This window comes from Chionomys nivalis, chromosome 5 (genome assembly GCF_950005125.1).
Source record: "Chionomys nivalis chromosome 5, mChiNiv1.1, whole genome shotgun sequence".
Classification (NCBI taxonomy): Eukaryota; Metazoa; Chordata; class Mammalia; order Rodentia; family Cricetidae; genus Chionomys; species Chionomys nivalis.
Genome location: NC_080090.1, coordinates 21,663,927 through 21,785,822, shown reverse-complemented (window position 1 = coordinate 21,785,822; position 121,896 = coordinate 21,663,927). Strand labels below are relative to the sequence as shown.

Sequence of the window (121,896 nt, the reverse complement as noted above, 5' to 3'; positions counted from 1 at the left end):
ATTATAAGAATAACCCCCCCCCCCCGGGCTGGAGAGATGGCTCAGAGGTTAAGAGCATTGCCTGCTCTTCCAAAGGTCCTGAGTTCAATTCTCGGCAACCACATGGTGGCTCACAACCATCTGTAATGGGGTCTGGTGCCCTCTTCTGGCCATACACACAGAATATTGTATACATAATAAATAAATAAATATTTTTTAAAAAAAGAATAACCCCCCCAAAACCTAGAATACAAAATATATCAACATTCAAAAAGAAAAACAAACCAGCCAAACTGTAACAACAACAACAACAAAAAAGCACACAAAATGCAGTGGAGCCCATTATATGTAGATCAGCTACTCCTGAACTTGAGGTCTGCCCTGGAGTAGTTGGTAAACTCAGTGTCATTCCACTGGAGAAAACTGATCTTCCCTCCCACAGCAGGTAGAAATGACAGCTTAGTCATTAACTTCTACCCTAGCGGCTAGGTTTTCACTCATTTATTCATTATTTATTTATTTATTTATTTATTTTTTGTTTGTTTTTTTTTTTTTTTTCGAGACAAGGTTTCTCTGTAGCTTTTTGGTTCCTGTCCTGGAACTAGCTCTTGTAGACCAGGCTGGCCTCGAACTCACAGAGATCCACCTGCCTCTACCTCCCAAGTGCTGGGATTAAAGGCGTGCGCTACACCGCCCGGCTTCATTATTTTTTTAAAAAATAAAATAAAAATGGTAAAATTAAAACTATCAGATCGACCAGGTGGTAGGGGCGCACGCCTTTAATCCCAGCACTTGGGAGGCAGAGGCAGGCGGATCAATTCAAGCCAGCCTGGTTTACAGACCTAGTTCTAGAACACCTAAGGCTACACAGAGAAATCCTGTCTTGAAAAACAAAAACAAACAAGCAAAAACCTCCAAAACAAACAAAAAACCCAAACAAACAGAAAAAAATAAAAACCTAGCAGATCAAAATTGGACAAGACAAACCAGAGGCAAAAGAACCCAAAGAGAAGGTAGAGGAATCAGAGACCCATTTGTTCACACACTGAACTGGAGGCCATAGTGCAGACACAGAGGACCTGCTGCAGACCCGTGCAGGCCCCGTCTGTGCTGCTTCAGTCTCTGTGAGTTCATATGAGCTTTGCCCAGGTTGATTTAGAGGGTTTTGTATCTTTGGTGTCTTCCATGCCCTCTGACTCTTACATCCTTACGGCTTCCTCTTTCATGAAGTTCCCTGAGCTCTGTGGGGAAGAATCTGATGGAAGCATCCCATTTAGAGCTGGGTGCTCCAAGGTTCTCCGGTTCTCTATGTAATGTCTGACTGTGGGCTTACGTATCTGTTCCCATCTGCTTCAGGAAGAAGCTTCTCTGATGATGGCTGAACAAATTACTTATCTACGAGTTTAGTTGTCATTAGAAATTGTTTCATCATTGTATATGTTTTTTCTTATTTAGACCAGTCTTATTTGATTTTGTCTAGGTTCTTGGTTACTCAAATAGTGTTGGATTTGGGTTCTGTCTCATGGACTGGGCCTTAAGTCAGATCAGCAATTGGTTGGTTACTCCCACAAGCTTTGTGCCACCATTGGCCTAGCCTTTCGTGCAGGGAGTGCCCCTTTGTAGACAGAGGGTTTCCCTTTTGATAGCATGCAGAGTACCTTCCTATGCCAAAGACCCTGGAACGCAGGGGTGAAGGTTCTATGTAGGCACCAGCTCGACTTGTTCCTGATCAATTAGTTATATAGGTGTTCTCTTCAGCTGTGGGGCTTTCCTGTCAGTTTATGGGGAACAACATATAGTCTTGGCAACATCCTGGGTTTCTGGGAGTTCCTGTAGGTTCCCTTTGGCCAACAATTCAATTAGATGTAACCCATCTGGTACTGAAAGCTTCATTTGATGACAAGAGATGGTCAGTTGGGATTCTGTCTTTGTCATTATTTGGTGATTTCATTTAGAGTACCTTCATATATGTATATATTTTAGGAAGTTTCTTCTGTATTAGGTTTCCATACTACCTCTCGGATGCCCTTAATTTTAGCTGTCTTTCCCCATATTCCTTCCCACAACTTTCTCTCTCCTCTCCCTCCCTCCTGATCCTCCCATCCCATATCCCCCCATCCATCCCTAAATATCTATTCTATTTCCCTTTCCTAATGAGATCTTGTCTTTAATATCAATCACAAAAGTCTTAAAGTTAGAGGAAGTGGGAGACCTCTCAGCAGGTAAGAGCACTGGCTGCTCTACCAGAGGACCCAGGTTCAGTTCCCAGCACCCACATGGCAGCTCATAGTCTTCTGTAGTTCCATTTCCAGGAGATCCAATGTCCTCTTCTGGCTCGTGGGCACCGGGCATGTGTGTAGTGCACATTTGCACACGTAGGTAAACACTTATAAAGCTAAGTTATGAAGAAATTAAAAGAATGAGGTTGGACTGAAGCTGAAATCAGAGTTTCTTTTTATGCAATGTCTCTGTGGCACTTAGATGCGAACCTGGGAGATTCCCAGAGGCATAGCCGAGGGGACATAATTCATTCAAATTGTTTCTGGAATGCTCATTCTGAGTCACAGATCTTAGCCCCCAAGCTTACCTTTTCAGAGAAACCTCTGCCGGCTGAGTGCAAAGTGGTGCCTCTGGCCAGTCCTATCCATCACTGCACAACGCTTTCTCCCTCAGAGATCGCCTTGCCCATTATCTGTTGACTTGCTAATTGCCCATTCCCTGCAGCCTTCACTGGCTGTATACCGAGCCTCTGGAGTGCTGTCTGGCACAGGGCAGCCAGTCCACAAATAGTTCCCGAATCGAAGTCAAATGCGGGGCGAGTTTCAGCTTTCATCTGTAGACGACTTTGATAATGAAGTCACTGAGGGAGGTCTGAAGTGTTTAAAACCTGTCTGGTTAAATAGGCTAAGCACTAGACTTCCCTATTAGTTTAATCCCCCTCCCCCAGACAGGGTTTCTCTGTAGCTTTTAACCTGTCCTAGAATTCACTCAGTAGACCAGGCTGGCTTTGAACTCATGGGGATCCCACTGTCTCTGCCTCCCCAGTGCTGGGATTAAAGGAGTATGCCACCACTGCCTGGCTTAGTTTACTCTTTAAAGACTCAGGTTCTTGCCTGGTTACCACTACGCCTGACTGTCACAAATCGTCATTTATGTTTTATAAAAATACAGTGAAGACTTGCCTTGATGTTGGATTGCCTCCTGTGGAGTAACTTGTTGGTCTTCGTATGGTCAGGCTTCCTGAACAGTGGCCAGGATTCATTCTTGTGTATTCAAGTGTTTATTTTTGTCATTCTGATTTTAAATTTTCTTTAATACAGTATGTTGGACACACTGAAACTCAAGCATGGCTTGTTTTGATTCTGTTGCAAAAACAAGTCCTTTGTTCCCTGTTTTTTATTTCCAATATTTAAAGATGCATTTGGCTAAAGTTTGTGTTCTGTAACTTGGAGCTTACAGCTCAGGGTCTTTTGTTGTTGCTGCTGTTCCTTTGTGTGGGTTGTGTCTCAGTTACTTTTCTGATGCTGTGAAGAGACACGATGACCAAGCCAACCTACAAAAGGAAGGTTTGTTGGGGTTCACTGTTCCAGATGGTTCGAGTCCATGGTGGGGAACATGGCAGCAGGCAGGCATGGTACTGGAATAGTAGTGGAGAGCTACCTGTTGAAACCACTGCCACAAAGCCGAGAAAGAGAGAGAGCTAACCAGAAATGTCATGGACTTTTGAAACCTCAAGGCCGTCAGTGACACATCTCTGCCAACAAGACCATGCCTCCTAATCCTTCCCAAATAGTTTTGCCAATTGGCGACCAAGCATGAGAATATAGAAGCCTATGGAGACAATTTTCATTCTACCCAACACAGTCTGTCTTTCTTGGTGTTATAGGCAGTTGTGCTCTTCCAAAAATTAATGTGGTTTTCACTTGTTATAGTCTGACTCCTTGCTTTTTTTAAAAACAGTCTCACTGTGTATCCTCTGCAGGCCTCAAATGTGCTGTTCTTCATCTTCAACGTTTAAAATGCTAGGATTTACAGATGTGGGCTACTACTCCTAGATAACTGAAAAATTTTTGTTTATGCAAATGGGTCACGAGTGTGTAGATTCAAGTGCACATGTGTGTGTGTGCGCGCGCGCGCTCGCCATTTTTTTTTATCCCGTTTGGTGTTGAGACACAGTCTTACTCTGTGGTTCAGGCTGGTCTTGAACTCACACTCCTCCAGAGGCTGAGATTACTGAAATTTGTCATTAGCCTACCCAGCTCAAGAGATGTTTTTTAAAGCCTCTTTTGGCTGGGTTCATACATTTAATCCCAGCACTCCAGTGGCAAGACAGGCAGATCTGGGTTTGAGGCTAGCCTGATCTACACCTCTAGTTTCAAGCATGCCAGAGACACACAGTGAGACTTTGTTTCAAAAAAAAAAAAAATGTGTTTTTTTTTTCTATTCTGTATCTTTCTTTGTTATTTGCTACCATTTCTGGGCATGTTCTTAGTATTTTGATCTTTCATCTGGCTGTCTTTTTCTGGTGAATTATCACATTTCTAGTTCTCTTGGTAAAGGAGTCATGCTATGAGGGTACTTCTTCCTGGGTGGAAGCCAGCTCTGCGTTCTAGCATCACTTTCAGTAGTGTTTCCTAGCCCTTGGCAAAGACTCTCTCGAAGGTAGTCGGATTGCTCTCTTTTTTCTTCTTGTTTATTGATGCATTTTGTGTGTGTGTGATACAGTAATTTCACAGAGATTGGTCCCTCTATTGGCTCATGTATTTGCATGCTCACATATTCCCAGTTGGTGGACTATTGTGAAGTATGAAGAGATGTGGCCTTGTTGATGTAGGTGTTGATGTGGTCTACTTGGGGAGTAGGCTTTGATGTTTTGAGAGCCCTAGGTAGGCCCAATCTCTCTCTGCCTGATGTAGCTCTCAGTTACTCGTCTGTCTGCTTAATTACATGCCCATGTTCTGCTCCCTGCCATGATTATAATGGACTACCCTTTTGAACTCTAAGCAAGCCCCCAATTAAACGCTCCCTTTGGTAAGAGTTGCCTTGGTCATGGTGTCTCTTCACAGCCACAGAACAGTGACTAAGACAATGGGTGTTTTGCCTGCATGTCTGTGTACCATGTGCATGCAGTGCCCACAGAGGCCAAAAAAAAAAAAAAAAAAAAAAAAAAAAAAGAGGTGTTGTACCATCTGGGACTGGAGTTACAGAAAGTTGTGAGTCACCGTGTGGGTGCTGGCAGTTGTATCCCGGTTGTCTCTGGAAGGAAATCAGTGCTCATAGCCAGTGAGTCATCTCTCCAGTCTCTATCATGTGAATATACCTTAATATATTAATCCATCTATCCATCCATCCATCCATCCATCATCCATCCATCCATCATCCATCCATCCATCATCCATCCATCATGTGAATATACTTTAATATATTAATCCACCCATCCATCCATCCACCATCCATCCATCATGTGAATATACCTTAACATATTAATCCACCCATCCATCCACACATCCATCCATCCATCCATCCATCCATATATCCATCCATCCATACATCATCCATTCATCCATTTTCATACCTAAATTTAAGTTAGTATTTACTAATAAAAGGAAATTGAATAGAAAAGAAATGTCAGGAATGCTAGCTACCTGAGGTGCTTCCCAGGAGAGGTAATGTCTAAGTTAATGTCTGAATGAAGAGGGTGGGGAAGCCAAGCATGGGAAAAGAAAGTGTTCTTGGCAGAGGATCCATCAAGAACATAGACCCTGAGATGAGATCAAAGTAAGCTTTAATCTGGTTTTATTTTTAGCATTTACAGTGAAAACTGTCATTTTAAAGGCATGGAGTGAGCTACAGTCACTGTGACAGCCGCTAGGATGACAACTCCTGCCACCACCACTACTACAGTGACAGTTATAACAAAGGGGCCAGTACAGAACTTACGCTGGAGCTGATTTCTCATGGCTATTCTGAGATTCCAGTGTCGGTCGTAAGAGCCAGTGTCTCTCTGTCTCCCATGATCTCTGCAACTGTTCCCCATCTCAGTGCGCAGGGCTCCTCCCTACTCCCTACTCATCTCATGCATGCTATTCAGGTAGGTTTCGAGGCTGAATGAGTTTCACCGTACCCCCTAAAGATGGCTTTGAGTACAGTATAGACTGCTAATCGGTGCGGACTTGGCTGTGATAGCCCTAGCACAGCACCCCCACTCCATGCCTCTAAGACTGGGAGTGGGCTGATTTGGTTCTGAAATGGAAAAAGCAGAAATGACCGTGTTTCTCATAGACCCACAGGTACTCTTTCTTCTGGACCGATTCTGGACAGTCCCTCATGGTGGGGCTGCCATGAGGAAGAGAGCTCTGATTACATTTTTCTTCTAGGTTATTTTGCAACCTAACATCTTCCTCTTCAGCTTCCCCCACAGTACCGCCTGTGGCCAGATTATTTCCCTACTATTCCGGACATTTGCCCTTTCTTTCGGTTCCCTTTCCAAGCCAAATCCTTCCACAGTGCAGATCCAAAACCACAATTGAAAAGGAGGCAAGTGTGAAGTATAGAAATCTACTATGGGAATCACTTCCCTTTACTCATAAAGAAATGCAGCTTTATTATTTTCAAGTACATATGTAGTGCCTCAAGCTAAAGTCTTACAGAAGGTCACCAGTAAGGATCTTGTAGATGTTCCTTTAACAGATATATCAGGACTGAAGATAATTAGCCTATGCACTTGCTGATTCTAAAGGGAGATTTCTAAAGTGCCTGAAAAGCATACTTTGGGACAGACTAAATACTGTTTATGCACTTAAATTACTGACCAAATGATTTCTTTATTGATTGTGCAGTGGTAAACGTTTGTTCAAAGTCAAGATCTCAAATTAATCAGGCCCAAATAAATATAATGTCTTATTTAGACTTCCAACCTAAGGCCTTTGACTTATGAATTTCAACGTATGTATGATAAAACAAAACTTCACTGCGATGAGACAGTGGCTCTGGGGAGGCCTTTGGGCCCGGCCTAATGCGTGTCTTGTCCTTCATGTTTCCACCTTAGGCCTTCCGGCTTTCTTGCTGTCTTTCACTTGCTTGGCTCATTCATCTAGGTCCAGCTATGCAATGCTTTCTAGGCCAGGCTTAGAGAAAGGGCAGCTGTCCGCAGAGCAAAAATGTTAGCTGAGAGGGAGTAAGGAAAGACAACACTATTCCATAGGAGCCTGAAGCTAGCTTCCTGTCTCAAGGAAAGTGGGCGTTTGCCTGGGAGTGGTAGCCTTGCCATCTAAGAGGTCAAAGGCAGATTTTTCCTCTCGTGTCTAAAATTTCTGACAGTGTCATGACCTAAGCTGATTATTCCTGCCATTGGCCAGCTAGGCAATACTGGAAATGATGTGGGTTCAGCAGGATGGCCATGAAGGGGAAGGTAGTGGGAGAGCAGGGAGGTGGAAACTGGCAGCTAACTGGGGTCTCAGAACAGCATGGTGCTTGAGAAATTATTATAAAGAGGGGATGTTCCCAAGAGCTGGGCCTTCTAGCCTTGTGGAAAAAGGGGACCACTATCCAGGGGTCATTGGGGCACTTGGTGGCCACACTGCCTCCTGGTCTTGCCCCTCGTTGCTAGTCTAATGAGATGGGAATTTGATCTACTTGTGTCTATAAAGGCAGGACACAGAGCCAGAACCCGTACCACCTACCTGGAGACTCAAGGTGACAAACTTGTGGTCACCGCCTGTCTTCATTCCTTTGCTGTCTCCCTCAGCCAGCACATCCCAGTCTCTCTCTGACAGCCCAGCTCTCCTCCCTAGGTTCCTGACTGGCCTTGCCTGGGAGACACTCCTAACCTCCCCTTCCAGCTTCCCCTTCTGGCCTCAGACTCTCGTACTTCCAGAAGGAAAATTTTCTGTTTTTAAGGCTCAGGAAGGAAGCTAAGGAAGACAAGAACGGGAAGAGGAATGAAGCCAGAGACGTAGACATTTGGTCTGAGAGGACTTCCTTCTGGAGTAGACAGGACTGACCTTTGGGTGGTGATCTGTTTGAAGAATACAGGTGAGGGCTGGGACACAAGGAGGACTGGGGCAACCCTTAGTGCTTCGGGAAAGCAGGGGACATGGTACAGTGGGACGAGAGGGATCTTGGGAGGGGACCCCAGAACACACTGTCTGAGGGTTCACAGTTGGACCTGTGGAGCAGTCACCTCAAGTTTATTTACCCAGCTTAGCTCATCCCGTTGCCTTCTTCTTTCTCCCCCAAATCTTCCCCTAAAATACTACCCCAGTTTTTCCATCCCTTCCCTCCACCACCGCAGCAACACCCCCAGAGCACCCCATCTCTCCCATTCTTCCTTTCTCCAGTGATCTCAGTAGTATGTCTCCTTCTCCACCCAGCCTGTGAGAGAGATGGGATAAAGGTTGTGGCAGGAACATAAAAGAAAGCAAAAGTTCAACTCCCCAGGGCTCGAATAGCTGAGATCAGAGGGAAGGAGAAGTCTAGGGAATAGCCCAGAGGGAAGAGACCAACCGCTGCCTGGTGGGTGGGCTGTATAAAGGAGAAGGAGGGGCCAAGCCTGTCTTCTGGGGAGACTTGTATTTCATTCAGGTAACAAGTGTTTATGGAAGCAGCTGAACCAATGGCGCCGCGAGGAACTGCGCCAGAGGACTGACAGCACTTTGTTGTTTTAGAAATCAGATCTCAGGCTTTATGTAAAAACGCCCAAGTTTTAGATGCTGGATCTGTTAGAAGACCACACATCTAAAATCTTGGACCTCTCAGCCCAAACACCATTCATGGACCATGTGGTCACCCATTTCAATCCAGCCAATGACCAAAAATGCTTCCAGGGGAAATGAACCAACTCTTGGTTGATGCCAGGAAATCAGGAGCCTTGTGTCCTGGTACCAGTTTCTATTCCTTGCCTTATCACCCTAAAGGAATAATTCCTCTACATGCATCTTTTTATCAGCAAAATGTATAGATAATTAGATGATCTCCAAGGGTCCTTCTAATCTGATGGTCTGTGATCCTAGAGCAGTGGTTCTCAACCTGTGTGTCGCGACCCCTTAGGGATCAAACAAACTTTTCACAGGGGTTGTATATCAGATATCTGCACTATGATTCATAATAGTAACAAAATTACAGTTATGAAGTAACAATAAAAATCATTTTATGGTCAGGGCTCACCACACCATGAGGAACTGTGTTAAAGGGTTGCAGCATTAGGAAGGTTGGGAACCACTGCTCTAGGTGGGACACAGCCTCTGAAAGGAAGAGGCCAGGGTGGGCCTGCTCAGGGCTTCTGGGACCTTAGGGCCAGAGTTGTCTGCAGAGTGGAAGGCTTACCCCCAGGGTACCGCCGCAGGATGAGCTTGCGGACCTCATCGTAGATGAAGATGAGGAGACTGTAGGGAAAGGCACAGAACCACCAGGTGACCCTGAAAAACAGTGGAGGGAAGTGTCAGGGGCCTCAGAGGTTGGCACGGTGTCACAAAAGTAGAACAAAAGTGAATTAGAGCCTGGGTCCCAAAAGGAGCCAGGATTTCTCTGTTCCTACCAATCCCTCAGCCACCGGTAGAGACACTTACTTGAGTGGGTACATTCGGAGGGCCACCCCCATACCCGGACAGTAAGACAGGAAGGCAGCCAAAGCCGTTTCTTCTAGGAGCCCAAAAATCAGGATCTTATTCCTAGAAAAGCAAAGAAAAGAAAGCAGGTAGCCAGGTAGCATTGGAGGAGGGTGTGGGGAGGGAAAGCTCCAGAGGGGCACCCCTTGGAGCAGAAGGGAAGGAAAAGAGCCAAGGACGGCTTCTTCATCCCTATCATCTTCAAACCTCTTCTCATGCTTTATGTAACCAAAGGAAAAAAATTTCTTCTGGCTGGATGGTGGTGGTGTATACTTTTAATCCCAGCACTTGGGATGCAGAGGTAGGTGGATCTCTGTGAGTTCAAGGCCAGCCTGGTCTACAAGAGCTAGTTCCAGGACAGCTAGAACTTACAAAGAGAAACCCTGTCTTGAAAAACCAAAATAATTTTTTTCTTCTGCTTGTTCTGTTCACCTCTGGCTACTGTGTATTATACATCTATTAACTCGTTCAATAATTGTTTCTTATGTAACTCAGTACCAGAGATGTAGTAGTCAACACAGACAGCTTATAATTGTTATTGCTCTAGGCCCATGAGCTGGGACAATATCATTTTCCCACCAAGGAGTCTTAAAAAGCTCCTCTGGGTGGAGCCCATTGGTATCTTCTATTTCTCAGCATCTCCTACAGACCCGGGTGGTTGTACATCACAGACATGGAGTGAAGAGGATGTTTACAAAATACTGAGCCCGGCCAACGTTTGCTTCTGTGTCACCGTACAGGAAGTAGTATATACTCGCTGTATCAGAATGTAAAAGCACGACGGAACAATATTCTGAGAGCAGGTTCTGGAGTCAAACCTGTCCAGTATACGCTAGCTTAGCCATTTCCTGACTTTGGGGAGTTGAAAAGAGCCTAATTTCTTAGAGCCTCAGACTTCTTCTCTACATACAATAAGCATAAAAAGACATGTTTTCTTTGGTTACATAGCACATCAGACGATGTCTAAGAAGGATATAGGGATAGCTCTTCGCTTTTCTTCCACACAATCCACATTTTAAATGATTTTTGCCTTTTAAGTTACACTTGTTAGTGAGTGATAACTACGTTAGAATTTATTATAAGTATTTGAGGATTCCAAGCAGAACTAGAATAACTAGTCTAGAGGAAGTCATCACTGTCTTTTTGAAGTTTGCCTAAGAAAACCTGACAGTTTCTTGCAAGTAAGAGCCTGGCTCACATGGCTTTTTGAAATACTGTTGAGAGTATCTCTGAGGACCTTTAACTGCCCAAGGCCCAGGCACACCGAGGCTGCCTCTGGGCCAGGTGGTTTGTGGGTATTAATACCTCTTCCCTGTACTTAGCCAGAGTCACGTTGATTCTTTCTCATTTGCCTCATGGGTGGTCTGAGTTCATCAGTTTGGTTCTGTCCCCACCTTTCTGTGTCACCCATAAGCTGCCCTGTAAGTGTCTGGTACAGAACTATGCCTAATTTCTTAGATTTCTTTGGTTTTTTGGGGTTTTTTTTCTTGGATTTTTCGAGACAGGGTTTCTCCGTAGCTTTTGGTTCCTGTCCTGGCACTAGCTCTTGTAGACCAGGCTGGCCTCGAACTCACAGAGATCCGCCTGCCTCTGCCTCCCGAGTGCTGGGATTAAAGGCGTGCGCCACCACCGCCCGGCTCTTAGATTTCTTTGGGACAAAATTTATTTGGGGGAATAGCCACCTTTGTCTATGGTAGGAAACAGGAAAGAAACCAATGTGGCCCCTTTGCTCCTCAGCCTCCATCTGTGTTCAAATCACAAGGGAATGGGGTGCCGGATGTGTGACAAGTGAGCTACTACTGCAGTGTGGGGTGGAGGCCAACCTGGAGGGCCCTGACCAGCTGAGTGACCTTGTCATCTAACCTTGGAGAGGACTCCTTGCCCACACAGTGTACAGTCATACCCGCCTGGAAGGCCCTGTCGGAAGAGTAGAGTGAGGCACTTAATTCATGGCCCGGCTCATGGTACCACACTCTAGGAAGGCCTGAATATGCTCCTGGGTGGATGCAGAACCACAGGACAGTGTCAGGTGTTGGTGTGGCGAACAGGAGACCTGACCCTGGGTCTAGAACCGGGCAAAGGATATGACTAGGTGCCACCCAAACAGGGACTGGAAGAGGAAGCGAGAAGGAGGGGTGAGAGGACACTAAGGAAGACGAACATGAAGGTAGGAAAACATGACAATAGAGTGTAGTTCGGTAGAGTCTTGCCATTCTGTCCATCTGTCCGTCCGTCCGTCCGTCCGTGTGTGTGTGTGTGTGTGTGTGTGTGTGTGTGTACGCGCGTGTCTATGGATAAGTAACTAGGTTATTACAACCAGATACCTTCCGAGTAAACATGAGCCCTGGGAGCTGAGGGGGTCTGGCATTGGAATCCTGGCCTGTATGGGTTGGTGACCATGTCTAGAGGACTGTCTAGGTGGTAGGTACTGGTAGCGGTCTGTGCTCACTTCATGCCCTGCTGGAAGACTGAGTTGCGGCGGGTCTTGCAGATGATGAGGTCAGCCCACTGCACAACCACGATGCTGGCAAAGAAGGCCGTGTGGCATGTGAACTCCACCACCTTCCGCTGCTCATAGGTCTGGGGAGGAGGCAGGCGGAAAGAGGTCAAATGTCAGTGGCAGGGATAGATAGTACCAGCAAACAGCATGCTTTAGGCAGTTGCTAAGCTCGGCACTTAACCCATCTTCTGCCCCTAGCTTGCTCCCGGCCAGATCTGCCAGGCCTTCAGCCCCACCCCATCTCATTGGCATCACACTTACACAGCCCCACTCACCCACTCTTGCCCATAGCTATCCTCCAGGTCATTGGTAGTCCGGTCATCCCAGTCAAGGCGGATACCCAGCAGCCGTGATGGTAGGAAACCATTCTCTGCCAGTATCACAAAGTAGGTGAAGAAGCCACCCAGAGCCTGGATCATGCCTGGAAGAGGTTGTAAACAGAAGGTGGGACCTGGGCAGAGAAAGAGCCAGCAAAAGGCCACCCCTTGGGGACAGAGATGGAAGTCTCTGTCTCTCAGGGAGCTAGACTCTTTCTTGAAATGTCACTCATCTCTTTCAGGCATGGGACGAAGCTTTTGGGGACACCCTCCCAAGCCCCTGGCTGGGCGCACCAATCTGTCCATAAGCCATGCTGATGAGCCTCTCGTTCACCAGCTTGTCCGTCTGGGAGTTTCGCGGCTGCCGTTTCATGATGTCACTCTCAGCTGCTTCGTATGCTAATGAGATGGCGGGAACCTGTGTACAGAGGACGCGGGCGGGAGGAGGCATCTGAAGAGACCTGTATCTAGAGCAGCAACTGCTCAGTGAAGAATCAACAGAATTCAACACAGCGGTATTTAAGATCCTGTCATCACTAGGGTGATAGTTTGGGGGTGGAGAGCATGCGTGAGTCCTGGGTTCAATCCCTGGTACTATAGAGTGGTGGGGAGAAACTTCCTGTTTTCCCCAGGCCTGTGTTTATCATCTACTGTCTACTGCTCAGGGTCTGGTCTAATGCCCTGGCGCAGCTCCTTTGTCCGCTGTTCACTCCACCCCTGTTCCCTGTGATTGCCTGGTCGGATTGTGCTCCACCCCCTGGCCTCACCATGTCTGTGCCCAGGTCAATGCAGAGGATGGTCACGGTGCCCAGGGGCAGTGGGATGTTGGCAATGATGAAGAGCAGGAAGGGGGTGATCTCAGGGATGTTGCTGGTCAGGGTGTACGCGATAGACTTCTTCAAGTTGTCGAAGATCAGGCGGCCTGTGGGGAGGTTCTGAGGGCATCAGGGAGGTTAGAGGAACTCTCCCCCGCCCTCACCCCTGAGGTGTGGCTGGCTGCTCATTTTTCTAAGAGGAAGGTTTAAAGCTGAAGCAGCGTGGAATCTTAGTGTGAAAATCAGAGGAAGCAAAAGGTCTGGCTTCAGACATCCTGGATGTCACACAGCCCACCCTGCTTCCTCACCCTCCTCCACGCCTGTCACGATGGAGGCAAAGTTGTCATCGAGAAGAATCATGTCCGCGGCCTGCTTAGAGACATCAGAGCCAGAGATGCCCATGGCAATGCCGATGTCAGCCTTCTTCAGCGCGGGGGAGTCGTTCACCCCATCACCAGTCACTGCCACAATGGCTCCCTGCCGGGAGGACACAAAGGTGCTTGAGGACAAAGTCCTTGCCTGTCTGGCCCCTGACTTTGCCCTGTCTCTGCCTCTTGCTGTCTTGCTCACCTGCCTCTGACATCCTTCCACAATGATGAGCTTCTGCTGAGGGGAGGTCCGGGCAAATACGATCTCCGTGTGGTCCCTGAGGATCTCGTCCAGCTGCTCTGATGTCATGTCTTTCAGGTCTGACCCGTGCACTACACATGCTTTGGCTTCTCTGGAGGGTAGAAGCAGTAAGAACTGACCATCCACACTCACCCCTGTCCTGCCGCCCCTCCCTGCCCTGTGTGTCTTAGTTCCCCTGTGAGGTGGGGCTCCGTTATTGCTTTCATGCCCTCTTCTATGACACTGAGTTCCACTATTTCTCTCAGAGAAGGCAACGCTACATCCTTCCCGTGTGGTACCTCAAAAGCATGAGGGCTATTTGATAGGCATATTCCATCCCTATAGCAACCCTGCAGTATGGACAGCATCTCAATTCCATAACTGAGAAAATGGAAGTTCAAGACTGTAAGATGTTTCCAAGGTTACACAGCTCATCACTGGTACAGGCTGGACACAAAGTTGTTGGTTGGAATGGCCATTGGACAGGCAAAGGAAAGATTTTAGTCTAAGGGTTCCAGAGATGCTTTCCAGATATTCCCAAGGAACCCTGACAGCCTCTGGGAGAGGATGTGTTGGCTAGGGACAGGGTCTTTGTAAAGCCCTTACCTGGGATTGACTTGGCTCACAGGAATGTTGAGCCGGGCTGCAATGTCCTCCACAGTCTCGTTACCCTCTGATATAATGCCCACACCTTTGGCGATGGCCTTGGCTGTGATAGGGTGGTCCCCAGTGACCATGATCACCTGATAGGAAGAAGACAGAAAAAGAAAGTGTCCAGCTTCCCCTCCTATTCTTTTCCTTAAACCATGTAAAATTAGACTACTATCTGTCTGAGGTTGGTGAATCCCAGCCAGAAGAGAGGAGGTGTGTGTGTATGTGTGTGTGTATGGTGTGTGTATGTGTGTGTGTGTGGTGTGTGCCATGGTGGTGTGTGTGTGTGGTGTGTGTCTGTGTGATGTGGGTGTGTGTACACAAATATTTGGTGGTAAGGGTAAGAGACAGTGACAAACTGTGTTGGGTTCAGGGTTCAGAGGGTCAGAGAGAGTCCATTTAAACAGCCAAAAACATCTGCAGCAGATTAACAGGTAATGAGGGTCCCTTGGCAGAGGAGAGTCTGTGTGTTCTCGCTAACCCCCGTTTCTGTCTCTTTCTCTGTCTGTCTTCTGTCTCTGTCTCTGTCTCTGTCTTTCTCTCTTTGTGTCTCCTCTACCTCTCTGGGACAAGATCTTTAGGTATGTAGCCCAAGCTGACTTCAGACCCACAGGATCCTCTTGCCTGTGCCTGTCAAGTGTTGGGATTATGGGCATACATTCCCATGCCTGGGTTATCTGGGAAATTTCGTTAGGAGTTTGGCTGTATGGGAAAAGAAGCCATCAGAACTGGATGGGTACACTTTTTAACAGTTCCTCCTTCTTCTCCTCCTCTGCCCCCTCTTTTTTTTTATTTTATGCGTGTGGGTGTTTAGTCTGCATGTATGTCTGTGTACCAAATATGTGTCTGGCACCTTTGGAGACCAGAAGAGGGCATCTAATACCCTGAATTGTTGTGACCTGCCATGTGAGTTCTCTGAAAGAGCAGCCAATGAGCGCTCCTAACTGCTGGGCCACTCTCCAAACTCCAACAGCTCCCTTCGAATACACTTAAGGAGACCAAAGTTTTGTGAGCACTCAAGATTTCTTCAAGGTCACAGGGACCCTGAACAAAGGTTTGACTCTCCCTGTGTCTCAAGTGATCATGGCAAGAGTGCAGTTGGATAGAGTAGGGCTAAGATGGAGACAGTGAAGGGGAGAGGGGGAAAGAGAAGGGTGAAAGGAAAGACTGGAGAGAGCTTGGGGGAGTGGGAGGGTGAAGATGGAGGAAGGGCAGATATAGGAACAGGGAAGAAGATATCTACATTAAGGGAACCATTTTAGGGTTGGCAAGAGACTTGGCTCTAGAGGGGATCCCAGGTGTCCACAGGGATGTCCCTAGCTAGGTCCTTGGGCAGCAGAGTAGAGGGTGCCTGAACTGGCCTTGCTCCACTATCACACTGATGATTATCTCGAATATCACCATAGAATCTTTGTCTGGTGACGGATGGAGATGGAGACAGACACCCTCATCAGAGCAACGGACTGAGCTCCCAAGGTCCAGTTGAAGAGCAGAAGGAGGGAGAAGATGAGCAAGGAAGTCTGGACCGTGAGGGGTTGGTCCACCCACTGAGACAGTGTGTCTGATCTAATGGGAGCTCACCAAATCCAGCTGGACTGGGGCTGAATGAGCTTGCTATCAAACTGGACTCTCTGAATGTGGCTGAAAATGGGGGCTGACTGAGAAGCCATTGATAAAGGCACTGTGACTTGTTTCTACTGCCTGTACTGGCTTTTTGGGACCCTAGTCTATTTGGATGCAAAGCTTCCTAGGCCTGGATGTAGGGGGGAGGGCCTTGGACTTCCCATAGGGCAGGGTTCCCTGCCCTCTCTTAAGGAGGGAGGGGGAGGGAGGAGAGAAATGGGGGTGGGAGGGGAATGGGAGGAGGGGAGGAAGTGTACATTTTTTTTTTTTTTTTTTTGGTTTTTTTTCGAGACAGGGTTTCTCTGTGGTTTTGGAGCCTGTCCTGGAACTAGCTCTTGTAGACCAGGCTGGTCTCGAACTCACAGAGATCCGCCTGCCTCTGCCTCCCAAGTGTAAATTTTTGAATGGAAAAATAAATAAGAAAAAAAAAGATGGAGACAGTGTTCAGCTGCTGTCATGTCCGTCGGCTTCCAACAGCCCTGCATGGTATGGGGAGAAGCGTTTCTTGCCTTAGTGGGGATAATTAATGTTCTTTGCTGTTGCAGAATGCATGGAGTGGGGTGGGAAGGAAGGAGGCCTGGGAAGAGGCTATTATCAGCATAAAGTGATCAAAGCTGGATGAGGACAGATTGACATATGTGGGCTTGTGGGAGACATCCCACAGAACTGAGGCAAGACACCTCTTCAGGCCCCCGCTGCCTTCTCTCCCACCCCCATTATTAACCTAAACTACCCGCAACATGCCTCCTATTGAAAACAAGTGTCTCGGCAAACCTTGCTGTCCTTGACTCCCTCAGGCGTTGAGACCCCTCACTCCCTTGGCTTCTGTGCCTCCTTCATTTCTGCCAGAGCTGTACCCCTACCTGGCGGCATGTTCTTTCAAGCTTCCTCGGGATGGCAGAATGGAGCCTAGCAGAGTGGAGTAGGTGCTGCCTTTGGACAGGAACTAAGTTTAAACATTGACCTTCGCCAACGGTTGGACCTTAGACAAGTCAATTTTCTATGTCAGCACAATGGAGGGGGTGATCTACATCAGTCCAGGCTGGCATTATGTAGACACTCAATAAACGTTAGCTGTGTCCTACCCACCCCACTGGCTTCTCTTTCTCCTCTTCCTCAGAAATGTTGGTGAACCTAAGGTTTCATTCTTCATCCTTTCCCTGACTACTTGCGTATTGACCTATTGCTTCCTGAACATGATAAATATTTAGGTAAGCCTTTAGTTTGTACGCATGTGCTAATGAGATTTAAATCTGAAGTCCTGACCATCTTTCTTGAACTCGAACTTTATTCCAACTGTCCCCAGATTTTCTCTCTCTCTCCCTGTGTGTTTCTCACAGATGCTTTAAACGGAAGGTCCATACTGCACCGCTACCTGCACGCCCTGCACCGCCTCCAGCTCCTCTCCTCTTAGACAGACTATTCACTGGGTCCTGTTCTCTCCCTTATCTTCCCACCCCATGCCCAGCTTGCTCACCAAGTTCTCCAAATGCTTCTCGAATGCAACTATGTGTCCTCACTCCCTTTTTCTCTGTCTTGTCCAGATCCTCACCCCTCGCTTGACTATTGTGCACATTTTAATCTGTCTCCCTGTTCTTGACTTTAGCTTATCCCCACATCTCATCCCTCCTCCTCTAGGCAGCCTTAAAGCTGTATCTGTGACAGTTGTGGTCTTCTGTGGCACACGGGATAGAGCTCGAGTCTGGCATTTAAAGGAAATCTTTCCAATTGGCCTTGACCCAATGTATCAGTCCCAATCCCCAGTGTTCTTTCATCATCTCTCCCTCACTGACCCGTACACCTCCACCTCCTGATAGTGTCGGCACGTCCGGGTACGTACTGTTCCCTCATCTAGCCATGCCTCTCCTTCCTTTAGAGCCTACTGAATCCTCGGCAGCCTTCAAGGCCCAGGTCAAATATCATCCCTTCTGTTAAACCCTGTCTAGTTCTCAGAGGCAGAATTAACAGCTCCCAGTTAATTTTCCATAGAGTCCTTGCCCAGCCTCTGTGCGATTTCTCATCATGCCGAGAGGCACCTGACTGGGCAGAAAGACGGAGTGCGGCTTCCAGACAAGCCAACTGTGCTTCATAATCTCAGTTCGCCTCTTACCGACTGTTCTATTTTGGGGAAACTATTTACCTACTCTGAGTTTCTGAGTGTTTGTGTATTACAATGAGGGTAATAATGCCTATTTTCCATGCTGGGTGGTTACTGCAGTCAAAACTAACACACATCCACAGCACCAAGTCTTCTGGTGTGGTGGTTAAGAAATAGACTGCCTTGTTTCCAATTCTGACTTCACAAATTACTAGCTATGTGGTCTTGGGCTTGCTGCTTGTGCCTCAGTTTCTCTCTCTGTAACAGGGAAGATGCTTGTGGTTGCCTAGAAGGCCGCCATGCTCAGTGCTTAAAGTAGTATCTGATGCATCTAAAACATTAAAATAACTTATCCTTAGGGCATCTGACCAATAGATTACTCAATGACCTCAACTCTTAAGACTATGATATGTTTAGAAGCATCAGCTCCCCTCCCCCCAGAGAGATCTTGAGATGTGGAAGCCAGGCCCAGTTTCTATTCATCTTTGTATTCCCAGTGGGAAACAAAGACTTGGCTCTCGGGGAGCAGGTTGTGTTGCATTGTTAAAAAAAAGAAGGAGGAGGGGGAGGAGGAGAGGAGGAGGAGGAGGAAGAGGAGAAAGAGGAGGAAGGAGGAGGAGGAGAAAGAGGAGGAAGAGGAGGAGGAGGAGGAGGAGGAGGAGGAAGAAGAAGAAGAAGAAGAAGAAGAAGAAGAAGAAGAAGAAGAAGAAGAAGAAGAAGAAGAAGAAGAAGAAGAAATAATGATGGCATCAGAATTGATGACAGAGAAAGAAGATGTCAAGGACCTGTCTTGGAAATAGAAAACTGAGTTCCTGGATGGATGGTCAGTTGGTTGGTTCATTAAATAACTTGGCACCATGCACACTGCCCAATGCACAGTTGATAAGCAATATATATTTGCTGAATGAAGAACAAGCCAGATAAATAAGAGAGCGTATTTAGTGAGAAGAGGTTGTAGTTGGACAAAGACTCAGTGTGGAGTCATGGATGACTGGGGAGAATATGGAGTGATAGGTGAGCTTGTTGAGGCAGACAAGAGCTTTCTAGTCCCCGTTCCGAATGGGTAGACTGAGGCAACTGGGCACTCAGATAACCAAGTATCCATGATGGGAGTGCCAGCTGGTGCTTAGGATGAGGAGGGAGGGGTGCACATGAGGTGGGACAGGGAGCTGGGCTAGGCGATAGATAGGCATGAACAAAAGGAAGAAGCAAGAGCTCTCATTAGGCAGATGGACAGCTTCTCTGGGTCGGAGGGAAGAAGGCCACCAGGAGCCTACGTCTCCTCAGGACAGCAGCTGCTGCGGTCCCTTGACCTCTGGTAGGTGGCCAGAGGTGGGAGTGGGCAGGAAGGAGGTCATCGGTACCTTGATGCCTGCGCTTCGGCACTTGCCCACAGCATCTGGCACAGCTGCCCTGGGCGGGTCAATCATGGACATAAGCCCCACGAAACAGAGTTTCTCTGTGGGGAAGTTCAGTTCATCCGTGTCGAACTTGAAGCCCCGAGGGAACTTCCCGGAAGGCAGGTTCAGCTGACAGAAGCCTGAGGAGGAGCAGGAGGGAGGAGTGAGAGCAGCAGAGTGGCTGCCGGGTTGCCTCCAGGGCTCATCATGCTAGAGATGCTAGCGAGGCTCAGGAGCCCCCTTCTCTGCCCTGCTCCCGTTTTGGCTCCCTCACCTAGCACACGCTCCCCGAGTCCTCCCAGCTCCATGTAGGCGTTTTGAAAGGCATCCTGCATCTCCTTGTCCAGAGGAATCTCCTTGCCCTGGACCAGGATGGTGGAGCATCGATCCAGGATGCGCTCTGGGGCCCCTTTCATCACCAGCACGTGACTCTGGGGGCTGTCTTCTCGCTCATGGATGGACAGCTGGAGAGGGGAAAGACAGTCACAGAGGGCGACCGTACTCACTTGGTGGCTTAGCACAGGGTCTGATAGGGAGCAGCTTCCAAGATGGAAGCTTTCCTTAATAACATAACTCTAATCATCAGAGAGTGTCAACAAAGGAGAAACTATGCGTGGAAGGTGTTTGCATATCATCCCAAGTCTTAAAATCTGAGAGTCACTTCCACAGAATGGTGATTGATTCAACAAGAAGTTACTAAGATCAGTTAGGGCAGGCATTGTGCTAGGGGTTGCATGGCTTTTATTAGCACCCCCTATCCCCCAATGACCCAGGGTTACCTCTATGGTGCCTGCAGAGTAGAACCAAGATTATTCTTGGCCTTAACAGACACCTAAATACTGAGGGATACAGTAAGGGAATCACAAAAGTGTGCTTTAGCTATGTGGTTGGTGGGTGGGGAGAAAAGAGGAGACCGTGACAGGTTGCGTGTAGAAAGGTCTGCCCGTCAGAGGATGATGGATGGCAAGCACACAGGCAGCTACTCCATGTGTCCTGGGCGTGAAGCAGGGGTGGGAGCACAGCCCTCAGATACTCCCATCCCTTCTTTCTGTTGAGTCTCCGGTCACTCACTCTCCCCATTTTGGTCCCTCTTTCTTTCTCTGTTCCACCCAGCAGCCCAGCCAGACCTGATATTTGTTGGTCGAGTTGAAGGGGATCTCTGCCACCTTAGGGTTCCTGTCCCTCATCTTCCTCACTGAGCCACAGGACAACTCAATGCATTTGAGCAGAGCTGACTCAGAGGCATCACCAGCTGTGTCCCGCTGCCAGAAGAAAATAGAATTCAGTGTCACAGTGGGGGAGGGGAAGGAGTGGAGGATGGGAGAGACGGCATCAGTTGAGGTCACTAACTCAATGTGAGAGGGAAAGCTGGGCATCAACAAGGGGCCTTTGGAGATGGTCCCCTAACACCGTGCCGGCACTCACTGGCTGACCCCTACCTTAGACACAGAGATGTTCTCCTGCCCAGCCTTGAAGACAGCACGATTGCAGAGACCAGCTATCCGAGACAGGGCTGTCCACGTGGGGGACCGTTTGTCAAATGTGGCCCCTGGGGAGAAACAAGGGAGAAAGAAGCTTGGTCCCCATTTGGTGAAAATGTTGGAGCATTTTCACCCCTTATCTCTTGCTTCTGCCAGGGCCCTCGGCACCAGCCACTCCCCTTCCCCCTTTCTGGAGAACCAAATCACCAGACTGATCCTCAGTGGTGTCAGCCTCATGGATCTGGTTGTCAAACCACATATGGGCCACGGTCATGCGGTTCTGGGTGAGGGTGCCCGTCTTGTCCGAGCAGATGGTGGACGTGGAGCCCAGCGTCTCCACCGCCTCCAGGTTCTTCACCAGACAGTTCTTGCGGGCCATGCGCTTGGCGGTCAGGGTCAGGCACACCTAATAAGTGAAAAGAAGTATAAAATGGTTCAAGACGCCAGGCAGTAGTGGCACACGCCTTTAATCCCAGCATTTGGGAAGAAGAGGCAGGTGGATCTCTGTGAGTTCGAGGCCAGCCTGGTCTATAGAGCTAGTTCCAGGACAGCCAGAGCTGTTAAACAAAGAAACCCTGCCTTGAAATAAATAATCAATCCAAGTCTAGAGTGACAGGTGTTCATGACCTTTTTCTATCCTGAAGCTGTATTCCTCTTTTCTTAATCCTACTCACAGATAAGACTGGGTGGGGCCTAGCAGTAAATAATGACCGTTGGCCATTAGGCATGTTGAACTGGTTCCTAGGTATGTCTGTGGGAAACGCCCAGCAGAGAGCTGAACACATCTGACTCGGAGCAGGCACAAAGATGGAGAACTGACTACACGGAAGGGACAGCAGAAGCTGTGGGAGAAAATGAGAGCAACAAAGAGGAGAGCGGAGTCTGGGGCTCATCCGCCATTGAGTTTCTGTGAGGACACAGGACAAGAGAACCAGGACAGTGACAAGTCACGGGAGCTAATGAAGGGCGGAGTGCAAGAGGGTGGACAGAAGTATCCATTTCAGCAGCAGAGTTAAGGATGAGAGCTGGGAAATGTCACTTGCTTTGCTAGTTAGTCACCGGTGACCTTTGAAAGAGTCTTTACAGCAAGTGAGACAGGATGGAGCCCAGACTGCAGTGGGAGACGAGCTCGCAGATGGTGAGAAACATGACCATCGCAAGCCCCCAAAGAGAAATTGAATGCTCAGATACAGCTCAACCCCAAATTTTTCAACTTATAACTCCAAGGCACGCATTAAACCGTTTCTGTGTACAGCGCCGGCTATGTGACCGCAGGGACTTGACGGGAAGAACATTGCTGAGAAGCAATAAGCGACTGTGTTTGTATCAAAGGGGGAGAAGGACGAGGACAGTGGTTGGCATTGGTAGTAATTCAGCCTGATCCACTCACAGTAACAGTGGCCAAAAGCCCCTCGGGCACGTTGGCTACGATGATCCCGATGAGGAAGATAACTGCCTCCAGCCAGCTGTAGCCCAGGATGAGAGACAGCACGAAGAAAGAGACCCCCAGGAACACTGCCACTCCTGTGATCAGCTGGATGAAGTGCTCGATCTCCATGGCGATGGGTGTCTGCCCGACCTCCAGGCCAGAGGCGAGAGTGGCTATGCGGCCCATCACTGTCCGGTCACCTGTGGCAATCACAATGCCCCTGGCAGTGCCTGCAGTAGAGGAAAAGACAGACGGTGAGTGTTGTGGGCTTGCCAATGATGAAGTCTCATCACATTTGCTAAGGAAACAAAACCATCACCGAGTAAATAAGCCAAAGACTCTAACCCCGGAGGCTACTTTCAGTAAACTGGGTTTACCCTCCCGGCATAGATCACCAATCTCAGATTTAATACAGTCGCAAATTCTCTTCTTTTGTGTTCAGGCCTGAGAAGACATCTTGCAAGTAATACTAAAGTTCAAATTGAAGAGATTCAATAAATGAAATTTAAAATGCCTGCAACATTTCAGCGAATCAATCTTGGACTAGATATTTTTCAAAAGTGTATTATAAACAGAAGTAAAGTACTTATTGATTTTGGGGGAAGGTTTGGACTTAATATTTTCTTGGGCCAGCAAGACAGTTCAGTGTGTAAGGGCACCACCCACGAATTCTGATGGTCTGAGTTGAGTCTCAGGAACCCACGTGATGGAAGGCAAGAACCAAGTCCTGCAAATCTTCCTTATGGGTACTGTGGCATGAGTGTGCTCACTTACACACACACTCAGTGTTGGGTATGAATCTCTGTAAAGGGAAGTCATTTACTCAATCGTTCACCATGTATGACATAACAGGGGTCTTTGGTCTTTGGGAAAGGAAGTGTGGTACTGTAGGGAGAGCATGCATGTTGAAGTCAGCCAAATCTGTGTTTGAATGCCTGTTTGGACTCCTACCTAGGAGTCAGTAGTCAAATGGGATAACTGTGTGAAGCACTTTGGCAAGTGCCTGTCACATAGCAGGCATGCAACACATGCGCCCTCCATCCGTTTCCTCTCCTCTCTTCTAGCTGCTGAATAAGCAGTCAGAACACCTTATCTGACCTTTCAAATACATTCAGTTATGGGAAATGTATGATAAGTCAGAACCTCAGGACATTAAAAATTTAGGAAATTTAATGTGTAGTGATTTTTTATTGTAATTCCATTTCTCTGAAGGAAGGAACCAAGCCCAAAGAACCAATAAATGGAGGAGAAAGAATATCAGGGAAGGAAAGGCACGGAGCTGGGATGCAAGAAGCCATTCTTTATCCCTGTCTGAGAGGTCTGTGGGCTAGGAAGCCTCTCTGCTACCATCTCCTGCTCCTGGACCTTCCCAGAGTCAGTCTTGGATGAGCTCTCCAGCTTGACCGTAGAGTATGGGCTGCAGGGATGCAGTTGTCCTTAGATTCCTATTCTTATGTGGTAACAGCTCCCAGAGCTCTCATTCACCACCAGTGCTCATCGCTAGAACCCAGAATTGAGACGGAAAAGCCAGGGCAGACTGCACGTTACAAGAATTTTCTCCTCATTATGGCCTAGATGGATGATACAACCTGAAGGAGAACCTGATTTTCACCAGAAAGTTCTCCTGACCCAGAGTGAGCCTCCGGTTTCTAATGAAGAGCAGAGGATGGAAGCAATTGGTCCAGAATCATAGACCTAGAAGACATCACCTGACTCCCCACCCTCCTAAGAGTCAAGGCTTGGGGGGGGAGCATCTTGACCCACTATCTGAAAGTTTTGTGGGAGGCTTTCAGTCTGGGAATGAACAGAGAGCTTCTTGGGGAGAGGTGACTTCCAATTGAGGCAGTCTGCCCTTGGCCAATGCCCTGCTCTCCAGAGATGATGATTTCTGCAATGTTCAGGGCTCTGTTCCCTCCTCAGTGCCCTTTATATGCAGAGCTTTTGCCAAATAAGTACAGCTATGGGAGCAGGCCCCTTCCCTCCACTGCTGGGATGAGGAGCATTCTTGGGAGGTTAGCTTCTCACCTTCCACACAGTTGGTAGAGAAGAAACAGATATTGCGGGTCTCCAGTGGGTTCTCATGGGTAAACTCAGGGGAACGGGTCTGGGGCTCTGACTCCCCTGTTAGGGATGAGTTATCCACCTGAGGAGAAAAGGGGGTGCAGTCATCAAATTGGCAGCAGCAGCAGCAGCACTGTGTGCACACAGTTGTCTCCTGAGCCAGATCCAACCCCCCTCAATCTTCATGACAAGAGGGACGGAATTGCGCTGGACCTCATCACATATCTATGGCATTACTCAACTATTGCTCCTGCTGTGCTTGGGAAGACCGGCTCTTCCTGACTTTTACGTGCCTTTGGGTTATTTACTTAACCTACGAGGCCTTCATTTGTTCACCAATAAAGTGGGGAATGTGAACAGGATCCTTGCATTGCGCAGCTCCAGGAGCACCACCGCCAAGGCAGTCTGTGACATTGCCACCTCCTGGGGTTGATCAGGCGGCAACAATCAGCAGCCTTCATCACAGTGTCATCTTTTTCCAGACCTCTCTCTAGGTAGCCAGGCCGGGCTGACTTTGAATTCTCCATCCTCTTGCTTCTACCCTCCACCTGCAGAGTGCTAAGGTTATGGATGTGAAGACCCAGCTCCTTCATCTTTATTTCCTTAAAATTATCTATCTATCTATCTATCTATCTATCTATCTATCTATCTATCTATCTATCTATCTATCTATCTATCTCTATCTATCTATCTATCTATCTATCTATCTATCATCTATCTATCTATCATCTATCTATCTATCTATCTATCTATCTATCTATCTATCTATCTATCTATCTATCTATCTATCTATCTATTATTCGGGGCTCTCTGTAGTCCAGGCTGGTCTGGAATCTTTCAGAGTGAAACTGAATAGAGTATGTAAGGTTTCTGTCACATAAATGGTATTCTATATACAATAGCTATAAAATGCCTATATCAAAGAAATCCCAGGGCATAAAGCATTCCTAACACAGATACGCAGAAATAGCTGTAGCCATCCTATACTGGAAGGAGATTGAGCTGGGAGGCTGAGAGGAAGCCTTGACATTTGCAATTGAGTTTCTGTTCAACTTTCCAGAGGGCCTCTCTTGACTCTGCACAGACTCAGCCACTTGCTCCTGGTGACCCCTCACCTTGCAGCCGTGGGAAGAGATGATCCGGAGGTCAGCAGGGACACGGTCCCCACCCTTCACTTCTACCAGGTCTCCTACCACCACCTCCTCCGCATTGATCTGCATCTTCTCCCCCTCTCGGATGACCAGGGCTTGCTGTAGAAAAGCCAAAAGCACCTCGTGAGAGGTTCGTTTCCACCTTTGTGCTCCAATTGCTTGCTCTCTCTCCAGAGGAGGAGAAGAACCCCCCACACCTTCAGCAGCAAAACTTGGCTCTGGTGTGGAGAGCTGAAAAGGGTATTTTCTGACCATCTTTCTTCTATTTCAGACCACAAGACTACCGAGAGATGAGTCCTCTCAGAAACCTTATGCCCCAAGCTGGAGGAACCATCCTGGCCATCTACCTGGGGCACCATGTTCTTGAAGGAGTCCATGATCTTGGAGCTCTTGGCTTCCTGGTAGTAGGAGAAGCAGCCGGTGACGATGACTACAGCGGCTAGCACGATACCTAGGTATAACTGTAAGGAGAAAGAGTTTCACACACTTAACATTCCTCACCTGGGGTGGCTGTCACTTGGGATGGCCGCTCAGAGTCATACTGTGTGGGATCCCCAGCCTTCACCTGAGCCCAGGTGTGAGAAAGACAGTGAGTCTTTCTCTCCAGCCTCCCTCCCCACAGCTTTCTAACCCACACCCCTAGCACGGAAGGAGCAAAGATGTGAGTTCACATGGCTGAGGCCTTTCTAGGAGTGAAGTCCCGGGCGTTCAGACCAGCTCCTTTTAGTGGACTGGAGTATTGAGGATCTCTCTCTCATCACTGGCTGAATGTGTTGGGGGTGCCCCACAGGCTCTCTTCAGCCTGAGGTACTGGGACTGTGATCTTGTTCCCCAACCCTTACCCCTTCGCCTTATCTGGGGTTTAGAGTCAGAAGGCAGAGTCAAGGGCTAGTCAACTGGTCCAGGGGTTGGGTGCATGGCTCACATTATCATTAGATGGCTCGTCCTCCATGGCGGCCAGGATACCATAGGCTAGGAAGCAGAGGAGGGCCCCGATCCACAGAAGGATAGAAAAGCCCCCGAAAAGCTGACGACAGAACTTGACCCACTCAGGAGTTGTGGGGGGTGGTGTGAGGGCGTTGGGTCCATCCCGAGCCAGAATGTCCTGAGCTCGCTGGTTGGTGAGGCCCTAGAGAGTAAGAAAAGATACAGGAGTGAAACAAGGGAACAAACCTTACCCCCACCACATCTCTCAGCATCGTGCAGAATAATGTCTAGCTGGAGAGAGAAAAAAATCTGCTGTGGTTGGAAGGGGTAGGATCATCAGGAGGGACCACACAGAGAAACTGGGGTCTGTGAATGAGACTTGGGCCTTGAAAGCTACAAAGGACTCTCGCTGTGGTCCACCTTCTGTTACTCTTGGGTTGAAACGTGTTTTTGTTGGAACAACATGCATAAGCACACCGGAAAGATTCCTCCTCTCACCACCCTCCTTTCTTTCTGCAGATCCTTCCTTTCGCCAGGGCTCCAGGGACAGCCCCGCAGCGTGGACCCTTAGTGTCATGTGACTTTGGCAACCACTTATCACTTTCCTAAGAAAGCCTAGCTATTCTTGAGGCCCCAGGCTAGATCAGAGGCCTCTTTCTAGATCCAGGCAGCCCCACCGTGCTTGATTCTAGAATGGTCCTTACTATATCGCACTGGAGTTCTGTGTGTATGGTTTTTGTTTTTAGATTCTTTTGCTACCAACTTCGAGCAAAACCCTCTTGTTCCTGACCTTCGTGTCATTCATTCGTCTACCTTACATGTGAACGTTGAGCTCCAACTACACGCCCAGCAATGGGAAGGATCTAGAGACAGGCACTGTCAACAAAGCCCCACCCACAATCTAAAGAGGAAACCTGCACGGTAATAAATACACATGGGTTTCGGAGAATAGAAAATGTCACAGGAAATAAAGTAACATCAATGAATAGGAGCAAAGCAGTTTAGGAAGAGACACAATGGGCCAGGGGTACTGTTAATTTTTTTTTAAGACAAGGTATGGTTTGGAAGTGACTTTATAGCCCAAGCTGGTCTTGAACTTGTGGCTGTGTTTTCATTTATTTGAGCCTGACTTTCAATATTTTGTCTAGGATAGTCTTTTTTTTTTTTTTTTTTTTTTTTTTTGTATACTACATTCTGCCTCCATGTATGCCTGCAGGCCAGAAGAGGGCACCAGATCTCATTACAGATGGCTGTGAGCCACCATGTGGGTGCTGGGAATTGAACTCAGGACCTCTGGAAGAGCAGCCAGGGCTCTTAACCACTGAGCCATCCCTCCAGCCCTAGGATAGTCTTGAACTGTTGGGCCCAAGTGTTCTTTCTGCTCTTGTCTCCTAAGTACCTAAGACTACAGTTGACCACCATAGCATTTGGATAAAAAATATTAAACTAAGGTTGAATTTAGGGCATCACACAAGCTACACAGCATTCTGTCACTGAACCACATGCATAGCTCTCTTTGATTTTGAGACAGGGACTCCAAGCTGTTCTCTCTAGCCTTGAACTTGCAATCTTCCCTGCCTCAGTCTCCTGAGTAGCTGGGGTTACAGATGTGTGCCCATGCACCCAGCTTAGAGGAACAATTTAAAATATTTTTAAATGATGGGCTTGGCAATCTGACGGTGGCCTGTGTTTATTTATATAACCTAGCTCATCCGAGGACAGGTGGCAGTCATCCTGGGGAAGGAGGAGAGAAGGCCGAGCACTCTTCGGGGCACAGGATTAAGGGAGGAGCGTGGGCCTGGGTACAAATTCAGCAAGTCACTTTCTGATTCTCCTTGCTTTCATAAACAAGCTAACCATGCCTGACAGAGCTAGGATGAGGATTAAAGAAATGTCCACGCTGCGTCTTATTACAGAGCCACTGACGTAGTGGATGTCAGCAAGTACTATCATAACAGGGATGAGTCACTTTACTGGTCCACGTCCATCATCTCTGAGAGCAGTTGCTGGAGGCAGAGCACAGAGCCTTGCCAGAATCTGAACCCTGGGTCCTCAGGAATTCTAGCTTCCGGATACACAGGCAAAGAGGGGGAAGCGGGGGTCCAAAGTCCGTTTCAGACTGTGCCACTGACTGTGCCCATGATCTTAGGTAAGTCTCTCATCTCTGGGCTGCTCCTCTCATCTGCAAGGAGCATTGTGTTCTAGTTTGGAGTCTCTCGCACCTGAAGCTCACCTCTCTCTCGTGGCTCCACTCACCTTGGACAGATCCACTTGGTATTTTCTGCCCAGTTCATCCAAGGACAGCTTGTGGTCATCCTGGGGAAAGGGAAATGCGGACACTTTGGGAGAGGAGGCTGAACACACACTGGGGCACGGGATTAAGTGAGGAACAAGGGTCTATGTACAAAGCTTCTTTGGATGCCCATGACTGCTGGGGTGTGGCTGTCAGCACAGAGCTGCTCCTCCATGGCCCTGCTGAGAGCATCATGGTCCTTACCATGGCAACCTCCTTCTTCAGCTCATCCAGCTCCTTCTCTTTCTGTTTCTTCTTGCCACCCCCATTCTCCGCAGTGGTGGCAGCAGGCGAGTACTCACGCCCTGCCTACAAAAGAAAGGGAGGGCAGGGATGATCAGGGAGACTGGCTGGAGCCCGTTCCCACCTGCTTTCGAGGATGTCCCAGCACTGGAAGCAGGGTGGTAGCAGAGAGGGGAGCAGGAGATGGAAGAGCTCAGGCAGAGCTGTGAGGACCCCCGCATTTGAGCTTTTATCTGTTTACTATGTGATGTGGGATTCTGCCAGATAAAAAAGAAAACATGCATTTTGAAAAACACCATCCAAGGTGATTTGAGAGAATTCTGGGAGTGGACAGGCATTGTGTTGACAGATGGGTAGGGTATCCTGGAGGGATGCCTTTGCCTAGTTTAGAGAGGAATTCTGAGTAGATAAAGAGTCCTGGGAAGGCAAGAGAAGCAAGCTTGGTGGTGGGAATGGAATGGACAGGGATAATGGACTGAGAGAAGCTAATGGTGACAGGTTCAAGTATGTCTATAAAGTGGGAGTCCAGGGTATGCTGGGAGCACTCACCAGCCTGCTGGCAGGCTTGCCTGGAACCGGACAGAGACAAATCACAGAACTTGAAACCCAAAGCACAATTGGGTCCCTTTGCCAAGATAAGTATAGGGGAGTAAAGAAAGATTCTGCTCAGGTCAGCTGGGTGTTTTAATAGTGATCTTGTGAGGTCCCCAATTGCCCTTCTCTTCAGGGCTGCTGCAGACTTTCAGGGTCTCAAAGGAGCTTCTTGAGGGAGAAGGTGGGGATTCTTCATTTAGATAGAGGCAGCCTTGGAGGAATGGGCTAGGTGAGGACTAGGAAAGGCCTGGGGGTTATGGGTAGTGTGAAAAATACCATTATCTCCCTCCATGGCCCTCCATTGGGACACAGGGCGTGGCTAAATTTCTGCTCATCCTTCTGGCTTTTCTGTGGACCCTGAAGGCCACACTAAGTTTTTAGAAGTGGTTTTTCTATCCCATGGTTATGACTGGCATTTCCCATAAAGAGTGGGTACCTGGTAGAAATAATAGCCTGTGTGGCTTTTGTTTGTTTTGTCTTTCAAGATTATGCATTTGGGGGATGGGGGTGTTTTCCTTTCCCTTTCTTTTCTTTCTTTCCTTCCTTCTTTTCTTTCTTTCTTTCTTTCTTTCTTTCTTTCTTTCTTTTTTTTTTTTTTTTTGCAACTTTTTAGCTGACTGCGAAGGTTAGTGGAGAGTGGAGGATGCACTCAGGGACCTTCTACCCCTCCACATGGGTAGCCTCCCTCCCTATCAGCATCTCACATTGTTGGAGAGGGACATTGTCTCATCACTACCTCCCAATGGCCACAGCTGACAGGCCGACAGTGTATGTTCTATGGATTTAGGCGGATGTATATCAGTGTGGACCTCCTGTTTCTCTAGCACGTGGCTGTGCCACCCTAGATCCTCAGTGCTCCATGGTAACGTATTCTATCCAGAGTTAGAGAGGTCCAGTGCACTTAGCACCCTGAGTAATAGAATTCTGCCCAGTGAAATAAGGAACAATGAAGGGAAGGGGGCCTTCCAATGCAAGATTATGGGCACTTGTTCCATGATTCAGGGACCTAGGAGATGTGCTCTTGGAGCCTGCATTGCTCAGACATGCCCCATTTAGACCATCACACCATGCTCTGTTCTCTATCCGAAATACCTACGGATTCAGTCTGGTCTTGATCTTCTGAAGGCCAAGCATCCTAGGGAGACTGAAGTGGCCATCGGCAAGGTAGAGAAGGACTCAGAAATACCTGCCCTTTCCCAGGCGATATAAGAGGCTTTTCTTAATTGGATTGAAATGCTTTGGCCTCTTTGTTGAGGCAGGCAGGGCCGAGTAAAGGATGGGAACCCACAAAAGGTCCGAATGTAAGAAAACAATCTGGACAGACATCGGTGAGATCCTTGGGGACCTCAAGGATGGCTGAGGTTTGTGCTGGAGGCCGAGGAGCAGAGCCCAGAGAACTCTCTGCACGCTTGGTGTCAAAGAAAATGCATGAAAATGAGGATCAAATGCCCGCTTCTGGAGCTGGGAGGGATGGCATTCACATCTGTATTCCCACAAATCAGGAGGCAGAAGCAAGAGGATCAAAAGTTTGAGTCCAGCCTGGGCTACATAGTGAGAGTCTATCTCAAACAAATAAACAAATGCTTCTGGTGGAAAAAAAATATTCTGGCTCTTGCATGTTGGTATGTTGATTGTGGCTGAGCTAATGGGGTACCTTCTTTTCCTCTGCTCCCACCCTGTTCTCCCATAAGTGTGAAGCTTGGGACACACTGCCCTCCCCCTCCTCCTGTCCTGGCAAGGATCTCAGGCTCCTCAGCCAGGAGCCTGCGGAGATCTGGGGCCAGTGGCTGCCCAGGGAAGAAAGAAAGAGGAAGCGGGGACCCCCCCTTTCCTTCTCTGCTCTTCCCTCCCTCCCCCAGCACAAGTCCCTCTCTTTGGGTCTTGAATGCTGAAGGAGAACAGAGAGTTCTTTCTGAGAAAGCCAGAGTCTGGGACGGAGTGGGGTAGCTGGAAATCAGCCAGCGCTCCCCCCACCCCCACCTCAGCTTCTGGAGGAGGCTTGGCTCCCTCCCACCAGAGTGATTTCTTCCCTCAGCTCCCACACTGCCCTTCACAGCCACACAGTGATGGACTGGGGTGGAGGTGAAGAAGCGGACCCCAGAGTTGAGTGTGGAGAGCGGGAGCTTGTTTTCTGCAGCTCTTCCCTGGTAGGTAGGACTCTGAGCTCCCAACCTTAAGCTCCCAGACTTAACCCAGCTTTTCAAACACTCACAGCCACTAGGTTAGGGGTGCCAGAGGTTATGGACCCAGCAAAGGTGCTGGTGGGGATGAGGGGGATTCAGAATGGGGAATTCAAGATCAAATTGCTTTTCAATTAGAAAGAACTACGTGAGCTAGGTCCTTGCTCTAAGGAAGAGCGGGGGTGGGGGACATCCTATCTTCTTTTCTCTTAGATGGAGGTAGAGCTCTCCTTGGCCCTGACTTCTCAGAGGTTCTGCACCTCAGCTGGACCTTTTCTTTCTATAGCGAGATATTCCTGAAGGTCCCAGGACAGAAAGTCTTCCCACGACTGTGACCACTTCCTCAGGGAAACGTATTGCCCCATAGATAGCTCCTAAGGGTGGGCTCACAGCCCTCGCCCTGCCTCCATCTGTGCCCCTGAATGCCCAAAGGCTGTTCATTTGCAAATTCACCTGCTGAAGCATAGTGCGGGTTCACTCATAGATGTGCACAGTACTACCAGCTTCCTGGGAACACAGGGGTGTGAGGTTGTGGACACATATACACATGTTCACACACACACACACACACACACACACACACTTGCACGGTACTCTTCTATTTCCAATCCCACCCTAACTCTGGAACCCTGGCGTCCAGGCTCAGAGTGTTTCCAGCTGTTCAGCTTAGAGCAATAACACGTCCTTGCCTGACTCCTCGTTGGGCCCAGAAATTGGCCCACAGCACCCCATGGCACTGTCTCCCTGGCATTTTGCAATGCCTTGCCAAGCCCTTTCCCTCCGTGCCCTCTTTTGCCAGCATTCCGCAAAAGGAAGGCGGCCCAACACGGTATGGAAAGGGATTGGGTCACTTTCCTTCATATGGGAATTTCATTTCCAAGAACTGGAAGCCTTGTCCTTGCTCGCCCAGACATGACTATTAATCTTTTCATTGGCAAATCCATCCACTGCTCCAGGATGCCGTGGTCAGGGGCAGTTCTCACCAGCCTTTGGAAAGGTCCCCAAAGACTGTGGCCTGGAGCAGAGGACAGTGTTGCTGGGGACATCTGGAGGGGTGCTGGGGTGAGGGTTGGGGATAGATTCCTGCTCTCCGTCCCAGCTGACTCTGGCACGCAGGGCTCTTGGAGCTGGTGTAGTGAGCTGCCTGGTGGCCCTGGGAGTGGGGTGTTCCACAGCTGCTTTGCAACCCCAGGCTGGCCCCCTGTCCTCTCCGGCTAGGACCTCAGAGGAATAGATATTTTCAGTGGGTAACAAGGGCGGGAGAGAACTAATGGAGCCGAATGTCCCTTCGGCTGGGAAGCCAGGAACCGTGGTGAGACAGGAGGGATGTTGGCAGAAGAGATGAGGGGATGGAGTGCGGGGAGAACTAGGAGGGCACTTGGGTGGCTTCTGGGCTAGTTGTGGGAGAGGAGGAGGACAAGGTGGCTGCAGAACGGGGGATAGTACTTGGGCTAGCGCTGTGGAATCCACAGGCATGTGCAGCTGGGCGACTCGTTCCAAGTTCAAACTATCCCACTCAGCCAGCCTCCCTCACCCTCCCTCCACATCCCATTCCCACCCCACCCTTTCTCCATTGTCTTCTTCACCCTGATCTTTGGGGATACTCACCCCACGACCCATCTTGGGGCAGAGTGGCTGAGGGGACCTAGGCTGAAAAGGTCACCAGGAGGATCTCAAGACCACACTGCCTGTCTGGGGCAGCTGGAGACCCTGGCAGACAGACAGAGACAGCCTGAGCAACAGGGTAGCTTTAAATAGGTCCCTCTCCCCCTCACCCCCGCCTTCCCCTTCTCGGGGAAAGAAACGTTTGTTGAAACTGGATCCCTGAGGACTCCTCCCCTCCCGCCCCTTTAGCAACTGGCCCTGGCTGACGGTCCTGTTTTGTCCCGTGGTGTGTCCCCCTCAGCTCCCCTCCGCACTTCCCCATCCCAGAGCAGCCACAACTGAGAAAGAAGCAAGGGGAAAGGGGTGGAATAAGGGTAGCTGGAGGAAGAGTTGTGGCCTAGGGCCCTAGGATGCAAGGCCAGGCATCTTGCAGACTGTCTTCTATTTCCAGGTGAGGACGCTGAGGCGGTAAGAATTCAGCAACCTGAGTGGATAAAACAGAATCTCCTGAGTCCACATCCAATTTCCCAGAAAAAGCAACAGCCAGGTCCCTCTGCTGTGGAAGCTGCAGGGACACTGTGACCAAGGGAGTTAGAACAGGAGCACAAGATGACTTTTGCAAGGGACCAAAGTCTGGAGATGGAGGAGAGAAAGTCCTTCTAAGGCCTCTGGGCCAGTGGTGCCTGACTTGTTGCCCTTGGGCTGCACCCTGAGATGGCTATGAATTTGGCCCAACACAAACTCAATTCAAACATCATGAGGTACTTTATAACGGCCATGTTTTTGATAACGTGATTGCATAGTTCTCCAGCATGATTTATAGATGACGTGAATAAATTGTAGGTGACAACTTTGTGTCACGATGTTTGAAGGTTGACCATACTTGCATCCAGTGTTCAGGACAATCAAGCCTATCGGCACCTAGAGGCAGTTGGGAAGGTGAAAGGACCAAGAAGTCAGCCCGAAGCCAGGCACAGCATCCCGGTCATTCCGTGTGTGTGTGTGTGTGTGTGTGTGTGTGTGTGTGTGGAGTGGAAGAGAGCCTCTCCTTTGTTGCTACAGAGGAGCTCGGAGTGAGTCTGAGGTTGGTGAATGGCATGGGAGGAAGCCCAAATCGGAAGGTGTGGCATTTCTGAGGAGAGCATGGAAGTCATTATCACCTCAAATACCAAGTCAGTGAACTGAAAAGAACAGTGACTTCCTTGGGTTCCTTCTGGGAGGAAAAAGAGGCATCTCCATAAGCGACTTGTGTAAGGAAGCACAGGCAGCTGGGCCTGGGGAGAGAGAGGGGGGCTTCCTCTCTAGCTGGGAAGGTGTCTTCAGCGCTATGCACAATAGAAATAGGGACAGAGCAGATAACCAGCAGGGCCAGCTGCTCTGAGGGTACTGGTGTAGTTCATTTAATAAAGACCCTAAGAATAAGGGTGGGAGACAGAGAAGGAAAAGTCCTGCCCCCCATCTACCGGAAGAGTCAGAGGACAGGGTTCTCCTGCAGCGTCCTCATTTCTCCAGGCCCAGAGATGTAGTGAGTGGACACAGCGAGAGATGTAGTGAGTGGACACCCGCTGTGTCTGAGAACCCTGAGAAGGAAGAAGGAGGGAGGGAATGGGAGTTTGGCAGGAGGCCTGAGGTACCCGCTGGCTGGGCTGGCTGGATTGGGCCCCCTCTGGCCCTGGAGGCAGCACCCTGTAGAGGGATTATAGACCTCTTGTCCAGGAAATCTACTCTCAGGGCACAAGGCTCACATCTGAATTCCCTAAATAACTGCCCCCCTCTGGGTGTGCAGCTGAGATTTTTCCATGACAGGCATCTGCGGGTCAGATCCTACCTGCCCCTATTGCTTCCTCCTGGGCCTGGGCAGGAAGGATGGGCAGGATAAGCATGCTCGAATTTTCTCATGGTCTGTGGTCCCTTCCAGGCCTCTGGTCTGGAATAGATCCGATTGGGAAATCGTGACAGGAAATGGACACAGTCCCTGTGTGTCAAGGACGTTCAACTGAAGATGTAAAGCGGAGTGAAGGGGACTCTAGAAGGTTTATCCAAAGGTTAGTGGAGTGTAGGGGTGAATTGATGATCCCGTGGGGTCAAAGGGCATCTGTACTCCTGAGCTAGGGTTCCTGAGTAATCTCCGTAGCTTCTTCCAGACATCAAGTGAGACAGAAGAGAAACACAAGGCTCTGAGTGCCTGTGCTCATCCCCCTCCTTCCTCCCACCTCCGCTGGCACTTTCCAGTGCTGCCCAGTCCTTCCCACGCCCTGGCTCTGCTGTCTGTAGCCAGGCTCAATAACGGAAAGGGCTGTGCCCTTCCTCTGCTTGCACAGACTGTTAGGGCTCCTTGCCATGCCCTGCATTAGGGTGACTACAGCCTCAAGGACACCACGGTTCACATACTTGGGCTGCAACAAGTGAAGGTAGGCAGGGCATCCTCCTGCTGCTGCTCACCCACGCCTCCCTGACTACTCCCTCTGTGGAGGCACTGGGTGTCTGTTTCAGACTCCAGAACACAGGGTGGGTAAATACCTGGCCCTTTGATTGGTTGAACCTGGGTTGGCGACCTGTGGACAGACAGGGGCACTCATGGACTCATCTGAGTCAAGAAAGGAACAAAAGAGGAAGACAGAAAGACGTGAAAGCGGGAGGTGGGAATGCAGGAGTGGTCTTGAGAGAAAACACAGACTAGAAAGAGGTTCCCAGGGATAGAATGGGGAAGGTGTGAGCCATGTTTAGTTGGCAGAGATCTGGGAAGTAAGTGTGTATATGCAGGGCTATGGAACAGAGAGACATAGGGAGACATACTAGGCTATAGGTGGGGTGCTAATTATGACCGAAGGGGACTCAGTGGTGTGGGATTCTGTAGGTAGGAATGTACCAAGTGCTATTTCCAAAGGGGTTTCCATCTGGGCGTATGGCTCAGTGGGGAGAGTGATTTCCTAGCAAGCATGGAACCCTGGGATCTATCTCTAATGCCCCCAAGCCACGACTTGTAGACCATGCCTCTAATCACAGTACTTGGGAGGCAGAGGCAGGAGGATCAGAAGTTCAAGGTCTTCCTAAACTACATAGCAAGGTTGAGGAATCAACTCTCTCTCTCTTGAGTTGATGGGGACAGGGCAGTGCTTGCTTGGATGTGTGGTCGTCTCTTACAAATTAGTCATCTGCACAGGAGTGTGTGATGTACACATGCTCGTGTGCAGGCATGCACGTGTGTGACAGGGAAGGCTGTGCAGCACCGTGGTTGTACGTGAGAGTCCATGGGAGAGTGTGCAAGGAGGAGGGTGGGCGCTCAGCTGCGGATGGACTTGTAAAGGAAACAGTTTTGTTTCCTAAGTGACTGGCCTCCTGGGGCCTCCAGCCCAGACTTGAAGGTTGTTTCAAGATCATGAAAGAGAGAGTGGGAGGGACGGAGGGAGGGAAGGAAGAGCTGGGAGAGGCTCCATCACTCCCTCCCACGGGCCCTCCTCCCGCCCCCTCACCCCACTCCTCTGCCCCAGTCCCTCTTGCCTGCTTCTCCTGCTGCCAGTCTTGGGCTGTCTTGTCTCTCCCGTTCCCTGTACCCTTCTTCTTCCTTTCTGACTGACCTTGTTATTGCTGCCAGACTTCTGGAGCCTTCTGGGGTGTGGGGTGTGGGAGACAACTGTACTGCTTTCAAAGAAAGACCATCTTGGGGTGAAAAATTAGTTGGAAGTCTAGAAGGCCCAGGGTGACCTTAATTCGTGCCCCAAAAGACATTTTTGCATTTCCTCTTTTCTCCCTAGTCCCCTGCTCCCATTCCCTCAGATTGTAGTGACCTTGGCAGTGGGAATATTGGGCCCCAAGTCACAGGTGTGGCTGCTGCAGGCCTGCTGCTACCTGAGTTTCCCCACTGGCTCACAAGGACTGTGGGTTTTCTTCTCATTTCATCTCTGACAATGGTTCCTCTGTTTTCTTCTTGATCTCTCTTTCCGGTGTACTCAGTGTAGCTTCTCTTCCTCAGACTCTCCCGAGGCCTGCCATCTTTAATCTTTTCCCCAGATGGTTTTTATTGCCTTGTTTGGATTATTCAAATCATATTGTATAGATGTCAGAAAAAAAGAAGGGAGAGGCTCTGAGAAACAGTCCCCCATTGTCTTTATGCCTCTGGCCCGTTGTCTTTTTGCTTTCTTCACTTTTCTGAAACCAGAAAGACCCACACTGGGTGTCCATGGGGACACACAGGTGGAGGTGTTCAGGAGATTAAAAAGGAAAACATTTGTATGTCAGCTCTCTCGGGCATGGTGGCGCACACTGTTCTCTACCTGTTTCTCACCTGCCCTTTCTGGGGTTTCATGCAGTGGGAACATGCCTGGAAGTCAGGTCTCAGTGGGTCCACCAGCCACTTGTATGACCTTGGACAAGCTCTGTGTTAGCCTTGATGTTTCCACCTGAGTGCCAAGGGGCACCAGACAGTTTTTGAGATCCCTTTTCACTTCTGATGCTCCCCAAATTCTGGACCACTTCCAGCTCAGGAGAGCAGGAGACAGCCAGCAGTTGCTCTGGGCTGGGAGGAGGTGAGGGGGCAATTGCTCCTGCCCAGTTGGTTAGTAGGGTACAGGTATGTCTACTTTGATTACTGTGATTCTAGAAAATGAATCTGGACCTTTTAACTCTTGGCATAGAAATGAGAAATGCCCCCCCCCTTTTTTTAAAGGAAAGATGACCTCAATATTTTATACAGAGCCATTGTGGAGAAGGGCAGGGCCTGGGTATTCTTGGGGCTGGGGAACCTGGCATCTCTTGGCTGGCATTCAGGCAGCAAATATCAGATGAGGCTGTTTCAAGGAATTCTTTATTGGAAGTGACGGGAGGAGGGGGTTAATGGGCCTTGCTGAGTTTGGGGCCAGGGGTCACAGCTGGGCCCTGCGGGGTTCCTGTTTGCCTTTGATTCCATCTGTGTGGGGAAGGAATGGCCCCCCAGCCCCCGAGGTAGGTTTGTTTTGGCTGAGGATCTGACCCAGCCACTGGCCCAGATCTCTCCACCCTCCCTCCTCTCCCTATCAAGAGGCAGCCTGACCTGGCCCCTGGCCTCCTCCTTCCTGCCTGCCTCCTTCTTTCCTTCCCATGCCCCTTCCTCTTCACCCAGCATACAGTTCCATTTGTCTTCTTGTTCCTTTTGGCCTTCTGAATGCCCATCTAGGACAGGATGCCTTGAAAACATCCAACACCCAGAGCCATGGCCTCTCTCCTGTAATGGACTTTCAGAATTCTGGGGAGCATGGCCTCCTCTATGTCTCACCTTCTCTTTCCAGGGTCTTTTCCCTGTAGAAACGTGGCATGATCAACAGTGTGCACTCTTCTGATGCCACTGAGTCATTGAGACACTCAGCCTACACTTGTGCACTCTGTGCATGCCCCATTCTGGTTTTTTTTTTTTTTTTTTTTTTTTTTTTGAGACAGGGTTTCTCTGTAGCTTTGATGCCTGTCCTGGAACTAGCTCTTGTAGACCAGGCTGGCCTCGAACTCCCAGAGATCCGCCTGCCTCTGCCTCCCGAGTGCTGGGATTAAAGGCGTGCGCCACCACCGCCCGGCTGCATGCCCCATTCTGGGCCAGTGCTAGAGAGACCGTCACAACCCAGAGAGCCAAGAATCTCACTATTAAAGTCCTTCTGCTTAGAACCCCAGCCCATTTAGTCTCCAGCCCCACTTCCATCCTGCAGCCTTTGACTCTATGGTCCCAGAGTGGGTGCCGAGCCTTTGAGATCTCACTAGGACATGGGTCCCCTTGGGAGAAGCTCCCATCCCACCAGTCCAGTTGCAAAGATGGCGCCTTTGTTCTAAAAGTCGTGCTGGACTGTCTATGAAGGAAGAAAGGGTTTCAATGCAGAACTCACTGTACTTACTAAAAACACTTCACTAAGTCCACCACCTCCTATGGGTAAAATGAAGGATTCTTACCCTAGCTTCATGTTTATGTCCCAGACCTGGGCCTTACACCAAAGATCATCAGTTGAGGTTAGTCCTAGGCCTCTGGAGTTCCCAAAGCTCTCCGATGGGCAAGCAGAGTTGGGGGTTACTGAGTCAGACTGTCCCCAAAATGTCTTGTGTATCATGGCTAATGTTGAGTGAGCACTAGCCACGCACTGCATGCTGGGTGTGATGGCTAACCTTGGCAGTCACTTTGGCGGGGTCTAGAATCACCTAGGAGACTTGGTGGTTCTGGGCATGTCTCCGAGAGTTTCTAAGTTAGGTTGATTGAGGCGCAAAGGCCCACTGTAAAAGTGGGCAGCACAATTGCATGGGCGTGGTGGGGGCAGGTCTACGACTGAATGGAAAGGAGCACCAGCCTTCACCCCTCTCCCTCTGCTTCCTGACTGTGCACACAATGTGACCAGCTGTCTCTCCATCCTGCTCTGCTTTCCCCACCATGATGGACTGCACCTTCAATGAGCTAAAATAAATGCTTTCTTCTTCAACTTGCTTCTGCCAGGCATTTTCTCACACCAACAGAAGAAGCAATCAATACACTGAGCCTCACTATGTCACAGGCTGAAGCCTCAGCTTCCAGTGTGAGAATATTAGGAGATAGGTCTTCTGGGAGGCATTGCACAATATGGGTGCTTCACGGGGAGCTCTGTACTGTTTTTGTTTAATTGGAGTCTCCCTATGTAGGTTTCACCTTGCAGTACTGTTGCCTTGACGGCCAGAGTGCTAGGGTTACAAGCATGTGTCTTCCAGACGCAGGTTGGTGCTCTTATGAGAAGAGATGTGTATATTATAGCCTGGTTCCTCTCCTTCTGCTTGTTGCCATGGGGAGGCACAGCATCATAGTAGCTGTGTGCAAACCAGGAATGGGTTCTCACTAGATGTGGCATCTGTCAGTACCCTGGTATTGGATTTCCCAAGCTCCAAAACTAAAGACAATGCATGTTAATTTAGTCCTCATACCAACTCTGTTTTACAGATAGGGAAACTGAGGCACACAGCTCCCAAATAGCTAAGTCAAATGGGGGACTGGGGACTCAGACCTGGTCTATTTGGTTTCTACCGGCTGAATAATTAACATCCTTGCCGTGGAAAAGGATTGTCTCTGGGTCCAAGTTTCCTGGCTACAGTGGTGACAAGAAAGAGGGCACAGAGGATAAAGGGAAGGAGGGGAAAGGGCCAGTAGCCCGCCTCTGTGAGCCAGGCTGTGATGGCTGCTGATCGCACACACACGCACCCAAACTAGAGGATGACATCAGCTCCAAGAAGAGAGAAATGATTCTCAGAAGAATCAGGAAGGTCTTCATGGAGGAGGTGGCATTCTAGCTAGCTCTGGATAGATCAGAGCACTCTGGCTCAGAGAGAGCTCAGGGACGGGAGGGCTGCAGCAGGCATCCAGAACACAGCGGAGAATGCGAAGACGATCCTGGAAGTGGGGACAGAGAGCCTTGGATGCCAAACTAAGTGTTATCCTAAATGTCAGTGTTCCGTTAAAGAACAGAAAATAAAAACCTGTGATGACAGGAGTCACCTGGATGCCTGTTAAAAATACAGAACAGCGGGCACGGCTCTGAAAGATTCTGATTCATGAGGGCGAGGGTGGGGAGTGGGAGTCAGTATTTTTACCACCAAGAAAGTTTGAAAAATATTGCTATAAACAATATGGAGACATTTAAAGTTTTTTGAGGAGAGACATAATCTTATTCAAACTGTGCCCTAGGTAGATTCATTTGAATGAAAGGGGTGTGTGTGTGCGCGCACATGGGTGTGAGGTGTGGGGCTGAAAGGAAGAGCTAGGTGGCAGCCCTATGGGTGAGGAGGTGCTGGGTGAGGGGGTGCCGGGTGAGGAACGGGGGATGGGTGAGAGGAACATTTAGGATTTTGTAGTTGCTTGTTTGCATGAGCAAGGGAGAAAGGACTTGAGGGTTGGGGCGTGCTGTGCAGTTATTAAAATACGCTAGGCAAGGAAGGGAATCGTTTGGGGAAAGAAGACGTAACTTCACTGTGGTGTGTGGTAAGGGTGAGGTTGTGTGACCGACCAGCTGCAGGAGGAGCCGTGTGAGTGAACGAGACAGGATGGAAATCCCTGCATGGAGGTGATTGCTGAGGCAGAGACCACCAAGGTGGGGGACCTGCAGGACAAATGGCCAGGAGTCTTAGGCAGAGCTTTGCTCAATACCTAGGCCAAGGAAGGGTCTAGAACTGTGATTCTCTCTTTTTGGGAGGGGGTGGGGGGAGTCGCATATCAGAGATCCTGCATATCAGATTATTACATTATGATTCTTGACAGTAGCAAAATTGCAGTTATGAGGCAGCAATGAAATAATTTTATGGTTGAGGGTTATCACAGCGTGAGGAACTGTGTTAAAGGGCCACAGCATTTGGAAGACTGAGAATCATTCGTCTAGAAGATAGGGAAGCCAGAAAGATCGGAGAGTCAGGCCAAACCGAAGGACCTATAGGTGAAGGTAGAACCCTTGTAAGGAGCAAAACAAAGAACTCTAAAACCCAAGTTTCAAATGGCAAAAGGAAATGAAGGCTAGTTACTTCTTTTCAGAGGTAACTGGTGTGACCTTTAAGAAAGCCATCTCGAAGAGGAGCAACCATGACCCTGCGCTTCCCCATGGCCGTGGGCCTTAACAAAGGTCACAAGGTGACGAAGACCGTGAGCCAGCAGCGGAGGCACTGCCGGCAGCGCGGGCGCCTCACAAAACACACCAAGTTCGTGCGGGACATTATCCGGGAGGTGTGCGTCTTTGTACCCTACGAGTGGTGCGCCACGGAGCTGCTCAAGGTGTCCAAGGACAAGCGCGTGCTCAAGTTCATCAAGAAGAGGGTGGGCACGCACATACGCGCCAAGAGGAAGCGGGAGGAGCTGAGCAACGTGTTGGCCGCCTTGAGGAAGGTGGCGGCCAAGAAGGACCGATCCCCTCCCCGTTCTCAATAAACGTTGCTGGGGCGCAAAAAAGAAAAAAAGAAAAAAGAAAAAGAAAAAAAAAAAAGAAAGCCATCTTTTTTTTTAAAAAAAATTATTTTATTTTAAGATTTATTTATTTATTTATAATATATACAGTGTTCTGCCTGCATGTATGCCTGCAGACCAGAAGGGGACGCCAAATCTCATTATAGGTGGTTGTGAGCCACCATGCTGTTGCTGGGAATTGAACTCAGAACCTCTGGAAGAGCAGCCAGTACTCTTAACCTCTGAGCCATTTCTCCAGCCCAAGAAAGCCATCTTAATAGCAGATCAAGCCTGGGAACAACACCCCCTCATCCCACACTGAGGAGGCTGGGGACAAAGTAAGCCACCCTCTTCCAAGAAAACTGCTTCAGGAAGCAGAAAGACAAAGATGGCAGTGGATACCTGAGTGAAGAGAGGGTGTGGGGGTTAGAGGACCAGGGCCCGCGTAGAGGGCTCTCTTCTCCTATCTGCTGGGCCCACCCTGCTGCTCATGTGCCCCAGTGCTTATCATAATTTATCTTCCTGACAATCGCCAGGAAGCAATGAGGTCAATTACTGTACACTGTAGTGATTCCCATTATAGAGATAATGAGACTGAAGTTAGGGACAGTCCGTGATAGGATGAAGGCCACCAGCTGTGAGAGCCACGTCTGCCCAAACCCTTACTGGCTAGCCCTGACAGCCTTGCCCCACCTACTCAGACCTTAAATTCTAGGTTTGTTTTGTCTGCTCCCTTCTCCCCAAGAACATCAGGAGATGGGGTCCTCTGTGCCGACACTCAGTGCCTGCTTACGGGGATTCCCTGTCCCCGTGGCTGGCAGCTAGTTAGACCTCCATGCCCACATCATGCCACAGACACCAGTTTCCTGTCCACAAATGAAGTGAGATGCCCAGAAAGTAAATCTTAGGCTGACCACAATTTGGACAAAATGTTTTCCGAACCTGTTTATGTAGTCACTAACTCAGTGTGGAGAAAAAAGTGCTCAATGAACCTAGCCATTACTTCCTGCCCTTGATTTCCAAGGTGCTGGCCTTTGGTCTGCAACTTCTTTTTCCGCTGGACATGAATCTAGCACCTTCCCTCTTTGGAGCACAGAATCTGCCCTAAGTAGGCTGTTCAGGAAGCCGTGTGGCTTGATTTCTGAAAGACAGAACTTCGAGTTCTGAAATAGAAAGAGAAGCTTTCATTTGTGGGTGGAAGTGGTCAGGGTGAGACAGAATCCGGGAAAACGAAAGTGTCCACCGTGGAGGCCATGGGGTACCCAGAGAGAAAAGACTGATTTTTCTCTCGTCGTCCCTCACTCTCTCTCACTGCTCAGTCGCTCTGCACATGAACGTCTGGGCCTTGCCACGCAGAGCAAGAATTGACAGTGGCCTTGAGCAGCTCAGTCAAGACTGGGAGGCAGATTGAAACAAGTTCTGCGTAGACAGTTGGATGTGGAAAATGGCATCGGAGGGCCAAGGGCAGGTGCTGTGAATGCGTGTGTGTGGGGGGTTGTCTAAGCATCGGGACCCAGCTCACACTCACTCCTGTGGCCAGCAATTCACCCCCACTGTTCCATCTGTTTCTTTGTTTTTGCAGTTTTTATTTCTGGCTTTGTTTTTTCTTTACTTTCCTAATAGAGAGCCTTTGGAAAAATTCCACCCTTGTTTCAGTTGGACCAAGCAAAAAGGGAATTGTCCATTCTTCAGCCAGAAGAGCCAAGGGGTATTGGCCTCCTGTAGAGGCCAGGTGGACAAGTAGAACAGGCAGGGCCTGGCAGGAAAGAGGCCAAGGAAGACCCTCAGCTGAGACAGAGGGAGGTAAGAGCGCGGGAGGATTCGAGCTCCGTTAAGCTGGATGGGTTGGCTGTGCATCCCCTCCCACACCTCCCCTCACACCTCCTTGCCTTCTGTTCTGGTTGGAGGGGAGAACAGAGAAGCCTTTCCACCTCAGCGTGCTTTAGCGCTCTTCCCTCACCTAGGAGGCTGTGAGCGGCCGAGACCCCAGAGTTAGAAGCGAGTCTTCGGTGTGCGCACGGAATTCACTCTTGTTCCTCTTTCTCCTCAAATTCACAGCACACAACTCTCATTGTTTCCTCTTCTCCATGGCCTCTAGCACTGCATTTGTTCATTTAAGAAATATTTACAGAACACCCACCGTGTGTTACACACACACACACACACACACACACACACACGCATGCATGCACCCACACTCACACCCACACTAAGTGTGTTCAGGTTACAATATAGGAGGGAGAAATATGTTCAGGAAAGTTAAACTCTGAAGTTATTTCGCCTTTGCTGTGAGGACTATTGTTTGCTTGCTATGCAAATTTGGGTAAATTGCATGAGTTCTCAATGCCTGTTTCTTGGTCTTTAACACAGAGGTAAGCATAGCTCGTTGCTTCCAAGGCTGTGGTGAGGACTGAAGAGCATGTAGTGTATAGTGTTTACACAGCGCCCAGCACAAAGCAGCCTTTCAGTAAGCGTTAGCCATTGTTCCTCCTCACCTCTCTCAGCTGGAGGCAGTCAGTAAATGACCTGTTCTTCAAATTTGCCTCTTGCTCAACCGGGTGACTCAGAGGCAGTCACCTGGCCCTAACCGCCTCTTGCCCCCGGAGGCTCACCTGCAACCAGTCGGCAGACCTCTGTCTGTTCAAACTGCTGCCGTACCCAGCCTTCACTGCCGTACACCCCACTAGGGATCTCATACAGTGAGAGTGAGGGTGGCCTCAGCTCTCTGACACCCTCCAGATGGAAGTCTGAACCAGCTGTTCTTTTCAGCTGCCTGGGGACAGGGTACAAGAACAGGAGGTCTTGGGGATGGAGCCCAGATACCTACACTATGGGAGGAGGGAACACAGGACTTGGCAGGGGAGAAGGCTGAGGGGATCCCAGCTCTGAGGGATCCATGTGTAGCATTCCAAAGTGGGAAGCAGCTGCCACTCATCCTGAGCCCACTCAGTGGGTCAGGACCAGGTCATGCCAAGGCCCAAGTAGCATAGTGGCTCCTCTATTCTTGAACAACTGTGCTGCCCACTTGGCACAGGGCTTGAGAACTGGGAGTGTGAACTCGGTCAGGGCAAGAGGAGGGACCAGGACGGACACACACACACACACACACACACATGGGAGGGGGAAGGAGGAAGACAGAGAGACAGAGACACACACAGAGAGAGAACACTCTATAAGGGTACACGTACCTGGCTTAGGAAGGAAGAAGAGGAATGTGCTTGGGGAGATGTGTCTTTGTGGGTCTGGGAATGGGTTTGGGTGGGGAAGATGCTTGCATGTTTGCTTTTGCACCTGCTCCATTCTCTGCCGGAATTTGTTGTCCAGGTGAGGGGTAGGGTTTCCTCTTCCTTTGACTCTGACCCTCTTTGTAACCTCTCAACAGTTTAGCGGAGACAGCTTTCCCTTTGGGGAGGGTGGGAAGCTGTAGTTCATTAGTGTAGCCCAGGTCAAGGCTTTGTAAAACAAACACAGGATGTTCTTGTATGTGGTCCTTAGCAGCCCTCCAAGCTGGAGTTTGCACATACTTGAGAGAGTGGAATACTATGTGTGTGTTTGTGTCATTTTCATATTAGCTTAGTGGCTGGTGGGCTTGTCATTTTGTCTCAGCAATCCCTATATCTATAGCTCTATGTGTATGTGTATGTATATGCTGGGCTTGCTTCCTTCCTTCCTCCCTCCCTCCTTCCCTCCTCTTTTTTTCTTTCCTTTCTTCCTTTCTTTGTTTCTTTCTTCTGTGATATTTGACAGCAAGGAATCTAATATTGGACAAGTCTAACCTTCCCTAGCCTCGTTTTCTATGGAGATCAGTGCTCACAGGTTCTGCTGAGGACTGAATAACACCATGTTACATAGTCGGCCCAGGGCAGAAGACTTCGCCTCAACAGTCTTGTCTTTGAACATGAGGGGCATTGTCCCCTTGGCTGTGACCTGTAGCATATGACAGTTCAGTCATATCACAACCGCTTTAGGGCAAACATTGCGTCTTAATTACTTTTTTAAAATTTATTTACTTTTATTCTGTGTGCATTGGTGTTTGCCTGCATGTGTGTCTGTGTGAGGGTGTCAGATCTTGGAGTTACAGACAGTTGTGAGCAGATACGTGGCTGCTGGGATTTGAACCCAGGTCTTCTGGAAGAGCAGTCAGTGCTCTTAACCGCTGAGCCATCTCTCCAGCCTCGTCTTAATTACTTTTAATGATACTCGCGGCACTGTACTGTCACCTAGATGTCTCATACATATGCCATCTGGAGGCAAAATGAGTTAAATAAGCATATGAAACAAGACTGGTGACTGACGTCTGCCCACACGTGGTAGTACATGGTAATGTGGGTGGTAAACTGGTGATGATGAAAAGTGACAGCCCAGCTCAGCTGTACACCGTGGTGCCAGAGTCCCTGCGGTCGCTACGGTGCCCGTGCCTCCACAATCCCAGGCTTCCGTTCCTTCCATGCCTTAGTCTGACCTTGAGACTGTCTGAAAGGCTCCATTCCTTCTCTGCTCACTCACCCCAGGACCCAGAGACTGCATAAGCCTGTTTCCTTACGGGAGCGCTGCCTGAGGACAGGGGCTGCCTCCAGTCTTTGACATTGATCCAGCTCTCCTCGGCCTCATGTGCGTGTGTTTGAGCATTGCCCTGCTAGGTGTGTGTGCAACGCCTTTCTGCGTGAAGCCCCTTGATGTCAGTGGGGACATGTGCCTGTGTGTGGTGTGCCTCGTGCCTGGCATTTGTTCTCCTCCCCCCAACTTTCCCAGTTACATAAGCGGCTTATGGGTGAGTCGGTCCTGGACTTTAGGCGCCCTCTGCTGGTCACTGCTGGTCTCCACAGTTTTCGGAGGGGTGTAGTGGCCTCCTTAGGCCCCAACTCCTCTGGAGATACTAGCCCAGCCCCTAAGCCCTACTTACTGGTATGGGAGTCCCTTTGTCTCAAATCACTAGGTAAGCTCCTTGAAGAGTGTTCCTCCCCCACCATCCCATAATGATTAGATTGTGTGTTGACTGCTACCTCTTTACCTGATATTCCTCTTTACCTGATATTGCACTAACACAAGACAGTAGGAGACCATAATAGCCTTGCTTACTAGGGCATTGCCAAAATCCAGCACAAGGCCTGGCTCAATCAGTATCTGCTACATGACTGAGTTTTCACCCTAAAAGGAGTGAGCAATGGGATACAAGAAGATTCAGTGCTGAGGTTTTGTGGATTTGTTGTTGCTGTTTGCTTTGAGACAGGGTCTCGCTATGGAGCCTTGGCTGGCCTGAAACTCCTAGAGATCTGCCTGCCTCTGCCTCCTGAGCGTTAAGGTTAAAGGTGTGCACACCAGGCCTCAGCTTTAAAGTCAAGTCTCAGTTCACTTAAAATGTGTGTGGCCTTGGGCAAGATACTTAACCGTTTTGAAGTTCAGATTTCCTTTGCATTAAATGACTTTGCTTGTAAAATAATCTGTAAAGGTTGAAAGGATTATCTACATGGTGCTATGCGTAACCTTCCCATAAATGGCTGCTATTATGACGATGATGATTCACTTTCAAACCTTAAGTACCAGAAAGGTAGTATTCAATCCACTCAACTTCCAGCTAAAGGGAGATTGCTCTTGTTCTCAGTCTCCCGTCTTTGCAGTTTTCACACAGCTCAACGTGGCTTCTAGAGAAATAGAGAAACTAGGCTGGGATACGTCCCAGTGGAGAGCAGCAGGTCCTTTATTTATCCTGTTGTTGGGCCGTCTTGGGAGACCAGGTTGAACTTTTGACTTCCCGCTAGATTCCCAAACTCTATCAGTGTTTCTTTGCGGGTGCTGAAGATGGCTTCAACCGGCAGCCCCAGGAACACTTACTCTGAGAGCAGGAAGTCTGCTCTGGCCTGAGCCACTTTCCCTCTGTGTGCCTCCCTTTCCTCAATAGGGGGCAGTAGCGGAGGGAACAGGGCTAAAGAGACCCAGTCGGGTGTGGAGGGGAAGGACCTAGATGTGGTCTAGGCCACTTCCACTAATGGCCACTTCCACAGCCTTGGTTTTGCGGGCTGGCCAGTCCCTTCTCCCCATTCTGGCTCCACCCTTCTTACTCTCCGCCTTTTTCACAGTGGAGACACGCACTAGGAAAGACTCTTTCCTTTCTCCTACCTCCAGGCTAGCTCCACCCTTCCCAGCCGAGAGGTGTGTCCATAGCTTCTCATTGGTGACTCCAATTGGTAGAAAGCAGTTTAATACAAAAACAAAACACCCCCCTAGTTACCTTGTGCAAGAAACGTTAAGTGTGTGATCTCAGTTAATTATCACCGTAACTCTGAGTGTTTACAAATCTCTGTTCCGTATGTGTGGAGGGGAAAACTGAGGTTAAAGGGATTGAGCCGGTCAAGAGATCACCCAGCTAGGAAGTCTGGACGGCTAACCCTCTTTCCTTTCGTTTTGCTTTCTGACCGGGTATTAGGCCAGATTTCAGGGATCTTCCAGGGTTCTGAAGCCTCTTGAGCCCAACCGCTTCACGTCCAGGAAGTCCTGGGTCCCTCCATGTCCACATCAGTCAGCAGGGTTTGCTGCCAAGACTCAGCGGCCCACATCACCCAACTGGATTCTGGGTGCGTAACCACAGTCACCCCATCATCCCCAGAGGCCTTGCAAGCACCGATTCTCCCGGAAAGGCTGGCAGGTGCAGGGCGGGGTGCGCTCTGAGCGAGGGCGGGTGGGGGTAGAAGAACCCAGGTGCCGCCAGCTCGCCCAGCCTGCGGCCAGAGGCGGAGCCACCATCAGGGTCGAAGTCTGGCCGTTGCGGCGGCCAGGGGCGGGGCGGGGGCGGGGCTGGAGTGTGGGCGTGGCCGGTTGGCGGGGCGCGGCGGGAATGGTCTTGGAGCTGCGGAGGGCGGGAAGAGCGCCGGGAGGAGGAGAAGAGGAGAGGAGGGCGGGGAGTTGGCGGCTCCCGCTCATCTGGGCTCTGCGCACCCACGCTTCACCGCTCCGCTTTCTGCCCCCCACCCGGGCATGTGCCCCCCGCGGCCCTGGTCCCCCAGAGCCCACGCCGACCCCCGGAGCCTCCCCAGAGCCGCCTACGCAGAATGGGCGTCCCCAGCCTCACGCCGCTGAGTTCACTGCTGCCGCTGCTGCTGATGCTTGGTAAGCCTGGTGGTCGCCGCGTCCCTGTCCCGGCCGAGTAGGTGCTGACATTGCGCATCCAGTCAGCTCACCTTCCTAGCATTTGCGAGTTGGTTGCATCCCTACTTCTCCATCAGGCGTGTCTCCAGTCGCTCTGGGCTCGGCGCCTCGCTTCCTTTTGCGGCCGCCTGCCTAGGCAGTTATGGGGAGGGTGGTGGCGCCCTAGCTTTAGGCCCCGAGTTGGGGCATATTGGCGACCTACTGAGATATCTCCTGAGACACCATTGAACCCCCGAGGCAGGCGCCACTTCTCAGCTTTTCCACTCAGGCCCTGGGGTCGTTGCGCCCAAATACTGTGACAATCTTCTGCCCCACTCTAGGCTCCAGGCCTGGCCTCGGGTGCCCGCTCTGCGTGGGCAGTGCCTGGCGGTCTTCATAATTACCCCAGAATTGGCTGGAGGCCCAGGGGCTGATTCTGCCCACGGTCTTTAAAGAAAGTCTCCCCAAACCCCACCCCCACCCCAACACACATTTTACCATCTCTCCCTCACCTTTGTCTCCACCCTGGGCCAGTTCCTCTTTGCCCTTCTTCCACACTCCCAGATATTTGGCTGGTTGTCACACTTTGGTCAAACCAACATGTTTGTCCCAGGTGAAACCAGGCTCCATGGAAACTGAACCTGGGATCTCCAAACACCCAGTGTCTGTCCTGGTTGGTGTTTATGATGGTGTGTATGTGTGTGTGGTGGGCATATGGGGAAGGTGTAGTTATGGGGAAGATTCTGGGGTGCTGTAGTCAAGGCAGAAGCCTGTGGCACCCCATCTGCTTTCTCTGGCTCAGACCAGAACTACATGGTGACAGTCTTGGGCTCTGGGGATGAAAACTCTCCTTGAGGAACAAGGCAGGAGGCAGAGTGATGGCGAGAAATGAAGGAGCTGTGGGGTTTGGTTGCCTAGTGATGGTTTCTTTTCCCCAGTGGGCTTTATGGGTCAGGGATGAGCCCAGGGGAGGCCGGGAGCAGTGAGTGTTGCAGAGCACAGAAGAGCCTGCTGGCATCCAAGCCCACCTCCTTCAAGTCACAGATGAGGAAAATGAAATATCTTGTTCTGGAGAGCATAGCCAAGGAGGGTTGAGGCTAGGATTTGAACTTGGATCTGATTCCCAAATCAGGCCTGTGGCTGTTAGAGGGAGGTGGCCTGGTGAGAGGGAACCTTGTTGCAGCCTGTTTCCTGAGGCCGTGGGGACAGCTTTCCCATGGGGATCTCCAGGCATCAGCACTTGTGGAGCCAGCGAGGTGGGAGGGGGCCTTCTGAGCACAATCTACCCATGGGCAGCTGGGAAGGTGTCAGCTTGGCTGTCTTTAGCGTCATCCTGATTATGAAATGTGCCTGGAGCGAGTCACACACTTCCCTGGTTCAGAGTCAGAACTGGAAGCCCTTAAGTCTCCAAGGTAGAAACGGAGACCCAGGAGAGAGAAGAATTGGTCTTATGTTGGCTTCCTGTCTCTAGCCTCGGCTTCAAGTGATGGTCATGTGTTCTCTGAATGACGCAGCCGCAGCCTGAAGCAGAAAGGAGTAAGAATGGGAGGGCAGGCTCTCAGGCTCCTGGGTGTTTTCCTCCTGGGCAGTAGCAAGACAGTGGACTTCCCCTGGGAATCCTGGAAATTACACAGTTAGGCAAACCAGGCCCCGCCTTGGAAGTGTCTCATCTTCTTGGTTTTGTCCCTCTTCAGGGGTGTGTAGAGGCCCTCCAGAGATGGCAGGATCTTGACCCGGACATTCCACTCTCTTACACTTCTCATCTAGAAGAGATGGTTCTCTCCCCAGCCAGGCCTTTCCTCTCTTCTCTGTTGACTAGGAGAGCAGTTAGAAAGCTTTAGACTCAGACCTGGGTTCAGATCCTAGCTCCGGCATTCCCTAGAAGTGCTTGCTGCGGGGAGTTACATCATTTCCCGTCTGTGAAATGATTGCTAGTCCTCCTTGCATTCTGGGATTTGGAGGGTTTTTTTCTAAAAGTAGCTATGGAATGGTGGAAAGAAAAGGAGCTGAGACTGACTGTCGGAACAGGAGTGGGGATAAAATGGGGAGGGATGGAGAGAGAGAGAGAGAGAGAGAGAGAGAAACAGAAGGGTCAGAAGGAGCTTAGGGTCTTCTTATAGAAAGGGGACCAATATAAATGATGCACAGCACATGCAAATCATATGTAAATGAAAGCGTTTGTTGGGAGGGGGTGCATGGTGCACCATCTAGGCTATCCAGAAGGTTGGCAGACTCTGGGGGGAAGGGATCTTCTGTCCCAAGCCAGGGCAGAGCCTGAGTTTTTCCCCAGAAGCCACAGCTGTCTGTGTAGCCCTGTGGGCTAGGAGAAGCAGTGAGCTCATGGCACAGCTGTAGTGGGGAGGGTATTGTGTGGTGAGAACTGACTAGGCCCGTGCCCTGTTCAGCATGATGCCCCGTCCAGCCTGGGCCACTGGCTCCATTGTCTAGCCCAGGTGACAGAACCAAGCCAAGCAGCTTTTCTGTAAGTTTGTGCCAGGTGCCCTCCAGCAAAGGTCTCAGAATCCCTTAGCTAGAGGCTTCACCTGAGAACGCCCCACACATGAGTGGCAGGGCCGGAGAGAGAAGGATCCAGCCAAGAACTGGGGAGTCAAGAGTCAGACATGCTTCTTTTATTTCTTATTTTAAATTGTGTGTGTTTGTGGTATATGAGGTGCACATGTGTGCATGGGTACAAGTGCACATATGAGTCTTCACGTAAAGGCCAGAGATCAACCTCAGGTGCCACTGCTCAGGAGCCAGCTAGTGGCTGTTGTTGTTGTTGTTGTTATTATTATTATTATTATTATTATATATAGAGAGAGCAGGTCAGAGGACAGCTTTCAGGACTTGGGTCTTTCCTGCCGTGGTCTTTTCTGAGGATCGAACTTAGGTTGTCTTGTCTGTGTGGCAGCTGCTTTTGCCCTCTGAGCCACCTCACCAGCCACCATGCCAAGCTTTTTACGTGGTTGCAGGGACTTGAACTCAGAAAGGCTTTTCCTTACTGGGTTGTCTCTCCGGCCTCCAGATGCGCTCTTTTGTTCAGGCAGCTGCTCTACCTCTCATTAGCTAGAGATGGAGTATTCCTCCGTTCTGGGGTGGATCTGGGCTTCTGTTCAGATGCTGAGACGCTGATGTCTTCCATCCCAGCATCTCTTCCCTGTCCTCATCTGTGTCTTATGCCTGGCTATGTTCTAACCTTTCTTAGATTGCTTCACAGGTAGCCATCAAGAATGGTGCTGATGTGCCTGGGCATCGAATGGGGACCCAGTCTTTCCAAAAAAAAATAATAATAATTCCAATTCTTTCTGCCTTTTCCCCACAGGAGTCAGGTGCTATGCCCGGCAGGTGCATGTTCCCAAGGGCCCTCTTTACCGTGTGGTTGGCACCACTGTCTCTATCTCTTGCAACGTGAGTGCCTATGAAGGCCCATCCCAGCAGGACTTTGAATGGTTCATGTACAGACCTGAGGCCCCAACCACTTCCCTGGGCATCATCAGCACCAAGGATAGCCAGTTCTCCTACGCCGTGTTTGGCCCTCGCGTGGCTTCTGGGGACCTGCAGGTGCAGCGCCTGAAGGGAGATTCTGTGGTGTTCAAGATTGGTCGCCTGCAGGCCCAGGACTCTGGCTTTTATGAATGCTACACCCCCTCGACGGACACTCAGTACCTGGGCAACTACAGTGCCAAAGTGGAGCTGAGAGGTACTGGGCTCTCAGCTGGGTGGTGAGAGCGCCTCCCAGATTTGGGTTTCATCTTCTTCCTCCTCTTGCTTCCTCTTCCTTCTCCTCCTCTTCCTCTTTCCGTCTCCCCCCACCCCAGATTGAACCTACACTGTTGAGCATACCAGGGAAGTACTCTACCAAGCTGTATCTCCTGTGTTAGTTTTTGAGATTGGGTCTCACCCTGTAGCCCGGGCTGGCCTACAACCTACTAGCCTAGGTTGGCCTGTAATTCCTAGCAGTTCTCCCACAGTTCACTATGTAGCCCAGGTTACTTTAAAACTCCCAGCGGTCTTCCTGCATCGGGCTCCTGTGCCAGTCAGCCTGCCTTTCCGGCACTTTCTTTTCTTTTACTGGGACCAGATGCAGAGTTGTTTCAAGTTACTCAGACTGGCATTGAGCTTGTTCTATAGCCCCAATGGGCCTTGAACTTGCTCCTTCTATCTTAGCTTCCTAGGGAGCTGGGATGATAGGCCCGCACCAGCCTCTTTATCTTTACAGTTACTTTCTTGAGTATTTAAAATGCGTTAATCCCAGACATTCGAGTGGGTGTCAGTAGGCTTATTCTGTAAAATTCATCTTAGTATGCTCAGACTGGGCTAGGGACCACTGAGTTATAGAAGTCCTTGTCCTCCAGGAGCCCACAGAGTAGGTAGTGAAGTAGGAGACACACAGGAGACAGGAGGGCTGCCAGCTCCCAGCCCTCTCTCACCAAAGCCTCTCTCTCCAGTTCTTCCAGATGAGCTGCAGGTATCTGCTGCCCCTCCGGGGCCCCGAGGACGCCAGGCTGCAGCCTCCCCCTCCCGCTTGACAGTGCATGAGGGGCAGGAGCTGGCGCTGGGCTGCCTGGCTCAGACTAAAACGAAGAAACACACACACCTGTCGGTGTCCTTTGGGAGAGCCGAGCCTGAGGCGCCAGTGGGGCGAGCCACTCTCCAGGAAGTCGTGGGGCTGCGCTCTGACATGGCTGTGGAGGCTGGAGCTCCCTATGCCGAGAGGCTGGCAGCCGGGGAGCTGCGGCTGAGCAAGGAAGGGACTGATCGATACCGCATGGTGGTCGGGGGTGCCCAGGCTGCAGACTCGGGCACCTACCACTGTACGGCCGCTGAATGGATTCAGGATCCTGATGGCTCCTGGGTCCAGATCGCAGAGAAGAGGGCAGTCCTGGCCCATGTGGATGTGCAGACACTGTGTGAGTGCCATGTCCCTCTGAGGGGGCATCTCAGTGGGCATCGGGGGTAGTGCTACATGACCGTCCTCTGACTACAGAATTCTTCTTCCATGGAGTGAGCAGCCTTCTAGACCTTATTCACTCTCTATCCATGCTTTCTCTGCTCAGAAATTGGATGTGGAGATACAAGAGCTATGGTGGAAGGGTGAAATTCAGGTCCTGGGGAAAGAGACAGATAAAGGGCCTCTAAATTTTTGCAAAGAGGTGTTATAGATAGGAACCCAGGCATCCCCATCACCCCTCCCTTCCCCTGCTGTATTTCAGCCAGCCAGCTGGCAGTGACGGTGGGACCTGGCGAACATCGGATTGGCCCAGGGGAACCCTTGGAACTGCTATGCAATGTGTCAGGGGCACTGCCCCCACCAGGCCGGCATGCTGCATACTCAGTGGGCTGGGAGATGGCTCCTGCAGGGGCTCCTGGGCCTGGCCGCCTGGTGGCCCAGCTGGACACAGAAGGTGTCGGCAGCCTGGGCCCTGGCTATGAGGGCCGGCACATTGCCATGGAGAAAGTGGCATCCAGGACCTACCGGCTACGACTGGAGGCTGCCAGGCCTGGTGATGCAGGCACCTACCGCTGCCTCGCCAAAGCCTACGTTCGAGGGTCTGGGACCCGACTTCGTGAAGCAGCCAGTGCTCGTTCCCGGCCCCTCCCTGTGCACGTGAGGGAAGAAGGTGAGAGGTTGAGCCCTTGGCAGGGTTCAGAGCTTGTCGAACTTATTTCCAGAGCCTTCCCTCTGTAACCCGTATGTCCTTCACTCTGCAGGCGTGGTGCTGGAGGCCGTGGCATGGCTCTCAGGGGGTACTGTGTACCGGGGAGAGACTGCCTCCTTGCTGTGCAACATCTCTGTGCGGGGTGGTCCTCCGGGGCTGCGACTAGCAGCCAGCTGGTGGGTGGAAAGGCCAGAGGAGGGCGAGTTAAGCACCGGCCCTGCTCAGCTTGTGGGTGGAGTGGGTCAGGACGGCGTGGCAGAGCTGGGAGTTCGGCCTGGAGGGCGTCCTGTCAGTGTGGAGCTAGTGGGACCCAGAAGTCATCGACTAAGACTGCACAGTCTGGGGCCCGAGGATGAAGGCGTATACCACTGCGCCCCAAGCGCCTGGGTGCAGCATGCGGACTACAGCTGGTACCAGGCGGGCAGTGCACGCTCCGGGCCTGTCACAGTCTACCCCTACACGCATGGTGAGTGATAACCGCCCTCCCCTTCCCTCCCCTGCACCAGTTGTGTTTGCCCTCTTCTGTTTTCCTGTCTTCCCTGCTATCTCCGCCTCTCCCAACCTCCCCACATCCCTGCATCCCTTTGCATGAAAATCCCCAAGCTGATCTCGGTGTTGATTGGGGTGGATGTATGCAGGCATGGATGGTACTCTGTGACTAGGGACTGAGTCTAGAAACCCTGCTGGGGAGAGTGTCAGCGACCTGTATGACAGATCCTCTCTGAGCGGGCCATCCTCTCTCCTCCAGCTCTGGATACCCTGTTCGTGCCCCTATTGGTGGGTATGGGAGTCGCCCTAGTCACTGGCGCCAGCGTCCTTGCTACTATCACTTGCTGCTTTATGAAGAAGCTGCGAAAGCGGTGATCTGTAGCATCCCAGGTGAGGGAAAGGGACCCCCAAGCCCCGTCTTCCTCGGGCTTCCTGTGTTCTCCATCTGGACAAGCCGCGGCTGGCTCAGACCTGCAGGACCGTGGAGCAGGGTGAGGGCTGAAGGGATCCATATCCTCAGTCTACTCCACTGCTCTCTCCAGTTCCCACAGGTGTCTTCCAGCCAGCACCGCCCCGCCCCTCCTCCGGTTGCCTGGATACCCTCTCCCTCCTCCGTCCAGAACTTCCTTTAATTTATTTGACCTGTCCCTGCCTAGAGCGGGAGACTTGGCTCCCCCATTGCCCACAGCTTTCCTCAAGGTCTTCCTTCTGGTTCTCTGTTCTTGGTCTCACACTCATGCTGTAGGAAGGAAGGCCAGTTCCTGTCCTCAAACTAGTTGGGTTTTTTTTTTTTAATGTGAATAAACTGGTTTTATAAAATCTAGGCTTGGTTGTGTCTTCCCTTGCCATGAAGCTATAAAAGGCAGGGGCGGGGTGGGGTTGGGTGGGGGTGGTAGTAGGGAGGTTGCTGGGGTTGTCAGCCTGTTCTGGATGACCCAGGCCCTCTCCCCAACGTAAACACCATCTGTCCTTCGAGGACCTTTCTACCCACCCCACTGCAAGAAGGGATGCCTGGGTCCCATCTGTCACCTAAAATGTCAGTGTTGAGCCAACTCCTAATGGGGCTTCTGTTTGGGAAGGGGAACATAGGAAGTGAGGGGTGGGTTCCAGCTGAGCTTGGCCCCTCTCACAGCTTCCAGGTACAAGTCTTTCTGAGCTCCCCAGACTGGGACACGCCCTCCTCCGTCTCATTCTCCTGGTTAAACTAGTCTGGGAGCAGGCTCCTCCCATCGGGCCCTGGGGCCTCAGTCTTTTTCATCCTGACCTTAATTATTCTCTGACTGCAGCAGAATAGGAGCCCCAGAATGCAGCTGCCTACTTAGGGACCACAGCAGTTGGGCGGGGGGGGGGCTGTGTCCTCTGTACACAGAGTTATTGCATCTGCTTACACGAGCTGCACCTCTCTCTGGTCCAGAGAGTCTCGGCTGTTCTGCACTTCAAGTGGCATCCAGTCTACCTTTTCCACTTAGCAATTTAACATTTATTGAGCATTATGAGTTTGCCAGGTATCATTTTTTTTTTTTTTACACATAAGGAAACTAAGGCCCAGAGAAATAATGTACCTTGCTGAGAGTCCTCATGGAGGTAACTAGTAACAATTAGCATTGGCACCAGAACACAGGTCTCCTGACTGCCCTGGACAGTGGTGCCCTGAGTGGTTGCATCTCAGTGACTTCCAGGAGCAGCTTCGATGTCCCCATTCCAGTGCTTTGTATGAGGGTGCCAAGCACCCCACCCCTCTTTCGCAGACTCCCCCTTTCCCCCTGAATCCAAACCCCGGCCCCTCCCTGTGCTCTAGTTCAGTATGTGCATGGGGCTCCAGCAGGCCCATGCTCACGGACCTCATTTTTTAGAGTGACCCAGGTGGTCCTGAAACCCGGGTCCAGTGTTCGACTGAAGGGGAGAGGCAAGAGCTTGCGTCCTCTGAGTGGACCAGGGCTCAGACGGGCACTGGGAGGGAGGCACAGTGCCCCATTAGATGTTGATCTCTTAGCCTGGCACAGAACAGCAGACCTTTATTCAAGGGCAGGAGTGGGTGCAGCCAGGGCCAAGGTTTGAACCGGCCCCATCAGAGGCCATGTCCACCTGGGCTACACTGAGCTCCGGGGGCGAGCCTCCAGTCCCTTGAGGATCTTCTGCTCCTCAACTTGCCATTGTTCTCCCCTGACCAGCCCAAGATGACTGGGGACAAGGGCAGGATGCAGTGGAGGTGGGATGGGAGTATGTCTCTCCAGGGTTCCCTGCCCTGGCAGGACAGATGGCAGGCAGCAGATACCCACAAGTATAAGCTCGGTCTTCTACCCTAGTCCATCTTGCCTTGTCCTGTTAGAGAGTCAGTCGGCCGTTTGTGGTGAAGCCCATTCAGCTTTGGCTCCCCACTGCCTCCCCAGGAGTCCCCGAAAAGGCCTTCTTTCTGTTCCCACCCGTCTCTGTGGCCCTCTCCTCTTTCCAGATGCCACCTCGGTATCACTGGCAAGTTACCACTGACGCTTCAGTTCTTGGACTCAAAGTTAAGCTCTTCAGCCTGGACCTGGGTCCCTCTCCCTGACATTTCCTTTCTCCTTTCTACTGTTCTTAAGGGTCCTCGACTTCTCAGCTCCTGCAGCTTCTCCTCTGCTTGGTTTCCTCATCCAAGTATAGTGCCAGCACGATCTGGGAAACCTGTTAGATCTGGGAACTAGTTAGATGTGCAGATTTTCTGGTTTCCATCCCGGACCTACAGAGTCAGAATGTTGGGAGTGGGACCCAGCAATCTGTTTTAACAAGCCCTCCAGGCGAGTGATGCAAAGCTCCATAACTGCTGGGCTCCCCCCCCTCCCCCCCCCCCCGCACCTTGCTCAATCCTTAGCTTCTGGGTTGCTAATGCCCTCTCACTTCTGACTCTGAAGAGCTTGTGTGGGCTCCTAGAGTGAGCCACACGTCCTTCAGTTGCTGTGGGGGTATTTCTGACCTCCACTTGTACTGTGTTCCCGTGTTAGGACCAGGTCTTTGAATGTCACACCTGATACCTAATCACTATTTCAAATGATCCCCTGTCTCTGTGCCTCAAGGATAAACTACTTTCTCCAGGGCTCAGGCTTCCCTCATAAAACCGCTTATTAAGTCTCCCTTGGTCTTTCTTCCCCCTCAGAGTCTCTCTGCTTTCTTGTTTCTATAGCAGTACCTACCTGCAAGGTTTCACTCCGCTGCCTCAAAAAACCACTGCTGTCCTCAGTCTCTCCTGGTCCTGCTCCAGGGCCGCTGCTCAGCATCTACCCCATGAGGGTTAAGGCTGTGGACACCTTTCTGAGCCTATCACAGCGGGATAGTGAATCTGGATAGGGTCACATCTATACCCTGCTCCACACGCTTTCCTCTGTCTCAATGGTGGCCACTTTGTCTAGACAGGTGTGTCACACACAAGGAAGCCAGCTGAGGAGGTGAGTGGGGGCAGCAATTGGTCTGACACTCTACTCCCTAAACCATGTCCCATGGTTTAACCATGTCCCCTGATTTGAGGTTGCCTCTGTCTGGAAGAATAGGGTACTGGTAGGTTTTGCACAAAGGTGTGCTGCAGATTAAGGCAGCCCTGGGTTCACCAACTGTAGATCCATAGGACACCCATGCTATCCACTGGCTGCCTCTGTCTGCCTGACCTTCCCATTCAGCCCCATAAGCCCATCCTTCTGTCCATCCATCCATCCATCCACCCACGAATAGATGTGAAGATCAGACAGACAGACCGATAGGTTCTTTCATCCCCACCCTCTCCTCTCTTCAAACCAGGACTTCTTCCTTCCCCACTGGATCCTGGACTCAGTGGGCCTCTCCCAACGTTAGCCATTCCTTGGGACATTGCCTGCCTCTTCTTCTTCCCTCTCCACTCCGCAGCTTCCATGTACCTGTGTCTAGCCCCCTGGTCTGCCACAGGGGTTTGGAGAAAACCATTCACACCTTGGACTCACTCTCCGGGGGTGGTAGGCAGCCATTCTGCTCCTTGTCAGCTCCATCTCCCCCACCTGCCCCTTCCCCAGCCCCCTCTTCCTCCACCTTCTCATCCAGCCTGCTGGGGATGGACCAATAGAGATGGGCATCGAGGCGGGCTGCAGCTTCTGCCAACTCCCGGGCACTACACGAGGGTGTGGGCACCTCAAAGGTCTCATGGAAGCTGGCATAGTCCACCTCATAGAAGCCGTCCTCCAGGGTGAGCACAGATGTGAACCGGTGGCCCCACAGAACTTCATCTACTAGGTAGGAGCTTCGAGCTTGGCATGTCATTCCTGTGGGGAGGAGGAAGAGACATTAATCAAAGGGATCCCAGCCTGAGCCTCCCTCTCCTGCCTCTCACTCCACAGCCCTCTTTCCCTAAGAGTCTTTGGTCAGCTCACTTCTTCATCTGCCAGCCTATATTTCCCCTTTGAGAAGCTCAACCTTAAAACTAACTTCAGGAATCATCTGGTCCAGCTTCCCACTTCCCACAGAGCCTCCTCGCCCGCCCCGCCACTGCTGAGCATTCCCAAGCCTTGGGCAGCTAGCTGAATTGATTACCTACCAGGATGAAAAGTTCACCACCTCATGAGAAGTTCAGTTCTTTGTGGTTTGCATTGATTTGTGTTTATATGCATGGGTGTGCATGCATATGCACCACAGGATGTATGTGGAGGTCAGAGGGCAACTTGTGGGAGTTGGTTCACTCCACAATCTGAGACCCGGGGATCTAACTCAGGTCCTCGGGCCTTTGACCTTAGCTTGCAGGGCCATCTCACTGGCTCTGGGCTGTCTTTTATACAAGCTAAAATCTGTCCCCAGGATCTCTACCCCTTGCATTTCACTCCCTTCCCACCTGACACTCCCTTAGCGTCTGTAAATATAGACCCAGGTTCCCTTAGACCTCTTCCTCAGATTGAACACTCATGACCATTTCCCACTTGATCTGGCTTTCAAGAAGTTTACTGTCTTCGTTGCAAGTCAGAATGGTCACGGAGGACCAGGTAAGGGGCCATCTGAAGTGTGACGACTTTTCCAATTGTGGCCTCCTCGATGCATAAAAGAAAGCTTGCTGCCTCTTGCTTCTGGCCAGGAGGCCCTAGCAAAGTGGCCCATGATTCTATTACATAAATGCCTTTGGAAGCTGCATCACATTGCTACAGCAAGCCTGGGAGCCTGTGGCCAACGAAAACCCCCAGTTCTTTCTCCACCAGAGCCTTTCCATGCTGGGCTTACATAAGTGATTTTTTTTTAAAAGCCTAAATGTAGAATTTTATATTTACTCCCTTTAAATGTCATCGTGTTGGGTTTTTTGGCTCATTATTCTTGCTTTTCAAAAGCAGTTTGAATCCCAAAATACTACCATCCTTCCCTGTTTTATCTCTAGAAAAATCGAACATGCTCCCACCCCCATGTCCTTTACATTGCCCTTCTCAGTCCTTGCCCTGTGTCTGTCCTGCCTTCTCTGCTGGGATTTTGCACCCTTCCCTCAGGGCAGATCATTTTGTTCCTACCTCAGAATCACCCCAAACGAATACCATCTCAGAAACAGAGATGTAAACATCACCAACCCGAGAATGGCTAATCTGGTTCTGTGATATCCCGGGGACACTGACATTCTATGGCAAAGCAGGAATAAGAGGAATCTGTCAAGGTGGGGGAAGGAGAGCCCGCCTCCGCAGGGCCTCTGCAGAGAGAAGGCCCCAGAAGCAGAGATGGGGCTGGGGCTGGGGCTAGGGCTGGGGGGAGTAGGGATGGGTGGGAGGTGGCGGCAAAAGGGAAAAGTCCTTGTAAGAGAACTGCCCAAGATAGTGTCAAAAAGGAGGGACAGCTGGAGAGACGGAGGGAGTAGCAAGGGAAGGGGAAGAGCTAGGACCAGCCTAGTCGGAGTAAAGGAGGAGTGGGGAGTGGATAGAACTGAGTTGGTGATGAAACAGAGGCTTTCCGCCTAGGATCAGGAACGGGTCTCAAGGCCGGCAGCAGGGAGCAAGTCTGTCAGTAGCAGCGCTGTAGCTCCCCCTAGTGGCACTTTGGTTCTTCACTTATATTTTCTTTATCTTCTGCGGCTAGGACCTCTTAAAGGACCTGTTTTTGCTCCGATACTGGTCCCAAGCAAGCTCCTGACAGTGTAGGGCTGAGTGAAGGCCCTGACGTCACAGTTCCTTCTGGAAAGGAACTAGAAGTGGCAACATCAGGGGAAGTTAAGAGTGGCAGATGGGGTAACTGAGGCCGAAGTGAGACGGACCAGTTCTCACCTCTCCACATCTCAGTTTGGAGAATAACTCGGGTCAATCAAATTCCAGGGCTCTGGATCTCTGCACATCCAGAACCTTGCACGGTAACCTTCATGCCAACATCGTACTAGGAAACACTGAAGACAGACTTCCTGTGTTCTATCTAGGCTACACTATTTATTGGCTTGTGACAGTGGGCTATTTATGGGATCTTTCTTTGGGGCTACTCATCCTCTGAAAAGTGAGCACAGTAAAAAAGTAACCTCCAGGGGAACCTTGCTAGGATTAAATGAATTCAGAGATGTAAAGTGCTATTCAAAGTGACATACCTGTAAGGCCAGGGCCTCAAGCTAGCATCATTTCATAGAACTCTTCCAAGCTTTTTCTTGACTCTGCAAAGTCACCCTGTCCATCCCTTTCATTTCCATCCATGCCCCAGCACACCCCCCTCCTCCACCTGTCACCCTATACTCCACTCTCTGTCCATCTTTCTGCATGCTCCTCCTCCCACACCGCACCCCCGTGCTTTTCTTGCTCGAGCCCTGCATCACCGATCCCATCCTCCAGCCTGCCCGCACCCGTGGCCTCCACCATGCCCTCGAGAATGACCACGATCTCGAAGTCGTCCCTCTCGAGGGCGCGGCGTGACGCCTCCCAGAAGGGGCTGGCGGCATCGATCTCGTGGCTGATGACAAGAGGTGAGACGAGGAAGAGGCGGTCGTCCCCGGTGTCGAAGCCCACGCTGAGGTCGGTCTGGTGCAGAGGGATGAACTCGCCCTCGAGCGTCTGGCGCGAGCGGATGAGCTTGGCGCGGATGGAGGCCTCCACGATGTGCGAGGATCGCAGGTCGCCCACGCGGAACATGAGGCAGAGGCGCCCGTCGCGCAGCGACACCACAGCGTGAGAGGAGAAGACCAGCGTGGCGGCCCGCTTGTTGGGCTGCGATATCTTAACGAACATGCATCCCACCATGAAGGCGTTCACCATAGAGCCCAGGATAGCCTGCAGCAGCAGCAGCACGATGCCCTCGGGGCACTGGTCAGTAATGACGCGGTGCCCGTAGCCGATGGTGGTCTCGGTCTCGATGGAGAAGAGGAAGGCAGCCACGAAGCCGTTGAGGTTATTGACGCACGGGGTCCACGCGGTGTCCTCCAGGTGCTCCAGGTCGCCGCGGCCGTAGGCGATGAGCCACCAGATGGCGCCGAAGAAGAGCCAAGTGAGCGCGTAGGCGAGCACGAAGAAGAGCAGGCTGAGGCGCCACTGCAGGTCCACCAGCGTGGTGAACAGGTCGGTCAGGTAGCGGTAGGTCTCCCGCACATTGCCCTGCTGCACGTTGCAGCGCCCGTCCTTCTCCACGTAGCGCTGGCGGCCACGGCGCCTGGGTGGCTCCTCCGACACTGGGGAAAAGGCGGCATTCTCCTGCGCCATGGCGCTGCAACTGGAATCCTGAGGGGACTTAATAAAGGTTTGCCGAGTTGATAGGTCCGCAATGGCGAGTAGCCCCTGAACGAATCACCCCATTCCGCTCTCTTAGCCTCAATTCCCCCTACTTGGTGGCATGGGAACAATCCAGAAGCCCACAAGCTCGGAAAGCTGGGGGCCGGGAGGGCTGGAGAGATAGCTCAAATGGCTCACTGGCTGCTGTTCCAGAGGATCTGGCTTTGATTCCCAGCACCCACATGTGGGTTTACAATCGGTTGTAGTTCCAATCTCTCTCCCTCTTCTGGCCTCTGAGGGTGTCGCATAGATATACATGAAGGCAAAAGACCCATACACATAAAAGAAAAATAAAAGTAAAGGTTAAGAAAAAATTGTACGGATCACACAGGGTAATGATCACGAACTGGGCAGCGCAGTGCCAAGTTCAATGGGTAGGAAGTGTTAGAGATGTCGGTGCCACCAATCTCGATGCCACCACCTCAAGCCGAAGTGTGTAGCACCTCACAGACAAGCCTGGAACAGACTCCTGGGATTCTAAAACGTAAGAAGTGGGTTCCTTGGCAGTTCCTTCTCTATGCAGAGCCCTCCCTGCCATGAGGACTTATACCAGTCTTTCCCTGACCGTTATTCCTTCCTCCCTCCCGGACTCTTCTTCATCATCCTGCCCAAAGGTCACAGAAAGACTATCCCCTCTCTTCTCTTTCTGAATCTCACTCTTTCTACCTCCTCCTCCGTCTTTTCTCTACTCCAGACTTACCAAAGAGAAAGAAATGCCAGCTGTGCACAAAAAGTCTCCAGTGTGCAAAGGTTGAATGTTCCCAACATTAGGAAATTCCCATTGGCAATTCTGACTGCTTAACCGTGGTCACTGATGCTCCGATATCGCCCCCTTTCTCCTGGGCTCTTTCCCAAAGGAGACATGCAGAAAAGGGTTGGCAATAGGAGGCTGGAGGCCATGTGAGATCAACTGCCCACAGCAAGGATAAAGGACGTACCAGGGTTACGCTCGTCTAGTATCTTTCAACTTCTATACTTCCTTAGAAGTAAGAAAAGCACCAAGAGAAACACCAAGCGCCCACATCAACCCCTCCCAGCTTCCTGTCTTGCATTTACTACCCTAACACCAAGCCCACCCACACCAGCCATATGTCCCCAAACCCACATTCCAAGCAAAACCCAGATTCCCAGCAAAACCCACCTGATTTTGTTTCAAATTCTTCCCCCTGAGATGCACTCTGAGATGCCTTCTTCCCTGAGAGACGGATGCCCAGAGTCCTTCCCTAGTTTCTTAGGGTCCCCTAAGAGATATGGACCATATGAACCAAAGTCTGTAGAGTAAGGATTTAGGAGTCATCAACCTTCCTTTCTCTTTTCTGAGATTGGTTATCTCCTCCCATTCCAAGGGAACCTGGGGCGGGGGGGGGGAGAGGCAGGAGGGCTGGGAGGGCAAGGGAGTGCAGGAATGTGACATAAGGTTCACAGATGGCTTAGATGACCAGGTCCTAGGGAGAAACTGCATGGATATGTAACTACAAGCCCTACATCCCAATTTTTAAATTTTGGAGCCAAGCGTCCTGCAGCCAGACCTTTGGAGGATGTTAAAGAAAAGACAGAAGAAGAAACCACAAAGAGGCCTCAGGGCCTCCACACTTATTTTCCATGGGAGTCAGGAGACATAGCCCAGGAACACCTTGGCAATGGCAGATTAGATCTTCCCCTCCCCCCCCTCTCTGCAGGGTGTCCTCTGGAAGTGATCTGTAAGTACTCAGTGCCTCAGGACCCTGGGTCTCTTTCATCCTGGCATTAGTTTTAGGTGGGCTTCTAGGCATTCTTCTTAGGGTCTTAGGTAATCTGACCTCCATTTATGTCCAGGAATGGAGAAGGGCTCCTGGTGTCCGATCATCCCCAAAACGCTGATTGCCCAGGGAACCTTCTGAGCATGTTCTAGCTCTTGCTATCTCGAGGAAGGGTCTCTTTTTCACGGGACAGGAAAGGTGTGCACTGTCCACTACCTAATGAGCAAGGGCTTCATTTCTGCCTCTTCCCTCCAAATAACTACAGTTCTTCCAACCACAGTTCTTAAGCATGCTGTGACCCCTTTCAGTAAGATCCCAGGACCACATGCTGCTTCATGCTCTTTTCCTCCCCCTAGAGAGTGCTGGCCAGTACGGGGGGCCCTTATCTTTTGGAAGGAGGTCTGTCTGGTGAAAACTCCCTCAGGAACCAGCTCCACCCAAGCCCCACTTGCCTTAGAAATCGGGGCCCGAACCCCAAGTCCCACAGCTCAACTCACAGAGCCTGGAGAGGAGAGAAGCCGGCAGCAGAGACCCTTGGGGGTTGGTGCCCATGTCCCTGACACCATGTCCCCCCCACCATAGGTCCCCTCTGAGAGTGGGAACCGCAGACTCCTAAATGTAGCGGCAGCTCAGACTAGGACTTGGTATCTGTGTCATCCCCACTTCCCAGGTTCCCCTGCTCCTCTCCCGTTTCCATGGCAACCAGTCTGGCTACAGCTCCACAGCGTCCCCCTCCCTTTCCCAGTCCTGGGTACCACTCTGGCTGATCCACACGCCATTGCTATTTTTAGCTAAAGTCCCTCCTCTTGGACACTGAGAATCGTCTCCTCACCCCTTTATAGGGAGAAAAGTCGGTGGGGGTGGGGGTGGGGGTGGGGGTGGGGGAGAACCTGGCTGTTCGCCCTTTTCTAAGAAGCTCCTCATTCTGGGAAAATAGAAGCCTGGAGGTGTTGGGAATAAAACGTTTGATTTCAGGGGGTCATCTGAGAGCTCACAGCTCATGCTCCCCCAGAGGGACCACAGGTAAAGGTGCTGCTCTTAGACCAGGCTCACCACTACAGGCTCCATTTTTGAAGAGACTTCTGCTGCAGAAAGCAGCGGTTAGAAGGAAAAGAGGTCTGTGGAGGTAGGGGCTAGAGGCGGGGCCAGAGGTTCTGTCGTTGTCACCCATGCAACACGTGACAGAAGTCCCTTCACGTCGCTAAGCCATAGTTGTTCTTCCTATCTCGGAGTGTGGGTATGGGCACACAGCCCTCTTCTGCCTACTTCACATAGGATACAGACCAAATTAGGCAATGTAAAACAGAAGGGTTTGGAGATGAATTTTGCTAATAGCAAAAAGTTGAGAAAACCCCCAAACGTCCAAAGGAGGGAAAAGTTTAGGCTTGCGCTCATTATCAACAGATTTCTGGGCCCCAAATGCCACACACTGTGCTAGGTAGAGGTGATTATGAAATGAAGAGGTCTCTGCCCAGAAGCAGTTTGTGATGCCGCGGGAAGGAAAGACACAGAATTACATTACACAGAATTACTACTGCATGCTACGGTTGATCCACCGAGCATCAGCACATTTGATGTCCATGAGATAGCTATTTTCTTCTATTTATGGATGAAGAAAATGGAAAATAGCTTATTAAATTCCAGAGTTGGACAGAGATAAGAGCCCCACATCATGTCACTGCCCTCAAGCTTTTCATCTAAAGGACTTGTGATATTTTTGTTAGGTGCTCCCCTCCCCTCAGATTTATTCTCTAGCCCAGGTTGGCTTCAACTTCCGCAGTGTTGGGATTGTAGGCATGCATACAAAAGACTTTTTTTGGAAGGGTAGTTTTAATCTTACAGCAATATAAAAGTTAAGAGAGGAGCCTGGGGAGATGGCTCAGTCAGCAAAGTGCATGCCCTAAGGACCCGAGTCTGGGTCCTCAGCCCCTATGTAAGAAGCAGGACCTGATGGCAAGCACCTGTAATCCTAGCAGCACAAAGATAGAGACAGGAGGATGCTTGGAGCTCACTGGCCAGTCAACTGGTGAATTCCATGTTTAATGAGATATTCTGTCTCAAAAAATAAGATGGAGTGATAAAGGAAGATATCGAATTCTGGCCTCTGTGTGTACACATGTGTATGCACGCACACACACAAAGATGTATACACATACCCATAAATTGAGAGAAAGGCACAAAGAGGTCCCTATGTCTTCTGCCTGGCATATACACAGCCTCTCCCACTGTCAACATCCCCAATGAAATAGTAGCTTGGTTACAATTGAGAAACCTTAATCGGCACAGCATGATCGCCAGTCTCTAGTTCCCACGAGAACTTTCTTGTGGTGTAATTCCTCTTGCTCTAAGTCTGGAGCCGTGTATAACGGCATGTATCTACCATTACAGTGGGTGCTTTCCCCTGCGTTCTGCTTAGTCATCTCATTCTCCCATTAGCCTTTGGCAATCTCTGATTTTTTTTAACCGTTTCCATAGTTCTGCCTTTTCTAGAATATCATGGAGTTGGAATCATACAATATGTAGCTTCTCAAACTGGCTTCTTTCATTTGTATATTTAAGGTTGTTCCATGTCTTTTTATAGATCCATAACTCATTTCATTTTAATACTGAGTAATGGTGTACTGCTAGGATGTACCACAGTTCATTTGTTCATTCACCCCGAAAGACATTTTGCCTCCGGTTTTTGTCAATCACAAATAAAGTTGCTATAAACATCTGTGTGCAGGATTTTTACTTGGAAAAGTTTTCAGCTTTGGGGAGGGTAAATACCAAGGAGTATGTTGCACTATCATATGGGAAGAATATGTTTAGTTTTGCAGGTGACTGCCAAACCGACTTCCAAAGTGACTGTACCATTTCGCAGTCTCACTAGCAACACATTCCTTTTCCTGTTGCTCTACAACCTTGCCAGCGTTGGGTGCCATCAGCACCATGAGCTTTACATCACCACGGAAATGTGATAACTGTAGCATTCAGTAAGTGTAATAGTTTACCGCAGCAGTTGATGTTTATATACGCGAATGTTCATGTAGAGAGCGGTGCTACATAAAAAGTAGAAGAGAAGCTGAAGTTCAAGATCAACCATCATGTTCAAAGCCAGACTCAGTTACACGAAAGCTTACGTTAAAGAAAGAAAGGGGAGAAAGAAAAAAGAGGAAGAAAGGAATAAAGAAAGGGAGAGAGAAAGAAAGAAAGGAGGAAAGAAAAAAGGAAGGAAGGAAGAAAAGGAAATAAAAACATAAAATATCCATACAAGCTGATTATGATTGTATGATAATAACTACAAAATGACTGATTAAAAATTAGGAAATGTGCTAGGCAGTGGTGGCACAATTCCTTTAATCCCAACTCTCAGGAGGCAGAGGCAGGAGGAGCTCTGTAAGTTTGAGGTTAGCCTGGTCTATAAATCGAGTTCCAGGACAGCCTGGACTACACAGAGAAACCCTGTCTTGGAATAAAAAAAGGAAACGTTTTGGAGAAACAAAAATATTTCAATGTTAATTTCCCCTAAGAATTTATTTATTCATCTGCTTATTTATTTGCACTGCTGTAGATGAAACCCAGGGCCTTGTGCATGTTAGGTAAGGCTTGTGCCACAGAAATACATTCCCTTCCTTCAGTCACCAGCCCCAGGGAAATAATTAAAAGCAAAGAATGGTATATAAATTCAAGTTGGTATTATTGCTATCACCAGTATCGTTATGTGCAAGGTGTTTTCTATGCATTCTCCTGAACCTTAACATTGCAGGGACACATCACTAGAAGAGCAGGAATAAGACTGCACGTTAAAAGGCTAGAAGCTTCTGGAATGCACTGAAAAAATATGACTGGTATATGGAGCAATATAAATTTCAGAGGCAATGATGTAAGTTCAAATCCTACTCCATCTGATAGTAGATGTAAGACTGAATTTTTTATTCTTTTTTTCTCTTTCTTTTTTGTTTTCTCTTTCTTCTTCTTCTCCTCCTCCTCCTTCTCCTTCCTCTTCCTCTTTCTTCTCCTCTTCTTTCTTCCTTTCCCCCTTTTCCTTCTTTCTTTTGACAAAGTCTTATTATAAATTCCTGACTGGCCTGGAACTCACTATCTAGTCAAGGCCAGCCTTGAACTGGTAGTTCCTCCTGCTTCTGCCTCTCTAGTTCTGGGATTATACACATGAGTCACCATGCTTAAAAAATGGTAGTTTTCTGTAAATCTAAGAGATGGGAATAGCCATGTATCAGTCACTTTTCATTGCTATGACAGAATAACTAAGCCAACTTAAAAGACGAACAGTTAATTTTGGCTTCCAGTTTCAGAAGTTTCAATGCAGGGTTGTTTTGCTCCATTTTTCTTGGGCCATATGAGACAGAGCATTGTAGTGGGTAGCATGAAAAACAGACCTCATGGAGACTGGAGAGGTGGGCGGTGGGGAGAGAGGAGAGAAGAAGGGGGGAGCAAAAGAAAAAGGAAGAGAGCCAAGAAGAGGGAGGGGAAACTGTTCTTCTAGAGCCGAGGTTCTCAACCTGTGGGTCGTGACTCCTTGGGGTCACATATTATAAATTCTGCATATCGTATGTTTATATTACAATTTGCAACAGTAGAAAATTGCAGCTATGAAGTATAAATAAAATAATGTTCTGGCTGGGGGTCACCACAACACAAGGAACTGTATTAAAGGGTTGAGGATTAGAAGGGTTGAGAACCCCTGTTCAAGAGCAGTCCACTGGTGGCCTATTTCCTCCAGGCAGCCTTCATTTCCTTATAGTCCATTCAGGGTTAGCCAGTCAATGGAGTAAACCATCAACAAAGAGAGCTCCTTTCTCATGATCACCAATACCCGGGGCTTTGGGGAGGGTATTTCATACGGAAACCACAATAAGTAGTACCCATTTCCTGAGGATTGTTTACATAAAGCCTGAGGTATTGTGTTTTCCTTTTTCCCTCTTTCTTCTCCTTGCCACTGCTGCTGTCATCATCATCATCATCATCATCATCATCATCATCATCATCATCTTCGTCCTAGTCCTCACCATCTCAGGGGACTCCTGAGATCCCTGTCCAGCAGGGGCTGTCCTCCTCGGTCCTGGCATCACCCAGTGAGACCTGCAGGGGGCTCTCCTTGTTCACTGACCCCTCTCCAATCCTGTTGGTTGTTTCTTGTTGTTCCAAGTGGAAATATCAGGTTTTTGCCCGAGATTGGCATCAACAGCGCTGTTAAAGCCACAGTCAACATCCCTGTCTCCTGAGTCTGGCCCTGTCACCTGAGCCTGGGGACTGCTAGCTTGCTTTTCTCTGCCCTGCCAAGAGGCTGCTCACATTGGTTCCACTGTGCCAGGCACTCAGAGAGAAGAAACCAAACTCCTGGGCAAGAACGTGTTTGCATAGAGCTGGCCCCTTTTTCTGGAGGGACAGTCACAGAGCTGATAGTGCCTTTCCAGGTGTTGTCAGCCAGCCTGCTGACTCTGTCCTTGCTGTGCTGACAGACGACAATACTCTTTCACCTCTTTCAAGATCCTCCAGGTCCTGGACTTAACTTGTTAACTCTAACCTCAATTCCTTGTTTATCTAGCTTGAACCAAGGCAGGAGAAAAGAAAATCTCACAAGTCACTAGCATACAAAAAAAAAAAGGAAGGTCCTAGACTTTATGGACCAAGAGAAAGAAAGCAGTTCTGCAAGGAATCAAACCTGTTATGTCAGCGGAGTTGTGATAAATGAAAATTGAAAATCAAGGACACTGGGGACAGGAAGGCCACTTCTGCAGCCACACCGCCGGCCTATAAAGAACCTTGGTGCAGAGCTGGGGAGATGTTACTGGGCAAGGTATTTGCGGAGCAAGTTGAGGACCTGGGTTTGGATTCACATCACCTGCTTAGAAGCTGAAATGACAGTATATATCTATAACCCCAGCATCAGCCTCTGACCTCTCCATATGCCTGTACGGTGAGGGCTAACACACACACACACACACACACACACACACACACACACACACACACTTTTTCAAAATGTGAAATAGAAAATCAGCTCTCTCCAAATATCTCAGTTCTTGTGGAGAGCCTAAAGAAGAGGTAGGGTTTGAGTTTCATTGCTGCTGTTTTGAGGTGAGGGTAGAGACATTCCCTTCCTTTCCCCGACAGCTCTGAGTTTGGGTACAAGATGAACGCAATGCAGCCTTCCGCTCTCGCTCACCCAGCTGTGGCCTTTGTTGCCAGCTATGGGGTCAGCCAATCTGGGAAGGCTTCCTTGAACAAGATCATGAGACTTTCTGGGCAAAAGCGTGGAGACGGGGAAGGAAGTATGAAAGGGAAGGCAGGAGATGGTTGAAGATGTGAGTTTAGTGGAACAGGAAGGTCAAGTAAGTCCAAATAACAATTTGTATAAATTAAAAGGGTCTGTGTGTGGCGGCGCATGTGCTTAACCCCAGCAACTGAGAAGCAGTGGCAGGTGGATCTCTGTGGGCTTGGGGCCACCATGGTCTGTATAGTGAGTTCCAGTTCAGTCAGAGAGCATAGTGAGACTTCATGTCTTACTAAATAGGTAAAGGTGGATTTGACCCTAGAAGCATCACACATCAGTTTGTGGGGCTGGCTAGAGATAGACTAGGACTTACACACTAGCATTTAGAGGTGGTCTAGGAGCAACCCTCACTATTTAGATAAGAGGGTCTCAAGAGAAGAATGAGGGTTAAGACTTAGTCTTCCCCATTCCAGGCTTCTGGTGGTTTCTTAATTTCCCGTTCCTTACCTCTCCAGAGTGTATTTGGGTGTTAACAAACTTTCCATCAATGGACCCAATTTCAGAGGTGCTAGATAAGCCTTGTAGTTAAAAACATTTTCCATTCCCCCTCCCTCTCTCTTCCCCTTCTCTATAATAAGACCCTGTCTCAAACAGGACAAATGGAAACAAAATGAGCAAAATCAAATTTACCATGCACAGTAAGTAAACACTCAGAAACATTAATTTGTTAAGCACCCATCACCAGTGGTGCTATTGGGCTTGTAGTGTGTTCCAGGACTTCACTTTGACAAAAGGTTAAATATTAAAAACTGACATGATATGCACAGAGAATATAGTTGCTAATAGAGCATGATTCCTTAAGAATGGAAACCTGATTTAAGCCAGTCTTAAAATGCGAGCATGCCAACACCACTGAAGCTGCTTTTCTCTCAGCCCCCAGCCCTGAGGCCCTAGAATATCTGAGTCTTTTCAACTGCCCAGTTCCACCCCACACTGCCTCACCCTCACTTTGAGCTTCAGCAAATGGCTGCTCTTCCCTCTGTATATGAAAGGGGCTTATCCAGACAGTTTTTCTTCTTTAGGGTATCGGTTTTCTTTCCTGCCCTGTGGTTCTCTCTTTCTACCACAGGAGAACTCTAAGCGTTAAGCAAAGGAGACTGGACTAGTAAGAGGGGCTTTTACTCATTGTGTGTGTGTGGTGTGTGTGTGTGTGTGTACAGGGTCTTGCTATGTTGCCTTGGCTATGGCAGACTTGAACCTGGTTATGTAAACCAGCCTTGAACTCCCAGAGAGTCTCCTGCCTCTGCCTCCTGAGTGCTGAGATTAAAGGTGTATACTACCATACCCCTCTTTGTTCAAGGTTTTGGTTCTAGGCTTTATATAGGACTTCTTTAATGGAAATAGTATATTTCCCTTTGAGACTGAAGAGAAGGGTTAAGGATGGGTCAGGTCCTGGGATAGTGGTAATCTTCATGATTCTGGCCATGGAATAACGGTTTGCATCCTAGAGAGATATAACTAAAGGAGACTTAATAGTTCTTGGTGGCCGAGTTGACACGCCACAGAGAGGGACACAGGGTGAACATGAAGACCAATGCTTATTGTCAGCTTTTCGGTCTGCTTAGCAGGAGTTATACAGAAATAAGGAAGCTGCGAGTATTCCCAGCCTTGGTCAGGGGGGCTGGGAACGGGAAAAGAGGATGGGTTCAGTCGGGCCTCTCAAAGGTAGAATCCCTTGCAGGTACTGGGATGGAAGGTACAGCACGAATGAGAATATGGGGTAAACCAGAGATCTGTACAACACTCAGGCCGTGTGACCAAGGGGCAAGGAGCAAGACACAGATCACAAGACCCAACCATGGTGTTACAGGAGGACGCAGCTGTAGATTCAGATATGAAGGGTCAGAGGAAGACAAGACTAGAATGGTGTCAGGCCAGGTTATAATGAGCCTTCTGTTCTATGCTGCGGAATGTGGATTTTATTTATACACAGTTGCAATTTATTGAAGTTTTTGAAGTGGGAAGTGGCAAGTCGGATGTGAGCTTTGGACAGAAATACATTATTGATATTTAATTCTTTTTTAAAAGTTACATCCGCCCCCTTTTGTGTGTGTGTGTGTGTAGAAGTGCCCCAATACACACACAGAGGCTAGAGGACAACTTTTGGTAGTTGTCTACCATGTGAGTACTGGCATTGCTCAGGTCATCAGGTTTGGCAGCCAACACCATTACCCTCTGAGCCATCTCGCTAGCCTTGATTGCTTTTACATAAAGGAATTTATAACCTGAACGATGATTATGAGAATGTACAAAGGCTGGAGGGACAGAACCAGTTAGATGGCTGCTGCAGTAGCCCTGCTGAGAGGAGTATCTGCTCCAAACTCCAGCAATGATAACGGCACAGGGAGGCAGGGGGAGTGTCCAGGGACTCAGAAAAGAGATGATGTAGTTAGACAACGGAGTAGGAGTAGCGTAAGGAAGAATAGAGTCTGCGGTGACTGCGGCGCTTCTAGTTGGATGATGGCGACACATTCCCTGTGGTTTGGAACAAAGAGGAGCACACCTGTGAGCAAGATGATTCCTTCCATGTTGTACTAAGTTTGAAATATATACCCAGGTGGGTTAGAGTCATGGCCGTATGGGTGATGACTGATGCCAAATGCTTGGGTAACATTTTTGGAAAATAATAAATTCATGATAAATGTCTTGTAATGATCTCATAAACCATGACAGCTTTTTGACTTCTTTTCTCTGCGTTTGTTCTCAGTTTTATAGTTTGGTCTGAGCTCAGCCTTCAAACCCTTTCTATCTCTGAATGTCTAAGACTGTGGGCCCTGATCAATTGTTCAAGCTGGCCTTGAACTCGCTCTGTAGCTCAGGAAGGCTTTGGGCTTGCAACCCTTCTTTCTGCCTTAGCTTCCCAAGCAGCTGGGAATTGCAGGCCTAACTCACCATGTTTTCAGACCATCTTACAGAAGATAACAGAAATCTGAGAACAAAACAAAACCCAAAAAATAAAAATCAGGCAGGAAGATAGTTTCCGGTCCATGACTCTGGCTCTGGTTTTATTTTTTTCTGTCTAAGTCAAATCCTTACAAGGGTAAATGTTAACATTTTCTCACTTTCTAATGCAGCACCTAGTAATCTGGTTTCCCTTGGATCCCTCTTCTGAAATTGCTCTCACTGGGCAGTGGTGGTACATGCCTTTAGTCTCAGCGCTGGGGAGGAAGAGGCAGGCGGGTCTACAGAGTGAGTTCCAGGACAGACAAGACTGTATAGAGAACCCCTGTCTTGAAAAACCAAAACCAAACAAACAAAAGAAAAAGAAAGAAAGAAAGAAAGAAAGAAAGAAAGAAAAGAAACTGCTCTCAAACATCACTAATGACTTCTCATCATCAACCCCAAAGCTTCTCTTTCTGCATTGACTGGAACTGTCTTAAGTTCCTCTCCTTGTCCTTCCTTCCTTGGTTCTTCAACACCTCGCTCTCTTAGTCCATTCTTTGGCGGTCAACTGCGACTTTTTAGAGGTCTTTCTCCTTCTTTTCCTCTCTGTTTTCCACTACACATGACCCTCCTTGAGAAGTGTCTTGATGTCATGGCTTCAGTGTTGCTTTGACAGCGATGGTCAACTGTATCTTCTTCCCTCTGACCTCTACCCACCATTCCCAGTTCCTAACTCACCATCTCTGCCTCAGTTACCTGTTTCTATAGCAGACTGACTGCTCCCTGGAATTCAGTGGTCTCACAGCTATCCTGGTTTGTAGAGTCCAGAACCATTGTGATCCTGCGGCCTTTCTCTTTGCTCGCCATGACACATTGGTCCTTTGAAGTTTTTTTTTTTCTCTTGGCTTTTTGATACCCAGGTCTTTTTAATGTTTCACTTTTTGCTCAAACCATACAAATCCAGGCTTTCTTCCTGCCCACATAATTGTTATCACTCTCTGCCTAATCCAGCTTCCTCCTGTTTTCAGATTCAAACCAGCCTGCACACTTCCAGATTAACCTTCCCAGCTTCTGCATGTCTTTATCTCCTCCCGTTAAGAACTCTAAGTTGCTCTATCTTGCTTATAGAAACTCTGACTGACCCTATCACAACCATATGTTTACTGCCCGTCTCCCTCTACTTCTCGAACAAGCCCGGCTTCTAAGAACTAACCTTTAGCCAGCCCTCTCCTTGGCCAGTGAGGGCTTCCTTGCCTACTTCTCTGTGTTTCTCTTCCTCCCTACTTCCCTCTTTCCTTCCCTCTTTCTGATACTCCTATCCTTCTTTTTGTGGTGGTAAAGGATGGAACCCAGGGCTATCCAAGCACTCTACCACTCAGCTACACCCTCAGCCCCAATGAGGGCTTTTCAAAAGGCACACCTATTCATTTTAGGAATTTTAAAGAGTCAAGATAAATTAAAACATACAATTTTTCTACTTTTAACCATGAATTTATATTAGCATAGTAAGTAAGTAATAATGGCTATTGATTGGTAATTCTGTGTCTATTATGAATAAGATGGTAAGTCATTATTTTCTTCTTTAATACATGCTATACATGAGATAGTGGAAACAAACCATTCAAAACATAGATTCAGGTAATGAAAGCAGTCCTTGGTGCAGACACTCTAGTGTGTAGGAATAGTTTGATGCTATTTCCTGAGACATTATGTACTTCTGTGTCACCTCAGGATTTTACTTAGGCCGTTCCTCTGCCGGAAGTGTTCTTCCTGCCACCTCCTAGGACATGGGCCCCTGTGTCCCCTAGGTCCTTGGACCTAACTAAATGTTATCTCTTTCCTCGAATATTTGTGGGGACCCCCCTAAATAGAGCGACCTTTCGCTATTCTTCCACAGTTTGGGGTGTCTCTCATACTTTGCACTGGACTGTAGCTTATTTTTCCGTTCAGATGAAGCTGCTGCAGGTGGAGACGGTTTGGGGTGCGACTTTTGCACCCCGCACCGTATTCTCTAAACAGGGAACAGCAAATAGCCTGGAAATTGTACGGGATGCCAGAGCCCTGTAGCCTCAGGAGCCCAGGCCAAGTCTGCCAGTCTGGTCCCAGCCGCAGCCTGTCCTGAATTCATTTCCACCTCATTAACTGGGGCCCAGTCCCGCCCCCGCGGCTCTCGTCCTGGTTCCTCCATTCTGACACGGCCGCCTCGCTTTTCTTCTTTCTCTCTCCCCCTGTCATCTTGCCAGCTCGGCTTCTATCTCTTCTCGTATCGTCCCTTCATCTCTCTTTCTCTAGGACTCTGTCTGGGTCTCTGTCTTTGGGTGTTTCTGCCCCCTAGTCAGTCTGGGTTTGCGCTTCCTAGCACCTTAAGCCCTGCCCCTTACCCAAATCTCGCCAATCCCCAGGCTCGGAGCTGGCGCTCCGCTCTGCCATTGGCCGGCCCCAAGCTCCCCCGCCCCCGCCCTCCCGGCCCCCGCCGGGCCCCTCCATTCACTCAAAGTTTGGCTCCGGCGCTGCAGAGGGAGGGGGCGGCCCGGCCCGGCCCAACTCTGCCCCCGGCCGGCCCGACCCCGGCCCCGGCCCCCGGACAAGCCCTTATCTGATCCCAGCTCGGGGTTTAAGAGTCTTGGTCCTGCCCGTCGCGCAGCTCCGCTCGTCACTCCTGCCCGCCCCATCTGTTCATCTGTCCCGCTGCCCGGCGGTCCATCCGTGCAGCCACTCCACCTGCGAGCCAAGGTAAGACTCTGGCCCTGATGAAAGAGTGCTGTCGCCCTGGCCGAGGTCCTGCCCACTTAGAGACATCGGGGTCCCAGCCCTTCGGTCCCTACCAAGGTTGCCTGGCCTCAGCAGTACAATCCGAAGTACTCCCTCCTTCTGTCTTGGCCGTCCCAAGTGGACTTTCCTGGGAAGGGTCCCTCACCAAGCGTACTTTACTTAGGCTAGTCACCTCAGGCCTTCCGTCTGAGAAAGGGGCTTCCGTAATGTCCCCGCCTCACTCGGCATACCTGCAGTTGCATGGGGCTCCTCTGGTTACTGGAATAATTACGACACATAAACCTGCACCCACCACACAGTCGTACAGACACTGCTCCTGCACCCAGTAGCGACAGGTTACTCCTGCTCCCAGCCCTCCCCGCGACACTCACGTACCATGTTCTGACCACCAGTTTACACATGGGAGAAAAACAAACATTAGATTAGAAGACACAGCCTGCTGTACCGGGCACCCTCCTCTCTCCCCCTTCCTTTTTCTCTCCCTTCCTTTCCAACTTGATTCCCACCTCGAGATACCCCTCGCTATGGACACCCCTCAAATTGCTTCACAAGGAGAATTTCAGAAGGAGCAGGCTGTTTCTTCTTGAGTCAGAGGTTAGATTAGGGCCTATGAATTCACCCTCCAGAGTGTCCCTTCTCCTATTCTCTCTCCTCCAACGGGGACTAATCAAGGGCACTCATGTTAGGAAAGAACTCATTCTAGGGAAGAGAGCTGAGGCCCAGAAAGATTAGAAGGACTAAATGGGGGGGGGCGGGGTGAGCAGTGCGGGTAGGGCTTTCTGGTATCTTGGGATTTCATCCCAGTAACTGAAGTGCCCTGGGGAGGCTGAGGATGGCCAAGAGGTGAGGGTGTAAAGAAACAAAGTCAGAGTTGGACCCAAAGGGAAGGCAAGCTTAAAGCCTGATTAGGTTGCTTATCATACACATTCTGATGAGATTTCTGGTCAGACTGCCCTTGCTGTGGTGTTTGAATTTTTTTTCTCCCTATGAGATAGACTGCTTTGTGTAGTCCAAGAGGGCAGGAGCTGGGGAAGGAAGATTTGGGAGCCTCCTGTTTGGGCTTATGTAGAAGGCATTGAGATGCTAGTGCCCTGAGTCCGCTGTTGCCATGAGCTCAATTGAGTTTCGTCGTGAACACTTCTCCCTGATCTCCAAGGAGTTTTGAATATGTTCCTGGAATGATGGCGATTCTATCCTTTGCCAAAGGGTAGGGCTTGTCAGTTCCCCAAGGGTACAGACTGGGTGGGTATAGGCACCAAGTCTAGAAGGAACTAGGTGTCCTGGCTCATGGCTGGTTCTTCAGGAAGGAGGAAAGGGGGAAAGGGGGGAGAGACGGCATCATGCCAGCCAAGGGTCCAGGGTTGGACGGCAGAGGCAGTAGGCTTGACCCAGGCAGTGCCAATCTCTCCACCCACCCGCCCAGCCTTTGGTGGTGGTGGCAAGGGAGGGAGGAAAGGAGGGGGAGTTAGGGGGTGATCTGGGCCAGTCCTGCCTCCCAAAGCCCTTGCCAACCTGGGTCCTGAAAGGAACTGCTGTTTTCTGAGCCATCCCCCCAGCCCCCATCCCGAGCCCAGAGCAGCCAAGTTGTCTCAGTGGATATCAAATGGCAATGACTCCACTGACTGGGAGGAGGTTGGGGGGGTTATGGTCCCATTCCCTGTATAGCTCTAATGCAGAATCCTACTTCTCTCCCTTACCCTGTGGGGGGATAACATCTCTCCAACATGTACCCAATATATCTTTGGCGGGGGGGGGCTTGTGTTTATGTGGGGATAAGCTGGTATTTCCCAAGTTCACTCTGTAGCTCCAGCCTGCACTCTGCATGAGCTCACATACACTCCAGCTTTGTTGGCTTGGGCTAGAAGGGAAGTGACTGGCAGAAGACCCAGGGACCTTCCTCCCCCTCTTTCCCCTAAGGAACGAGGAGGCTGGCTGTTCAGATCTGGGTGGGTTCATATGCAGGTCTTTACAGTTGTTTTGGAACTGGCGGGGTAAAGTTTTTAAAGGCCCTGGTGGGTGAGTTGTGTCGCAAGGCCCATTTCCATAAGGGAGGTTTCTTGGCCTCCTAGGTTGGGTTTGTATACACAGGATGCAAAGACAGGTGGTTGAGGCGCGAAGTACTGGTGAGGAGGGAAAAGGACACAAGGTGATGAAGGAAAGAGACGCGAGTCCCTAAATTTTCCTGAGAAAAGTTATTTAGGACGGAAGAAAAAAAAAAAAAGAAGAGGGAAAAAAAGGAACTCCACTCTCCCTCCCTTCCCCGGCCTAGATTCTTCTCTTGCCTGACTGGTCAGTGCTACTGTCCAGACTGAGGCCAAGTTGTCCAGGACAGTAGTGAGGCCCGGGAAGGGGCAGAGAGAAGGGATAACATGAGGCACCCCGTTGAGATTAAACTGCAGGAAGGCTGGCCAGAGAGGGGAGTTTTGGACTCTGTGCAAATGTCTTAGTGCAGAGTTAAGGGCAGTTGCCTAAGGCCACTGCTGAGAATGGGGAGTTTTTGCATTCACTTCATCACCTCTGTCTGAGGCCAAGGGCTTCTTTTCCCTCATCAGAGACTACTGTCCATGTTGTCACCATTCTTCATAGAGAGAATACGTCCTGGGTGGCCCCTCTCCATCCCCCCCCCCATCAGAACCTTGAAAGGACAAAGAGAAAAGGATTGTGGGAGCAACTCTCCTGTGGGTGTCTGCCAGCCTGGAGCCTGGATTTGAGGTGGTGGGGAAGGGAGGGGCTGTCTTTGGAATGTGGGAGAGAAGTCGGACCTAAGCTGTGTGGTCTGCAGAAGAAGCCTGGAGAAGCGGGAACTCCGGATGAGTGGGTATTAATACATGGCACTTCTGCATTCTTCCAGCAGCAGAAAACCCAGGGAGAGATTAGATACCAGTCGAGAAGACGCCCCATAAAAAGACATTTGAAATGATGGCTAGGAAGGAAAAGGAGACATATTTCTGGAGCTTAAAAAAAAAAAAATAGCTCCAGGGGCTGGAGAGATGGCTCAGTGGTTAGGAGCACTTGCTGCTCTTGCAGAGGACCTGAGTTCAGTTCCAGCATCCACATGGCATCTCAAAGCCATCTGTAACTTCAATTCCAGAGGATCTGACACCCTCTTCTGGTCACCCGTACACCTGGGTTGCACACACTCAGGTACGCACGTGATACTCCTTCCCCACCATGATAAATAATACAAAAAAGAAAATAACCCAGACAAAAAAGCCCATCATTAAGGCTCCCGAAAGGAGCTGTGAAGTTCTGAAATATAGGGGTTATATAATAACTGTCAAGAGGCTTCTCATGAATGGCGGTGTGACCCTAACTTGCCACCTCTTCATTCTGAGAGATTACACACACAGTGACTCAGGGCATTGCCTTGGAGTCCCCCTTACTGGGCTTAAGTCCTGGTTTTACCAGTTAGTAGCTACACAACTTTCTTCATGCTTTCATCGGGGCCAATAATAGTTGTGAGGGTTTCAAGAGTCAATATTTGCAAAGGATTTAGAAGGTGAGTAGCATGGAAGGTGTGGCGGCTATTAGCTTTCTCTGGGCTCTCCAACTCTTCCTACCCCGCTCTTCTCTGCTCTTCCTACTCTCCTTTTGACTGGCTCCTGGGACTGGTCCCAGCCCTCTGTAGTGGTTTCTGAGCATTTGTCCTAGGTCTGGGAAGGCAGAGTTATTGAGAAGTTAAACACGGGGTTCCAGTTTCATGCCAACAGACTGGCTGTTACCAGAAGCAGGACCTTCATACCGCAGCCCATTCTTCCCATGACATTTGTGCCAAACAGATGTCCTGTCTTCAAATCAGACTCAATAACTGTGATCTGTCAAGCACCCACCCCTTCCTCAGCTAATCATCCCTAGCAACCTCTGCTGCTTAGCCGAAGATACAAGTTTCTACCCCCACATCTGAGGTGTCTCTACCTATCTTCATGCATTGCTCCCCTCCTGCATGGGTCTGTCTCCCCCCTCTTCTGTATGGTGCATGTATGTTTTTGTGTGTGGATGTGGCTGTATATATATTTGCAGGAGTGTAGAGGACAGAGGTTGCTGTTGAGTGTCTTCCTCAATCTTTGTCTGTCCTGTATTTTATGATAGGATCTCTCATTGAGCCTGGAGTTGACCAATTCGACCAGACTGACTGACCAGCAAGCCCCAAATATCTTTCTGTTCCCCCAGTCCTGTGATTATAGGCATGTTCCCTGTGCCTGGTTTTTATGTGGCTGCTGGGTTGCAAACTCAGGTATTAATGCTTGCGTAGTAAGCCCTTTATTTACTGAGCCATCTCTTCAGAACTTTGTGGGTGTGTGTTGGGTGGGGGAGGTCTTATGAAGCTTGCTGTGTATTCAAGGATGACCTTGAACTTCTGATCCTCCTGTTTCCACCCCTCGAGTGCTGAGATTATAGTCTGCAGTCACCACACCTCCTCCAGGCCTGGTTTGGTGTGGTGCTGGGTTTGTACACACTAGGTAAGCACCCTACCAACTGAGCTGCATTAGCCTGCCTCCTGTCTCTTGGTCTCTTCATTTAGCACCTCTTCCTTCTCAGCTGGCTCAGGTGTCCTCTGCCCCTGTCCCCTGATCAGCCTGTCAATCATATCAGCTTAGTTACTGATGATAGCCTCCCTCCGTCACGACTTTCCTGACTCTGGCCTCTCTCCTTGATTCCTTCCCTCCGCTGCTCCATGTTTGGTATTCTCACCATGGAGCAATAGTTTTTATCTTGTCCCTTTCATGCCTAGACACTCCTGTTAGCACTAGACGGACATTTGCGGTCACAGTCTTCACACAACTTTCTGCCTTTTCCACCTCCCCTCCGGAACCCCATCTCTTGTGTTTTCCAGGGTCTGACCCTGACAGTCCCCAGGTATGCCCTTCCACCCACTCTTGGATAGCACAAGCCCTTCCAAATTTCACCTGCCTGAAAATTACCATACTCTTTTTTTTTCTCTTTCTGTTCAACCATCTCGTTTTATCTTTTTATCTTTGATTTTTCTCAGGATGCGTCATACATGGCAAATGTTAGAGGGATAGTCCATCTTTCTTACTTGCTAATGAGTTCCCCTAGGACAAGCCTATGTCCCTGTCATATTGAAGACCTCCTGAAGCAAAGACGAGACTTCTCTTTTTTGGTCCCAGGGATGCAAAAGGACTCTGTCTACCTTGAATCTAGGCAGGGTTTTGTGTTTACTCAACACAGAGCATTTGGGAGGAGTACCCTGCCTTTAGAGGCTTAAGTGGGGATTTTCAGTATCATGTGTGTGAGACCCCATTACCCAGCTCTCTAGGGAGCTTCAAGAATGACTCCTCATTGACTAGCCATTTCATCTGCTGGGGACAGCTTCATTCTAAGACTAAAAGCCATGGGTGCTTGGATTCCAGTTTTTTGTACCCCAAGTCCCTCAGAGGGAGGTCTGACTCCAGCCTGAGGCTGGACTTGTCAGCGGATGTCTGGGGTGGCAACAGAGCTAGAGGTCAGGGTCCAGTCTGGGAAGTCCCGTTGTCTCGTCCATACTTCTGAGCAGGGATGTGCAAGGTGAGAGATATGGGGACACCAGTCAAGTGGGGGGATGTGTTGGCCTGGCCCTTAATGTTACATTCTCCCTAGAGTAGACCCCTCAGCTCTTTTTCTCTTCCAGTCCTAACCCCGAGATCCAGGTACACACCTTACCCCATGCCTAAACCCTGGCTGATCCCATAATTTAAAAAAGATACATGGGAAGCTTATACAAGGTGAAGGTGACTCTCTCTCTCTCTCTCTCTCTCTCTCTCTCTCTCTCTCTCTCTCTCTCTCTCTCTCTCTCTTTCTCTCTCTGTCTCAGCACCCCTTTACATTTGAAATTTTCCGAGGACTCCAAAGAGCATTTGTTTTGCATGGGTGGTATCTATTGATATTTAGCGTGTTAGAAATGAATGCTGAGGAGACTAATTTAGAAGTAATGATAACCCCGTTGCCCGTTGATGGGAGGTCTTAAATAAAAGTAGTTATGTTTTATAAAACAAAGGTCTAGCAAGAGTGACCTGCCTTTTATTCACACAAATCTTTTTAATGCCTAGCTTAGGAAAAATTAGTTGGTTCCTTGTATTTGCTTCTGCATTTAATATGTTGCAATATCACATGCTACTCACCCCTGGGAAACTGCACTCATCACCCGTGAAGTAATGAAACTGGAAGAATAAATCATGCAATATTAGCATTTTGGCAAGCAGAGGTTTGACCTCCGAAAGCCTCTAGAAGCACCTCAGGAATCCCTTTGGGTCCGTGAGCTCTCTCTTGAGAACTCCCGGTTTGAGGAACTGCAGGGGACACTGATAATGATGATTATCTTGGCTTATGTCCCTCAGCAGTGCCTTCTCACTGTTTCCTCCGGGCAGACAGGAAGGAGCAGTGGTTAACCCATCTGGGCTCTGGGAGGTGCTGCCTGTTTGAGGTTGACTCTTAACTCCTCTATCCATTAGCTGTGTGACGTTGGGCAAATGCTTAACATCCTTGCTTCTGTTTTCTCCTCTGTAAAATGGAGCCTTTAAAAGGCATCTGCTGCCAGGCGACAGTGGTGGCGCACACCTTTAATCCCAGCACTCGGGAGGCAGAGGCAGGCGGATCTCTCTGAGTTGGAGGCCGGCCTGGTCTAAAAGAGCAAGTTCTGGGACAGGCTCCAAAGCTACAGAGAAACCCTGTCTTGAAAAACCAAAAAACAAAACAAAACCAAACAACCAACAACAACAACAAAAATAAACCAAGCATCCAGGAAGTTGGTAGGAAGATCACAAGTTCAAGACCCATCTGGCCTACACAGTGACTCAGTCTAACCAACTTGGTGAGACCTTGTCTCAAAAGAAAAAGAGAAAGTAAGGGCTGGGATATAGCTTACTGGCAGAGTCCTTGCTAAGCATGTATGAGACCCTAGGTTCATTTCCTACTATAAAAATAAGTAAGTAAGCATCTATTGTTTAGAGTGCAGAGGATGATATTAGAAAAGTGCTTAGCACGGTCCTTGTTGCCAGGAGCTGCTGTGTTCCTGTGTCATGTCTCTGAGCTCACCGCCTAGCAGACGAAGGGTCAGAAAGTCTTCTTTCCGTGGTACAGAGGGCATCTCTTGGCTCAGAGTGCAAGTGTGTCTCACACAATGTTGCAGGGAAAGTTGGGTTGTCCGGTTTTGAACCAGGAATCTGATTTAGGCCTAGCCTTGTGTTCTTTCTAACATGCTATGAGTTAGGGGTTAGTTTTCAAAGTGAGAAGGAAACAGGTTTTACTCCCTACCTCACCCCCACTTTTTAGTAATCTCAGGAGGAGGAGATGTAGCCAGGCATAGACTATAGGAGAGAGGGCGGGCAGTGGTGGCACATGCCTTTAATCCCAGCACTCAGGTGGTAGGGGCAGGTGGATCTCTGTAAATTCAAGGCCAGCCTGCTCTACAGAGCAAGTGCCAGGACAGGCTCTAAAGCTACACAGAGAAACCCTGTCTCAAAAAATCAATAAAATAAAATAAAAAGAATATAGGAGGGAGGACTTCCTAGTATCAACTAAGAAGAAAGAAGCTGGGAAGACATTCTTAAGCTTGAAGATTTTTTTTCTCTCTCTTTCTAAAGTACTCCCTACCCTCTCTTGGGGCTTACTGGTCCAGGCCAGAGGAAATCTGATTAAGCTATACAACGGCTCAGATAGTGACCTTTCTCTTGCATGTTGCCTGTATTCTCTCAGCAGGTTCTTACCCTCTTCCTCAGAGTGCCCATCAACCCAGGTCTCAGAGCCCTTGCCTGGCACCCTGTCCCAGGTCTAGCTGGTATGTGCTGGGGGTGGACTTGAACTGAGAACAGTTGCACACCTTTGGGAAGAGCAGCCCGGCTCGCTAGGCACGTGGTTGATTCCCTTTAGTTGGACAGCTGATATTACTTCATGGCTTCAGACCGGCCTCCCTGGAAGAGCCCAAAGGGCAGTGGTCCTTGTTCTTAGTCACCGTACTTGCCTTCTCTGTCCCCACAGCTGCCCCAGCAGAGATTCTGTGAGAGGATAGCACTAGACTGGGAAGATGGCTCAACAGGAAAAAGTGCTTGCTGTGTGTGAGGGCCAGAGTTCAGATCTCCATCACCCTTTTAAGATCCGGGTGTTGCGGGCATTGGTGGAGACAGGGAGCTCCCTAAGATTTGCTGGCCAGTCAGCCTGCCTGAGATAGCAAGCTCCAGTTAGGTTCAGTGAGAGACCTTGTCTCAAAAAATAAAGCTATAGGGCTGGAGAGATGGCTCAGTGGTTAAGAGCATTGCCTGCTCTTCCAAAGGTCCTGAGTTCAATTCCCAGCAACCACATGGTGGCTCACAACCATCTGTAATGAGGTCTGGTGCCCTCTTCTGGCCTGCAGGCATACATGTAGACAGAATATTGTATACATAATAAATATTTTAAAAAAAAAATAAAGCTATAGCAGAAAACACATGACATCAACCTCCAGGCCCCACATACCCACTACCTAACCACCCATGTGGAATAAGAGGGCAGCAGTCAAGGAAGCAGAAGACCAGAGACCCCACCAAATCTGAGCATCCTGAATTTCAGAGGTCCAGAAGCCTCTATTCCTGAAGGCTGGTCATTCTGGCACAGGGCCTCCACCAGCTGTGGCTCTGAGCTTCGGTTTGGGATCTTGTTCTCTCACACCGGTGTTCACAATCCCACCCACCAAATTCCGTTGACTACAGAGCAAAGCGGAAGTAAGGGGTGGGTGAACTCAGGCTGCCCATCCATAGCCCCTTTCCCAACTTTTCCCCCAAGGCCTTCTCTGTTTAGTCTGTCCTCTTTGGTCAGTGGCAGGTTTGGAGGCCCTAGTCGAATCTCCTTCCCCTGGCTCTTGGTCAGTGACCCCAGGGGAGCTGCTAGCGCTAATGTCTCCTCAGTCTCAGCTGTGCCCCACCCTGTCTCCCACTGCCAGCAGCCCCCCAGCTCCCGCCCCTGGGCTGTGGGACAGTGAGAGGGCTGAGGGGCTGGTTCTGCATACTAATGTCCGGTCCATTGTCAAAGCCCCTTTGTGTCAGAGAGCTCCATTGAGGCGGCTCTGGGGCGGCACAATGGGGGCTCTGTCCCCAAGTTCCCCCAAACAGTCACCTGCTTTCAGAGCCTCCCCCCACCACCCCTCACCCGCCCCAGTGTCCAGAGAACCCAGAGAGCATAGAGGAGTGGACCCAGGGTTGGGGAGGAGAGTATGTGGGCAGTACGACACCCCCCCCTCCCCCTTGGGCAGGCTGGGGAGATGGGCATTTGACAGGGCTGACTGTGGAGGGCAAAGCTTGGACCACAGGGGTGGGGGTGGTCTGTGGGGGGAGTTGGAATGCAGGTCTATGAGGCCCATGACAGAACAGGGGCACACACAGCCTGCCCATGCCTCCTAGATGCTCAGCCTGAACCAGCAACTGCCCAGTCCCTTCTTTATCCCAGCTCATGGACACACGGCTCATATATGCAGAGACACACAGGCACACACTCATCTATGCGGCCCCACACCCATTCCAACCCCACACCCAAGCAGATGTGCCCAGATACGACATGCAGAACCTGGCTCACAGACCACATGTCCACACCACCTTCCATCAGCCTATGCACATGCACACCTCCTCTCCTCTCCCCACACCACTCCTTTCCCTCCCACCCCCTCCAGCAGCTACTGGTACCTCAGCACCATCCCCCTCCCCACCCCTCGCTGCCCTCTGCTGCTCTGACACAGGTTTTAACAAGTTTGCACTTGTTGTGACCTCGAGAATGTGGCCCTGGGGCGGGGAATGTCCTGCTGCCCCAGACTTTACCTGCTTATACGTTAACCACGGACACGGCCTCCACCGAACTTTGAGTATAACTTTCCTACCTCTACCCCGGCCGTGGAGGAGGTCAGTGGGCCAGGACCCCCGCCCTGGCACTGAATCAAGCATACAGTATATATGCGTGTGGACAGCTAACATATCCTGACCTGGTGCATTTCCCCAGAATGCTCCCCACACCCCAAGCCCTCATGACCCTGAAAGGGAACCAGGAAAATTATTGTCCCAGCAAGACGGGGGACAGTGCGATGAGGTGCCCAGGCAACTGGTGACAAGACAGGGGCCTGGTCCCTGGTCCTTGCCTGTTTCATTGTTTTGTTTTTTCTGTACTGGGAGTTTCTGGCTCTGCTCAGATTGTTCCCTGCTCCGATGGAATTTTACCGTAACTGTCTTTACTCACCCTTCTCAGAAAGAAGTTGTGGGCATAGTAACAGTTGGGAGCAGAGAAATAGCAGGTAGAGGGACTGTCGCCAGGCTTCTGGCTATAGAAAGGGATTCGAAAGGTCACTTTGAGCAGGGTGAACCTACCTCTTTTCACTTCCTCCACTGCCATTAGCCCACTCCTGCTAGTGACTCTGTAGAGCAGGTGTGATTACTCCCTCCATTTCCCCCCCCCCCAGTTTCACAGCTGGGTTTGGAGCTAGAGACCACTGCTGACTGCAAGTCTCTGTGGTGTCCAGCTCTGCCCTTCCCAACTGTATAACTGTACTGAGTGTCTGTGCCTCGGCTAGCATTCTGATTTGGGCCATCTCTCTAGTAGCTTGGAGTAGACTCTGTGAAGGGGGAAGAAAGGAAGATCCTCTGGCACTCCTGGGACTTCGGGCTGAGCTGACTTCAGAGGCTCACTGAGTCCTGGGAGGGTGGATGAGGCCCCAGCTGCAGTGTCTCTAGCAGAGAGCAAACTGAAAGTGGTTACTGAACACTGATCCACGAAGCTTCCCTTATGTAAGGACTGCACAAAGAAACTGCAGGATCCGCCTATTCCTCCCCCACCCACATTTGTTATCTAGATGCTTCTCTCTGGCCACTGGATTCAGCCTAAATCTCCTTACCCACCGGTCTCTCTGTACCTCATCCATCCTTTCTACTCATGTTCTTCTGCCTTCATGTCTCATTTTGGTGAAGGAAACCTACCCACAAGCTCTGCTGCTGTACTGGAGCAATTAGTAGTGTGTGTGTGGGAGCAATGACACAATGGGGCACCCTCCTCTGAATGTAGTGCTGTATCTATTCAGAGTCTGCATGCCACCCTCACCCCAACCCCATCTTTCTCAAGTGGAGTGAGGATTAAAGAAAATAGGGGAAGAGTTAGGGAGAAGTAGAGAGACGGCCTGCCTTTGGGGTAAAGGTTGGCCTCCTGGGACTTCTCTGTCTTTCTGCATATATGGGACAGTAGCCTTGAGGAGACGGTGGAGCTGAGAGGACCTGCCCAGGAGGGGCTCCATTCCCTGAGCACGAATCATAGGTAGGGCACCCATGGGTCTCCATTGCCATCAAGGATGCAAATAAGAATAAATTGCTTGCTGGGTGGTGGTGAGGGAGGTGCACTCCTTTAGTCCCAGCACTCAGGAGGCAGAGGCAGGTGGATTTCTGTGAGTTCGAGGTCAGCCTGGTCTAGAACAAGTTCCAGGGTAGCCAGAGCTACACAGAGACACCCCTTTTCAAAAAAAAAAAATAGAAAGAAGAAGAAATAAATAAATTGCTTAAGAACAGCAGGTAATCTTTTCCTTAAAAAAAGTATTTCTTGGTGTGCGAGGTGTTACTAGGCACAGGAGGAGGACGAAGAGCGAGAAAGTCTGGGTGGCCTAAGCAACTGTTCAAATGACTTTCAGAGCCCCTGTGGGTAGTGGGATTTCTAAATGTCTCTGAGGAACTCTCTGTCCATTTTTACAGCCTGCAGAGAGAGCATCTCCAGGTGTGTCCCCTGCTCTCTCTAGGGTAGCACTACTTCCTGTTTCACTTCTTAGAGTGTTTCTGGGTTGGCTGCTGCAGGTGAGGGAGGCCCTAAGCCCTGATGGACAGAGAGTCAAATCAAACACATCCTGGACTGGATGAGCATCGGGAACAAGCTCCGTGGGTAATACTTCAAGTGCCAACCAAGAGGACCCCAGGGTCAGATCTTGGAAGAAAGAAGGCGGGATGAAGGCCAGGGCTACTGCTCTGATGCGGATATAAAGTCATGTGTGCCATTGGCAAGCTGTGTGATCTCGGGGACACTGCTCGTCTTTTCTAAGTCGTGGCTCCTTTTTTCAGTACATTGAGGGACTGAATGGGATGTACGTGGAGGCCTCCTAACACCAATATCCTGCGACCCAGGGCAAGAGGAAAAACACAGGCTGGGTTCAGCTTGCGATGCCAGCCTTCCTAGCAGCTTTCTTGAGCATGGGCAAGCCAGCTGACTCTCTGAAGTGTTTCTGTGCCGTTACCATGAAGGCAGCGCTATCACCAGCTGCCTGGGGAGGGCTGGTCTGTGCATCACATCACATGAAACAATCAGCAAAATACTAGCGTGTGGGAAGGGTTGGGATGGGGCTGTCGGTGATACTGTGGGAACACAGATGAGGGTGCAACCCACACAAGAGCTGGAGGCCTCTGAAAGGTTTAGGGAGAAAGTGACATCCAAGATAAATTCTGATGGAGAGGAAAAAAAACGAAGAAATGAGGCAGCAAAGTGGTATCCAAAGAGTCTCCGTTTTGAAAAAAAACCAACAAAACAAAACAACAACGACAACAAAAAACTGTTCATAGGTTTATGTCTCAGAAGCAAGAGATGCTTGGCATGCCTGGTGGACGAGGATATGTGTGAGGAGTGGATGAAAGGTAGAGAATATTGATGCTTGAGACGTTAGCAAAGGTCAGGCTGTAAGGGATGGTGTCCCATCTGAGCTATAGAGACAGGCCCCTCAGCTTCTCCCCAACCCTTTCTCCCTTGTCTCTCTCCTTTTCTCGCAAGACTCTCTCTTCTTGCTTTGGTCACACTGTCCTGGGGGCGCTGGATCTGCCTGGAGGACCTCCTGATCTACGATAAAGCGTCAGCAGTTTTAGGTCAGGGCCTGGCATTGTTCCTCTCTCTCCTACCATGAAGGAATTATCTACTTCCTATAGAAAACTGGATTTCAGGCATTAAGGCCCCCCTGATAAGCATAATACCATAGTACCGACTGCGGGCAGCCTCAGTTTCTCCACATGCCCACCTCCACTCTGACTGAGGAGTGGAGGTTAAGGATGAACTGCAACAAGGACCAGGACACTAGATAGAGCACAGCTTCCCTGTCCGGAGTAAAGGCTGAGAGGGGGCTGAGTCCATGCCCCCAAGCACCCAGGATGTGCTGGGATAAAGCTGATACACACACTGCAAGGGCAGCCCGGGGGTGGGAGGAGTAATACATGGAGAGCCAATCATCTGTACATGTGTGTGTGCATGGAGGACAGATGACAACCCATGGGAGTCGGCTCTCTCCTTCCACAACGCGGGTCCCAGAGGCCAAACTCACAGCACCTCCACCCACTCAGCCATCTCATTACTCCTAGATGGGCTCCTTTACATATAAATACCAGGCACCGGGAAAGAGACAAAAATGAACAACAACAACAAATACAGATTAAGAGTCAGTTCAGGGGCTAGAGAAATGGTTCAGTAGTTAAGAGCCCTGTCTGTTCTTCCCAGCATCTCCACATGGCAAATCACAGTTGTCTCTAATTCCAGTTCCGGGGAATCCGAGGCACACACATATATGCAAACAAAACATATAGCCTAAAAATAAACATTTTTTTTTTTTTAAAGAATCAGTTCAGAAGAGTTTCTCATTTGGGGAAGATGGAGGTGACTATCTCTTAGTGCAAGGAGGACAATGATACAGTCCCATGGGGAGCTGTCCTGGGTGCCTCTCCACCAGAGAGTGGCTCTTCTGCCTCTCTTTTTGCCTCTTGGGCCCTCCATCAACCAGGTCAAGTTCTCCCTCATCACTATACAATGTAACCTGAGGATGACAGGTTCACAAATGCCCAGAGAAGAGACCTTAAGCAGGGGTCTTCTCTTTCTTCCTTCTCTCTTTTTGAGACAGGGTCTACTATGTAGCTCTGACTGCCCTGGTACTTTATAGACCAAGCTGGCCTCAAACTCACAGAGATCCGCCTGCCTCTGACTCCAGATTGAAGGCATGGCTCTTTCTCTTTTCTAGGTGGAGATTGTGACTAGGCTCCCAGGACTCCCAAGGAATAAGTCCTGTCAGCTGGAAGCCTCTCTAGTGTCCTAGATGCTGGTGCCAGATCAGGTGTTCTTCTGAGGGCCTGGACATCCTAAGCCTGGAAGAGCATGCTAGTTTCCTGGACCCCCTACATTTGGAAGTGGGTGAGGGGCCAGAGAACAGTCATTGAGGAACTCAGCATTCCTTGCTGCACGAAGCCCCATCAGGAATAAGGGGGGGGGGTGGGATAGACTAGTGAATCGGAAACCCCTCCAGTTCTGAGGCTATGGTAAATCCTATCCCACCAATCGCAATTACCCTAGGGAAAGCAGTAATAATGCCTTGGTTCAGCTTGAGCGGCATCAAGCCCTCTGGGGTACGGAGAAGCAATATGAGCAAAAGCCCTGTGAGACCTAGAGAGAGCTTCTGGGTTGCTATTAAGTAAATATCAGCAGTCACCTCACCTTTCCGAGTCTTAGTGTCTTTAATTCAGGGGAATTTTTTCTTCTCTGCAAAGTACAATAATAATGATATCTTTATTTGCATAAGGGCCTAACAGATTTCACGTATTTTCTTTATCTCCTGTAATCCTGAGCACATAATCAAAGTTTATTGCCTCCTTAGGCGAGGAAACTGAGCCCTAGAGGGATTAAGGGATTGACTGAGGTTCCCATAACCATTAACTGACAAAGACCAGAATGGCAAACAGTGGCAGTGGAGAATAGAAAGAAAACCGGGCTGTGACATGGAGACGCCAGGATAAAAATAGGTTCAATTTGTTAGGTTAACTCCGTTTGAAAGGGGTTTTCTGTATGACTACCTTAAGAAGATTCCGAGGCTCAAAAAATGTACTTTTATGAATCAGGGATATCTCTGTGGGTGTGTGTTCATCTGCGTGTGAAGATGGCTCATTCAGACTGTATAGTTGATATCTATAGCTCAGAATCCATCCTCAGATATCAAATTTAAGTCCGTATATACTAAACAATTAGATGAATTTTGACAGTCTTATCTTAAAAATATGCCTGAGATGAAGTCTCTGACTTCAAAGAGCTCTGGCAAAATGTCCCAGGAGCACAGGGGAAGTCTATATATTTCTAGCTGGGCCTGGAGCAGCCTCCATGGCAGAGAGAATACTGGGACCAGGACAGGGCCATAAGGGTGAGAAGATTTTAGATGGAAGAAGGATGTGGAAGGAAGTTGGGGGCAGAGGGGGCATTCCCTGGAGAGAGCTGTAGAAGCAAAGGCTAGGAGACAAGGGGGATGAGGGATGGGAGGCAGAGGTAGGATGATGATGATGACAGGCAACATTCTCCATGGTGGAAACAGGAGTGTGGGCAGGAGGCAAAGAAGAGGCTTCCAGGGTGAGCTGGGGTCAGATGGTGGCGAAGGATTCTTAGCACCATATTAAGTGGTTTTGTCATGAAAGCTCAAGGAATTCACTTAATGATCGCAAGCCTGAGCTGAGCGATGGGTCAGACCGGGCTGTAGGACTCTGGAATCTGAAGGATGGGGGTGAGGACGTAGGGTAGGAGGACCAGGAAGTCATTGCATCATTTCAGGTGAAAGACTCTAATACTGCATGACAGAAGCCTCAGAGAAGGTGGGCAGACTCACGAAAAGGAAGAATGGATAAGACCTGGTGACCAATGGACTGAGGGGCCAGAGAGAGACCAGATATCCAGCTTGGGTACTGAATGGATGATAATTCTCTGAACAAAAGAAATCACACGAGAGATTCTTGAGGAGAGAACACAGGTCTGTGCATTTTAAATTGGAATGTTCCAGAGAGAGGAACCTGTAAGTACTTAGACATACAAGTTAGAGGGAGTGGGGTGCATAAGAAGGGCTGACACAGAGGAGTCAGCCAGGTAGCATTGTTAGAAATGATGATCAAATTGGGGGTGGGTGTGTGGGAAATGCCAACATGAAGGGGCAGAGGAGAGAGAGCTCATTGAAAGAGATGGAGCAAAAGTAAGCAGAGGGCAGGTGGGCTGGCTCAGAGGGTAAAGGAGCTTGCTGCCAAGCCTGGTGACCTGAGCTGATGCCTGGGAACCTACATGGTGGAAAGAGAGATCTGACTCTTACAAGCTGCTCTCTGATCTCTACATGCTGCTATATCTCCTATACAAATAAACGTAAAAAACTTCTAAAAATAGAGGCAGAGAGAGAACCTAGGAGACGTGGTGTCCGAGAGAAAGAAGACTGCATTCTGAGCGCTCCACAACTCGGGCCGAGTTCATACATGTGTGGTCTCAGAATTCGCCCGTCACCTCCATGTCATCAGACCCTGTGTGCAGATAAAGGACATGGAAGCCCAGAAACTCAAGTGACTTGCCCAGAATCTTAAAGCCTAGAAACTCTACAAAATCATAAGTCTCCATCACACTGCAATAGCAACAAACACACAAGCAAACAACAAAACACAAAGAGCACACCGGGAACAGACCGCCTGTTAGTCCCAAATGCTGACGAGAGACTGCTGGGGTTGAGAACTGAGAAAACACCTTCAGACTTAACAAATGGAATGTCAGCTCCGATCTTGGAGAGAATTCCCAGCTGCCTTAGCCGCTGCCCAATGGGGCATCAGACAGAATGAAATGGCTCTAAATTCGTATAGGTGCTTCCTTGAAGGCAACCTTCTGCTCACTAGAAGTGGTTGCTATTGCTACTTGAATTGCTAGGGTTATTGAACCATTCGATATTGATAATATGTGATCTGTTTATATTTAATTTGCGACTGCATGTAGTTCAACCTAATAGTAAAAGGAGTGGGTTGGTGTGTTGGTAGAGTCTATGAAGGCAGCCTGCCTGACTAAAGGGCCTTGCCCCCTGGTGGCCAGGACTTAAATCTACAGCATAGGCAAAAGGCCCTTAACCTGGAAGCTTGAAGTCTGTAGTTTTGTAGCCTCCTCTTTCTCTGTACCCATCTTTGGCATGCCAGATGCACTCTGCTCAGCAAAGATGGGTGAAGGTGATTTTCCTGAGATGGGGTTTGCCCTATATCTAAATGAGTTTGATTACCTCAATCAATAGCATTAGACAGAAAGTGGATTGGAATCCCTTTATGCCATCTAAGATTAGGCTGTAACTGATTTGAGATCTCAGGCAGAAGTGACCCACAAAGGAGACCCGAACAGATAGGTTGTTTATCATCCAGTTCTTTCCCAACTCAGCGTAGCCTTCAGCTTTCCCCCTGTGTCCTTGGGAACTGTTGCAGCGTCTCCTCTTACTGGTAGAAAATACCGGCTGGGGCAGTAGCTTAGTTGACAGAGTGCTTGCCTAGCATGCGTGAGGCCTGGCTTCAGCCCCCAGACACTGCATGCACTGGGTGCGATGCTGCACAACTGCAATCCTGGCATTTGGGAGAGAGAGGCAAGAGCCATCCCTAGCTGCACTATGAGTTCATCATAGCCTGGACTATATAAGATCCTGCCTCTGCAGGGATATTGGTGGGGGGAGGGTTTCCTACCCATTGTTTCCTGCTAAATCACACTATTAGTTGAATTTTCTGGTTCTTCCATCAAGGCGAAGGAGGATGAGCTAACACCTCTAAGCAAATGTTCTGAGGTGAAGACTCACATGGGGCCGGGTTTGGAGGCTCTTCAGACCATTAAAGCAGAGGCTAATGAGGAGACAGTGGTACAGCTCTGTCCTCAGTTGAACTCAACACAGTGCCAAGTCCTCACAAAGGCCCAGTTTACTCAAGAGCTCAGGATGTGCAGTTCCGTAGCCCCAGACAACAGCTAAGGGCAGATACCATGGCTGGACCACAAGTCAGGGAGGAAGTATGGAGGTGATGCGGGAGTCTGAGAGGGCAGGTACCCAAGGAGGCAGTGTGCCATGGAGTCATCCTCCCCCTGCAGGGACAATGGGCTCTCTGAGATGCCACCCTCTGGAGTTCTCTGCAGGAATGTGGTTCCTTTCCTGACACGGGTCAGAAGGCATGTCTGGGGAGGAACAAGCTGGAGGAAAGGCAGTGGTCCTGATCAGCCCACACTGACAGGCAGCAGTGGTGTCTAAACACAGGAGAACATCTGACATGGCCCCATCGCTTTGTCCCTCCCACTCTTGACTGGAAAACACAGAGGGGGGTCAGAAAGGCCAGGGGGAGGTCACGGACTCCCAGGAAATGCTTTGAAGGCTTGTATCCTTCCTTCTGATCAAACTCTGAGAACTTTCCAAACGTTGACACAAGGAAAGAAAAGCCCATTCTTCCCTGGGCCAGGGCCTTGGTGTCAGGCCGGGGCTAAAGGATGGGAGGGCCGGGGGGAAAGGAGGCTCGAGGGTGGGCAACAGAGGTAACAGTGGCTCGGCAGGGAGGGCAGGCTCCTGGACACACACACACACACACACACACACACACACACACACAGCCCCCTTTTTCCTCACCTCGAGATTTATGTGCATCTGGCTCCCTTTCTATTTGTTTATTTTCACTGGGGGAAGGACAGGAGAGAGATTGATGAATAACGACATTAAGCTTTAAAAGGACCTACATCCAAGTCCATTCTTCTAACCTCGAGGACTTACATAACCCTCAGCGCGTTTTCTCGCCGCCCTTCCTCTTCTTCCCCTCTCTTTTCTCTTCTCTTCCTCTCTTTCACTAAGAACATTTGGAAGCAGAAATGCCTCTTTTCAGGCTCAGCCGCTCTCCTCCAGGAGGCCTCGGAGATCATTATTGAAGTGGGATTGGTATTCAAAGAAGAGATGATACGGCCGTGAGAGGAGGCTGAGGAGCTGTTTCCTTTCTCCACTGGGAGAAATGGGACCAGACCAGGTTAGCCAGATGTCGAGATTTTTGTTTTACTTGTTTTTGAGATATTTTCCTTCTATATAGCCCAGGCTGGTCTCAAATTCATCATTTTCCTGCCTCAGCCTCTGGCATGCTGGGATTATAGGCATGCGCCACCATCTCACCAGATGGGGAGTTTTTTTTTAAATATTTATTTATTTATTTATTACGTATACAATATTCTGTCTGTGTGTCTGCAGCCAGAAGAGGGCATCAGATCTCATTTCAGATGGTTGTGAGCCACCATGTGGTTGCTGGGAATTGAACTCAGGACCTTTGGAAGAGCAGGCAGTGCTCTTAACCTCTGAGCCATCTCTCCAGCCCCACCAGATGGGGAGTTTTTAAAACAGAAAATGGCCTTTTCCTTCTTCTAGCACCACACCCCCAAACTGACCTCGCAGTGTGTTCTGAATGACAGAGGACAGGAACGTGTCCACAGATGAACTGCAGTTGCCACACACTGGGCATTTTGAGAGCTAGTGCTGTCTGGTCTGAAGTGTTGTAAATGTTTCATTTTATTCCACAGTGCTTCGCTTATAGAACATTAAAATATTATTTTCCTAAGATCTTTATAATCAATATCCATGGAGCATATGCGGAGGGGAATCCCATGGCTATTGGTGTCTCTGAGTGCAGACAGATATGTGCTAGAGTTGGGGCAACGGGGAGTTGATACAGCCTTCTTCTTCCACAGTGAGAGATCGGAGGTCTAGGGGGTTATAAGAGCTTGTCCAAGTTCACAGAGAGTCTCTGGCACAGTTGAGACGCACAATATCCTGCTTCCCAGTCCAGTGCATTTCCCAGGAGACAGAACTGTACTCTGTGCCCAGGCTGGACCATCCTCATCCTTGTACACAACTGTCTCACTTCATCCCCAGCATGCAATGCACGAACACGTCTAGGTCACTGATTTAAAATGCATCTTCTCTGAAGACAACCTAAATGTGGATTCTGTTGGCCGGCCTGTGTTAGTTGCGTACCTTGTTGTTGGGACCAAACAGCTGACAAGAAACGAGTTAGGGGGAGAGAGGTTTGTTTTGGCTCTTGTTTGAGAGGGAATTCAACCCATTATAGCAGGAAGGCATGGTGCTATGGAGGTCACATGATGTCCATAGTCAGGAAGCAGAAAGCCAGCTGAGTACCTGCATTCATCTCTTTCCTGTGCTCCCAAAACTTAACAAAAGAATGATTTCTTATTCTGACTCTGATGTCCCCGGTGCTGTCCACACCTGTCCCACTGCACCCCTCTCATTGCCTGCGCTTCTTTGGGTTCTTCCTACAAAACCCCAATCACAGTTTGCCTGTCCTTTAGACCCAGTTGCCTTTCTCTTTGTATCCTTCTTCGAAAGAGACACTTGGGTGTAGCAGGAAAAGCTCAATTCCTGGTTGTACCTACATCTCCTGGTCTGAATAGCAATAATAACCGTTTTCTATGGTGATCTGGAAATCATATTAACCAACAATTGAAAACATGCCGCTTAGTTCCACTCCTCCCACACAATAGATGGTCAATATTAGTTACCTCCCAGCCCTCATCCCTTGAGCTAGATGTCACCTTTCCCTTGATGCACACTGGCCCCTACACCACTGGTTCCTGTCTCTTTTATGGTCGATTCCCTTATTGGGATCCAAGGTCTTCAAGGACCTTATATCTGATCCATCTCTTTAATTCCAATGTCTTGTTTAGAATCTGGTACCCAGAGAAATTCATTATACAAGTGCATGAAAAGAAAACTCACACTGCATGTGGTGAGCAGCGCACCATTTCAGATGGAAATGCTTAGCTTTTTTCTTATGGTTGCTAGTGATTCTAATTAGTTATCTGGAGTTTTCATGTGTGTAAGGGGGAAAATCACAAGAGAAATCAAGAGAAGACACAAAAAGGCAGGAAGAGGAAAGGGTCCCCAAGACCCTAGGCCAGAGTCAAGTTCCACTCATTCTGCACAGAACAAGAGGGTCCATATTTCCTCAGCCCCACAGTGATGGCGACATCTTTTCTTTCCCTTCGAGCAGTGGTTCTCGGCCTCCCTAAGGCTGTGACTTTTTAACAGTTCCTCAAGTGCTGACCTTGCAAGCATAAAATTACTTTGCTGTTACTGCATAACTGTGATTTTTGCTACTGTTATGAAATGTAATGTAAACATCTGATGTGCAGGATAGTGATGTGCGACCCACACGTTGAGAACCACCGTCTCAGCTTGACCTCTAGAGCCAGAAAGGGTCGTGCTCCTCTCTATTCGTCAATCCACTCACAAAGTACTACCTGAGCACACACTCTGCACCACATAGTTTAGCCGTGTCAGTCAGCTTCAGGCTGCTGTGACAAAATCGCCGAGAGAAACATTTAAAAGAGGAAATTTTGAGTTGTAGCTTGAGGCATTTTGGTCTGTGAGGTAACCTCTCTTGCTCTTAGGCCAGAGGCATGGCAGCAACCTCATGGTAGAAGGCTATGGGGGAGGAAAACTGCTCACTTCAGGGAAACAAGGAAGTCCAGAGGAAGGTTTGGGGGGCAAGATACATCTCTACAGGTCATGCCCAGTGACCTGTTTCTAACTAGGACCCACCTCCTAACTAACAATTAATCCACTGATGAGTTAGAACTCAGTGATCCAGTCATTCATATCTCTACCTCAGAACACTGCCGTAGTGGGGACCAAGGCCTTCAATACATCAGTTTTCCTGGGAGAATATTTGATACCTAAATCATAAGATGAGTAGTCAAGATAGACCTAGGTATTTCCTTCAATAAACTTGTTTTCACTCAAAAGATACATATAAGCTGGAGCACGCCTTTAATCCCAGTACTCGGGAGGCAGAGGCAGGCGGATCTCTGTGAGTTGAGGCCAGTCTGGTCTGTAAGAGCTAGTTCTAGGACAGCTAGGGCTATTACACAGAGAAACCCTGTCTCAAAAAACCAAAAAAAAAATAAAAAAATAAAAATAAAAATAAAAATAAATAAAAAAAAGATACATATATACAGAAACTCAGGAATAGGGTGTAGTTTTCAGGGAAGGTGTTATGGAATAGGAACAGGAGATGTCTGAACCAGGCTCAGATAGCCTGGAAGACAGAAGGAGGATAGGCGAAGGCAAGAAAGTCTGTATGAGTACAGATGGGCTTCAAGAGCAAGGTGTTTATTTGCTTGAATGTGCAAAGGGGAGCCGTAGGAAATAAGGCAGGGAAAGTGGGTTAGACGCAGGCCATGGAACGCCCCAGGTGCTGGACTCAGTCTGGTCTCTCGTTGGCGTACAGTGAAATACTTCCTATGAGCTGGAGAAGGAACTGGTAGATAAGGTGTGATGAAAAGTGGGTGGAGCCAGAGGACTTGATCATGAGGCCATTTCCATGATGGGGTGGGGGGTCGTACCATCTTGCTGAACCTCAGTTTCCTTGATCATAAAGTAAGTGTTTTCTTGTTTTCGGCTCAGAGCCCTGGGCATGCTGGGCAAGCATTTTCTCCCTTAGCTCTGCTATATCCTCAACCTCAGGACTCGGATCTTACTCTTTCCCAGGAATGCCATGAGAATGAACTGTGCACGAGTTTTGGAAAATACCAGATCAGTGTTCGTTGATTCATAGTCAGAAGTGTAAGTAGGAGCAGCACAGTAGAAATGTAAGATGAGTTTGATCACAGAACAAACGGAACCTTGAGACGAACAGCCGGTGATGCAGTGATTGCTAAGGAGACGGAGGGAGGAGGCACGAGGAATACATCCAAGGCACGGAACATCATGTGGTCACCTGAGGAGGAAGGGGGGTTTGAAAGGGTTCTAGGACATGGAGTGTGAGGAGCTGGGAGAACGATGGCACCCTTAGTGACCTAGGGAACAGAGAGAGGGACAGGTTGGAGAAGAATGAGAGATTGTCTACATTTGGGAATGAATGAGTTTAGTATTCACATCCCTAAGTTCCTTTCAGTGGAGTCGCTTTTGCTATAGAGAAGCTCTTTCTTTGGGGTTGAAAGGACTTTCCCCCCACATGAGAGTCGTCAGGAAATGGTACAGTTTATCCCCTGCCCTTCCGCCTGCTATCTTTGGTGTGGAGTTGAAGCATCCTTTCTAGCTGCCCAATACAGCATAATAAACCTTACTGCCAATTAATCTACTTGATTAATTTTTTTGAGATGAGTCTTAGGTATCCCAGACTGGCTTTAGACCTGCTACATAGCCAAGGATAACCTGGAACCTCTCATGCTCCTGTCTCAACCTCCTGAGCGTTGGGATTACAGCTGGGCCACCATTACTGCGTTATGTGCTGTTCAGGATCAAACACAGGGCCTTGTGCGTGCTTGTGCAAGCCCTCTGCTAACTTAACTTCCTTCCCAGCCCCCACATGCAGCAACCTTAAAAACCTACTCTTTACTATGCCCCTGCCCACCCCCACCCCCCGCCATTAGCTGACACGCAGAAGGGTTGGCATTGAAGTCTCTGAGCTGTCTTTCCTTCACCTTCCGAAAAGATCTGCAAATGTTTGCTGAGTTAGTCATGCCTGAATGAACTTGGATCTCCTCTTCCCTGTCACGGCTCCTCTTCAGGAAGCCATCTCCTGTGTGGGGCATTAAGGGGGCAGCCTCACTCAGATCTGTCCAGATTGTGCCTTAAAAACTTGCTTCTGGTGAAACAGATGCAAGCATAGCCCATGGCCTTCAATTAAGAGTTCACAGATGACAAACAAAGGCAAACAAACATTTCAAAGCACCGTGGTGTTATAAAGTAGAATTCAGGCAAGAGCATGCTTAGAAAACTCACATCAGTGAGACAGGGGGAGGGGTGTAAGGCGAGGAGGGCTCTCAAAGGTATCGCTAACAACAGTTGGTCCAGGCTTTGGAAGGCAGGCAGGAGGTCATCAGACAGCCAGAGAGTTGAGCAGTACAAATCGGGTTCAAAGGTAGAAAGAATCTGACAGTGGGCTTTCCTGCAGAGCTGAAGTCTAAGGATGTGAGAAGACTGTCAAGGGTAAGGCCCAGAACGAAGTAGAAGCCAGGTGTTGTGGCACACACCTTTAGTCCCAGCACTCGGGAAGCAGAGGTGGTTGGATCTCTTCAAGGCTAGCCTGGTCTATTGAGAGAGTTCCAGGACAACCAGGGTTACACAGAGAAACCCTGTCTCAAAACAAACAGACAAATAACAACAACAACAAAGAAAGAAAGAAAGAAAGAAAGAAAAGAGGAAAGAAAGAATGAAGGAAGGAAGGAAAGAAAGAAAAAGAAAAAAAGAAAAGCAGAGACTAACTCATGTAAGACCTTGAATGCATGCCAAAGGCTTGCAGTTTATCCTAAAAACAATGGGGGACCTTGGCTAATTTTAGTCACAAGAACTGTGTCTTGTCTCGTGAGCAATCAAGTACTTGAGAAAGGCATTGATAAATCCATTCATTCTGACACATAAGTGGTTGGCATAAAAGTGCTTGTAGGTTAAGAAATCCAGCTCTAGGAGGAGCAGTCAGTATGAAGTCAAAGATAGATAGGCATGGTGTTTGGGGAGGAATGAACATGGTTGTCCTTAGGGCTTTTGCTTTAGGAAAGAATTAGCTCACTCCTCAGAGAAGACCGGTGGTAGGTAGCCAAGTCCTGTCTCTCTATTCAGCCTGCCTTTAAGAATGCCCACCCCAGTGCATGGCTGGGACTGTTTTGGAGAAAGTGCACCCTCTAGAGGAAACAGGATGCATGTTTTTTGGTAGGGCAGCAACAAGCCACTTTCAGAACTTTGGCTGGCTTCCTTGCCCCAGAGGCCTGGCCAGCTTGGGGGTGGAGTGTGCTGATTGTTTATCTGTTTCTGAGACTGGCCACCCCTGAGAACAAAGTGGTTTGGCTGTTGGAGGTGGCATAACAGCTGGGAACTTTGGATCACAGCTGGAGGTGGCAGATACAAGGGCTGGCGACCTAAACAAAACAGTTGGAGGCGGCAAACACCACAGCCAGAGGCAACAGCGACAACACAAAAAGCTAGAGGGTAACCAAAATCTCTAGGGTCCATGAGTCTACAGCCTTAAATCTGGCTTTCAAAGCTCCAGGTTCTGTCTTTTCTGTGTCAGCGAAACTCCTCAGTACAGGGTGTTTTGGGCCAGGAGCCAGAAGACCCTGATTGGGCTTCCCATTTACCATTTGTTTGCTTGGAGTGATTTTCTCTGAGCCTTCGTTTCTAACTGATGTCCTTCCTATCTACCTCATAGTGTGGGGATCAAATTACACGTTTTATAAAGTAACAAATAACCATAGGCTATTGTGTTGAGGATGATAAGCTAGGTTTTTTGAGAGCCCCCATTCTTCCTGATATGTAGCACCTCCTCTGAACACAAAGCGAGGGCTTGGATGAGAGATCCCTGAAAGTCACCACAAAAAGTCCTGGGATAGAAGTGGGGAGGAGACATTCTTGATGCTCCCCATGGGTGTGGCTAGAAGCTTAATCATTAGGTATTCAGTAGGAACTTTCATCTCCTCTGCAGGATCTCAACTGACGGCATGTTCGGTACCTCTCTGGGATGCCTCACGTCTGGATGGTTCTGATTATAGCGTTCTCTTCAATGTAACTCTTCCTCCCTACAGTTTGAACTCGCTGGTCATGTTTGTTCTCAGAACTCAGAAAAGTAATCTGAACCTTTATTTATGTGACAGTCCCTCAAGCCAACTATTTCACACACATCTGTTCTTTCTTCTAGATCATCTTCTCTCTTGACAAAATCCGTCTGTTTCCTCCAACCGTTTCCCATGTGATCTGAGCCTGAATTTTTTTTTCATATCTTGATTGCTGGAATACTGAAGACTCGGAATGAACCAAGAAGAGTGAACTCAATAACCTCCTTATTCTAGAGACAACATTCAACCAAACTAGCTTAAGACTGTATTGCTTTTTGGCATGAATAACTCATACTGGATTTTTTTCCTAAAATGTTTAAATCCCTCTTTTTCCCCCCATGCTAATATGATAAAGTGACATCTTCACAATCTTAAACTTTCCCAGATAATCTTTAGGCCCAAGTGTATAATCCAACATTTATCCGTTTTATTAGATCTGGCTCACTCATCTGGTCCTCTTTACATCCCAGTCCTTGTAAACCGTCCCAGGTTTGTGCACATAACTGATGGCCACAAAGTTTTCTAGTTTTGAATGAAATTAGTGTTAAGAGCATAGAATAGGGCAAAATCAAGGATAAATTTCTTTGCTGCATCATTAGGAGATGAATTTTAGGCTATTGGGCTCTCCTCACCAGTACTGCTGAATTTCACAAACCACCTAATTACATTACCCTTCTGGTCATTTTTCTCTGTCTTATCCCCAAAGGTGTAATGGTAGATTTTGCCAAAAAAAAAAACCCAAAAAACAAAAAAATTTTCTGAAGCTTTAGCTACACATTGTGCGTATTTTCTTGATTTGTCAATTTGGTAGCCTAAACATAGAAGGAAATTATGTTATTCTGATGTGGCTTGTTCTCACTATACCCACCGTGAGTCTTTCTCTGTGTCACAATGAGTCTGACCGACAACATCTGTTCTCTTGCTCTGTCTAGTTACACATGGTCCTTGTATTTTATTTGAGAATCTTTCCTAGGATCCGGATCACCCATTTGTCTATAGTTTATGAAGTATATTTCATTTTTATTTTTGAAAATTAGATATTCTCTCATATCTAGCTTTGATCCCCAACAGCCCTCAAAATCTCATGTATAAGTTTCACATCCTTAAGAGTTTAAGGATTAAACATTCTTTTGTTTGTTATGTTGCTTTTCATTTTTCAAGACAGGGTTTCTCTGTGTAGCCCTGGCTTTCCTGGAACTCATTCTGTAGGCCAGGATGGCCTTGAACTCACAGAGATCTACCTGCTTCTGCCTCCCCAATGCTGGGATTAAAGGTGTGGGCCACCACCATCCAGCGATCCAACCTTCTTAGGTGTAGACCTTGCAATGACATGTGTGGACTGTGGATTGCAGTACTGAGTTTCTGAGTACTGAGTAGGGCTTTATTTAAGCTCTAAATAGGAATCATTCAGAACTATAGAGCTTCCTTTTTTTGCTGCAAAAAAGGAGCCAAGGCCATAATATAGAGAAGACTCTAGGGTCTGACTAAGAGCAGTCTCCTGTAGATAAGCATTTCAAAAGGGCTCCAGGCTCATAAAACAGGCAGGCTGGCTGCTTCTGAATGTTCTCAGGACCCTCATGCATTGGTGATCTCCAATTCAGTGCCTGTGTGGCTTGGAGTACGTGGAGAGGCCCATATAACTTAGACTCTCCCAGGGGAGCAATGGGGAAAGTGAGGGAGTCTGATAAAGAACAATGGTGAAATGCAGTGGTTCAGACGTATGGGGTGGGGAATGCAACGGCGGTTCTGATCTCCAAAGAGGCCCAAATCCCAGAGATCATCTTCACCCTTCGCAGGAGTTCCAGGTGCCAGAGTCAGAGTCTAAGTGATGAAAATCTTTGCTCCTGGAAAAGTACAAAGTTCCTTTTGGGGCAGGGATGCCAGACGCCTTGTACTAAGTGAACTGTCTCCTATTTCAATGTCTCGTTCCACTTTCTACTGTGAGGACAAATAGCAGTCTTGAATCTGAGCACATGCAGACATAGCTCTGACTAACATGGAGTTCACATTCATGTTACTCAGTCAAGACAGTTTTGCTCCCTACAGTCTGACATCACTGCTCACCCGTGGGGAGAGGTCTTGGTGCTGGCAGGATGCTTCAGCCCATTGTGTCCTTCCTACATATTACTTTTGCTCAGATCTTCTCTGTGCTCTTTCTAGCACCAAGCTAGACCCTGGCCCAGACTTAACTTCTCCCAGGTGGTGCAAACAAAGGATGATGGTGAATGAGGCTGGGTGCTTGACCTGTAGGGGAACGGACCCCTTCTGCCATTTTCTCACCTATGGCCATTAACGCAGGCTAGGAGAGAGAATAGCAAAATTAAAGGTATACATGCATCTTAAACAGGACTGTTCTAGAAGGATTTCGGTGAAATAGATTTTCTTGCCTTGATAGTCAACAGAGGGGAAGGGTTTTACCTTAAATTAAATTAGATATCGCCACAGGAGTGGTGTGTGTGTGTGTGTGTGTGTGTGTGTGTTTATGTGTTTGGTGGAGATCAGCCGAGTTCTCATTCCTACTTTCAGGGACCTGTGTACTTCCTGCTCTTTATTCTCTGTCTCACCTCTTCCCCAAATCAAAAGAATATTACACTGTACTGCAATTATGCATTTAACTCATGTCCTCACTAAGCTGTGGGTCCTTAGCAGGAATGATGTCATTTTCATCTTTGACCTACCGGCACCTCATGTTGTGGCTGGTTTTTAAAAGTGCTCTATAAATATTTGCTAGGGTAAAAGGCATCAAAATGAAGGTTGGGAGCTGACAAGATGACTTTGACTCAGCAGGTAAAGGCATTTGTCACCAAGCTTGACCACCGAAGTCCAATTCCCAGGGCCCACATGGTGGGAGAAAATGAAATCCTGCAACCTGTCCCCAGGCCACAGCACTTAAGCACTCACTCCCCCATAAATAAATGTAAGAGATTTTAAAGGGAAATCTTAGTGCCTCTTCCCATTGGGTGGTGTCTAGGAGTTGGCTGGGTTTGGACAATCACCTCATTTACTCTGTCTTGTTCCCTGCAGATGACATCAGTTGCTAAGGTCTATTATAGTCAGACGACTCAGACAGAAAGCCGGCCCCTAGTGGCCCCGGGAATACGTCGGAGGAGGGTCCTGACGAAAGATGGCCGCAGCAACGTCAGAATGGAGCATATTGCTGACAAGCGTTTCCTCTACCTCAAGGACCTATGGACAACCTTCATCGACATGCAATGGCGCTACAAGCTCCTGCTCTTTTCTGCAACCTTTGCAGGCACCTGGTTCCTCTTTGGTGTAGTGTGGTATCTGGTAGCTGTGGCCCACGGGGACCTGTTGGAGCTGGGACCCCCTGCCAACCACACCCCTTGCGTAGTGCAGGTGCACACACTCACTGGAGCCTTCCTCTTCTCCCTCGAATCCCAGACCACCATTGGCTATGGCTTCCGTTACATCAGCGAAGAGTGTCCTCTGGCCATCGTGCTTCTGATTGCCCAGCTGGTGCTCACCACCATCCTTGAGATCTTCATCACAGGTACCTTCCTGGCAAAGATTGCCCGGCCCAAGAAGAGGGCTGAGACTATCCGTTTCAGCCAGCATGCAGTGGTAGCCTCCCACAACGGGAAGCCTTGCCTTATGATCCGAGTTGCCAATATGCGGAAGAGTCTCCTCATTGGATGCCAGGTGACGGGCAAACTGCTTCAGACCCACCAGACAAAGGAGGGTGAGAACATCCGGCTCAACCAGGTCAACGTTACTTTCCAAGTAGACACAGCCTCTGATAGCCCCTTTCTCATTTTACCCCTGACCTTCTATCACGTGGTGGATGAGACGAGTCCCTTGAAAGATCTCCCCCTCCGCAGTGGGGAGGGGGACTTTGAGCTGGTGCTGATCCTCAGTGGGACAGTGGAGTCCACCAGCGCCACCTGTCAAGTTCGCACTTCCTACCTGCCAGAGGAGATCCTCTGGGGCTACGAATTCACACCGGCGATCTCACTTTCAGCCAGTGGCAAATACATAGCGGACTTCAGCCTTTTCGACCAGGTTGTGAAAGTGGCTCCTCCTGGTGGTCTCCGCGATAGCGCTGTGCGCTATGGAGACCCCGAAAAGCTCAAGCTGGAAGAATCATTAAGAGAGCAAGCCGAAAAGGAAGGCAGTGCCCTTAGTGTACGCATCAGCAATGTCTGACTTCCTATTCTCTCCTCCCCAGCCCTTTGGCCTTTTCCTCTTTCAGTGCCCTGGGAAAAGGAGACTATCTGGGTTCGCTGGAGAACCCCAGAAGCACCCGTCCTCTACTTCCCCTTCCTTAACCCGGTGGTCAGCCAGTAGTCCAGACCGCCCGGAGTCCTGCGCTTCCCTCTCTCTGTCCTTGCACTTTCCTCTGCTGCTATGCCAATGCACACGACTCTTAAGCCAGGATGGGGGACCGAGCGGGAAGGTTATGCTGAGTGGCGTGGAAAGCTTCAGCCATGCTTGGAGGTTCACAGTAGGAGGGCCATATGATCGGATGGATAGACTCCACCAGCCCCCTGCTACTAGAAAGTGTGATGACGTCAGACTGGAGCTCCCCCATCTCTGTTTGCCTCTAGTAAGTCCCCTAAGGCAAAACTCTCTCCGAGATTTATTCTATGGACTGTGCTCTCAGAAACAAAGGAATCTGAAATCAGTTTTCCCTGGGCTCGCTACCAAATCCCGAAGAAAGAAGCCAGGGTTTGTCATGGTGTATTTAATTTCAGCTGGTAACTCCTGACATAACCTAGACTTTTGGTCACCACCCTATTTTCCCGTTCCAGTTCTCTTCCGAGGATCCCCAGTTCTCTCTCAGCCTCTGTTCCCATAGAATCGGGGCTGATCTGAGAAACGTGAACAGCCAAGACCTCTCTTGCACCCATCCTGGCTTCTGAAAAATTCAATTTTGGAACTATCATCTAAAACTCTGGCCCTGTCCTGGGAAGATTTCATTTACTGTGCCCTGTGAATAGGAAGGCCTTAGCCAATGAGCGAGCGCTCTCTCTCTCTCTCTCTCTCTCTCTCTCTCTCTCTCTCTCTCTCTCTCAAATTTTTCTTTTGAGACAGGGCCTCATTACATAGCTCTGGCTGTCCTTGAACTCACTCTGTAGATCCAAATGGCCTTGAACTCACAGAGATCCACCTGCCTCTGCCCCCAAGCACTGGGATTAAAGGTTTGAGCCACTCTGCCCTGCCACCAACGCTCTCTAAATCCATTGTTCAGGCCCCATGGAAATATCTAAAACCACTCCAGATTACACTGTACCTGGCTCCTCTTCTTCCTTTCCTACCCACCCCAGACCCCTCATCCCCTAACCCAAGCTTTTGAAGAAAGAGAGGGAAACACGGCCATTTCCCTTTCTTAACATCAGCCAATTAAAACTAGTCCCAGGGCACAGATTGCCAGGAAAAGTGAACCAGCCTCTCAGATTTCCAGATTTGCTGTACAGAGCCTCTGGGAATTTGTGATGCTTTGTCAGGGTTTGGACTGAAGCAGAATTCGGGCTGAGAGCCACTATTTTGTTACACCTCCTGGTGCCCTTCTGGAAAGCTGCCTGCTGTTTTCTGAGGCGATGCTGAGGGGGAGGAGCTTACATTCTGATCTCAGCCATGCTGACACAAAATAATGGAAGTCAGCATCGTCTCTCCTCTCTTCTGCCAACGGGCCGGTCTCAGGCAAGTTAAAAAGACAACTTATGATCAGACCCAGGCCATTCCTAGTTCTCTGCTGAGGACCGTGGCAGGGGTCAGGGAAGGGCATGATAAGCACCAGGCCCTGTTCTAAAGCCCCAAGAAGTGAGCTCTGGCTCCAGTTAGGTACACAGGCAACCCCAGAAGATGGTATAGCAGGGATTCCAGCAGGGATGACACATGGTTAATTTAAGGTGGAGTTGACAAATGACGACAAGAAACACATTTAGGCAGAATGTATACACGTCTCTTTGGGCAAGGCCTTGCAGAGAACTCAGAAGCCCTGTGGCTGAACCCGTCTCAGCTGTGCACAGTCTGCTCACTTTGGTCTTTCCTTGAACTTGGTTAACTGTAGCTTGAAAATGAAGAGCCTTCAGCCTCTTCTTCCTGCAAAAACACACCATTATCCTTAAACTCGCATCAAGACAAGAACCAGAAGAACCTGGCAAAGAGCCAGCTGCTTTCACATACACTCAATGCTGCACTTACCCGGTGGCGTTCGGTGTGCAAAGACCAAGTGTACTGCTGTGTGTATCTTCTTATCCACTGGCGATGTTTCCTCTGTCCGGCTTCTCCTGCGCATTGCTGCTTCCCTCTCTTCCCAGTCTCTTGCCCAAGGCCCACCTCTCCTCCGACTCTTGGCTAACAATGTGCGTAGAGAACATTTTCTGCCTTAACCCCTTTGGGATTTCCTCTACAATCCCAGGCTTTCCTCTAAGGTGCACCTGTTAATTCAGAATGGCGCTCTTCTCCCACAAGCCCAACATTCTGCAAGGAACAACTCCCACTCCCAGTCCCCTGACTTGAATCCTTTTTCAGGATGTAGGACAAACTTTATAGCAGCCACGAGGGATGAGAAGTGGGTTCCCTGTCTGTACCAGCTATAGACTTAGAGTATCAGGACAGCAGCAGGTGAGGATTTTAAGTGGGGTGGGCAAAATAACCAATGGGGAAAGGTATCTAGAGTGTGAAAATGAGAAAGATGAGGTTAAGGGACCCAGTGACATGAAACCCAGAGTCTTACTTATGACTGACACAGACAAGGTGGGTGGAAACGTGGGAAATTGGGATATGATATATATGTTTATCTATGGAGAAAAACAGAGATAATATATAGAAAGATATGTATATAGATGTACATATACCCACATATATGGAATGTACAGAAAGGAAGTGCTCAGATTTTAGAAAAGGGACAAATATCTTGCTTGGTTTTATGGAGTAGGATACCTGGATTTTCTGTGTTATGGTCAGCAGAGTGGTGAGAGTAGCTGATGGTTTTAAGTTTGATTTTTGGAAAAGGGAGGGATAGACCCTGTTGTCCCTTTCATAAAGAGAGGCGCACCCATCAAGGTTTGATGAACCTGTGCTGATAGGACAAGAGAGGAGCTAAGAGGTAATGGGTAAAAGGAAATGCCCTACCCATGAAGATCTAGGAAAATCTATCACTCATACTATGTTCTACCTATTCCTGGCAGCAATCTGCTGCTGAACAATACTCCTGAAGTATACTCTGCATTTCCCATTCTTCCACCAGGGTAGGAGCTCTAGCTCTAGGCCCCATAACTAAAAACCGAGAAGCTGAAAATTTGGTATTTGGGAGGGAGGCTTTAAGTGGAAACCTTACTGTTAGAACACAAATGCCAGGACTGATAAGTTGTTGAGCTCAAGATACTCCCAAGACAGAGGCCTGAGCCTATGTACAAGAATCATAAAGAGGGTGCTGCATATATCATGGTTCCTGCCCTGGTGGGGAGGCAGATGGGATGCTTTGACTTGGAGGCTCTTCTATGAAGAATGCAGTTTTTATCTTCCCTGGAGGATGGCACAATTCTATGGGAGGATTCTGAAACCCCTAATTCCTGCTGCTCCCTACTGCCCCCTCCCACTCCCTGAAACCCACTTCAGCTAGTGAAACTATGCACGGGTTTCCCTGACATCAGCAGAGAAAGAAAAGCAGTCGTAATATAGCTACTGGCCAGGAACATTGCACCTTCTCCACAACTGCTACCACGAACCTTTACCCCTGTTAGCTTGCTTAGTTTCTTTGCAAAATAACACATTACCTATGCTGTACAGTTAACTGGGCTTCCAGGCCCACTATCGGCCAACACTACTGAAGCAGAAGTATCTAGGAATGATTTTTTTTCTACACACTGCATTAAAGACTAAACCAGGTCCAATGTATTTAGAAAAAAGATGTGTGAGGTATTTTTGGTTTATTTTTGTCTGTTCTGAAGAGACTACTAAATAAACTGGAAGAATCTCTTGTTCTCACTGTATCTTCTTTTAGACATTGAAACCTATCTTGCATCAAGGTTTGAACTTCTAGGCTGATTTATGGGCGGGGAGGGCTCAATTCAGCTCTGCCTTTCTTGATGGTTTTCCCTTCCACTCATACATTTCATTAACAGTACTCCCAATCCTTCCAACTTTTTTCTTGCTCTTTCCCTTATTAAGATCCTTTAAGAAATAAATTCCACACTCAGTCTTTAAATTATCAAAGACATGCTATTTATTCATTTATGTTTGTGTGCTGTGCATTGTGGGCATCAGATGACTTTCAGGAGTCAGTTCTCTCCTTACACCATGTGGGGTCTAGGGAATCAAACTCAGGCTGTCAGGTTTGGCAGGATAAGCACCTTTACCCATTGAGTCAACTCTGTGGCTTGCAAATTCAGTTCTTCTTTTTAAAATTTATTTTATTTTATGAGTATAAGTATTTTGCCTGCATGCATATATATGTGCACCATGTGCAGGCTTGGTGCCATGGATCCCCTGGAACCAGGGTTACAGACAATTGTGAGCTGCCATGTGGATGCTGGGAATGGAACTGGAGTCATCTAGAGGAGCATCCAGTGCACTTAACCACTGAGCCATTTGTCTAGCCTGAAATTCCAGTTCTTAAAGGGCAAGGCTTACTAAATATGAAGACTCAGGAATCTGAAATCTGGCTCAGCTAATTCCAGGAGTCAAATTGGTCTGGATCTGGGACACTGTCCCTTTTAGATGGTGATATTTGAGTCCATTGCTTTTCTTTCACACTCGGAAATACTTTTTGGATGTTTTCCTTACACATGGAAAGGGTATGGAAGCTCATTTTAAGCAGGAGGCATTTCTGTCCCCAAGTCTCAAGTCATGGATTTCTCATCTATTCTTACCTAGCATGAGCCTGAGAAGGTTGTGGTCAATATCCAACTCCCAATACGCAGGCAAGAAGCAACAAGTTATACTCACTGGCTCTCAGTTTTTAAGATGAAGGACAAAGGGGAGAGGGAAAACTGGATCTCTCATCATTAATAAATAGACAAGTGAGTCATAAGAGATAATAAATGTCACAGACATATGAAATAACCAGATCCCAAATCTGTAGTTCTTACACACCTGCGAGAAACAAGTGGTACAAAACAAATACAGATACCAAGGGTGAAACATTTAGCATGTGCTAATACAAAACAGGTCATTAACATATTCCAAAACACCATCTGTGGAAAACACTCCACAGGTTGGACACTAACGGCAGGGAGTGGGATCTGTTCAAGAGTTCTGCCGTTTTCTGCATCTCATTCATTCAACTCTAAACAGGCTGTTCCTTTTGATTAGCTGTTACCTTTTCTTCTGAATTCGATGTCTCTCCTATTTTTAGGCCAGCCACAGAGGAGAATTAGCTGAGGCCTTTTGGCCAAAATACCTAAGACAACCCACCCAGAGGAACCCTTACTGAATCTTCAGACACTACTCTTACATCCTCTATTGAGACTGAGCTTCACTTACCTATAACTCCCAAAAGAAAATAACAAACCAGGGATAAAAAGCGCAGCAAGGAGAGAGGTTATCAGAAAGCTCTCAAGGTGAGATTAAGACAAAAACAGAGAGAAACCAGAATTCCAAATCGGCATTTTATTTGGAAGTTCATCACGCAGCAATTAAGATATGTTGGGTCAGATAGACCTACTTTCAATTCCAGTTCTGCTGCTACTCAGCTATGTGGCTTATTTACTCTACGTAAACTCTGATTTTCCTCACCGGTAACGATAAGAATATCTACTTTACATTAAAAAGTAGTTAGCATGTCTGATAATTGTAAATTAGTCCTTAACAACTATTATGAATCATAACGGCTGTTATTTGAATGATAATGTGTCATCACCATATATAAGATCAGTGCATGGTGAAAAATGACTAGTAGTTATTAATCTACAACGTATACTTACATCAAAGCATATTAAAACATCAAAATATGAGGTTAGTATGGCTCGTTCAAAGGATGAATGTGAAGCGTAGGATGAGAGCTGAATGTCCAGACTGACTGGAGCCACCTCTATACTAATCACCAAACTTTCCCTAGGAGCAGGCTCAGTTTGTAAGATCAAGCCAGCCAGCCCGGGTCAGTTACCATGTGTCTGAGACTGTACTACATTACGGGAAAGAAATAAACACTTTCTACTCCCGAGGATCCTACAATTTAGTTGAAACTGGAAATATTCTACAAGTATGAAGTTCTTAAGTCGATTCTAAGTAGTGTAACCAGAAAAAGAATGAAAGAGTTGGAGTCCTTGGCAAGAAACCAATGGGGTGGAACGGGGTGGGCGGAGGGCAGATTCGGACTTAGGTGAAGGATGCCTGAAAAGAACGGAGTTGAGGGCACTCCAGGGGCGACCGCACAGACGGATTCTGGTAGGAAAATTCCTAACAGAGGTCAAAAATGAGAACTATTTTAGGTTTATTTCCTTTCCATCTACATTTTTCACTCTCAGTCCTCCAAGTCAGTCCTGAGGGATGTAGGCAGCAGGTCCCAGCTCACTCTTTGCCAAGAGTCGGGAGCGCGGCGGCACCAGTTACTAAAAACAAAACTCACCCAGCTCCGCAAGAGCTCAGCCACTCCGGGCTTTCCGGGCAGCAAAAGTGCGGCCAATGGGGGACCGGAAATCCCGCCTCCGCCGGAGGAAGCTAGGGGAAGCTAGACAGCCAATCCCGAGAAAGGGAATTGTTCCGCGGGGGAACCACGGAGAAGCCGCTCGAGGCCGGAAATAGCGCGGGGGCGGTACGACGTACCGGAATTGCTCGCTCCCGGGTTGTTTCTGTTTGCAGTCGGGTGGAGGAGATGCTCCGGGAGGCCGAGTGCGGGGAGCAGGAGGACGGTTAGAAAGCGGGCGGCGCAGCGTGGGGCCCGGGCCGGGCGGCGGGGCCGCAGCCAGACCATGAGCTACACCAGGCATTGGGGGGAACGGTTCCTGAACCTGCGGGTGCCCCCCGCCGGGGTGTTCGCCGTGGCCTTCCTGGCCCGGGTCGCCCTGGTTTTCTACGGTGTCTTCCAGGACCGGACTCTGCTGGTGCGGTACACCGACATCGACTACCATGTGTTCACGGACGCCGCGCGTTTCGTCACGGAAGGGCGCTCGCCTTACCTGAGGGCGACGTATCGCTACACGCCGCTCCTGAGTTGGCTGCTCACTCCCAACATCTACCTCACCGAGCTCTTCGGCAAGTTTCTCTTCATCAGCTGCGATCTCCTCACCGCCTTCCTCTTATACCGCCTGCTGCTGCTCAAGGGGCTGGGGCGCCGCCAGGCCTGTGGCTACTGCGTCTTCTGGCTGCTTAACCCCTTACCCATGGCGGTGTCGAGCCGTGGCAACGCTGACTCCATCGTCGCCTCCCTGGTGCTCACGGCCCTGTACTTAATAGAGAAGCGGCTGATCGCGTGTGCCGCGGTGTTCTATGGCTTCGCGGTGCACATGAAGATGTATCCGGTCACCTACATCCTCCCCATAGCGCTCCACTTGCGGCCCGAGCGCGAAAGCGACGAGAGTCTCCGGCAAGCCCGCTACTCCTTCCAGGCTCGTCTGTACGACTTCCTGAGGCGGCTGTGTAGCTGGGCGGTGCTGCTCTTTGTCGCGGTGGCGGGACTCACGTTTTTTGCCCTGAACTTCGGTTTTTACTATAAATACGGTTGGGAGTTTTTGGAGCACACCTACCTCTATCACCTGACCAGGAGGGACATCCGCCACAACTTTTCTCCCTATTTCTATATGCTGTACTTGACGGCAGAGAGCAAGTGGAGTTTCACCCTGGGGATCGCCGCGTTCCTGCCACAGTTCATCCTGCTTTCAGCCGTGTCTTTTGCCTATTACAGAGATCTGGACTTCTGTTGTTTTCTTCACACATCCATCTTTGTGACTTTTAACAAAGTTTGCACCTCTCAGTACTTCCTTTGGTACCTCTGCCTTCTGCCTCTGGTGATGCCACTCGTGAGAATCCCTTGGAGAAGAGCCATAGTCCTCTTGATGTTGTGGTTTATAGGACAGGCCTTGTGGCTGACTCCCGCGTATGTGCTAGAGTTTCAAGGCAAGAACACCTTCCTGTTTATTTGGTTAGCGGGTTTGTTCTTTCTTCTGATCAACTGTTCCATCCTGATTCAGATTATTTCCCATTACAAGGAGGAACGCCTGATAGAGAGGATCAAATATGACTGACGTGCGTTCTGGATCTTCTGCAGCTTCTGTTACATTCTGATCATTCTGTATGGACTGGGAAAGCTTTGCAAGTTTTTCCTCCCTGAACATTCTGAGGACTCTAGTGAACGTTCCCTCGTTCTAATAGAAATGAAAACCAGTGTTGGCCTTCGATGTAAAGGGGACCCAATAATTGAGGTCCATCCTTTAGGAAGTCTTAGTTCTCATCTGCTTGAGAGAAGTAAAGGTCCTTGTCTGACAGTCGGAAAGCCGATGAAGCTAGAAGATGCTCACATGTTTTTGAACAGTAGAGAAGTCAACATAAGGTCCCTAGCAGTGTTTGTTCCTGTCACACTGGGCCACTGTTGTCCCTTCAGCCCCCACCTTTCCTTTCTGCCGTGGTGACAGCTGCGAACTTTACAGAGTTCCCAAAGTACAACATTTTTACATATAAAATATTAACACTACCATGTGTGGTTGGGAAAGTTTGAAATTTTTTGTATTGGGGCTTAGAGATAAACAATCCAAAGAATTTAAATTGTGATCATGTATTTGTTTTGTAATTTGGTTTTTTCAGCATTAGTACCGTTGGTATTCGTTTTATACCAAAAGATTAAATTTAAACTCATCCGTTTTTAGAATTGAGTTTTCAAAAAAGAAATTGAGCACTATTATAATATTTATATGGTTATCCTTTTTCTAATTGCTAAAAAGATTTTCACCTAGAATTTAAGCTGAGTATTGTCTGTTGTAAAATTAGTAGACTTTAGGTGATAAAACCTAAAGTTTTGGGTAAACCTCCTTTGCTCTCTTCTGGTTTATCACCTAAGTCGTTACACTATTGATAGATAAGGCATTGCCCAGCTTAGGTCCTTCTCTCTGTAAGTTCCATGATGGGAAGGAAGGAGACTCCTGGAAAGCTCGTGTGCATCCTGAGGGCTCACTGGTCTGGACGAAGAGTTACCAGGGATGTGAGGAAGTGCAGAGATGCGGCCTTGCTGGGCAGGTGCTGTCACTTACCACTGTGACATTTCCTGGGGGAAAGTACTTTCTCAGCTGTATGAATAAGCATCCTAAAATATTGTTAGAAAAGCTAGAGCCCATCTAAGCTGAGGCTTCCTAACATTCAAAGATCTAGCAGCAGATAGTATGATTTTGTGATCATGATTTAAGAAAACCAGTGAATTGTTTTCCAGACTTAAAAACACAACAAATTTCTGAAAACAAATACTCCTCCAGAAAAGTTGTTATGTCAAGGCAAGCCTAAAAAGCCACCTCGAACTCCTGAGCGTTATAGACAGTCCAGGCTGGCCTCAGACTGACGTCATAGGCCAAGGTAGCCTCGAACTCTTGAGCATTAGACAGTGTTAGTCCAGGCTGGCCTCAGACTGACTTCACAGGCTAAGGTAACCTCGAACTCCTGATCCTTCTTCACACTGCTACCTCCCAAGAGCTGAGATCACAGTCCTGTGCCACTGTGCCTGGCTCAGAGATTCTTTATCAAGAAAATGCAAGTGTTTCTTAAGATGTTTTGCAGTTTATCTGCTGGAAACACTTATTTTTTATTACTTGTTCTATGTGTATGGGTGTTTTGCATGTATGTCTGTGCACCATGTGCCCAAAGTGCCCAGAAGAGGGCATTGAATTCCTAGAACTAGAGTTACAACTGGTGATAGCCACCATGTGGGAGTCTTCTGGAAGAGCAGCCAGTGCTCCTAACCACTAAACCAACTCTCGAGCTCCCTGGTGCAAAATAGTTAATAAGTTAAATGGAGAAATGGTTTGATCTGGTCTCTTGGATTTTACTTTTCCATTGCAACAATAAACTTTTAATTTGGGGAAGAGGCACAAATACCATGGCCTGTGTGTGGAGGTCAGATGCACCTGAGACGTCAGAGGAAATCTTGTGGTAGTTGACTGTCCTCTTTCCACTGCTGGCCCTGGGGAATCAGACTTGGGTTGTCAGGCCTGTCAGCAGGTACCTTTTCACACGGAGCTGTCTGATTGCTTTGGCTTCTTTTCACCGATACCTGTTGTTTCCCGATTAGTCCTTGAGTAGTACCTTAAAATTGTGTGGCTTGTCATTCCTCAAGCACCATCCACTTTGTTGCGTTTTTATTTTTTGGAGCTGTCCAGGTTGGCTGGGTTAACGGTCAGCAAGCCCTAAGGATCTGTCTGTGTCTGCTTTGGCAGCACTGAGATTCTAAGTAGATGTACCTGCCCTTTTTTATCTTTATTTTTCTTTAAACATTAGCCCAATAACCCTTACTTTGCCCAGTCAAAAACAGAATTGGCAACTAAGTAACCTCTTTCATAACAGTTGAACACATACTTTTATCAACACTTCTGTCTCCCTTCTAAGAACCCCTCTCCCCACTACTACCACCACCACCACCACACACACAGACACAGAGAGAGAGACAGGGTTTCTCTGTGTTTCCCTGGCTGTTCTGGTATTCACTCTGTAGACCAAGCTGACCCGAACTCAGAGATCCTCCTGCCTCTGTCTCCCGAGTACTGGAATTAAAGACATGTGCTTGACTAGAAAAAGTTTATCATCCTTGTGTTTTATGGCAGACTTTATAGATGAGAAGAAAGTTGGTTGTGGTGGCGCATGCTGGTAGGATTTGCTGAAGGAGGCAGAGGCAGGAGGATCACGTGTTCGAGGCCAGCCCGGGCTACATATTTTGGCCGGGCGATGGTGGCGCACGCCTTTAATCCCAGCTCTCGGGAGGCAGAGGCAGGCGGATCTCTGTGAGTTCGAGACCAGCCTGGTCTACAGAGCTAGTTCCAGGACAGGCTCCAAAGCCACAGAGAAACCCTGTTTCAACCAAAAAAAAAAAAAAAAAAAATAGATGAGAGGAAATACATCTTGGGGATCCATTCTTTTCTCACTCAGTGACAGTAGTTGCTTAATTGATTTTGTATCGTGATGATGGTTTTCATGGTTAATTTAGAGCACGGCTCTGCCACAGCTTAAGCTCTATGACAGCACTTCAGATTTGGTGTTTGTACTTAGACGTACTTGTCTAACAGAGGAGTAAAGTGTTTTAAAGATTAAATGACTTGATAATAAATGACAGAACTAGAATTTTAAGTGAATTCTCCCAACTAACATGCCTTTTTCACTGTGTTTTAGATTTCAGAGTACCCAGACCTAGCAGATGCTTTCTGCAAAATAAATGGATTGGCACTTAACTATGGCAGGTGTCTTAATCAATCAGTTTGACTTCCTGGTGTGTGTTTGTATAAGGGCGGTTCTTCAGCTCTACCAAGTCTCTCTCTCTCTCTCTCTCTCTCTCTCTCTCTCTCTCTCTCTCTCTCTCCCCCCCACCTCCCCCATAACTATTTTATGTGTATGAGTGTTTTATGTATATCTACACGTGTGTGCTTGGTGCTCCTCAGTTCAGATGTTGGATCCTCTGGAAATGGAGTTACACTTACATGGTTGTAAGGTGATGGGCAGTGAACCCATGTCCTCTGGGAGAACAGCAAGTGCTCTTAACCACTAGGCCCCACCCATCTCATTTCTGTTGTTCTGTTCTTTCTCTCTCCCTCACCCCCACTCCCAGAGAAACCACCACACTCAGTGCTCTAGTAGCTGCTCCAGTTCATTCTCATTAGCAGTTTCCATCCTCACCTGGGTTAATTTTCTTGACTTTAATCATTCTGACTAGAGTGAGGACCAATCACATGGTATATTGCAATGTGAATTCGTATAGTTAGACAACTGTCCTAGGCCGATTAAGAGAGCCTGACTCTACTGAGGTTTAGATCTTTATTTATTTATTTTTTTTTTTGAGACAGGGTCTCTCTGTAGCTTTGGTGCCTGTCCCGGAACTAGCTCTTGTAGACCAGGCTGGCCTCGAACTCACGGAGATCTGCCTGCCTCTGCCTCCCGAGTGCTGGGATTAAAGGCATGCGCCACCACTGCCCGGCTGAGGTTTAGATCTTGAACAATATCTTCACATCTAGATATGTTGTTTTCCATCTGTAAGATGGGGATGAAAATAATAATCAGGAAATTGCTTGGAAAGAGTTAAATTAAGCTGGGCATAACAGTGTACACCTTTGGTCCCAGCACTTGGAAGGCAGGGGCTGGCAGATCTCTGAGTTCGATGCCAACCTGATCTAGGTAGGGAGCTCCAGGACAGCCAGAACTACATAGTGAGGCCATCTTTAATAAACCAGAGTTAAATTAATATCCCCAGCGTTCTCATGCTGGGACGGAACAAGATGCTAAATATTGAAAGTAAATATGTAAAGAAAAAAAGCGTTAAAAGCTACTTGAGTCTTCTAGTAAATGGTCCAGTGAACTGAATGGTAGTTCTCAAAAGAAGCAAACTGACAGTAAACACCCAAGGGGGAATGCAAGTTAAAGCCACTGGAAGTTTGTCCTCGCTAGTCAGAACTGCTAACGTGGAGAAGATTAACCCAGGCGAGGATGGAAACGATAACTGGTGCTGTCATGGGAGTCGGTGGTGGTTTCTCAAGAAACAAAAATACAGCTGCCATAAGGACGAGTCTAAAGTTGAATTTAAGTTCTTCCACAGAGATACTTGTTCATTTGTGTTTATGGCTGCTCAGTTTACAATTACATAAGAAGTATGACCGGTGAATAAAGAAAAGGTGATACACACACACACACACACACACACACACACACACACACACACCTGAGTTTTATTCAGCCGTCATGACATTTGCAAGGGTAAGGACTGAATTGGGATTTTATGTATATATTACATGTCTATATTATATGTATATGTATGCAATACATACATTAGATGGTGGGATGAGAGGAACAGATTATTCTAGAGTTCCAAAGGAGATCCCAGCCTTAAAGCTTTATAGGTGTTTGCTTTTTGTTAAGTCTTCTTAAATGAGCATCAAAGAGATGGGTTTTGTTATGGTATTTTCATATGTGCTTTTTGTGGGTCTTTCTCCCTGACCCTCTGCTGCTGGTCTCCTTCTCCCAGTAGCCCGTCTACTTTCATGTCACATTTCTCTCTCTCTCTTTTTTTTTTTTTATTTTTCGAGACAGGGTTTCTTCCGTAGCTTTTGGTTCCTGTCCTGGGACTCACTCTATAGCCCAGGCTGTCCTCGAATCCCCAGAGATCCGCCTGCCTCTGCTTCCCAAATGCTGGGATTAAAGATGTGCGCCACCACACTTGACCCTCATGTCACATTTCTACTGTCCCCCTTCTCTCCCCTTCAGAACCCTCCTTTAAGCTGCTCCCCTCCATCATGGTCTGTCCCCCTTCCTTTTTCATGACCTTCCCACCCACTCACATAATTAAAATCTAGGATCTGCATTATGAGAGAAAACATAACTTCTAGTTCTATCTTTTTCTTGCAAATGCCATTGTTGTGGGAGCTGCGGGCTGTGTTCCTGCCGCCCCAGCTCCTGGTCGCCTGGCTAGCTTATGCCCCGAAATAACACACAAACTGTATTCTTTTAAACACTGCTTGGCCCATTATATCTAGCCTCTTCTCGGCTAACTCTCGCACCTGGACTAGCCCATTTCTAATAATGTGCGTAGCACCCCAAGGTGCGCTTACCGAGAAGATTCTAGCCTACGTCCATCCTGGGTCGGAGCTTCATCGCATCTGCCCTGGAGAGCAGAGGCATGGAGTCTAAGCTCACTTCCTCTTCCTCCCAGCATTCTGTTCTGTTTACTCCACCCACCTATGTTCTAATCTATGAGGGCCAAGCAGTTTCTTTATTATTTAACCAATGACCTTCCTCCATCATGCCATGATTCCAATTTTCTAATTTGTGTGTACCTGGGAGGGTAATAGCTGGTTTTATGGTGGTTTTGTTTGTGTGTGTGTGTTGGATTTATATAACATAATTATGTGGCTTCCTGTTTTTATATGCTCCCTTTTCATCTTGACCTAGAAGGTAAGTAGTTATATGTACAAAGTAACAGATCCTTAACATATCTGGCTCAGGCAGGATAGATTTGTACTTCTGTATCCCCACCATACATTAGCTGATTTTTTTGTTGTTGTTGCTTTTTTTTTTTTTAAATATTTTTTTAAGACAGGGTCTCACTTTGTAGCTCTGGCTGCCTTGGAATTCACTCTGTAGACCAGGCCAGTTTTGAACTCAGATCTTCCTGCCTCTGCCTCTCTAACGCTGGAATTAAAGGCGCGTGCCACCACCAACCAGTACTAATCAGAGGAGGTTTGGCGGGTACCTCCAATCTACAGAGCACTTTTCTCCATTGTGTTGTGAGGGGCAGGGGTCACTGAAAGGCCAGTGTTCTGTAGCTGGAAGCATGTGTCCTCTGCCTGGGTCAGACGCATCACAACAGCGTGAGCGTGTATTCAGCACGACTGCAGCAGAGCCATTCATTTCGTCAAAACGCATTCATATTCATTATCCCGAATAAAAGCCAGACTGAATGGCAATGTTTCTAGCTGCACAGGCACTCTGCTAATTGCTATGTCTGCTATCTAAAATGAAATGACACTTACAGCGACTGTTTAAAATAATTTGGAGCATGAGTATTTGAAGTTTAGTTCGTTTCACAAAGGGAAATTTTAAGCTTCTTTGCCCTCCATTCTTTTGGCAGTTATTTATAGATCCTGGCCATGTGTTAAATATGGCGGTAGATGAGTCAAATGCTCTGCTTTTGAAGAGTAACCAGTAGCATTAGAAATGCATTCTACTAATAAAATGTTATGTGAGACCCCATTAAGTTCCATAAAAATACTGTGGTTTTTAAAATAAGGGTGGGTAGGGACTTGGGTAAGAATGTTCCCATGTTTATTTTACAAATTAAAAAGTTCTCAGAAAAAAGGGACTTTCCAAACTAAAGAACCAGTTAATGCAAGGCCAGAGTTGGACCCCAGCACTGCTGATTCTAGCTCTTTATTCTTTTAATTATTTTGCAAGTTTCTCTTGATGCTACATGAAGATGACTGATGACACAGGAAAATACCATTTGTGTAGTGAATGCCATTCATCTGACCAGAGTTTGACCCTCAGGACCCAAATACTACAAAGAGAACTGACTCGTGAAAGCTGCCCTCTGACCTCTACATACGCACTGCTGCGTATATGCCATCCCAAACCAGCCTGTTAATAAATTACTAAAGCATATATGCTTCGCTCAATGTCCAAATAGTACCTTTAGCAGGACTTGAACTGTGGTCTTTTGGGGAGCATTTAGCTATGGACAGAAGATGATTCTAGAAAGCTGGAAGGACAGGAAGAAATTGTTCAGTGATCATACAGTGGGTACTAGGTGCCAACTTCGGTATGTTTTCAGATAGGCTCTGGATACGGATGGTGAAAATGACAGTTCTGCCTT

General features: G+C 48.9%; 6 protein-coding genes across 13 annotated transcripts; 4 read left to right on the top strand and 2 right to left on the bottom strand.

Moving 5' to 3' along the window:
- Positions 1-5,747: 5,747 nt before the first annotated feature.
- Positions 5,748-33,701, bottom strand: Atp1a2 (ATPase Na+/K+ transporting subunit alpha 2). The gene is made up of 23 exons (XM_057769788.1): positions 33,565-33,701; positions 29,144-29,248; positions 28,903-28,962; positions 26,645-26,848; positions 26,067-26,180; positions 25,684-25,818; positions 24,533-24,650; positions 22,469-22,737; positions 21,286-21,484; positions 21,037-21,146; positions 20,725-20,859; positions 19,872-20,061; positions 19,562-19,737; positions 14,432-14,568; positions 13,787-13,937; positions 13,525-13,693; positions 13,169-13,323; positions 12,696-12,819; positions 12,360-12,505; positions 12,034-12,164; positions 9,546-9,647; positions 9,304-9,395; positions 5,748-8,352 (listed from the first exon to the last, which is right to left on the bottom strand). Exons 1-23 carry the CDS (start codon positions 33,574-33,576, stop codon positions 8,324-8,326), a joined length of 3,063 nt encoding a protein of 1,020 aa, XP_057625771.1. The 5' UTR covers positions 33,577-33,701; the 3' UTR covers positions 5,748-8,323.
- Positions 33,702-34,211: 510 nt separating this feature from the next.
- On the top strand, positions 34,212-42,445 carry LOC130874578 (60S ribosomal protein L36-like). The gene is made up of 2 exons (XM_057769968.1): positions 34,212-34,322; positions 42,056-42,445. The coding sequence occupies exon 2, from the start codon at positions 42,104-42,106 to the stop codon at positions 42,443-42,445; it is 342 nt and encodes a 113-aa protein (XP_057625951.1). The 5' UTR covers positions 34,212-34,322; positions 42,056-42,103.
- A 6,864-nt stretch (positions 42,446-49,309) lies between these two features.
- On the top strand, positions 49,310-56,554 carry Igsf8 (immunoglobulin superfamily member 8). Of its 2 annotated transcripts, XM_057770994.1 has the most exons (7): positions 49,310-49,564; positions 52,905-53,282; positions 54,031-54,492; positions 54,796-55,203; positions 55,295-55,708; positions 55,991-56,121; positions 56,274-56,554. In XM_057770994.1, exons 1-6 carry the CDS (start codon positions 49,507-49,509, stop codon positions 56,104-56,106), a joined length of 1,836 nt encoding a protein of 611 aa, XP_057626977.1. In that variant the 5' UTR covers positions 49,310-49,506; the 3' UTR covers positions 56,107-56,121; positions 56,274-56,554. The 2 variants fall into 2 exon arrangements, with proteins under 2 accessions (XP_057626977.1, XP_057626976.1); XM_057770993.1 differs by having other exon boundaries at positions 55,991-56,554.
- A 2,005-nt stretch (positions 56,555-58,559) lies between these two features.
- On the bottom strand, positions 58,560-65,821 carry Kcnj9 (potassium inwardly rectifying channel subfamily J member 9). Of its 7 annotated transcripts, none has more exons than XM_057770750.1 (5): positions 65,665-65,821; positions 65,228-65,383; positions 64,570-64,669; positions 62,510-63,386; positions 58,560-59,990 (listed from the first exon to the last, which is right to left on the bottom strand). In XM_057770750.1, exons 4-5 carry the CDS (start codon positions 63,357-63,359, stop codon positions 59,659-59,661), a joined length of 1,182 nt encoding a protein of 393 aa, XP_057626733.1. In that variant the 5' UTR covers positions 63,360-63,386; positions 64,570-64,669; positions 65,228-65,383; positions 65,665-65,821; the 3' UTR covers positions 58,560-59,658. The 7 variants fall into 7 exon arrangements, with proteins under 7 accessions (XP_057626733.1, XP_057626738.1, XP_057626734.1 ...); XM_057770755.1 differs by having other exon boundaries at positions 62,510-63,377; XM_057770751.1 differs by lacking the exon at positions 65,228-65,383 and having other exon boundaries at positions 64,570-64,699.
- Positions 65,822-76,835: 11,014 nt separating this feature from the next.
- Positions 76,836-110,395, top strand: Kcnj10 (potassium inwardly rectifying channel subfamily J member 10). The gene is made up of 2 exons (XM_057770983.1): positions 76,836-77,060; positions 105,471-110,395. The coding sequence occupies exon 2, from the start codon at positions 105,471-105,473 to the stop codon at positions 106,608-106,610; it is 1,140 nt and encodes a 379-aa protein (XP_057626966.1). The 5' UTR covers positions 76,836-77,060; the 3' UTR covers positions 106,611-110,395.
- Positions 110,396-113,108: 2,713 nt separating this feature from the next.
- On the top strand, positions 113,109-117,749 carry Pigm (phosphatidylinositol glycan anchor biosynthesis class M). Its single transcript, XM_057770858.1, has one exon. The coding sequence runs from the start codon at positions 113,324-113,326 to the stop codon at positions 114,593-114,595; it is 1,272 nt and encodes a 423-aa protein (XP_057626841.1). The 5' UTR covers positions 113,109-113,323; the 3' UTR covers positions 114,596-117,749.
- The last annotated feature ends 4,147 nt before the right edge of the window (positions 117,750-121,896 follow it).

Coding starts and splice junctions, on each gene's coding strand:
- Atp1a2 (XM_057769788.1), bottom strand. Junction 28,963..29,143: donor TGAAGAAGGAGGTTGCCATG/GTAAGGACCATG, acceptor CCCTTTCCCCAG/GATGACCACAAGCTGTCCTT. Junction 12,165..12,359: donor ATAGCTATGGGCAAGAGTGG/GTGAGTGGGGCT, acceptor CCTCCTCCCCAG/ACCTATGAGCAGCGGAAGGT.
- LOC130874578 (XM_057769968.1), top strand. CDS start 42,104: ATGACCCTGCGCTTCCCCATGGCCGTGGGCCTTAACAAAGGTCACAAG.
- Igsf8 (XM_057770994.1), top strand. CDS start 49,507: ATGGGCGTCCCCAGCCTCACGCCGCTGAGTTCACTGCTGCCGCTGCTG. Junction 54,493..54,795: donor TGTGGATGTGCAGACACTGT/GTGAGTGCCATG, acceptor GCTGTATTTCAG/CCAGCCAGCTGGCAGTGACG. Junction 55,709..55,990: donor AGTCTACCCCTACACGCATG/GTGAGTGATAAC, acceptor TCTCTCCTCCAG/CTCTGGATACCCTGTTCGTG.
- Kcnj9 (XM_057770750.1), bottom strand. CDS start 63,359: ATGGCGCAGGAGAATGCCGCCTTTTCCCCAGTGTCGGAGGAGCCACCC. Junction 59,991..62,509: donor GGGCATGGTGGAGGCCACGG/GTGCGGGCAGGC, acceptor TCCTCCCCACAG/GAATGACATGCCAAGCTCGA.
- Kcnj10 (XM_057770983.1), top strand. CDS start 105,471: ATGACATCAGTTGCTAAGGTCTATTATAGTCAGACGACTCAGACAGAA.
- Pigm (XM_057770858.1), top strand. CDS start 113,324: ATGAGCTACACCAGGCATTGGGGGGAACGGTTCCTGAACCTGCGGGTG.